This window comes from Thunnus maccoyii, chromosome 8 (genome assembly GCF_910596095.1).
Source record: "Thunnus maccoyii chromosome 8, fThuMac1.1, whole genome shotgun sequence".
Classification (NCBI taxonomy): Eukaryota; Metazoa; Chordata; class Actinopteri; order Scombriformes; family Scombridae; genus Thunnus; species Thunnus maccoyii.
Window position 1 is genome coordinate 24,062,501 of NC_056540.1, and position 118,508 is coordinate 24,181,008.

A 118,508-nucleotide genomic window follows, 5' to 3' on the forward strand; every position below is an offset into this window, starting at 1 on the left:
TTTTAGAAAAATTTCTTAATGTAACTGCAGTGTTGTTTGATTTGTGTTAGCCTGCAAATGGAAATAGTTTGGAGTGTACTGGGCAACTGGTTCACATTAGCCCAGACCACATCTCACTGAAGTGACAGCATTTTTAAAGTGCTGCCATGTAAAACTATTAAGACCTTAAAATTATCTACTGAATTACCGATTACTGTAGACACACGACAGGTTAGGTGTAATTTGAAAGTACGGGTTTGAATAAACAGTTTGAACTGACTCCATGACAGATCAAGTTAATTATCCTTCTTAATTATATTATATATATTATATATAGATTATATAATATATTATATGTGATTATACTTCATTATTACAGGATAATTAATGATATAGTACATGGAAAATGACTATTTAATCATTGAAATGCAGCAATATTTGGTGTTTATGTTTTCAGATCAAAGATGTTACTGCAACAGTGTGCCTTTTTCAGAGCTTAGAAAACTAAATCACATCATATATATATATGAAGCTTCAGGGGCACCTGTACACACTAAAAATCACTGGGTTCAATTTTTAGCCAGTTTGGGTGAATATGGCACCAATACAACATTGGGTTTAATTTAACCCAGGAGTGACCTATTATTTTGACCCAGTGTTACACACAACAAGCTTTAGCTATAAACTGTCACAAATGTATTGTTTCTTGTACAAAACAATGTCCATGAGACATTCAAAAGATACATAAGTATTTAACAATCAATAACAAACCATGGCATGTAAGTTTAAAAAGAGTTAAGTAGATTATAACAAGCTTTAGTTTGGGTAAATAACAATAACAATACAAACTTTTGTAGAAAACATCACAGTGACATTTCCAAAAAAATAATCTTAACTTGGAATATAAATAAGAAAAAAATATCATTTTAATCTGAATAAGACTGAAATGAGTTACTTCAGCTCAGCTCTATTTATGTGACATGTAGGCAGGAGTCTCGCCTCTCTCTTAGTTCCTGAGATGAGAAGATAACACGTATGCCGTGAAGTGGTTAGGCCCACCAACGGACGCTCAAAGTACAGCGTGCTTTTATCATCAAAGGGAAATGCTGGCTACCTTACGTGCTTTTAGGTGTGAAGAGGAACTAGTGTCATGGGCCTGTGTGTTTCTCTTCTCGCTCTCTATTTCAAAAGAAAGCTTCAACAGAAACACAATCTTATATCTCTTTACTCTCCTCTAGGTAATGTGATGGGCACATTTCTATTTAGATAATGTGCAGCATTCTTTTAAAAATCCTAAAAATGAATACAGGAGATTATCTATAATATAGTCTCTAGCACAGTAGACATTTTACTAACTATTACTCTTAGGGTATTGACAGATTTCACCAAATTCATAGAAAGTCAGGAACAAAATGACCCTTTTCAGGCTGTTTGGGGGGAAAAGCACCCACCAAAACGTGCTCTGTTTCTGGGTGTGTTTCTTCCAACTTGGTCATGTGTTACATTAATACAATTGTTTGTGTTTGGGAAGTCAGTGAGGGATCATGTCTTTGTAGCTGTGCAAGCAACTCCTGCAAGTTGGTCAGTTTGTCTGCATTGAGGTTTATCTATTTAATAAAAATACCCAATCTGTATTTGTACCACTAAATGCTGTTTGCCCACTACAGAATTTTGTTTGATTGGATATTTATTTCTGACATTTGCTACAATGTTTCTGAAACTAGTTTCTTATACTGTAGACTTAGTGTTTATTGAAATTTTTAAGTGTTGTGTGTGTAATGTGTATGTGTAATGTGAGCTGTTTTTTTTAATATAGCCAGTATAACCAAAATGTGCTCCATTTTGCAACAATAAGCTGCACACAGGAGGATATGCCTCTGCAGCAGCCAACCTCTTTCAGGACAATCTGTGCATTTTTGTGGTGGCCGATGTTTTGCCCTCTAGCTTCATTTCTCACCACTCAGAGATTTGTGGCTTTCCCTGTGTGATGTGTGTGATGAACAGCAACTGCTTGACTGCAAATGTCAAATCAAACCATTAAGTGCTAACTATTGTTCACAGACCTTTTATCAAATGAATTATGTGTTTGTGGTTAGTTTTAGCTTCAGAGATAAATGTTCTATTAAAAGGGGTTGACAGAAGTTGATACTTGGGCTGGATTCTGTCAACTTGACAGGAAAATGGCCAAAATGAAAATGAGATAAATTGATTCATAGCACCTTCTAACTTGTAGTGTCTTGAGGGCAATAGACAAAATCACACCAGGCTGCTTTTAGCAGTAATGGAAGAAGTATTTAGATAATTTACCTAAAGATATACTATGCAGGATTTGTCGGTTGGTGTTTGGAAACACACAGCATTCAAAGTTGACCCCTCCTACCAGAGGTTATAGGGTGTTTTGGTGTTCAATCATCAGACACCCTTGCCTGTGCAACCCAGCCGGGTTGATCAGCCCCCAACTTGTGTCCAAGTGGCGAACTGCTCCACAGATCCCCCCAGTGTTCTCCAGCCATTGCTCCAGCACTCTGTAACAAGATCTGTGTGTTTAGCCCTTTTGTGTTTGTTGGCTTCTTCAATCCAGTCTTCCCAGGGGACAGTAAGTTCCAGCAGGATCACTTGCTTTGTAGACTCTGATGTTAACACCATGTCTGGGCAGAGCAGAGTGATTGTGATGTTTTTTGGGAACTTCAGCTGTCTTCCTAGGTTGACTTGGAGCTGACAGTCCCATGTGGTGGCAAGAAGCCATCCTGAGGAGCAAGGCTGATGTTGTGCCTTCTCTGCAGCTCTGACGAAGGTGATGGATTGTTTGGGTGTGTGCTGCTTCTTGCTGTTTTGAATTGCTGTGCTGATTGTGTCTGCCAAAGACCTTAGGACTTGGTCATGGTGCCAGCAGTTTCGCCCTTCCCCCAAGTGCCTTCAGGCAGACACTGAGGATGTGCTTCGAGGTGCCCCTCTTCTGGCACAGTTGGCATGCTGGAGTGTTTGCCATTCCCCAGCTATGCAGGTTGGCTGGACTTGGGAGAACATTATAGACTGACTGGATGAGAAACTTGATGCACAATGGTTTGGCTCTCCAGAGCTCTGTCCAGGTGATCTTGTGAGGTTCTGCATGCTCCCATCTGGTCCAGGAACCTTGTCTGTACATGCCGGTCTCTGCTTATACCTCAACCTGAACCAGTTGACGCTTCTGCTTTCCATGGGCTTTGTCGTAGCATGGTTTAGGAAAACTGCCCAGTCCTGCCCACCCCACTGCTACAGTGCCCACCCAGATATTGTGCCACAGCCGTGCCTCTGCTCTGTTGACAGTTTCCTGTGCCTACCTCTTCCTTACAGTCTTTACAAGGATTCCTGCCAAAGTGACTTTAACATCAGAAGAGTCTTGGTACATCATAACCTCCCTGGGTCGAGTGACTTTGGATTCCTCTGATAGGCCACTGATGGGGAGCTGCAGCTTGGTGGAATGCCCATACAGGGCAATGCTGCCTAAGGACCAAGGAAGCCCCAACCAATTCCGGAGAAACTGTCTGATGGTCATCACTGTTGTCATTGGCACTTTGTAGACTAGAAGGGGCCAGAGCAGCCTTGGCAAGACTCCATGTTGGTACATCCAGGCATTGAATTTTCCTGGAAGCCCCGATTTGTTAATCACAGTGAGCCTGGTTTGTTGAAGTGCAGCAGTGTCCTTTAGGGAACTCTCAAAGATCTTGCCCAGGCTCTTTTTTTTTCTGTCACCACTGGAATCAGGGTCCCTTCGAGGGTAAAGCGGAGCTGGTTGGCCACTCTTCCCTTCTTCAGGACCAGAGACCTGGACTTGGCTGGTTTAAAACTCATCCTTGCCCATGAGATGATCTGTTCAAGCCCTTGAGGGAGCCATCTGCTCTTATGGGGGGCTGCTGAGTACCAGATTTAGAAATGGGGCCTCTACATTCCACCTCTGTTGACTTGACAATAATGTTCATGGCCAATGAGAAGAGTGACACAAAGACTGTGATGCTAGTGATTATGCCCTTCTCCTGCTGTTGCCAGGTGGATATTAGTGACCCTGAGGAGACTCTCAACCTTAAGTTGCTGTAATAGTCCAGAATGAGGTTTTGGATCATCTCTGGGACAGGGTGTCTTGTCAGTGCTATTTCAACAAGCTTGTGTAGGATGGATCCATAGGCATTGGTTAGGTCTAGCCAGAGTGCTGTAAGGTCTCCTCTACTTTCTCTTTTTTTTAAAATTTTTTTATTTGCAGAACAGGAAAACAAAGCAGCATAAACACAACAACAAAAGAGAAGAAACAATAGTGCAGGTGAGATTTAGAAAACCCCTAGAGGCTTTTGGAAGTAATCTCACCCCATTATGCATTATAAGCAAATACAAAAGTCATGTGATCCACAAAAATAAGCAACCACAGAATCAGAGCAGTGAGATGATAGGAAACTTCTTTCACTATCCAGACACCCTCCATGTGCCTCCACTGAGCAGCGACCTTTCAAGTCGACAAGTAAAAGCATCAAAAACATTGACTTTAAGTGCAGAAATGTTAGCAACAAAAGGTACTTGTAAGTACTAATCTAGTTGTAGTTGATTGTGTTTGAGCTAATTTTAACCACTTCATATACATTTGGGTAGTTTAATCTATATTAATTAATCATAATTAATAACTAATTAAATGCTTTTTATGTTTTAACTCTTAATCTGAAAAGTAGCTGTCAAATAAATTGAGTGGAATGAAAAGTACTAAAGTACAAAATATATGAAGTATAAAATTTCTCACTGAAATGAATGAGAAAAAAGTACATCTCAAAATCATACTTATGTACAGGACTTGAGTAAATGTTCTTCTTTACTTTCGGCTTCGGCTTTCACTTATAACCCTGCACTGATGTGCACTAAATGACTCCAATGGAACTAAGGGTTTAACAGCGGGAGAGCCGAGTGTCACTCTAAATGTGTTAACAAGCATTTCTTGTAGGTGGCTTTATCCTTATTTATCTTAAACTCCCCTGGCTCCATCACATCTGTTTGACTGAGAAAAGCAGTTTGATCCGACTCAAAACAAAACCGCAACACTTGAGCAGTGTGCCAGTACATCAAAGCGTTCACATTATGGCTTCATTTTATAGTCAAGTGAATTTTTGGGTGAGTACTATAAATGTTTGTTATAACTGAATATTCAGATTTTTATTCTGTCCTTAAATTTAATTACTAATGCTTTAATATCAGCCTATGACTTGTAGGAATTGTTAGGGATTAATAAGTCAGTGTGAGTAAAACAGACATCTCTGGTGGCTGCAGGTTATTTTATGTTACATGCCAGCGTTACTGAGTAACATGTTCAAATCATGACTTTGTGCTCAATATCAAATTTGGCATCAAAAAGAAAGGAACAAGTACAGTTTTAAAATACAGTTTTAACAGTTATTTAAGTCTAATTATTACTTCATTGTATAAGTATATTACTGTCACATATATAATACAGCTTTTCAGTCATGACAATGATAGTAGAATACTGCTATCACTATATTTACAGAAAATGGGTCATTGGTTTCTATAATTTTGCAGGAAGTGCATTTTCTACATTTCAGCCAATCACCATGATTTCCACTTTGCAAACCATGATCACCTTGTGACTGAATCTTCCATCTGAGTGGGAAGACTTCAGTTGTGCAAGAGAAGGGTCATGAAACACAATGATCGGAAGACTGGCTCCTTTGATTCTTCTAAGTACATTGTGTGAGTGCAGCTCTTTTACTTAAACTGTAGAATTTAGATTTGAAATTTTATTTCAGTATTGATAACAATTTGTATGGACCATACGATTGGCCTCTGTTATATAGTTTTCATAGTTTTTGTTCTGTGTAGTAACTCTTTTGTTGTTTGTCTCTTTTCTTTAGCTCTGATTCAAACTAAAGAGACTTCTCGACAGATCTCTTTAACTGTGGCTGAAGTTGGTGATAATTTTACCCTGATATGCCCAGTCTCTGGGGATGAACCCGCTTTGTTTTACTGGTATAAGCTGAGTTTTGGATATATGTTCCAAACTGTTGCTGAGGGATCTTTTAACAAAATCACACGTATAGGACAATTTAACAACTCAAGATTCACAGTTGGACGAAGCAATACTCAGTATGTTCTTAACATCAGAAATGTAAGCAAAGAAGATGAAGCAACATACTTCTGTCAAGCTGGATCAGCATACATAATGACCTTTATTAATGCCACACTTCTGGCTGTGAAAGGTAAAGTATGTTAATTTTTTTTGTTTCCTCTTCCTGCACCAATTCCTAAATAATCAGTTAGTTAATTCCTTTTCATGCCTTTTTTGTGAATCACACAGATCATAGAGATCAGCAGAAATCTTTCTATGTGAAACAAAGTCCAGAGACGGAGTCAGTCCAGTCAGGCAAGTCAGTGACTCTCGAGTGTTTGCTTCTCTCCAAGAAGAAAGAAAATGAAAGCCAGTGTCCAGATGAACGCAGTGTGTACTGGTTCAGAGATGGATCAGGAGACTCACACTCAGGCATCATTTACACTGAGAAGACCAGGAGTGATGAACAAGACAAAAGGAGCTGTGTCTACAGTCTGTCCACAACTATATGGAACTCCTCTGATACTGGGACTTACTACTGTGCTGTGGTCACATGTGGAGAGATCCTGTTTGGAAAAGGAACTAAAGTGGACTTAAGTATGTCTTTAAAGTCTTATTTCAAACATAAATGCATCTATATTTATTATTCAGTTGCTTTCTAAGTACAGTGTTGTTAAAACTTGTGGTTAAATATTGATACGTTTAGTTATTCTTATAAGCACTTTGTACCATGCTTTGATTGAATTAGTTTATTGTTTCACAACCTAGTGATTGACAAAGTAAAACCAAAGGGGTCACGAGATGATCAGCAAGTTAGGAATGATGAACAAAGACACTCAACAACAACAACAACAACAACAGCGTTTAGAAGTTAGTCGATAATTTTACCTCTTCACGCCTCTAAAAATATTCAAATGACACAATCTGAGCAGGTGTTACTCTTTGCTTTGAAGTGCTCACAGTTCCTGGAAACACATTATGTAACCAGTGATGAGGGGTTGGTGAGTTGACTTCTTGTTGTTTTAAGGGGTCACAAGCCACAAAGGTTGGAAACCACTAAATTGGTTAGTTTACAGGCTACAGGGGATGGACCAATAGCAACACATAGTGCGTTCATAGTTCTGTTATGGGTGTGGTTCAGCTCTACTCTTCCTCTCTTTGTTCTGCCTGTGTGCGTCTGTGTCAGTTGATTGTAAAGCTACCGTGAACAACTTCTTGTTCTCCTACATTAGTCTTTAGTTTATTTAATGTTAATTTTTTGTTGTGACTGTATAAGTGAGGTGTTGATAACAGAAGCATCCACAATATAATACAACCCAACAGAAAAATTACACAAATAGTAGCCTTAAAATGACAACAGCTTTAAATCAGTATGTTTTTGACACATTCTTGATGAAAACAAGATTGTTTTAGATTGTGTTGCTGCTTTGTGTTTTTCTTGAAATGGCTCTCAAGGAGTCCATTTGACATACTGTACAGAAACAATGTTTATCTCTATGGCCTTGTGGTGGAGACAGATGTCCCTCAGACAGATGCCAGTAACTGCACTAAGATAACGCCTATGCCAATACAGACAGTACCCAGGGGAGTTAAATAATGTGTTAATCAGTAATATGACAGTTTGCAGTAATGTTTGTATGTAATGTGAAAAAAAGGCCGTTAGCTTATTTTTATTTTTGGATTGTGGAGACACCCTTATCTCCAAGCCAGGTGCAAACTGTAAATTCTGACACCACTGTTTTCAAGCCAGGTGAAACTGGTAAAAAGCTAGGTGGAGCCCTGATTGGCTCCACTATAGGAGGGATCACAAAATAGTATATAAGATGGTGGTTTCTTATTCGGTTTCAGGTTCTTTGTCCCGGGTCAAGGTCTCGGTTTGCTCTGTAAACCTATTCACATTGAACTCTGTCAGTTTCCAGTGCATTCTTTTGAGTTTTTTATTACAAATGGTGAATTAATTTCTAAGTTGTGGGTGACCTGAAGATTTCTGGCCCATCTGAAGATTTCCCATGACAGCCTAACAACTTTTTTACTTTATGTAGTTTTATGTGTGTTTCATGTGCCACAAAACAAAGTTTGTTAGACCAATGAAATAAACATTGTTTCTATGCAACATGAACCATCTTACACTGCAGAAAGTGATTTTTAAAGTATTTTATCAATCAAAACTTTATTATTGATTTGGTTTACTGTTTAATCTACTCTTTTGTTGATTTCTTTTTCCCAAAAATTGTTTTGCTTGAAAAAAGATTTTCGCATACAAGTTTTATTGCATTAGATTATTTTCTTAACTTGTCTTAAAACAACATACAACAGGAAACGAACTTAAAAAAAACAAAACCCGCGCCCCAAAACTAAACAAGAACAAAAACTAAGACAGTTACATTTATCAATTGCACAATAAATCACAGAGGCTCTGAAGTTGTTAGTAGAAGTCCAAATCTGTCTTTCATTATCTAACATATGCGTAACAGGAAAAAACAATCTACAAAACATGTTTTTTATTCCTGTTAAAGAGGAAGGGAAAATGGAATATTTTTCTGTGAACATGGGGCATTGTGGTTTGCCTTAACTGCTAGGCTTCCAGGATGCCTCAACCTTGAGGTTTTTAACTAAATTGTAAAAAGATTTTATAATTTGACACTAACTTGTAGTGTCTCTCTGGGATTTTTTTTCTGATTCCAGGACAAGAACTGTACCCAGCTGTCATTGTGCTTTGGACACTGCTGGCCTGTTGTGTGATTGTGATCGTTGCTCTAATAACCTTCAGGAATCGAAAGCCAGTTTGTCAACATTGCAAAGGTGGGTTCATTGTGTACTGTACATGGATCTTATGATACATTAATCAAATGAGGGAGCAACGTTGATATTTGATCAGTTTTTGTAGAGATTCCAGTATAGTTTTGAAATTTAACCAGAAAGGTCTGAATTCATGGGGTTACATTTATAACTTCACATTCAATCTGAGAAAGGCTCTCACAACTGCATCTATTTAAATAAGCATCTGGGTTATATTGTTTATTTTTTATAGAAGACAAACATTGATGTGAAATGACAACAATAACTGGATTGCCAATGTCAACACACTTTATTAATGTCTTGCTTTTATGAATAGGAGGATTGACTGCTTCCTATCATGTTGGAAATGAAAGATCACCAGAGGATCAATCAAATAATATGGTAAGTATAATCATCAATATATTGTAATCAATTGCATGAGTGGAACTGAATCATAATAAGGTTATTCTACATTGGATACGTGCCATGGATGTGAAAGCTGAGCAGCTCCTGTTTATTTGTATGTGGAGCAGAAAATCCCCTGAAAGGAGCATGATGGGAAAGTTACTACAGTGAGACGGAAAGATAGTGCAAAGTTTAAATAAATGACCTCTGACCTGGAAGGGGTGTAAAATTGTGGTGTGGTAACCAACCACCCCTGACAAAATAATTTTAATTGCAGACAATTATTTTACTCCTGAAAAACACTTCAGATCAGATGCGGCTCATCATTAATCTATATGATCGTAAATGCTGCTTGAACTGATGACACAGTGGATCTGCTCCCAGGCAGCCGAGTGTACGAGGAAGTGGCTGCTTTCTGTGTGTTTTTACCCTCACTTAAACAAAACACAAGATCAGCTTCTTGAACTAATTATTCCTGGTTCAATAATTACGTTAGAATGTAAATCAGCAATCTTTTGATCTTTTTTAGCGCAACAGATACCAAAGCTTTTAAAGAGGACATTCATTTCTTTTCAGTTTATAAAGCAGGTCTAGGTGCTGTATAAATACTGTGAAAGTATCAAAACGCTCAGTCTACGGAGAAATGCACACAGCCCGTATTCAGAGACTGTGCTTTTAAACGAGCTGTTTGGACTTCTGTAAGGTTATGATGTCACAACTATATGCTCAACGTTTTCCTTAGCATTGCTTTGGAGGGGCGGCCTGCCCCTCCAACAGGACCCCCCGCCCCTCCTGAAAGAAACAAAATTAGTTTATTTATGTTACCTAATTTATATGCAGTCATTTCATTCCAGCTTAATGTGAGAGGTCGCGTCAGTTTCTCTCCTCTCCTCTGCTCTCTTTGTGCTACAATCTGTTACATGTGGTTGACCTGGGCGTGCGTCACTCATAATACAGTCAGCCAATCAGAAGAGAGGGGCATTGAGCAAACACAAATAGCCTGTTTCATGCTGAGTGAGACAGAGGGACTGCATCCATGGCTTGTACAGCTGCAACTAGGTGCTTTTTGACCATGAAAACATGCAAATGTTTGTAAATAGACCACGAAAATAAAAATATTAAACTGGGAAAGGGGCATAATATGACCTCTTTAATGTGTAATGTAAAAATGAATTGGTTGGTCCAAATTCTAACAAACATAATTATCATTTTCAGGATGGTGAAGCAGCGGCACTGAACTATGTAGCACTGGATTTCCCCTCAAGAAAAGCTAAAAGATGGAAGAATAAAAGCGAGTTACCACAGGACTGTTTGTACTCTGGCATGAGTGACTGACAGTGAACTCATGAAGAAGAAACATCTGATATGTACATTGTCACATAAAATAATTTTCACGCAGCTGTGATTCCTGTTAAGGTGAATAAAATAAGACATTGTAATCTCATTTTTTTGTAGCATTGTTATTGTTTTGATTGATTGATTTTGCCTGGTTGAACGAAGAATGGATATTTATTATTATTTCATTTTTATTATTAATATTGCTTGTCAGACTGATCATGAATAGTCACTCAAATTCTGAATAATGTAAGAAAAACTTATTAAAACGTATGTTGCTATTAAAGAGAAAATCCATGTTCTGTGTTATTTTTATTATGATATTAGACACTTTTGTTAATGTTTACTCATAATATAATTTGATAAGGACAAAGTGTTTCACAGTGTGTTTTATTTTGTTTCTCCGTTTCACATTGTTTGGTTCAGACTTGCTGGACCTGCAAAAGGCTTTTGACATAGATCACATCTACTTTGTTTAATCTAAACTGAAGACTGTTGGCTCGATGGCTCCACTCTCTATTTTTATTTATCAGTAAGGGTGCAGAAAATAGTAGTAGGTGTTCTTACGTTTGGGCCTATTCCAATAACCTGTGGGGTTCCCCAAAGTAGTGTGTTGGTACAAGTTCTGCTTTTGTTTCCACTACTCTCCATCCCCTTTGCAGGCATGTTCCTGAACAGGAGGTGGTACCAAATCCATGATCTAGGTCTCCGGGGACAGAAATGCAACAGCTCATTTGCGACATGGCAAACACCATAATTAATAAAGCACTACATGTGTTTAGCTAAGCTCTGCAAGGAAGTGTGTTTGGATATACAAGCAGTCATCAGAATTTTAGACATGCTTGTTTTGCTGCCCTGTTTGTTTGTGTAAGCTGTAGATTGTGCGCACAGTGTTGGGGAATACATGTCTAGGAGTATGCGACACATTGGTTTGATGGTATGTAGTAGAGAGCGGGACCAGCAGTGGACCGGACCTGAGGGACGCAGCTGGCTCTGGAGAGCTGGTAAGTGCGGTGGGTGCCACTTTCTGTGATCTTTCAGTTTTCGGTAGAAAACACAGAGGGAGCGCAAGGAAAATCAGAAACTATGTCCTTACAGGTTCTTAAAAGTTCATGTTATGGGAAACTCCAGGTTATGGAGTTGTTAAGGACCAACAGTGTAATAAATCTGTTAGATTTTCATGTGCAGAGACTTTGTCAAGGCTATTCTCAGTAAAGGAGGAGAACTAGTGATGGACCTGATCAGCAGGTCAGAAAAACTGAGCAACTGAGTAAACAGCCTTTGCAACAACAAACAACTAAAAGGCGACTTTTGCTTTGTCAGCATGACAATGAGTAAAACCTATACATCATGACCAAGATGATGATTTCATATGGGAAACTGAATTTTCTAAAGTTAGCATGGAGAATTGTATAGCATTTCTAAAGTGAGACTTCAGTTTACTGACAGAAAGGAGGAATAGAGCAATCGATGACTGGGGTTGAACATTTAAGTTAGGCAATATTTCATCAGCCTTAAACTTTGAGGCCAAAATAGATTTTAACCCTAAACCAGATGGGAGGTTTGTTATGGCACGAGTAGGCTGGACAGACTGCAGCCTCTGTGGTCGCGTAGATTAAAGGTGGGGATGTGCTTGTTGAGGCTACGAGTGGGAGGCAGAGCTTTGTTCAGGCTGTTCTCAGCAGGAAGGAAGACGTAGTGACAGACAGATTCACCTGATCCAGACATGATGAGTCTAACTGTGCGGTGACGGTCAAACAGGAATGTCTGACTGAGAGATGTTAGCCTGACTTTGACAGATTTTTGTCTGTTGTGGGGAAGTTTGAGGACATGAAGTCTGAGTGGGCCATTTCTAAACCTGCAGAGGTGGCTGCTCAGATCTGAAGCGACCAAGTTCCTCAACATGTGTAGGGAACATATCAGCATATATTTTAACATACACACACATATATATCTGATGTGATGTGTCTTAACTGCAGAAGTAACCCCTGACTGTAAATCACTGAAGTAGAGTTTTATCATGATTCAGAAATAAAAGTATAACAAAATATTCAACTACTTAAACAAAAAGTAAAAGCTAAAAACTCTCTTCACATACTTTACTCTCCATTCTGTTTGCCAAATAATTTGTGGGCCAAAAACCAAAACAATTAGCTAAAGAGGCTAAAATGGAAAACTCTCTTAGAGCTATTAAGCAGGGCGGATGTCTGTAGGTCATCCTCCCTGCTAAATAGCTGTTCAAATAGTATTAATATGACTCAAATGGCTTCTTAATTTAAACATGATCTTTTAATCTGATACATGTTTTAAAGGGAAAAAAGTAGTTTGTGTTCTTTTTTGTAAAGTTTTCTTCTTTTGAACAGACACCAGGATCCAGATGATACTCTATTTTATTCTACAGTATTTATATCATTATATTCTGTATGTTGCCATTTATAAGTTTAATAATTTTTTTTCATTTTGCCAAAGTGAATGTGTTTCATTCTCAAAATATTAGTATTACACATGAAAAACATGTGAGCCATTTAGTTTAAGAATTTTTATTGCAGCAGTAATTTCAGATTGAGACAACGAGCAGTTTTCAAACATAAATTTTGTGTTAATACAATTAAAGACCAAAGATAACACTGATATGATAAATATGATAAAGATGATATGTAAGAAAGGCAACAATACTGTGTTATAGACTATGATAGTCCTAATTGTATCAACAATAAAATAATTTTTTTGAGTAAGGGTTTATATTTAATATTTAGCCAAGATAAAAAAAACAGAACAAAATAATCACAAACAGATGCAAGTGCTCAATATTATCAACAGTATCATCATTTAACTTGAGAGTACACACAATCCTCTGAAAAGTCTTTCTTCTTTCTTCCTCTCGTTGCTTTTCTTTCTGAGAAATTCAGTGCAGCGTAGTTCATTCTGTCATCAGCTTCAGTCTGTGCAGCAAATAAAACAGTTATATATATAAAGTGATATATATACGGTGCCTTTAATGGAATAACAATATATTTTGTTTTGTCACTCACAATATCATGTACCTGTTGGCGCAAGTTGTCATGTTGAGCTTCTGAAATAGTGCTTTCCATTCCTAAAGATGAATGAAATCATAAAAATGAAATATTTGATAGATAAAGGAACTTAATCTGACTTTTTCGTAAGAGTATAATGTCATAAAATAAAAATCGTAAAGGTGGACATTTTCTTTGATTATTCAGATAAAATATGATCAGAGAATTTAATGAGGCACACAAAGGAAAAACAACCTCTATGGAGACTTAAATGTTTGTCTTTTGAATGCATGTTGCTGCTAATGTTCAACAGTTCATTAATAATATACAATATGACATGATTTTACCCAAGAACCTATACTGTAAAGGTTTGTCCAAACTTGTACATAAAATGTGTAAATAAATTAATATGTAATACATCAGAACATGTTTTCAATCTAAAAGAAGCATTTAGTTTGTTACAACACTTACCTTTATATTGTTCATGTACTCTTAGACTTCGGTTGCAGATGAAGACAACATTTGCAGCAACAGAAATGGCCAAGCAGACTATTAATATCACTATTCCAATAAATAGTGAATGTGTTGTTTGCACTAGAAAACAAACCAACAGGAAAGACTTATCAATGTTGATGTTATCAACATAATTTGAGTATTACTTTCATTATGTACACCATTTCATACCAAGTTCCAGTTTAGTTCCATTTCCAAATAATATCTCTCCACATGTGGCCACAGCACAGTAATAAGTCCCATCATCAGAGGAGCTGATGTTTTTAGAGAAACGATAGACACAGCTCTTTGGAGATGAGTGAATGCCAGTTTTCTTTCTACATTCATCACGGCTACTTCCATCAGTGTAGATGAGGTCTGGATGAGATGCATTTGATCCGGCTCTGAACCAGTAAACACTGTGTCCTCCTGGACACGTCTTGTTCTCGTATTCAGAGAGGATTGAACACTGGAGAGTCACGGAGTCTCCTGGATGGACTGGATCAGATACTGTCGGCCACTGAACAACAGTATAGTTTGATGTCCTTTCAGTGTTTCCTATGCAATGCAAAAATGTCAAAATTTTGAGATCACTTTTGAAAATATAAATTTATGTTTTGTGATGAAATTGGGGAATTTAGTGACTTAAAGTAAAATAGATCACATTATTACCTTTAACTAACAAATATGTCCCGCTCCATTCAAGATTATTCCACTCTGTGATTGCACAATGGTACATTCCCTCGTCTTCTTGGGTTGTACTCAAAATGGTCAGGTTACTAAAATTCTTATCAGTTTGTATGTCCAATCTTGTGGAAGAAAACACATACTGAGGTGTTGTAGATTTATACAGTTGCACAAATGATTTCAGAGTATCACCGGCACTCTGCTTGTACCAGTAAAGACTATGTGTGCTGAAATCATAATTACGCAAAGCACATGTCAAGTTTGCAGGTTCACCAGGTTGAACTGTGATCACTGGAATCAGCGTATCTGAATGAAATTAAAATATAAAATACATGACATTGTAAATAACTATTATTGTATGATGAAGAAAATGTATTATGCAAAAGGATGATATATGAACCAACCAAATAACATTTCGTTGCAAATTCTTAGTTGTATACAGAATGCACAGAATTAGATGGTACTTACATCCTTGATGAAGAACAAGCAGTGTTACCCATAACACGATCATCTTGACATTGTCTCTTGTTAGGAACCTTTCTGGTATTTCACTGAGTAAAGGAGGTGATGTAATGTGGCCACGACACTGATTCTCACACTGAGAAATGCATGTGATTGGTTATCACAGAATCTAGATTCAAAGTGCACTTCCTGTCACATGTGAGGCATATTTCACCTCTCATTCTTCACCATTCACTCAGTCATTTTAATTATAATCTCAAAAATTTTTGATTTAATGAATTTTTGGAACTCTTCCATTACTGCTCTCATCTTGTAGTGCTTTTCATCTTTGGTCGGCATGTCCAGCTTCTGTCCTCACTCTGCGTGTAGGTGCACAGCTCTGCAGCGAGCTAAACACACTTTTAACAGTGGTTGAAGACAGGAGTGGCCTGTGAGGATTTTACTGGAACAAACTGTGAAAAAACAGTATCAGAAAGAAAATTCAATTAAAGCTGCAAGCAGCGATAAACGGGTCCTCGTACCTCACGTGCAGTGGAGGGAGCGGCAGCCGTTGTATCACTACTGGAGGACGGTTGACACAGCTCTGAATTGTCAGGATTATCGGACACTTTGTGAATGGGTAAAATATTATTTCCTGTGTGCAGTATTTGGCGCTGGAGATGACATATTGTAAATTGTGTATACAGTTGAGGAACTATGTGTCACTTAGGCTTCACTTCCTGTTGCCTGTAGACAATACTACATAAGTGAAATATTAATGCATCAATACATTTACCTGATGAAAACTGACATGGATATACATTTTAATGAATATCGGACATTGCATGTAAGAGATAACTATCAGTTTCTGTGTCCACTATGTAGTGCTAGAGAACACCCACTAATTATATGTCATGTTGTTGTATATCATGTGGAGACCACACCATATAAATTTCATGTAAAATGGATGATGTTAGTCACATAAGGTTGACTTACTGTTGTCAGTAGGTGGTGCTATGACTATAATTCAATATTGACATGTAGATGTGTTCAGGTCTGGACTCTTATCAAGCATGAGGATTTTGTGGCAGATTGGACAATGTAAAGTGGAGTTACAACAACTTCCTGTTTCATATTTTGGGCAAAATTGACTGGCACGCCACACCAAAAATCTTCCATGAAAATTCAAAAGCTTTGCAATTTGGCGTCACAAAGTTCTTTAGATGTCACCTACCAAATTTGAAGTCGTTCAGGTGAATTCTCTCAGAGGAGTTCATTAAAGTACAACCCCTGTAAATGGCTTCACTTTGCAAAAGAATTGCACAGTAAATTCAAATGTCTGACTTCCTGTTGGACTTAGGTTATGGCTCCAAGAGGCTTTTTTTAAAGTCTGGTACATCTGCGTACCAAATTTTGGACATCTATGTCAAATTTAAAGGTGGGGGTGTCCTCGAGCCATTTTGCCACACCCAGACCCAAGAACTATATCAGATATCAAGTTATGCCACTTCATGCTCGGGTCCTAATGATATTGATTACAAATCAGAAAAAGATAAGATACCATAAACAAGTGTCTGACTGAACGTACTGTCAAGATGAACTAGTACAGAAACAAGAAAACTGGATTGGATGGACTGGATGTATGATGACACAAAGCATCATTAGTACACATCAACTTTAAAGAGGGTATAATCGATCTTGTGTCAAACAATTTGCCATGTGAGAGGCATCACTCGTACTGATGAATCTTCTGTGCACCTCGGCCTTACAGGGTTTTATAATGAGTTTAGGTTATTGTTTAAATGTCTGACTTGTATCTTTTCAGTTTTGATTCACTCGCTGTTCTCATTGCGCCATTTTCAGCTGCAGTATTCTGCAAAAAAGCAATAAAAACCTAATGTGTACTACCTGCTCAGCACTAAGTGACAAACAGACACAGTTAGCAACTGGTGATCATAGTGGAGCATTTAGCAGCCAAAGAATCTGATCTTTCCCTCAGGAGTTGGTCGAGATGAGAAACAGAGCTAAAAGAGAGTGAATATTGGACTTACATTCCCCATGAATCCAGAAACATGACTCCAGATGAATGATAATGTTGCTCTGTAACTGCTGGATGTGTAAATAAGCAACTAGCTGACAAGTTCACCATATCAACTCAAAGTTATTACAGGAACTTTTAACTGGTTATGAAACAGTCTCATGATGCCTCTGATGCTTCTTTATGACCTACAGTGAGAAGATGACTATTTTTATACAGTTATTCTAAATGCCTGCCACCAGGTCAGATTCCCCATGAAATCAGATGAAATGCTTTATGGCACGCAGACTGGAAGAGCCTATGTTTACATTACACATAGCATTGTAGTATGAGGGAGTACAAAGACCTTACGGGGACATGGGGAGGAAATTTCTCTTCATTTGATAATGTTAAAAGTAAAGTTAGACTTATTGTCAATTGCTCGACTCATTTTAAAAAAGACGAGAGAAAAAGAGAGAGAGTGTGATTGAGCTGAAAGCACAAACAGAGAGAGAGAGCAGCGGTGGTTGAGCAAGCTAGAGAGTGAATGAAGAGAGCGTTTGGCGGTGTAGTGAGAACAATGGACTGAATCTGAGAAATAAAACGTTATCTTCTCATTGTTTCACAGGGGTAACGTTATAAAGCACAGATAAACACGCCAACACCTCCACACAACCCTTTGGGAAGGTTGCAACCTTATGTGTAACCTAGGTGTATGAACGGTACTAAAACAAAGTTTACTTTGTTTCACCATCTTCATATTACAATTATTGATCTTACATAGCCACAAATAGATACATTACCTCATCGCTATGCATCCTGTAAACAGAAGTGTTTAAGAATGAAAAATAGTATTAAAAATAAGTAGCATCTTTCTTTCACTGGCATCCAAGACAAATACATGCACTAATCAAGTTCTTATGACACAAGGAGATGGTGCTCATGGGAAATGCAGTCTTCATTCCAAGAAAACACTACCACTTTTGTCTACAGGGGCCGCTAAAATCAACACAAAATGAAAGTTCATTGTAGTAACTTTAAAATGTGATGATATGTCAATGTTGTGTTCATAGCTTGTTTCCAGTATTGACTGAGAGCACTGCAGCCGGCAGCCTTGAAATGGGCTGTAATGTGATCCGACAGGGCAATAGCGGCCCGTGAATGTACGTCCACTAAAAGTGCTTGTTTTTGTCACTGACAGGCTCAGATTGTTATTGTAAGTGTGACAACATTACGGAAAGGACCACACAGAGAAATAAAACGTTTTTATTTACCGTTTGCTTGATCCAGTCTGTTTGTTATTGTGTCAAACCAAGTCTCACTCAAGGAGAAGTCTTGTTCTGAAATCTTGCAAGAGTTGAGTTGTTGTCGAAATCAACTAAAGTTGATTCAGTCATGACGGAGTTGGAGAGAGGAGTGCTGGGAAGAATTTGTTGTGTTGGAGTACAGAAAGCAGAGCTTAGTGTTATCTAAAAGATTTTCAAAGTCATGGCTGAATATTTAGCTGATTTTGATAATAACTCAACTCCAGAAGCGTTCAGAGCTAGTTGAGTCCTGGGCTTTTGACTTGCAGGGAGCATTTCTACATCCGTTAACCCTCTAAAACCTACACAGACAAAGAAGCGCCTGGACATATTTTTTTTTCCAACTCTGAGCTTATTCTTTCAGTGAGTATCAAGTGTTATACATCATATGATTCAGGGGAACCTACCCTTTCTTTCTGGTGCAGTGTAAAGTCACCATCATGCATTACCTTTGTGTGAGAATATCATATATAGTAAAAAAAGAAAAACGCCCAGTGAAAAAACTTGTGTTTTGTTGTTTTGTTCTTTATAGTCAATCAGGGAATTTTTTTCAATGTGAAAAGTGCTATTTAGGTGTTTTGGAGCTCGATGTCAAGTTCACTCAAATTCTGAATAATGTAAGAAAAACACCCTTCGGGGGCTCCATAGAAAGTACAGAGGAAAACACAAGGCATTATCAGGAACCATGTCCTTACAGGTTCTTAAAAGTCCAGGTTATGGGAAAGTCCAGGTTATGGGGTTGTTAGGGTCCCACAATATAATAGACCTGTTAGATTTTCATATGTAGAGACTTTGTCAAGGCTATTCCCAGCAAAGGAGGAGAACTAGTGATGGACCTGAACAGCAGGTCAGAAAAACTAAGTAACTGATTAAAATTTGGGTAAACCCAAACAACTAAAAGGCCACTTTTGCATTGTCAGCATGACAATTAGGAAAAACTATACATCATGACCAAGATGATGATTTCATATGGGAAACTGAATTTTCTAAAGTTAGCATGGAGAATTGTATAGCTTATCGTGTGGACTACAGTGTAAAATAAATCAGAAAATTTTGACATTATTAAAGTGAGACTTCAGCTTACTGACAGAAAGGAGGAATAGAGCAATAGATGATTAGGGTCAAACATTTGGGTTAGGCAATATTTCATCAGCCTTATACTTTGAGGCCAAAATAGACATAAAGCAGATGGGAGGTTTGTTATGGCACGAGTAGGCTGGAAGGACTACAGCCTCTGTGGTTGCGTAGATTAAAGGTGGGGATGTGCTTGATGAGGCTACGAGTGGGAGGCAGAGCTTTGTTCAGGCTGTTCTCAGCAGGAAGGAAGACGTAGTGACGGACGGATTCATCTGATCCAGACACGATGAGTCTAACTGTGACATGACGGTCTTTGAGCACCATTAGCACCTCAAAAATGCTAAAAGTAAATGACCAAATGACAAACAGATACAGTTAGCAACTAGCTGGTGATCATAGTTGGGCATTTAGCTGCAAAAGAGCAAGATGTTTCCCTCAGGAGTTGGTTGAGATGAAAAACAGAGCTAAAAGATAGTCAATATTGGACTTACATTCACCAGGTGTCCAAAAACATGATTCCAGATGAATGATAATGTTGCTTAGTAACTGCTGGATGTGTAAATAAGCAGCTAGCTAACAAGTTCACCATATCAACTTAAAGTTACTACAGGAACTTTTAACTGGTTATGAAACAGTCTCATGATGCCTCTGATGCTTCTTTATGACCTACAGTGAGAAGATGGCTATTTTTATACAGTTATTCTAAATGCCTGCCACCAGGTCAGATTCCCCGCGAAATCAGATGAAATGTTTTATGGCACGCAGACTGGAAGAGCCTATGTTTACATTACACGTAGCATTGTAGCATGAGGGAGTACAGAGACCTTACGGGGACATGGGGAGGAAATTTTTCTTCATTTGATAATGTTAAAAGTAAAGTTAGACTTATTGTCAATTGCTCGACTCATTTTAAAAAAGACGAGAGAAAAAGAGAGAGAGTGTGATTGAGCTGAAAGCACAAACAGAGAGAGAGAGCAGCGGTGGTTGAGCAAGCTAGAGAGTGAATGAAGAGAGCGTTTGGCAGTGTAGTGAGAACAATGGATTGAATCTGAGAAATAAAACGTTATTTTCTCATGTTGTTTCACGGGGGTAACATTATAAAGCACAGATAAACACGCCAACACCTCCACACAACCCTTTGGGAAGGTTGCAATGCAATGCAGCCTTACGTGTAACCTAGGTGTATGAACGGTACTAAAACAAAGTTTACTTTGTTTCACCATCTTCATATTACAATTATTGATCTTACATAGCTACAAATAGATACATTACCTCATCGCTATGCATCCTGTAAACAGAAGTGTTTAAGAATGAAAAATAGTGTTAAAAATAAGTAGCATCTTTCTTTCACTCGCATCCAAGACAAATACATGCACTAATCAAGTTCTTATGACACAAGGAGATGGTGCTCATGGGAAATGCAGTCTTCATTCTAAGAAAACACCACCACTTTTGTCTACAGGGGCCGCTAAAATCAACACAAAATGAAAGTTCATTGTAGTAACTTTAAAATGTGATGATATGTCAATGTTGTGTTCATAGCTTGTTTCCAGTATTGACTGAGAGCACTGCAGCCGGCAGCCTTGAAATGGGCTGTAATGTGATCCGACAGGGCAATAGCGGCCCGTGAATGTACATCCACTAAAAGTGCTTGTTTTTGTCACTGACAGGCTCAGATTGTTATTATAAGTGTGACAACATTATGGAAAGGGCCACACAGAGAAATAAAATGTTTTTATTTACTGTTTGCTTGATCCAGTCTGTTTGTTATTGTGTCAAACCAAGTCTCACTCAAGGAGAAGTCTTGTTCTGAAATCTTGCAAGAGTTGAGTTGTTGTCGAAATCAACTAAATATTCAGTCATGACGGAGTTGGAGAGAGGAGTGCTGGGAAGAATTTGTTGTGTTGGAGTACAGAAAGCAGAGCTTAGTGTTATCTAAAAGATTTTCAAAGTCATGGCTGAATATTTAGCTGATTTTGATAACAACTCAACTCCAGAAGCATTCAGAGCTGGTTGAGTCCTGGGCTTTTGACTTGCAGGGAGCATTTCTACATCCGTTAACCCTCTAAAACCTACACAGACAAAGAAGCGCCTGGACATATTTTTTTTTCCAACTCTGAGCTTATTCTTTCAGTGAATATCAAGTGCTATACATCATATGATTCAGGGGAACCTACCCTTTCCTTCTGCTGAAGTGTAAAGTCACCATCATGCATTACATTTGTGTGAGAATATCATATATAGTAAAAAAAGAAAAATGCCCAGTGAAAAAACTTGTTTTGTTGAACAACTTTATAGTCAATCAGGGAATTTTTTTCAATGTGAAAAGTGCTATTTAGGTGTTTTGGAGCACGATGTCAATTTCACTCAAATTCTGAATAATGTAAGAAAAACACCCTTCGGGGGCTCCATAGAAAGTACAGAGGAAAACACAAGGCATTATCAGGAACCATGTCCTTACAGGTTCTTAAAAGTCCAGGTTATGGGAAAGTCCAGGTTATGGGGTTGTTAGGGTCCCACAATGTAATAGACCTGTTAGATTTTCATATGTAGAGACTTTGTCAAGGCTATTCCCATCAAAGGAGGAGAACTAGTGATGGACCTGAACAGCAGGTCAGAAAAACTAAGCAACTGGTTAAAATTTGGATAAACCCAAACAACTAGAAGGCAATTTTTGCGTTGTCAGCATGACAATTAGGAAAAACTATACATCATGACCACGATGATGATTTCATATGGGAAACTGAATTTTCTAAAGTTAGCATGGAGAATTGTATAGCTTATCGTGTGGACTACAGTGTGAAATAAATCAGAAAATTTTGACATTATTAAAGTGAGACTTCAGCTTACTGACAGAAAGGAGGAATAGAGCAATAGATTATTAGGGTTGAACATTTGGGTTAGACAATATTTCATCAGCCTTATACTTTGAGGCCAAAATAGACATAAAGCAGATGGGAGGTTTGTTATGGCACGAGTAGGCTGGAAGGACTACAGCCTCTGTGGTTGCGTAGACTAAAGGTGGGGATGTGCTTGATGAGGCTACAAGTGGGAGGCAGAGCTTTGTTCAGGCTGTTATCAGCAGGAAGGAAGACGTAGTGACGGACGGATTCATCTGATCCAGACACGATGAGTCTAACTGTGCCATGACAGTCAAACAGGAATGTCTGACTGAAAGATGTTGGCCTGACATTGAGTTTTTTATCTGTTGTGGGAACATTTGAGGACATGAAGTCTGAGTGGGCCATTTCTAAACCTGCAAAGATGGCTGCTCAGATCTGAGGCGACCAAGTTCCTCACTTCCACTTCACTATTCATTCTGTTTGCCAAAGAATTTGTGGGCCAAAAACAATTAGCTAAAGAGGCTAAAATGGAAAACTCTTTTAGAGTTATGAAGCAGGGAGGATGTCTGCAGGTCCATAAACAGTATTAAAATGTCTTAAACTGAAATGTGAAAGTAGTATTAATTGATTAATTTGACTTAAATATGAAACCATGACTTCTTAATTTTAACATTAGCACTTGATCTGGTACATGTTTTAATAGGAAACAAGTTTACTTATTTTCATGTTGCAATAGTGAATGTGTTTCAGACTCAAAACACAGTTAATATTACACATGGAAAGCATTTGAGCCATTTACTTTAAGAATTTTTATTGCAGCAGTAATTTCACAGTAACACAACGATTAGTTTTCAAATACAAAATTTTGTGTTAACACAATTAAAGACCAAAGATAACATTGATATGATAAAGATGATAAAGATGATATGTAAGAAAGGCAACAATAATATGTTCTAGACTATGATAGTCCTAATTGTGTCAACAATAAAGTAATTTTTTTGAGTAAGGGTTAATATTTAATATTTAGCCAAGATAAAAAAAATACAACAAAACAATCACAAACAGATGCAAGTGCTCAATATTATCAACAATATCATCATTTAACTTGAGAGTACAAGTAAACTGGGAATCGTTAAGCAGAAACGGAATCAGAATTGATAAAATTCAGACGATACTCAACCGTAGAGTACACACAGTCCTCTGAAAACTCTTTCTTCTTTCTTCCTCTCGTTGCTTTTCTTTCTGAGAAATTCAGTGCAGCGTAGTTCATTCTGTCATCAACTTCAGTCTGTGCAGCAAATAAAATGGTTATATATATAAAGTGATATATATACGGTGTCTTTAATGGAATAACAATACATTAAATTTTGTTTTTTCACTCACAATATCATGTACCGCTTGACGCAAGTTGTCATGTCGAGCTTCTGAAATAGTGCTTTCCATTCCTACAAATGAATTAAATCATAAAAATAAGTATTTGATAGATAAAGGAACTTAATCTGACTTTTTAGTAAGAGTATAATGTCATAAAATAAAAATCGTAAAAGTGGACATTTTCTTTGATTATTCATATAAAATATAGTCAGAGAATTTAATTTTTTACATAAAGGAAAAACAACCTCTATGAAGATTTAAATGTTTGTCTTTTGAATGCATGTTGCTGCTGTTGTTCAAAAGTTCAATAATAATATACAATATGACATAATTTTACCCAAGAACATATACTGTAAAGGTTTGTCCAAACTTGAACATAAAATGTATAAATAAATGAATATGTCATACATCAGAACATGTTTTCAATCTAACAGAAGCATTTAGTTTGTACAACACTTACCTTTATATTGTTCACGTACTCTTAGACTTCGGTTGCAGATGAAGACGACATTTGCAACAACAGAAATGGTCAAACAGACTATTAATATCACTATTCCAATAAATAGTGAATGTGTTGTTTGCACTAGAAAACAAACCAACAGGAAAGACTTATCAATGTTGATGTTATCAACATAATTTGAGTAATACTTTCATTACTGAACACTAAATCATACCAAGTTCCAGTTTAGTTCCATTTCCAAATAATATCTCTCCACATGTGGCCACCGCACAGTAATAAGTCCCAGCATCAGAGGAGATGATGTTTTTAGAGAAGCGATAGACACAGCTCTTTGGAGACGAGTGAATGCCAGTTTTCTTTCTACATTCATCACGACTTCCATCAGTGTAGATGAAGTCTGGATGAGATGCATCTGATCCGGCTCTGAACCAGTAAACACTGTGTCCTCCTGGACACGTCTTGTTCTTGTAGTCAGAGAGGACTGAACACTGGAGAGTCACAGAGTCTCCTGGACGTACTGGATCAGATACTGTTGGCCACTGAACAACAGTATAGTTTGATGTCCTTTCAGTGTTTCCTATGCAATGTAAAACTATGTTAAAAATTAGAGACCTTCACACACATTTTGAAAACTGGTATTGAAGTATATCTCAAACATTAATTCAAATTTTGTAATGAAATTGGGAAATTTAGCGACACTTAAAAGTTAAAGTAAAATAGATCACATTATTACCTTTTACTAACAAATATGTCCCGTTCCATTTAGCATTAATCCAGTCCGTGATTCCACAATGGTACATTCCCTCGTCTTCTTGGGTTGTCCTCAAAATGGTCAGGTTACTAAAATTCTTTTCAGTATGTACGTTCAATCTCGTGGAATTAAACTCTGGTTCATACTGAGGTGTTGTAGATTTATACAGTTTCACAATTAATTTCAGAGTATCACCGGCACTCTGCTTGTACCAGTAGAGTTGTTTAGTGTTTAAATCATGATTATGCAAAGTACATCCCAAGGTTGCAGGTTCACCAGGTTGAACTGTGATCACTGGAATCAGTGAATCTGAATGAAGTGAAAATATAGAATACACATTGTAAATAACAATTATTGTATGATGTACAAAATGTATTATGCAAAAAGCTGATATATGAACCTCCAAACATCTTGTAGAAATGCAAATTCTTAGTTGTATACAGAATGCACAGAATTAGATGGTACTTACATCCTTGATGAAGAACAAGCAGTGTTACCCATAACACGATCATCTTCACATTGTCTCTTGTTAGGAACCTTTCTGGTATTTCACTGAGTAAAGGAGGTGATGTGACGTGGCCACGACACTGAATGTCACACTGAGAAATGTATGTGATTGGTTATCACCGAATCTAGATTCAAAGACAAACTTCCTGTCACATTGATCTTATCCTGGTCTTTGTGAAGCACATTTCACCTCTCATTGTTCACCATTCACTCAGTTATTTTAATTATAATCTCAAAGATTTTTGATTTTATGAATTTTGGGAACTTTTCCATTACTGCTCTCATCTTGTAGTGCTTTTCATCTTTGGTCAGCATGTCCAGATTCTGTACTCACTCTGCATGTAGGTGCACAGCTCTGCAGCGAGCTAAACACACTTCCAACAGTGGTTGAAGACAGGAGTGGCCTGTGAGGATTTTACTGGAACAAACTGTGAAAAAACAGTATCAGAAAGAAAATTCAATTAAAGCTGCAAGCAGCGATGAACGGGTCCTCGCACTTGGACACTTTGTGAATGGGTAAAATATTATTTCCTGTGTGCAGTATTTGGTGCTGGAGATGACATATTGTAAATTGTGTATACAGTTGAGGAACTATGTGTCACTTAGGCTTCACTTCCTGTTGCCTGTAGACAATTCTACATAAGTGAAATATTAATGCACCAATATATTTACCAGAGGGCGACTGTCATGGATATACATTTTCATGAATATTGGACATTGTATATAAGAGATAACTATCAGTTTCTGTGTCCACTATGTAGTGCTAGAGAACACCCACTAATTATATGTCATGTTGTTGTATATCATGTGGAGACCACACCATATAAATTTCATGTAAAATGGATGATGTTTGTCACATAAGGTTGACTTACTGTTGTCAGTAGGTGGTGCTATGACTATGATTCAATATTGACATGTAGATGTGTTCAGGTCTGGACTCTTATCAAGCATGAGGATTTTGTGGCAGATTGGACAATGTAAAGTGGAGTTAAAACAACTTCCTGTTTCATATTTTGGGCAAAATTGACTGGCACGCCACACCAAAAATGTTCCATGAAAATTCAAAAGCTTTGCAATTTAGCGTCACAAAGTTCTTTAGATGTCACCTACCAAATTTGAAGTCGTTCAGGTAATTCTCTCAGAGGAGTTCATTAAAGTACAACCCCTGGAAATGGCTTCACTTTGCAAAAAAATTGCACAGTAAATTCAAATGTCTGACTTCCTGTTGGACTTAGGTTATGGCTCCAAGAGGCTTTTTTTAAAGTCTGGAGATGGTACATCTGCGTGCCAAATTTCGGACATCTATGTCAAATTTAAAGGTGGGGGTGTCCTCGAGCCATTTTGCCACACCCAGACCTAAGACCTATATCAGATATCAAGTTATGCCACTTCTGATGCATGTGCAAAGTTTCGTGAGTTTTTGAGCAACCCTAGCACCTCAAAAATGCTAAAAGTAACGAGGCACTTTCATGCTCAGGCCCTAATGATATTGATTACAGATCAGAAAAAGACAAGATACCATAAACAAGTGTCTGACTGAACCTACTGTCAAGACGAACTAGTACAGAAACAAGAAAACTGGATTCACACAAGTAAAATGTTAAACTAGTTACGTTGTCCCGCATGTATGATGAAATAAAGTATCATTAGTACAGATCAACATTAAAGAGGCTATAATCGATACTGTGTCAAATAACAATGTGTTATGTGAGAGGCATCACTCGTATTGATGAACCTTCTGTGAACCTCGGCTTTATGGGGCTTCATAACAAGTTTTAGGTCATTGTTTAGCTGTCTGATTTGCAACTTTTGGTTCGATCTCACTGTTCTCATAGCGCCAAAAAAAAGCACTAAATACCCACTGTGTACTACCTGCTCAGCACCAAATGACAAACAGATACAGTTAGCAACTAGCTGGTGATCATAGTTGGGCATTTAGCTGCAAAAGAGCAAGATGTTTCCCTCAGGAGTTGGTTGAGATGACAAACAGTGCTAAAAGATAGTCAATATTGGACTTACATTCACCAGGTGTCCAAAAACATGATTCCAGATGAATGATAATGTTGCTCTGTAACTGCTGGATGTGTAAATAAGCAGCTAGCTAACAAGTTCACCATATCAACTTAAAGTTACTACAGGAACTTTTAACTGGTTATGAAACAGTCTCATGATGCCTCTGATGCTTTTATATGACCTACAGTGAGAAGATGGCTATTTTTATACAGTTATTCTAAATGCCTGCCACCAGGTCAGATTCCCCATGAAATCAGATGAAATGCTTTATGGCACGCAGACTGGAAGAGCCTATGTTTACATTACACGTAGCATTGTAGTATGAGGGAGTACAGAGACCTTACAGGGACATGGGGAGGAAATTTCTCTTCATTTGATAATGTTAAAAGCAAAGTTAGACTTATTGTCAATTGCTCGACTCATTTTAAAAAAGACGAGAGAAAAAGAGAGAGAGTGTGATTGAGCTGAAAGCACAAACAGAGAGAGAGAGCAGCGGTGGTTGAGCAAGCTAGAGAGTGAATGAAGAGAGCATTTGGCGGTGTAGTGAGAACAATGGATTGAATCTGAGAAATAAAACGTTATTTTCTCATTGTTTCACAGGGGTATTATAAAGCACAAATAAACACGCCAACACCTCCACACAACCCTTTGGGAAGGTTGCAACCTTACGTGTAACCTAGGTGTATGAACGGTACTAAAACAAAGTTTACTTTGTTTCACCATCTTCATATTACAATTATTGATCTTACATAGCCACAAATAGATACATTACCTCATCGCTATGCATCCTATAAACAGAAGTGTTTAAGAATGAAATATAGTGTTAAAAATAAGTAGCATCTTTCTTTCACTGGCATCCAAGACAAATACATGCACTAATCAAGTTCTTATGACACAAGGAGATGGTGCTCATGGGAAATGCAGTCTTCATTCTAAGAAAACACTACCGCTTTTGTCAACAGGGGCCGCTAAAATCAACACAAAATGAAAGTTCATTGTAGTAACTTTAAAATGTGATGATATGTCAATGTTGTGTTCATAGCTTGTTTCCAGTATTGACTGAGAGCACTGCAGCCGGCAGCCTTGAAATGGGCTGTAATGTGATCCGACAGGGCAATAGCGGCCCGTGAATGTATGTCCACTAAACGTGCTTGTTTTTGTTACTGACAGGCTCAGATTGTTATTATAAGTGTGACAACATTATGGAAAGGGCCACACAGAGAAATAAAACTTTTTTATTTACTGTTTGCTTGATCCAGTCTATTTGTTATTGTGTCAAACCAAGTCTCACTCAAGGAAAGTCTTGTTCTGAAATCTTCCAAGAGTTGAGTTGTTGTCGAAATCAACTAAATATTAAGTCACGACGGAGTTGGAGAGAGGAGTGCTGGGAAGAATTTGTTGTATTGGAGTACAGAAAGCAGAGCTTAGTGTTATCTAAAAGATTTTCAAAGTCATGGCTGAATATTTAGCTGATTTTGATTACAACTCAACTCCAGAAGCGTTCAGAGCTGGTTGAGTCCTGGGCTTTTGACTTGCAGGGAGCATTTCTACATCCGTTAACCCTCTAAAACCTATACAGACAAAGAAGCGCCTGGACATATTTTTTTTTCCAACTCTGAGCTTATTCTTTCAGTGAGTATCAAGTGTTATACATCATATGATTCAGGGGAACCTACCCTTTCTTTCTGGTGCAGTGTAAAGTCACCATCATGCATTACCTTTGTGTGAGAATATCATATATAGTAAAAAAAAGAAGCATTTGAGTCATTTACTACAAGAATTTTTATTGCAGCAGTAATTTCATATTGACACAACGATCAGTTTTCAAACACAAAATTTTGTGTTAATACAATTAAAGACCAAAGATAACATTGATATGATAAAGATGATAAAGATGATATGTAAGAAAGCCAACAATACTGTGTTATAGACTATGATAGTCCTAATTGTGTCAACAATAAAGTAATTTTTTTAAGTAAAGGTTAATATTTAATATTTAGCCAAGATAAAAAAAAAATACTACAAAACAATCACAAACAGATGCAAATGCTCAATATTATCAACAGTATCATCATTTAACTTGAGAGTACACGCTGTCCTCTGAAAAGTCTTTCTTCTTTCTTCCTCTCGTTGCTTTTCTTTCTGAGAAATTCAGTGCAGCGTAGTTCATTCTGTCATCAGTTTCAGTCTGTGCAGCAAATAAAACAGTTATATATATAAAGTGATATATATACGGTGTCTTTAAGAGAACAACAATACATTAAATTTTGTTTTTTCACTCACAATATCATGTACTGGTTGACGCAAGTTGTCATGTCGAGCTTCTGAAATAGTGCTTTCCATTCCTACAGATGAATTAAATCATAAAAATAAGTATTTGATAGATAAAGGAACTCAATCTGACTTTTTAGTAAGAGTATAATGTCATAAAATAAAAATCGTAAATGTGGACATTTTCTTTGACTATTCAGATAAAATATGATCAGAGAATTTAATGAGGCACACAAAGGAAAAACAACCTCTATGGAGACTTAAATGTTTGTCTTTTGAATGCATGTTGCTGCTGCTGTTCAAAAGTTCATTAATAATATACAATATGACATGATTTTACCCAAGAACCTATACTGTAAAGGTTTGTCCAAACTTGAACATAAAATGTATAAATAAATTAATATGTCATACATCAGAACATGTTTTCAATCTAAAAGAAGCATTTAGTTTGTTACAACACTTACCTTTATATTGTTCACGTACTCTTAGACTTCGGTTGCAGATGAAGACGACATTTGCAGCAACAGAAATGGCCAAGCAGACTGTTAATATCACTATTCCAATAAATAGTGAATGTGTTGTTTGCACTAGAAAACAAACACATACAAAAAGAAAGATGTATCAATGTCTCTTAAAGAGACTTATCAATCATTATGTTATCAACATAATTTGAGTATTACTTTAATTATTGACCACTAAATCATACCAAGTTCCAGTTTAGTTCCATTTCCAAATAATATCTCTCCACATGTGGCCACAGCACAGTAATAAGTCCCAGCATCAGAGGAGCTGACGCTTTTAGAGAAGCTGTAGACACAGCTCTTTGGAGATGAGTGAATGCCAGTTTTCTTTCTACATTCATCATGGCTACTTCCATCAGTGTAGATGAAGTCTGGATGAGATGCATCTGATCTGGCTCTGAACCAGTAAACACTGTGTCCTCCTGGACACGTCTTGTTCTTGTAGTCAGAGAAGATTGAACACTGGAGAGTCACAGAGTCTCCTGGACGGACTGGATCAGATACTGTTGGCCACTGAACAACAGTATAGTTTGATGTCCTTTCAGTGTTTCCTATGCAATGCAAAACTACGTCAAAATTTTGAGATCCACATACACATTTTGAAAATATAAATTTGAATTTTGTAATGAAATTGAGAAATTTAGAGACACTTTAAAGTTAAAGTAAAACAGATCACATTATTACCTTTTACAAACAAATATGTCCCGCTCCATTCATAATCAATCCACTCCACGAATGCACAATGGTACATTCCCTCGTCTTCTTGGGTTGTCGTCAAAATGGTCAGGTTACTAAAATTCTCGTCAGTATGTACGTTCAATCTTGAGGGAGAAAACTCTGGTCCATACTGAGGTGTTGCAGATCCATACAGTTTCACAATTAATTTCAGAGTATCACCAGCAGTTTGTTTGTACCAATAGAGATTTATTCTGCTGAGATCATAATTACGCGAGGCACATGTCAAGTTTACAGGTTCACCAAGTTGAACTGTGATCACTGGAACCAGCGTATCTGAATGAAATGAAAATATAGAATACACATTGTAAATAACAATTATTGTATGATGTACAAAATGTATTATGCAAAAAGATGATACATGAACCTTCAAACATCTTGTCGAAATGCAAATTCTTAATTGTATACAGAATGCACAGAATTAGATGGCACTTACATCCTTGATGAAGAACAAGCAGTGTTACCCATAACACAATCATCTTGACATTGTCTCTTGTTAGGAACCTTTCTGGTATTTCACTGAGCAAAGGAGGTGATGTGACGTGGCCACGATACTGAATGTCACACTGAGAAATGCATTTGATTGGTTAACACAGAATCAAGATTCAAAGTGCACTTCCTGTCACATTGATCTTATCCTGTTCTTTGTGAAGCATATTTCACCTCTCATTCTTCACCATTCACTCAGTCATTTTAATAATAATCTCAAAGATTTTTGATTTTATGAATTTAGGGAACTCTTCTATTAATGCTCTCATCTTGTAGTGCTTTTCATCATTGGTCGGCATGTCCAGCTTCTGCCCTCACTCTGCGTGTAGGTAAACCCAAACAACTAAAAGGCAACTTTTGCATTGTCAGCATGACAATTAGGAAAAACTATACATCATGACCACGATGATGATTTCATATGGGAAACTGAATTTTCTAAAGTTAGCATGGAGAATTGTATAGCTTATCATGTGGACTACAGTGTAAAATAAATCAGAAAATTTTGACATTACTAAAGTGAAGCTTCAGTTTACTGACAGAAAGGAGGAATAGAGCAATAGATGACTGGGGTTGAACATTTGGGTTAGACAATATTTCATCAGCCTTATACTTTGAGGCCAAAATAGACATAAAGCAGATGGGAGATTTGTTATGGCACGAGTAGGCTGGAAGGACTACAGCCTCTGTGGTTGCGTAGATTAAAGGTGGGGATGTGCTTGATGAGGCTACGAGTGGGAGGCAGAGCTTTGTTCAGGCTGTTCTCAGCAGGAAGGAAGACGTAGTGACGGACAGATTCATCTGACCCAGAGACGATGAGTCTAATTGTGCCATGACGGTCAAACAGGAATGTCTGACTGAAAGATGTTAGCCTGACATTGAGTTTTTTTTGTGTTGTGGGAACATTTGAGGACATGAAGTCTGAGTGGGCCATTTCTAAACCTGCAGAGATGGCTGCTCAGATCTGAGGCGACCAAGTTCCTCACTTCCACTTCACTATTCATTCTGTTTGCCAAAGAATTTGTGGGCCAAAAACAAAAACAATTAGCTCAAGAGGCTAAAATGGAAAACTCTTTTAGAGTTATGAAGCAGGGAGGATGTCTGCAGGTCCATAAACTATTAAAATGTATTAAACTGAAATGTAAGAATAGTATGAATTGATTAATTTGACTTAAATATGAAACCATGACTTCTATATTTTAACATTAGCACTTGATCTGGTACATGTTTTAATAGGAAACAAGTTTACTTATTTTCATGTTGCAATAGTGAATGTGTTTCAGACTCTAAACACAGTTAATATTACACATGGAAAGCATTTGAGCCATTTACTTTAAGAATTTTTATTGCAGCAGTAATTTCAGATTGAGACAACGATCAGTTTTCAGACATAAAATTTGTGTTAATACAATTAAAGACCAAAGAAAAATTTTACACTCTGTGTGTAGGTGCACAGCTCTTCAGTGAGCTAAACACACCTCCAACAGTGGTTGAAGACAGGAGTGGCCTGTGAGGATTTTACTGGAACAAACTGTGAAAAAACAGTATCAGAAAGAAAATTCAATTAAAGCTACTAGCAGCGATGAACGGGTCCTTGCACCTCATGTGCATTGGAGGGAGCGGCAGCCGTTGTATCACTACTGGAGGACGGTTGACACATCTCTGAATTGTCAGGATTATCGGACACTTTGTGAATGGGTAAAATATTATTTCCTGTGTGCAGTATTTAGCGCTGGAGATGACATATTGTAAATTGTGCACACAGTTGCGGAACTATGTGTCACTCAGGCTTCACTTCCTGTTGCCTGTAGACAATACTACATAAGTGAAATATTAATGCACCAATACATTTGCCAGAGGGCAACTGTCATGGATATACATTTTCATGAATATCGAACATTGTATGTAAGAGATAACTATCAGTTTCTGTGTCCTCTATGTAGTGCTAGAGAACACCCACTAATTATATGTCATGTTGTTGTATATCATGTGGAGACCACACCATGTAAATTTCATGTAAAATGGATGATGTTAGTCACATAAGGTTGACTTACTGTTGTCAGTAGGTGGTGCTATGACTATGATTCAATATTGACATGTAGATGTGTTCAGGTCTGGACTCTTATCAAGCATGAGAATTTTAATGTTATAAAGCACAAATAAACGTACTGACACCTCAACACAACCCTGTGGGAAGGTGCTGCATTGCTGGATTTGGTGGTGAATGCAGCCTTACGTGTAACCTAGGTGTATGAACGGTACTAAAACAAAGTTTACTTTGTTTCACCATCTTCATATTACAATTATTGATCTTACATAGCCACAAATAGATACATTACCTCATCGCTGTGCATCCTGTAAACAGAAGTGTTTAAGAACGAAAAATAGTATTAAAAATAAGTAGCATCTTTCTTTCACTCGCATCCAAAACAAATACATGCACTAATCAAATTCTTATGACACAAGGAGATGGTGCTCATGGGAAATGCAGTCTTCATTCCAGGAGAACACTACCGCTTTTGTCTACAGGGGCCGCTAAAATCAACACCAAATGAAAGTTCATTGTAGTAACTTTAAAATATGATGATATGTCAATGTTGTGCTCATAGCTTGTTTCCACTGCCCTCAAGTGGCCAAAATAGAAATAAAATAATCAAAATTATTGCAGGTTTGAGTAGAAAAAGAAACTGGAGTAGGTAGACAGTTAAGGGTTGTCCACACCAAGAAATATAACCCTAACAGTAACTATAACGATAATGATGTGAGCATCCCCGCACTTATTAATGATAATGCTCTGTAAACAGTGGCGCCATGCACGAGCTGTTCACTCCAGCTGTGTTGGCAGCTGAGGAAAATGGATATTGATGACTTGTTACTGCTGTATGTTACACAGAGAAAGAAACAGAGGATCAGAAAGGTATGGGTTCACTGGCGAGTGGTGATTCAATGTGTTGCTCAGAAGTATTTCAGGACACTAGTTGCTGTGATGTTTCAGTATTTACAGACCAAACTGCACTGACTGATGGCAGCAGATGCTGAAGTGTGATGCTCAAAAGCACACATATGACCAGCTTTTCTTGCGCTGTGGCAGGGACACGCGGTATGAGCACAGATCTAAAGCCTAAAAGGGTCGCTAACTTTATGTTTTTTTTACATTATAATGGAGATCAAAGTTCCAGCATCACTGTATAATAAAGAGAGAGAAACCCATCTTAAGAAATCAGCTGTGTGTGTCATTCTGCTCCAATTTACAGTGCATCAGTTTGTAGTGAGAAAGGTGCAAAAACCAATAAAGTCATCAGTCAGTTTCCAGAATTAAGATGATATATGCAGGTTTTGAGGTTTAACTGTAAATTTCAGGCTAGATGGAGATTTTGTCATGCCTTATGGTTTAGGGGATGGATTTTGATGGGCTGTCAGGGTTTCTATTGTTCATGAAATTGCTCTGAAAGTGATCCCAACGATATCGTTTACAACTGTCATTGTCGTTACAATAGTGGTGTGGACTCCACAATCTACTTGAGTTAGAACGATTTCTAAAACTACATATTTATAGTTATCGTTATAGTTATCATTCTTTGCGTGGACAGCGTTTTAGTCAGTATAGTAACAGTTGCTTTGAATGTTGTATTAGTAGCACAGCCTCAGACAGCTAGAAATGTAGGAGGTTACTTGTAAATACAGAAGTACATAACTTTAATTATTCTGTCATTATATGTGAAAGAATGTCCAGGCTAGAGTAATAGAATTTATTTCTGTTCATCATTAACCCTGCAGTGTATTTTCTTTAGTACAATTAATATCAGATTTAGTGACCCCTGACCTCTGACCACCTGAACTCAAACATACACCTGGAGGAATGTGGTTCCTTTTACCTGTATTTAGTTATACTCTCTATTTTAATATTTATATGTGATATGTGATTGTAAACTAAAGTTGCAATTACAGTGGAGGCAAGACCTCATGTCCTCATGTACTGATGTAGTAGGAAAGTTGATCTGTGTCTGATCCATTGTTGATATCCATTTGCTGGGTTTTGACAGACACCCTCAAACTGACGGGTCTGTTTAAATACCTATGTGTATTGCTGTCTGCTGCCTCAATATAGCAATGTGCCAACAATGTGCCTGACCACACCTCATTTTAAGACCAACACGCCCATGGGTGCTCAGATGGGTGCAAGTGCATTTGCTATTTAACCAACGTGGGCACTGGACGGGAAAATGACAACTGTGTCGGTCTTAAACTAGCAAAGACACTTGCGTTGCGCTTGGCACCGCTTTATGCCGGGCGTAAGATATATAGTCTTGTGCAATGGATTCTACCCATATACTGTATAAAAATATGGACGCAGTTACCGTGATGTCACCCGTTGGTTTCTGAAGAGCGGTTTTGATGCTCAAAGTGAGCTGCTCCGGCCATCGCCATCTTGGCAGTGCATGACACTGCCTAACTCCCAGCCAATCAAAAATGGGCAAAGAGGCGGGCTGAATGGCTGAAACAAGCCACCTAGCGGCTGGCAGACCTGTCACTCAAAGCAGCCATGTCCTTCATTATGCATAACTTTACGGCTTAATAAAATTTAAACGGGTGAGTTATAAAAAAATTCACCTCCCGTACAGTTGTCATGAAAGCAGAAATTAGCTATAGAGACCAAAACCTTTTTTTTATACTAGGCTGTAAACATGTTTATTTCTGCTGTAAAGTTGGGCATTTTAACATGGGGGTCTATGGGGATTGACTCGCTTTTGGAGCCAACCTCAAGTGGCCATTCAAGGAACTGCAGTTTTTGGCACTTCTGCATTGGCTTCATTTTACAGCCCCAGAGGTTGCCGCTTGATTCTACCACATGCTACGTCCAAGCCAATGGTTGTATTACATGCAGAGCTGTAGTGGTAAATAAAAGCTTGGGGAAATTCTACCTTACCTGTGCCGTGGAATTGCGGCTGCGAGGCCTTATGGATGGATAAATGGACCGATCAGTCTCTATCTTAAAAACAAATCTCGATTCTCACACAGTCTATAGTTTTTAAGTCCATTCTGTTATTTTGTCATATAACAAACATTGATTTATATTAAAGGGAAACTGCTGTATTTTTCAATTTTGACCCTATTTTCCCATATTTTTGTGTCTAAGTGACTAATGAGGCCAACAATTTTTGAAGCTGGTTCAGTATTGACTGAGAGCACTGCAGCTGGCAGCCTTGAAATGGGCTGTAATGTGATCCGACAGGGCAATAGCGGCCCGTGAATGTGCATCCACTAAAAGTGCTTGTTTTTGTCACTGAGAGGCTCAGATTGTTATTATAAGTGTGACAACATTATGGAAAGGACCACACAGAGAAATAAAACGTGTTTATTTACTGTTTGCTTGATCCAGTCTATTTGTTATTGTGTCAAACCAAGTCTCACTCAAGGAGAAGTCTTGTTCTGAAATCTTGCAAGAGTTGAGTTGTTGTCGAAATCAACTAAATATTCAGTCATGACGGAGTTGGAGAGAGGAGTGCTGGGAAGAATTTGTTGTATTGGAGTACAGAAAGCAAAGCTTAGTGTTATCTAAAAGATTTTCAAGGTCATGGCTGAATATTTAGCTGATTTTGATAACAACTCAACTCCAGAAGGGTTCAGAGCTGGTTGAGTCCTGGGCTTTTGACTTGCAGGGAGCATTTCTATATCCGTTAACCCTCTAAAACCTACACAGACAAAGAAGCGCCTGGACATATTTTTTTTTTCCAACTCTGAGCTTATTCTTTCAGTGAGTATCAAGTATTATACATCATATGATTCAGGGGAACCTACCCTTTCTTTCTAGTGCAGTATAAAGTCACCATCATGCATTACCTTTGTGTGAGAATATCATATATAGCAAAAAAAGAAAAACGCCCAGTGAAAAAACTTGTTTTGTTGACAACTTTATAGTCAATCAGGGAATTTTTTTCAATGTGAAAAGTGCTATTTAGGTGTTTTGGAGCTTCATGTCAAGTTCACTCAAATTCTGAATAATGTAAGAAAAACACCCTTCGGGGGCTTCATAGAAAGTACAGAGGAAAACACAAGGCATTATCAGGAACCATGTCCTTACAGGTTCTTAAAAGTCCAGGTTATGGGAAAGTCCAGGTTATGGGGTTGTTAAGGTCCCACGATATAATAGACCTGTTAGATTTTCATATGTAGAGACTTTGTCAAGGCTATTCCCAGCAAAGGAGGAGAACTACTGGTGGACCTGAACAGCACGTCAGAAAAAATAAGCAACTGGTTAAAATTTGGATAAACCCAAACAACTAAAAGGCAACTTTTGCGTTGTCAGCATGACAATTAGGAAAAACTATACATCATGTATAGCTTATCGTGTGGACTACAGTGTGAAATAAATCAGAAAATTTTAACATTACTAAAGTGAGACTTCAGCTTACTGACAGAAAGGAGGAATAGAGCAATAGATGACTGGGGTCAAACATTTGGGTTAGGCAATATTTCATCAGCCTTATACTTCAAGGCCAAAATAGAATTTCACGTAAAGCAGATGGGAGGTTTGTTATGGCACGAGTAGGCTGGAAGGACTACAGCCTCTGTGGTTGCATAGATTAAAGGTGGGGATGGGTGGGAGTGGGAGGCAGAGCTTTTTCAGGCTGTTCTCAGCGGGAAGGAAGACGTAGTGACGGACGGATTCATCTGATCCAGACATGATGAGTCTAACTGTGATGTGACGGTCAAACAGGAATGTCTGACTGAAAGATGTTAGCCTGACATTGAGTTTTTGTTCTGTTGTTGGAAAGTTTGATGTCATGAAGTCTGAGTGGGCCATTTCTAAACCTGCAGAGATGGCTGCTCAGATCTGAGGCGACCAAGTTCCTCACTTCCACTTCACTATTCATTCTGTTTGCCAAAGAATTTGTGGGCCAAAAACAAAAACAATGAGCTAAAGAGGCTAAAATGGAGTACTCTCTTAGAGTTATTACGCAGGGAGGATGTCTGCATTTCCATAAATTATTAAAATGTCTTAAACTGAAATGTAAAAATAGTATTAATTTATTAATTTGACTTAAATATGAAACCATGACTTCTTAAATTTAACATTAGCACTTGATCTGGTACGTGTTTTAATGGGAAACAAGTTTACTTAACATTTTCATGTTGCAATAGTGAATGTGTTTCAGACTCTAAACACAGTTAATATTACACATGAAAGCATTTGAGCCATTTACTTTAAGAATTTTTATTGCAGCAGTAATTTCACAGTAACACAACGATCAGTTTTCAAACACAAAATTTTGTGTTAACACAATTAAGGACCAAAGAAAACATTGATATGATGAAGATGATAAAGATGATATGTAAGAAAGGCAACAATAATGTGTTATAGACTATGATAGTCCTAACTGTGTCAACAATAAAGTAATTTTTTTGAGTAAGGGTTAATATTTAATATTTAGCCAAGATAAAAAAAAAAAATACTACAAAACAATCAGAAACAGATGCAAGTGCTCAATATTATCAACAGTATCATCATTTAACTTGAGAGTACAAGTAAACTGGGAATCGTTAAGCAGAAACGGAATCAGAATTGATAAAATTCAGACGATACTCAACCGTAGAGTACACACAGTCCTCTGAAAACTCTTTCTTCTTTCTTCCTCTTGTTGCTTTTCTTTCTGAGAAATTCAGTGCAGCGTAGTTCATTCTGTCATCAACTTCAGTCTGTGCAGGAAATAAAATGGTTACATATATAAAGTGATATATATACGGTGTCTTTAATGGAACAACAATACATTAAATTTTGTTTTTTCACTCACAATATCATGTACCGGTTGACGCAAGTTGTCATGTCGAGCTTCTGAAATAGTGCTTTCCATTCCTACAGATGAATGAAATCATAAAAATAAGTATTTGATAGATAAAGGAACTTAATCTGACTTTTTAGTAAGAGTATTATGTCATAAAATAAAAATCGTAAAAGTGGACATTTTCTTTGATTATTCATATAAAATATAGTCAGAGAGTTTAACGAGGTACACAAAGGAAAAACAACCTCTATGAAGACTTAAATGTTTGTCTTTTGAATGCATGTTGCTGCTATTGTTCAAAAATTCATTGATAATATACAATATGACATGATTTTACCCAAGAACCTATACTGTAAAGGTTTGTCCAAACTTGTACATAAATTGTATAAATAAATTAATATGTCATACATCAGAACATGTTTTCAATCTAACAGAAGCATTTAGTTTGTTACAACACTTACCTTTATATTGTTCACATACTCTTAGACTTCGGTTGCAGATGAAGACGACATTTGCAACAACAGAAATGGTCAAGCAGACTATTGATATCACTATTCCAATAAATAGTGAATGTGTTGTTTGCACTAGAAAACAAACACACAAAAAGAAAGATGTATCAATGTCTCTTAAAGAGACTTATCAATCATGATGTTATCAACGTAATTTGAGTAATACTTTCATTATTGAACACTAAATCATACCAAGTTCCAGTTTAGTTCCATTTCCAAATAATATCTCTCCACATGTGGCCACAGCACAGTAATAAGTCCCAGCATCAGAGGAGCTGATGTTTTTAGAGAAGCTGTAGACACAGCTCTTTGGAGACGAGTGAATGCCAGTGTTATTGCTACATTCATCACGACTATTTCCATCAGTGTAGATGAAGTCTGGGCGAGATGCATTTGATCCAGCTCTGAACCAGTAAACACTGTGTACTCCTGGACACGTCTTGTTCTTGTAGTCAGACAGGATTGAACACTGGAGAGTCACAGAGTCTCCTGGACGGACTGGATCAGATACTGGCGGCCGCTGAACAACAGTATAGTTTGATGTCCTTTCAGTGTTTCCTATGCAATGCAAAACTATGTTAAAAATTAGAGACCTTCACACATTTTGTAAACTGGTATTGAAGTATATCTCAAACATAAATTCAAATTTTGTAATGGAATTGGGAAATTTAGCGACACTTAAAAGTTAAAGTAAAATAGATCACATTATTACCCTTTACTAATAAATATATCCCGTTCCATTCAGGATTAATCCACTCCATGGCTGCACAATGGTACATTCCCTCGTCTTCTTGGGTTGTCCTCAAAATGGTCAGGTTACTAAAATTCTTTTCAGTATGTACGTTCAATCTTGAGGGAGAAAACTCTGGTCCATACTGAGGTGTTCCAGATCCATACAGTTTCAGGATTAATTTCAGAGTATCACCGGCACTCTGCTTGTACCAGTAGAGTTGTTTAGTGTTTAAATCATAATTATGCAAAGTACATCTCAAGGTTGCAGGTTCACCAGATTGAACTGTGATCACTGGAATCAGTGCATCTGAATGAAATGAAAATATAGAATACACATTGTAAAGAACAATTATTGTATAATGTACCAAATACATTATGCAAAAAGATGATATATGAACCTCCAAACATCTTGTTGGCAAATTCTCAATTGCATACAGAATGCACAGAATTAGATGATACTTACATCCTTGATGAAGAACAAGCAGTGTTACCCATAACACGATCATCTTCACATTGTCTCTTGTTAGGAACCTTTCTGGTATTTCACTGAGTAAAGGAGGTGATGTGACGTGGCCACGACACTGAATGTCACACTGAGAAATGCATTTGATTGGTTATTACAGATTCAAAGTGCACTTCCTGTCACATTGATCTTATCCTGGTCTTTGTGAAGCACATTTCACCTCTCATTGTTCACCATTCACTCAGTCATTTTAATTATAATCTCAAAGATTTTTGATTTTATGAATTTTGGGAACTTTTCCATTACTGCTCTCATCTTGTAGTGCTTTTCATCTTTGGTTGGCATGTCCAGCTTCTGCCCTCACTCTGCATGTAGGTGTACAGCTCTGCAGCGAGCTAAACACACTTCCAACAGTGGTTGAAGACAGGAGTGGCCGGTGAGGATTTTACTGGAACAAACTGTGAAAAAACAGTATCAGAAAGAAAATTCAATTAAAGCTGCAAGCAGTGATGAACGGGTCCTTGTACCTCATGTGCATCAGAGGGAGTGGCAGCCGTTGTATCACTACTGGAGGACAGTTGATACAGCTCTGAATTGTCAGGATTATCGGACACTTTGTGAATGGGTAAAATATTATTTCCTGTGTGCAGTATTTGGTGCTGGAAATGACATATTGTAAATTGTGTATACAGTTGAGGAACTATGTGTCACTTAGGCTTCACTTCCTGTTGACCGTAGACAATACTACATAAGTGAAATATTAATGCATCAATACATTTACCTGATGAAAACTGACATGGATATACATTTTCATGAATATCGGACATTGTATGTAAGAGATAACTATCAGTTTCTGTGTCCACTATGTAGTGCTAGAGAACACCCACTAATTATATGTCATGTTGTTGTATATCATGTGTAGACCACACCATGTAAATTTCATGTAAAATGGATGATATCAGTCACATAAGGTTGACTTACTGTTGTCAGTAGGTGGTGCTATGACTATGATTCAATATTGACATGTAGATGTGTTCAGGTCTGGACTCTTATCAAGCATGAGGATTTTGTGGCAGATTGGACAATGTAAAGTGGAGTTAAAACAACTTCCTGTTTCATATTTTGGGCAAAATTGACTGGCACGCCACACCAAAAATGTTCCATGAAAATTCAAAAGCTTTGCAATTTAGCATCACAAAGTTCTTTAGATGTCACCTACCAAATTTGAAGTCGTTCAGATTAATTCTCTTAGAAGATTTCATTAAAGTACAACCCCTGTAAATGGCTTCACTTTGCAAAAAAATTGCACAGTAAATTCAAATGTCTGACTTCCTGTTGGACTTAGGTTATGGCTTCAAGAGGCTTTTTTTAAAGTCTGGAGATGGTACATCTGCGTACCAAATTTCGGACATGTATGTCAAATTTAAAGGTGGGGGTGTCCTCGAACCATTTTGCCAAACCCAGACCCAAGACCTATATCAGATATCAAGTTTCGCCACTTCTGATGCATGTGCAAAGTTGGTGAGTTTTTGAACAACCCTAGCACCTCAAAAATGCTAAAAGTATTGAGGCACTTTCATGCTCGGGCCCTAATGATATTGATTACAAATCAGTAAAAGACAAGATAGCATAAACAAGTGTCTGACAGAACCTACTGTCAAGACGAACTGGTACAGAAACAAGAAAACTGGACTGGATGGACTGGATGTATGATGAAACAAAGCATCATTAGTACAGATCAACATCAAAGAGGGTGTAATCAATACTGTGATAACAATGTGTTATGTAAGAGGCGTCACTCGAACCTTCTGTGAACCTTGGCTTTATGGGGCTTTGTAAAGAGTTTCAGGTCATTGTTTAAATGTCTGACTTGGAACTTTTCAGTTTTGGTTCACTTTCACCATTCTTATAGCGCCATTTTCAGCTGCAGTTTTCTGCAAAAAAGCACTAAAACGCTGCTGTGTACTACCTGCTCAGCACTAAATGATAAACAGACACAGTTAGCGACTAGCTGGTGAACATAGTGGAGCATTTATCAGCAAAAGAGAATGACAAACTGAGCTAAAAGAGATTGAATATTGGACTTACATTCACCATGTGTCCAGAAACATGAATCCAGATGAATGATAATGTTGCTCTGTAACTGCTGGATGTGTAAATAAGCAACTGGCTAACAAGTTCACCATATTAACTTAAAGTTACTACAGTAACTTTTAACTGGTTATGAAACAGTCTTATGATGCCTCTATATAATAATATAATAATATTATAATACATAATATAGTATAGTATAGTATAGTATAATAAAGAGAGACAAGCCTATTTTAAGAAATCCCCTCATTCTGCTCCAATTTACAGTGCATCAGTCTGTGGTGAGAAAGGAGCAAAACCACATTAAAATACATAAAAATAAATGAATAAACTCATCAGTCAGTTTCCAGAATTAAGATGATATATGCAGGTTTTGACGTTTAACTGTAAATTTCAGGCTAGATGGAGATTTTGTCATGCCTTATGGTTTAGGGGATGGATTTTGATGGGCTGTCAGGGTTTCTATTGTTCATGAAATCGCTCTGAAAGTGATGCCAACGACGCCTTTTAGTCAAGTTTAGTAAAGTAACAGTTGCTTAACACAGCCTCAGACAACTAGCTCAATGTGGTTCCTTTTACCTGTATTTAGTTATACTCTCTATTTTAATATTTATATGTCATATGTAATTGTAAATTAAATTTGCAATAACAGTGGAGGCAAACAGGGACATATTTTCATTTATATTTTTAATCTAGGCTCCACTGGAATATCTCTGCGTGATTTACAGTTCAAAAAAACTCCCTATTTATCTTATAGCGGCTCTTTATGCAGCCCCTCAGTTCAGCCTCTATCAGAGACAGGCCGTTTTAGCTCCTGTCTCTTCAAGGCCCCCCTCAAAGATTTTTGAGGGGGACGTGCACGTGCACGTAAAGCTGCTGTGGCGCACCCTGGTTCCTTTGTTCCTTTGTTTACTTTGGCGGTAAACATTTGTCTGCTCGTATGAGTGTCTGTCATGGCTGAGGGAAAGGACACAGTGCATTTTGGCTGGCTGAACAGGGTAAGTTGGAGGATCTGCTTGGAAGTTTGGCCATGGCTTTGGTTTGAAATATGAATTTGTAGGTTGCTTTGTTATCAGAGAGTTTTAGTGCTAGGACCAAGTCATAGTTTGTGTTGTTAACAGGTGGGCTGGGTGATAGGTGTCGGTCCTTGTCTGCATAGAACTGGTAAAGTCCCTGGTAGGCTGTAGCAGTGTTCCCCTTTTGAGTTTGTTGGGTGATCTTTGTAGTGTTGTGGCCAGCGGGGTTGAAGTGTTGCTTGGGAGCACATCCATGGCTTCTGGAGGGTTGCTAGTTTGCTAGTTGCCCCCCTGACCCATCGGGCTTTAGCACATAAATACCAACCACAAGCTGAATGAAATTAGGGGGGAGCTTAGGTAGGGGAACTTGGTGTTCAGATAGTGGGGAAACTTCAAACCGGCTGGGGCGTAAGCTTCTTAGTGTGAATGGGGAGACTTTGCTGTGTCTTGCTGGGCCTGCATCAGCATAAAGTTTTTTGGTTGGCTGGTTGTAATTGGAGGAATTTGGAGTTGAAATGGCAGAAAGTGAGGCGTTTATTGCTGCTCCGTCCGAGGAGGCCTTGGAGAGGTGCACAAAAGAGCAGTTGCTTAGATTGTTATTCAGTGGTGGTGGGGGTTACATGTCTCAAAATGTCTCAAAGAAAATATTAAAGTGGCTTTGAAATCAAAACTAGTTGAAATGGGGGTTATGACAGCAGACCCAGAGGTGCTTTCTCCAGTTGTCACTACTATACTTGTTCAGATGCAAGGGCTGACTTTTGAGCAACAAAAAGAGCTTCTCTTGATCCAAATGGAACAAGAGAAATGTAAACAAGAGTTGGAAGTTAAAAAGCAAATAGAGGTGTAGATGATTTGCCAGCAGACACAGAGAGCAAGGTTAGAGCTGGAGGGACATCGTCTATCTCTGAGTTAAGACAGCAAGTGGTGCAAGCAGTGAGGATCAGGGTGGGCAAGTGCCAAGGTCTGGTGTGCATCCCTTTGATATTAGTAACTTGCGTTTGTTGCCAAAGTTAAATGAGAGGGACCTAAATGTTTTTTTGTGTTGTTTGAGCATGTTAGTAAGGTGAGGAGCTGGCTTGATGCGGACTGTGTTTTAATGTTCCAGTGTGTTCTCACTGGAAAGGCGCAGAAAGCTTATTCATTCTTGTGCCTAGAAGATAGCTCTAGCTACCACAAAGTAAAATCTACCGTGCTTAAGGCCTATGAGTTTGTGCCAGAGGTGTACCGCCATCGGTTCAAGTCTTGGGAGAAGAGAAATGGTCAAACATATGTTGAATTTGCTAAAGATCTGACAAACCATTTTAAATGCTGGTTGACTGCACTCGAAGTTACTAATTTTAATGACTTGTGTGATTTGGTTATTTTGGAGTAGTTCAAAAATACTACGACCTACATTAACGAGAAAAAGGTCACCACTGCTGCTGAGGCTGCTGCATCAGCAGATGAATATGTGCTGCTCCATAAAAGCAGTTTTAGGAAGCACACTGCTGCACGTGATGACTCTGGATGGAGAGGGAATAACTCCGGTACTACTTCATTCGACCAGATGTGGCCACGGAAAGCTAGTTCATTTAAGTTTGACCATAATTCACGTGGCACCTTGGATAAGAGTAAAAGCTGCAACTACTGTCATGAGACAGGGCATTGGAAGGCTGAGTGTCCTGCTTTACAGACAAAAAATAAGGGAGTAAAACCTAATGTGAAGCCTTCTGTGGCTGCTGCACCTGTTGGTACTGGTCGCACCTCTGAAGTGCCTTCCTCTAATGGTTGTAAGCCTGATGTTTTGGCTGCGCATGCTCCTTTCATTAGAGATGGTTTTGTGTCACTGGTGGAAAATCCTGAGGGACACAGGTGCATATGACTCTTACATAGTGGACTCTGTGTTGCGTTTATCAGCAGAAACTGACACTGGTGATCAGTTGTGGGATGGGTTTAACCATTTTGCCTATGCCCTTGCACAAAATGATCCTTAGCTGTGAGCTTGTGCAGGGTGAGGTGGCTGCGGTGGTACAGCCAGAGTTGCCCATTGAAGGGGTTCACTTTATTTTGAGCAATGGCTTGGCTGGTAGCCGGGTTTGGGCTGAAACTCCTTCATCAACTGTGGTTACACTCTGTCTGGGTGACACTGGGGAGGCCGCAGTTTGATCGGGCATTTATGCTCTGGGTGGATGCCAGCCAGGTGGGAGCAGGTGCCGTCTTGCTGCAGGAGGATGGATGGGGGTGGGGAGGCCAGTAAGCTTCTTTTCCAAAAACTTAAACCGTTACCAGTTTAATTACTCAGTGATAGAGAAGGAACCGTTGGCACTCATTTGGGCTTTGCAGCATTTTGAAGTGTATGTATGAGCAGGTGTAGCACCTCTTGTGGTTTATACGGATTATAATCTTCTGACTTTTTTACAGTCTCTCAGGAGCCCAAACCAGAGACTAATGAGGTGGTCTTGGTTTTTGCAGGCCTATGACCTGGACATTAGACACATTAAAGGAATAGACAACATCATAGCAGATGTGTTGTCACGTGCCCCTTTGCTCTGAGTTCTTGCCCGTGTGACCTCTGAGCCTACTGTAACGCCATTTCTTTCTGCCCTTTTGACTTGCTCTTACAAGTGCCTGTTGTCTTAATCTCCTTCCCAGGTACCGGGGTTGCTGAGGAGGGGTGGGGGAAGCAGCAGGTGGATTCCATTGTGTGCACTGTCAGTTACTGTGTCTGTCTTTGAGGTGCTACAGGAGCTGATTGCAGGAGGCTATCAACCAGATTTGGAGCACCTGAGCCCAGTGCTCCACAGGACATAAAAGGCCCAGCTTCCAGCATGGCTTGCTCTCTCTCTCCCCGCTAGTGAATGTTTTGTTTTGCTTAGCCTTTTGTTTTACTTTTATTACACAACACCCTCCTCCACACCATCCACACCCATCCATGTGAACACTATAGATGCCACTGACTAACACACCTCACATCCTGAAGTTACTTTGCAGTTTATTCACTTACTTACTCTACAATAAATTATTTGGTATTTATTGGCATTTGGTGTCTTTTCCTGTTTTTGGCATGGCCTATGGGCTGGGTTATTACACCTCTTAAATGTTGATCTGTACTAGTGATACTTGGTTTAATCATTCATGTAGGACAACGTTACTAGTTCAACATTTTATTTTTGTGAATCCAGTTTCCTTGTTTCTGTACTAGTTCTTTACAGTGTGTAAATGCATGCGATTGGTTGTCACAGAATCTACATTCAAAGTGCACTTCCTGTCACATTGATCTTACAGTATGTTTGGTATGACACTTGTTTATGGTATCTTGTCTTTTTCTGATTTGTAATCAATATCATCAAATATAATTTCTGATACTAGTTTTTCACAGTTTAACTGATTGTTTCAGTAAAATCCTCACAGGCCACTGCTATTTTCAACCACTGTTGGAAGAGTGTTTAGCTCACTGCAGAGCTGTGCACCTACACGCAGAGTGGGGACAGAAGCTGGACATACCGACCAAAGATGAAAAGCACTACAAGATGAGAGCATTAATAGAAGAGTTCCCAAAATTCATAAAATAAAAACTCTTTGAGATTATAATTAAAATAACTGAGTGGATGGTGAAGAATGAGAGGTGAAATATGCTTCACAAAGACCAGGATAAGATCAGTGTGACAGGAAGTGCACTTTGAATGTAGATTCTGTGTTAACCAATCAAATGCATTTCTCTGTGTGACATTCAGTGTCGTGGCCACATCACATCACCTTTACTCAGTGAAATACCAGAAAGTTTCCTAACAAGAGACAATGTCAAGATGATCGTGTTATGGGTAACACTGCTTGTTCTTCATCAAGGTTGTAAGTATCATCTAATTCTGTGTATTCTCCATACAATTAAGAATTTGCATGCCAACAAGATGTTTGGAGGTTCATATAGCATCTTTTTGCAATATGTATTTTCTACATCATACAATAATTGTTCTTTACAATGTGTATTCTATCATTTCATTTCATTCAGATACGCTGATTCCAGTGATCACGGTTCAACTTGGTGAACCTGCAACTTTGACATGTGCTTTATCTCATGATGAGCTCAGCAGTAAAAAACTCTACTGGTACAAGCAGAGTGCTGGTGATACTCTGAAATTAATTGTGAAACTGTATGGATCTACAACACCTGAGTATGAACCAGATTTTTCTCCCTCAAGATTTGACATACATAGAGATAAGAATTTTAGTAACCTGACCATTTTGAAGACAACCCAAGAAGACGAGGGAATGTACCATTGTGGAGTTGTAGAGTGGACGAATCCTGAATGGAGTGGGACATATTTGTTAGTAAAAGGTAATAATGTGATCTATTTTTTAACTTTAACTTTAAAGTGTCACTAAATTTCTCATTGTCATTACAATATTTAAATTTATATTTGAAATATACTTCAATATTTATATAATATACAATTTTCAAAATGTGTGTGGAGGTCTCTAATTTTTAACGTAGTTTTGCATTGCATAGGAAACACTGAAAGGACATCAAACTATACTGTTGTTCAGTGGCCAACAGCATCTGATCCAGTCCGTCCAGGAGACTCTGTGACTCTCCAGTGTTCAATCCTCTCTGAATACAAGAACAAGACGTGTCCAGGAGTACACAGTGTTTACTGGTTCAGAGCCAGATCAAATGCATCTCATCCAGACCTCATCTACACTGACGGAAGTAGCCGTGATGAATGTAGAAATAAAACTGGCATTCACTCATCTCCAAAGAGCTGTGTCTACAGCTTCTCTAAAAACATCAGCTCCTCTGATGATGGGACTTATTACTGTGCCGTGGCCACATGTGGAGAGATATTATTTGGAAATGGAACTAAACTGGAACTCGGTATGATTTAGTGGTCAATAATGAAAGTAATACTCAAATTATGTTGATAACATCAACATTGATAAGTCTTTCTTGTTGGTTTGTTTTCTAGTGCAAACAACACATTCACTATTTATTGGAATAGTGATATTAACAGTCTGCTTGACCATTTCTGTTGCTGCAAATGTCATCTTCATCTGCAACCGAAGTCTAAGAGTACGTGAACAATATAAAGGTAAGTGTTGTAACAAACTAAATGCTTCTGTTAGATTGAACATTGACTATATTTTATCTGAATAATCAAAGAAAATGTCCACCCTAACAATTTTTATTTTATGACATTATACTCTTACTAAAAAGTCAGATTAAGTTCCTTTATCTATCAAATATTTATTCTTATGATTTCATTCATCTTTAGGAATGGAAAGCACTATTTCAGAAGCTTGACATGACAACTTGCACCAATCGGTACATGATATTGTGAGTGAAAAAACAAAATGTGTTGTTGTTCTATTAAAGACACCGTATATATATCACTTTATTTATATAATCATTTTATTTGCTGCACAGACTGAAGCTGAAGACAAAATGAACTACGCTGCACTGAATTTCTCAGAAAGAAAAGCAACAAGAGGAAGAAAGAAGAAAGAGTTTTCAGGGGACAGTGTGTACTCTCAAGTTAAATGATGATACTGTTGATAATATTGAGCACTTGCATCTGTTTGTGATTGTTTTATTGTGTTTTTTTTTTATCTTGGCTAAATATTAAATATTAACCCTTACTCAAAAAAATCACTTTATTGTTGACACAGCTGGGACTATCATTGTGTATAACATAGTATTGTCACCTTTCTTACACACCATCTTTATCATATCAATATTATCTTCGATTAATTGTATTAACACAAAATTTTGTGTTTGAAAATTGCTCGTCTCAATCTGAAATTACTTACTGCTGCAATAAAAATTCTTAAATGAAATGGCTCAAATGTTTTTCATGTGTAATACTAACTGTGTTTTGAGTCTAAATATCAATTTAAAAATAAGTATCACTAAGGTAAGATATAACAAATACAGCATAATAAATCTGTTTTACAGCCTCCATCTTGAAATTAGTTGTCCCAGCCACAAAATGCTTTGTCTTGTATTTTCCAGTCGTGTAGATCTGGCAATCCTGACAGTACATTATGTTTTTATCAAGGTCAAATACAAGCTCCTTACGACCCGATTGCCATTTGCCATTAAATGTCCTCATTTTATTCTTCACCCCTCCTTTGTTTTCATTTTTATCATCAGCCTTCCTCTTCTGCTAATTTTGTTTTTTTGCCCCATTCAAAAATCTCCACATCTTTAGCTAACTGACCTATGAAACTCATGGATAAATCAACATCAGTGGTACAGTTTGCATACTCATGGTCTTGTGCAGTGGGTTCTACCACACGCTATGTCCAAGCCAATGGTTGTATTACACGCAGGGCTGTTGTGGTAAATAAAAGCTTGGGTAAACCCTATCTTACCATTGTCATGATATTGTGGCCGCAAGGCCTTATGGATGAATAAATGGACCATTTGGTCTCTATCTTAAAAACAAATCTTGATTCTCACACAGTCTATAGTTTTTAAGTCCGTTTATATATTTTGTCATGTCACAAACATTGATCTATATTAAACCTGCACACTATTTTCCCAAATTTTTGTGTGTAAGTGACTAATTGGGACAACAATTTTTGAAACTGGTCCAGTATTGACCGAGAACGCTGCAGCCAGCAGCTGTAATGTGATCCAACGGGGTGATTGCGCCCCGTCAATGCATGTCCACTAAAAGTGATTGTTTTTGTCACTGAGAGGCTCAGATTGTTATTATAAGTGTGACAACATTATGGAAAGGACTATACAGAGAAATAAAACGTTTTTATTTACCCTTTGCTTGATCCAGTCTGTTTGTTATTGTGTCAAATCAAGTCTCACTCAAGGAGAAGTCTTGTTCTGAAATCTTGCAAGAGTTGAGTTGTCGAAATCAACTAAATATTCAGTCATGACGGAGTTGGAGAGAGGAGTGCTGGGAGGAATTTGTTGTGTTGGAGTACAGAAAGCAGAGCTTAGTGTTATCTAAAAGATTTTCAAAGTCATGGCTGAATATTTAGCTGATTTTGATAACAACTCAACTCCAGAAGGGTTCAGAGCTGGTTGAGTCCTGGGCTTTTGACTTGCAGGGAGCATTTCTACATCCATTAATCCTCTAAAACCTACACAGACAAAGAAGCGCCTGGACATATTTTTTTCCCCAACTCTGAGCTTATTCTTTCAGTGAGTATCAAGTATTATACATCATATGATTCAGGGGAACCTACCCTTTCTTTCTGGTGCAGTGTAACGTCACCATCATGCATTACCTTTGTGTGAGAATATCATATTTAGAAAAAAAAGAGAAAAACGCCCAGTGAAAAAACTTGTTTTGTTGAACAACTTTATAGTCAATCAGGGATTTTTTTTCAATGTGACAAGTGCTATTTAGGTGTTTTGGAGCTCCATGTCAAGTTCACTCAAATTCTGAATAATGTAAGAAAAACACCTTTTTGAAGTCTGAGTGGGCCATTTCTAAACCTGCAGAGGTGGCTGCTCAGATCTGAGGTGACCAAGTTCCTCAACATATATAGGGAACATTTCAATATATAATTCAACATACACACACATATATCTGATGTGAGAAACTCTTAACTGCAGAAGTAACCCCTGGCTATAAATCACTGAAGTAGAGTATTATCATGATTCAGAAATAAAAATCTAACATAATATTCAACTACTTAAACAAAGAGTAAAAGCTAAAACTCTCTTCACACACTTCACTCTTCATTCTGTTTGCCAAATAATTTGTGGGTCAAAAACAAAAACAATTAGCTAAAGAAGCTACAATGGAGTACTCTCTTATGTTGTGTTCACACCAAACGCAAAGATAATTTTCACCTTGCGTTACTTGTGCGAGTTTGAATGCAGGAACATTTGTTTTTATCTGCGTAATTCGCGCAAGTTTGGCTGCGGGATAATTTGTGCTTATTTGCCCCTTACAACCAGTGAGCAATGGCAGGCACCGACTAGTCCCCATCTGGACAATGGGAGCCAGCCAGTGATGTTACTGAAGCTCAGCCTGCCTGCCAGCTCAGTCCTCCTGCTAACAACATTCATACTGACAATTATCTGTAAACACAGACACTTATCTGTAAATAGCTCTGGTTAGGTTGAGATGTGAAAGTGAAGATAAATCAGTTTAAAAGTCAAAAAAAATAAAGTCCTCCCGCTGGTAAATGGCTCTGGATTACAGCAGAATCCGGTGTGACTAGTGTGGTGGTCCGGTGTGTGCTTATTCCTCCAGAAATCAGCAGCAGCACCACCAACGTGCTCCCCGGCTCTCTCCTCAGCAGCTGTCTGTCGGCAAGCCATGGCTGAATCCCCCGGTCCAGCCCCATGATAGGCGCGAAATTTTTGCTGAAGTTGAATATTTTCAACTCATGCGAATACGCATATTTCGCGCCATTCGCGTCGTGTTATTCGTGCCATTCGCGCCATTCGCGTCACCTGGTGCGAATACATGTGAATTTGCGTCTATTTGCGTCTTAACATTGACTTTATATGTAATCTCAACGCGTGAAAAATTCACTTCATGTTTGGTGTGAACACAACATTGGACCTATTAATCTGTATTCAGACCAAATCAGGCGGTGCGGCAAAAATGCCAGTCCCCTCATTCATTTGAAAAGGGGTGGTGCATTTTGGCTGTGGGTGTTTTGGCCGCAGTGGTGCTGCACCGGACTGTGGCCGGAAAGTTGAGCCCAAGTCAGCTTTTGGAGAAACACAACCTGACATAACTGCGGCTACGGTGGCCAATCACAGCCAGAGATCAGACTGATCACAGCTGTAAACTCTGCCATGAGGGGGTACAAAGATGTTACTAGGAGGAGGGGAGGACATTTCTATTTGTTTGATAACAGCTAAAAGTAAAGTCAGACTTTACTTTCGTCTGTCCGACTCATTTTAAAAAAGATGAGAGAAAGAGAGAGAGAGTGTGTGTGTGTGTGTGTGTGTGTGTGTGAGAGAGAGAGAGAGAGAGAGAGAGAGAGAGAGAGAGAGAGAGAGTATCTGTAGTCGAGCGAGCTGGAGAGTGAGTAAAGAGAGAGAGCACTGGTAGCAAGAACCAGATCAATAAAATGTTATTTTCTAATTGTTTCACAGCGGTTACGTTCTAGGGGACAAATAAACACGCCCACACACCTCTGCTCAACCTTGCGGCTGTATGCTGCACCAACTGATTTGGTCTGAATACGGCCTTAAGCAGGGAGGATGTCTGCAAGTCCATAAACAGTATTAACATTTCTTCAACTGAAATGTTCAAATAGTATTAATTGATTAATTTGATTCAAATAGGAAACCATGACTTCTTAATTTCAACATTAACACTTGATCTGGTACATGTTTTAAAGAGAAAAGAGTAGTTTGTGTTCTGTTTTGTTAAGTTTTCTTCTTTTAAACAGACACCAGGATCCAGATGATACTCTATTTCATTCTACAGTATTTATGTTATTTTATTCTGTATGTTGCCATTTATAAGTGTACTTAATATTTTCATGTTGCTATAGTGAATGTGTTTCAGACTCAAAACACAGTTAGTATTACACATGAAAAGCATTTGAGCCATTTAGTTTAAGAATTTTTATTGCAGCAGTAATTTCAGATTGAGACAACGAACAGTTTTCAAACATAAAATTTGTGTTAATACAATTAAAGACCAAAGATAACATTGATATGATAAAGATGATAAAGATGATATGTAAGAAAGGCAACAATACTGTGTTATAGACTATGATAGCCCTAATTGTGTCAACAATAAAGTGATTTTTTTGAGTAAAGGTTAATATTTAATATTTAGCCAAGATGAAAAAAAAATACAACAAAATAATCACAAACAGATGCAAGTGCTCAATATTATCAACAGTATCATCATTTAACTTGAGAGTACACACAATCCTCTGAAAACTCTTTCTTCTTTCTTCCTCTTGTTGCTTTTCTTTCTGAGAAATTCAGTGCAGCGTAGTTCATTCTGTCATCAACTTCAGTCTGTGCAGCAAATAAAATGGTTATATATATAAAGTGATATATATATACGGTGCCTTTAATGGAATAACAATACATTTCATTTTGTTTTTTCACTCACAATATCATGTACTGGTTGACGCAAGTTGTCATGTCGAGCTTCTGAAATAGTGCTTTCCATTCCTACAGATGAATGAAATCATAGGAATAAATATTTGATAGATAAAGGAACTTAATCTGACGTCTTAGTAGAGTAGAGTATAATATCATAAATAAAAGTCGTAAAGGTGGCCATTTTCTTTGATTATTCATATAAAATATAGTCAGAGAGTTTAATGAGGTACACAAAGGAAAAACAACCTCTATTGAGAGATAAATGTTTGTCTTTTGAATGCATGTTACTGCTATTGTTCAAAAGTTCAATAATAATATACAATATGACGTGATTTTTCTCAAGAACCTATACTGTAAAGGTTTGTCCAAACTTGAACATAAATTGTATAAATAAAGTAATATGTCATATATCAGAACATGTTTTCAATCTAACAGAAGCATTTAGTTTGTTACAACACTTACCTTTATATTGTTCACGTACTCTCAGACTTCGGTTGCAGATGAAGACGACATTTGCAACAACAGAAATGGCCAAACAGACTATTAATATCACTATTCCAATAAATAGTGAATGTGTTGTTTGCACTAGAAAACAAACCAACAAGATAGACTTATCAATGTTGATGTTATCAACATAATTTGAGTATTACTTTCACTATGAACACCATTTCATACCAAGTTCGAGTTTAGTTCCATCTCCAAATAATATCTCTCCACATGTGGCCACAGCACAGTAATAAGTCCCATCATCAGAGGAGCTGATGTTTTTAGAGAAGCGATAGACACAGCTCTTTGGAGACGAGTGAATGCCAGTTTTCTTTCTACATTCATCACGGCTACTTCCATCAGTGTAGATGAAGTCTGGGTGAGATGCATCTGATCCGGCTCTGAACCAGTAAACACTGTATCCTCCTGGACACGTCTTGTTCTTGTATTCAGAGAGGACTGAACACTGGAGAGTCACAGAGTCTCCTGGAGGGACTGGATCAGATACTGTCGGCCACCGAACAACAGTATAGTTTGATGTCCTTTCAGTGTTTCCTATGCAATGCAAAACTATGTTAAAAACTTGAGACCTTCACACACATTTTGAAAACTGGTATTGAAGTATATCTCAAACATAAATTTAAGTATTGTAATGAAAATGGGAAATTTAGTGATGCTTTAAAGTTAAATAGATCAAGTTATTACCTTTTACTAACAAATATGTTCCTCTCCATACAGGAATAATCCACTCCGCGATTGCACAATGGTACATTCCCTCGTCTTCTTGGGTTGTCCTCAAAATGGTCAGGTTACTAAAATTCTTATTGGTATTTATGTCCAATTTTGAGCGGGGAAACTCTGATCCATACTCAGGTGGTGCATTTTGATGCAGTATGACAATTAATTTCAGAGTGTCACCAGCACTCTGCTTGTACCAGTAGAGTTGTTTAAAGCTGAACACATCATTAGGGAAAGCACATGTCAAGTTTGCAGGTTCACCAAGTTGAACTGTGATCACTGGAACCAGCGTATCTGAATTAAGTGAAAATATAGAATACACATTGTAAATAACAATCACTGTATGATGTAGAAAATGTATTATGCAAAAAGATGATATATGAACCTCCAAAAATCTTGTCAGCATGCAAATTCTTAATTGTATAGAGAATGCACAGAATTAGATGATACTTACATCCTTGATGAAGAACAAGCAGTGTTACCCATAACACGATCATCCTGACATTGTCTCTTGTTAGGAACCTTTCTGGTATTTCACTGAGTAAAGGAGGTGATGTGACGTGGCCACGACACTGAATGTCACACTGAGAAATGCATGTGATTGGTTGTCACAGATTCAAAGTGCACTTCCTGTCACATTGTTCTTATCTTGGTCTTTGTGAAGCATATTTCACCTCTCATTCTTCACCATTCACTCAGTCATTTTAATGATAATCTCAAAGATTTTTGATTTTATGAATTTTGGGAACTCTTCTATTACTGCTCTCATCTTGTAGTGCTTTTCATCTTTGGTTGGCATGTCCAGCTTCTGTCCTCACTCTGCATGTAGGTGCAAAACTCTGCAGTGAGCTAAACACACTTCTAACAGTGGTTGAAAACAGGAGTGGCCTGTGAGGATTTTACTGGAACAAACAGTGAAACTGTGAAAAAATAGTATCAGAAAAGAAATTTGATGATATTGATTACAAATCAGAAAAAGACAAGATACAATAAACAAGTGTCAGACCAAACATACTGTAAAGACAAACTAGTACAGAAACAAGGAAACTGGATTCACAAAAGTAAACTGTTAAACTAAACATAGCACAAAAAGTAAGGAAAAATGTTTAGTAGATTATTTCTTTGTTGTAACAATGCTCCTTGGCTATAAATCTTATACCATTGGAAAGCCTGTTTATTTCCCTTTTAAATGGTGCCACATTTGTAAGGAACATGCATTTGTGGGATGAGCAGCAGAGCTGAGTATGTGGGTTGTGCCCATGAAAAATATGCCAAATCTTCTCTGCCAATGCCAAACAGCTTATTTTGCTGTTGCTATTGACTCTTGTTTTGAGCTTCTGGTACCCCCAGGTGCTGCCAGTCAGGTGATAGAGTAACATCTTCTGGTGGAGGCAGTGTGATGGTGTGGGGCGGCATCTCCCTCACTGGAAAAACAAGGCTTGTCATCATTGGAGGCAATCTCAATGCACAGAGATATCGAGATGAGATTCTGCAACCAGTGGCAATCCCATGTCTCCACAGTCTGGGACCGAACTCTGTCCTCTACGATGACAACGCTTGCTCCCACAGAGCGAGGTTTATCAGAGACTACCTCCAGAATTTGGGAGTGGAGAGGATGGAATGGCCTGCCAGCAGTCTTGACCTCAACCCCATTGAACACTTGTGGGATCAGCTTGGGTGTGCTGTTCGTGCCAGAGTGACCAACACAACCACGTTGACTGACTTGCGACAAATGCTGGTTGAAGAATGGGATGCCATCCCACAGCAGTGTGTGACAAGGCTGGTGACCAGCATGAGGAGGAGGTGCCAGGCTGTTGTGGCTGTGTATGGTTCTTCCACACGCTACTGAGGCTCCTGTTTGTTAAATGAATAAATTGTTAAATCACCAATATATCTTGTTTCTTCAGACTTCAATAATCCAATCCACCAAACACCAAACAAGAGTCAATGGCAGAATAAGCTGTTTGGCATTGCATTTGTATTTGTATCTATAGTTGTTGAGGCAACAAAATTATTTATATTTGTATTTGTATTCAAATAAAAGTGGAAATATGCGTAAAAATCCAGTTTTTGTTTTTAGTACGCTTTTACTTTTAGGATATTAAAGTGTTAAAAGCAGTGTTACATAGGAGTTCCTCACACTGGGTCTTGAACTTGATTTTCCCAGATCATAGATGACTACACTGACTACTGAGCTAAACCAAATGCTGACGATTATTGCTTTTCACTTTTTATTTACTGCCTATTTTTTACAACCTAACTTTGTGGGGAACAACAGGTTATGGAGAGTCCCTTGTAAGCACTTTGCTTGTGTCAGTAGCTCAGCTTTATCTCTGGGGAACACCTCCAACTCAAGGAGTGATGTCCAAATGAGGAAATGTGCATCATGTAGCAGGTGGATGTGACTCCCTCATTGAGATCTGCTGATAGACCTGACAGGGGGAGGAGAGAGACTGAGATAGCGATGTAACCGACCTGCCTGCTGGTATTTGACATGTTTATTTTCTTCTTCCCGAGAATGCGCAAGGGTGTGAAGGCCCATTCAGCGCTGCTTGCAGCTTTAATTTTCATTATTATTAATATTGCTTCTCAGATTGATCATGAATAATCAGTCAAATTCTGAATAATGTAAGAAAAACATATTAAAGCAGCTGGCTCTAGAGAGCTGGTCAGTGCAGTGGATGCTGGTCTCAGTCAGAACACAGTTTAGAGAACTACACATTAACTAGCCTCTTCTAGTTATCTTACTATTAAATACAATGATACAGACTTGGCAACTCAGTCAGTGTCAGTGAGAGTGTGCCCACCTGCATTGTTATCACAACCACTGACTGTAACTGATGCTTAATATTATTTGTTATGGTTTGTTATGGTCTGAGCAGGTTGGAAGGACTGCAGCCTCTGTGGTTGCAGAGGCCAAAGGTGGGGATGTGCTTGACGAGGCTACGAGTGGGAGGCAGGGCTTTGTTCAGGCTGTTCTCAGCAGGAAAGAAGAAATAGTGACAAACGGGTTCAGTGAATTCAGACACGAAGAGCTAAATGTGGCGTGTCGGTCAAACAGGAATGTCTGACTGAAAGATGTTAGCCTGACATTCGGAGTACTTTTTCTTTTAAATTGTTGGAAAGTTTGAGGACATGAAGTATGAGTGGATCATTTCTAAACCTCCAGAGGTGGCTGTTTAGATCTGAGGCGGTCAGGTTCCTCAACATGTATAGGGAACCTACACATAAACATGTATCTGATGTGAGAGACACTTACCTGCAGAAGTAACCCCTGGCTGTAAATCACTGAAGTAGAGTATTATCATGATTCAGAAATAAAAATCTAAAATAAAATATTCAATTACTTAAACAAAAAGTAAAAGCTAAAAACTCTCTTCAGACACTTTACTCTTCATTCTGTTTGCCAAAGAATTTGTGGGCCAAAACCAAAACAATGAGCTAAAGAAGCTACAATGGAGTACTCTCTTAGGGCTATTAAGCAGGGAGGATGTCTGTAGGTCCATAAACTGTATTTAAATGTCTTAAACTGAAATGTCCAAATAGTATGAATTGATCAATTTGACTCAAATATGAAACCATGACTTCTTAATTTCCACATTAACACTTGATCTGGTACATGTTCTAAAGGGAAAAGAGTAGTTTGTGTTCTGTTTTGTTACGTTTTCTTCAGACATCAGGATCCAGATGAGACTCTGCTATTTCATTCTACAGTATTTATGTTATTTTATTCTGTTTGGTGCCAAGTTTACTTATTTTTCCATTTTGCCAAAGTGAATCTCTTTCATTCTCAAAACACAGTTAGTATTACACATAGAAAGAATTTGAGCCATTTAGTTTAAGAATTTTTATTGCAACAGTAAATAATTTCAGATTGAGACAACAAACACAAAATTTTGTGTTAATACAATTAAAGAAAAAAGATAAAACTGACATGAAATAGCTGATATGTAAGAAAGGCAACAATAATATGTGATAGACTATGATTGTTCTAAGTTTGTCAACAATTAAGTGATTTTTTTGAGTAAGGGTTAATATTTAATATTTAGCCAAGATAAAAACAAAACAAAACAAAACAATCACAAACAGATGCAAGTGCTCAATATTATCAACAGTATCAACATTTAACTCATGAGTACACTAGGGTTGGGCATCGAGAACTGGTTCCAAAATTTAGATTCCCAGTGAATCATTAAGAAATTCTTATTTCGATTCCACTTATCAGTTCCCAAACACGTTACATATCTGCAAGGACCTGTCTCCATTATGCATCAATGCAACAGCTTGTTTGTTTACATATGAGCATGCATGGCTAACATCACAACAATATTGAGAGAAAGATGGACCGCGGTAAACGCTGTAAAGTGTGTCTTCACTTTATTTAAGAAAATGAAAAGGCAAAGTACAATGCATGTGGGAGGCTAATTAGGTGTAAATCAGATTGCACATCAAATCTGACCAAATATTTAAGGCAGCACGGCGCCGGTCTCCCAGCCTGAGGGTGTCATCAGCCAGCACCTCCAGTAGAGCCGGGGATACCAAGCTGCGACACACTGTCTATGTATGTATGTAAGTTTCTGTTTCCTGTTGTCATTAAGGTGTCACTTTTCTTTTTCAAGTTTTTCTTGTTGTTCAGCAACATAAAGGAAGTCCTCAGCTGCATTCAGACTGAAAACAGTGCTGTGTTGGTGTGATCAATGAAATACAATCCAGCAGTCTAGTGGGGGGAACAGATTATTGCGTTTAAAGGCTGATCAGAAAAACACTGTTCAGTGGTTTGTTATACTCACAGACTGGATTTAACAACTCTGGAAAATTATCACACTGAAACCCTGTTCACTAGTGCACACATGTGACATGTCTGTGTCTACAGACCTCCGAAAAAAGTGACAGCACACTATGTCATTGAGGGAAAGATGAGACAGAAAGTCTTCCGGACAAAAGCAGAAAGTTCAGTTTAAAAGACTTTGAAATGACTTATTTTAATGAAACAATAAAAGTCATAGTAAACGCTTAAAAGAATGAAGATATTTTTGTTATTTAAACATTTGATCTCTTTTTTCTTACCACATTGGAATAGAAACTGGGAATCGTTAAGCAGAAACAGAATCAGAATTGATAAAATTCAGACGATACTCAACCGTAGAGTACACACTGTCGTCTGAAAACTCTTTCTTCTTTCTTCTTCTCGTTGCTTTTCTTTCTGGGAAATTCATTGCAGTGTAGTTCATTTTGTCTTCAGCTTCAGTCTGTGCAGCAAATAAAACAGTTATATATATAAATTGACATATATATATATATATATAATGCCTTTAATGGAATAACAATACATTTCATTTTGTTTTTTCACTCACAATATCATGTCTTTGTTGGCGCAAGTTGTCATGTTGAGCCTCTGAAATAGTGCTTTCCATTCCTAAAAATGAATGAAATCATAACAATAAACATTTGATTACTTAAAGGAACTTAATCTGACTTCTTAGTAAGAATATAATGTCATAAAAAAAATCGTTAGGATGTACATTTTCTTTGATTATTCATATAAAATATAGTCAGAGAGTTAAATGAGGTACACAAAGGAAAAACAACTTCTATGAAGACTTAAATGTTTGTCTTTTGAATGCATGTTGCTGCTATTGTTCAAAAGTTCATTAATAATATACAATATGACATGATTTTACCCAAGAACCTATACTGTAAAGGTTTGTCTGAACATGATTTCAATGTAACATAAGCATTTAGTTTGTTACAACACTTACCTTTATATTGTTCACATACTCTTAGACTTCGGTTGCAGATGAAGACGACAATTGCAACAACAGAAATGGCCAAGCAGACTACTAATATCACTATTCCAATAAATAGTGAATGCGTTGTTTGCACTAGAAAACAAACACACAAGATAGACTTATCAATGTTGATGTTATCAACATAATTTGAGTAATACTCTCATTATGAACACCATTTCATACCAAGTTCCAGTTTAGTTCCATTTCCAAATAATATCTCTCCACATGTGGCCACTGCACAGTAATAAGTCCCATCATCAGAGGAGCTGATGTTTTTAGAGAAGCGATAGACACAGCTCTTTGGAGACGAGTGAATGCCAGTTTTCTTTCTACATTCATCACGGCTACTTCCATCAGTGTAGATGAGGTCTGGATGAGATGCATCTGATCCGGCTCTGAACCAGTAAACACTGTGTACTCCTGGACACGTCTTGTTCTTGTAGTCAGAGAGGACTGAACACTGGAGAGTCACAGAGTCTCCTGGACGGACTGGATCAGATGCTGTCGGCCACTGAACAACAGTGTGGTTTGATGTCCTTTCAGTGTTTCCTATGCAATGCAAAACTATGTTAAAAACTTGAGACCTCCACACACATTTTGAAAACGGTATTGAAGTATATTTCAAATATAAATTTAAGTATTGTAATGAAAATGGGAAATTTAGTGACGCTTTAAAGTTAAATAGATCAATTATTACCTTTTACTAACAAATATGTTCCTCTCCATACAGGAATAATCCACTCCGTGATTGCACAATGGTACATTCCCTCGTCTTCTTGGGTTGTCCTCAAAATGGTCAGGTTACTAAAATTCTTATTGGTATTTATGTCCAATCTTGAGCGGGGAAACTCTGATCCATACTCAGGTGGTACATTTTGATGCAGTATGACAATTAATTTCAGAGTGTCACCAGCACTCTGCTTGTACCAGTAGAGTTGTTTAAAGCTGACCACATCATTAGGGAAAGCACATGTCAAAGTTGCAGGTTCACCATGTTGAACCGTGATCACCGGAACCAGCGTATCTGAATGAAATGAAAATATAGAATACACATTGTAAATAACAATCACTGTATGATGTAGAAAATGTATTATGCAAAAAGATGATATATGAACCTCCAAACATCTTGTCAGCATGCAAATTCTTAGTTGTATAGAGAATGCACAGAATTATATGGTACTTACATCCTTGATGAAGAACAAGCAGTGTTACCCATAACACAATCATCTTGACATTGTCTCTTGTTAGGAACCTTTCTGGTATTTCACTGAGTAAAGGAGGTGATGTAACGTGGCCACAACACTGAATGTCACACTGAGAAATGCATGTGATTGGTTATTACAGATTCAAAGTGCACTTCCTGTCACATTGGTCTTATCTTGGTTTTTGTGAAGCATATTTCACCTCTCATTCTTTACCATTCACATTCGTTTTAATGATAATCTCAAAGATTTTGATTTAATGAATTTTGGGACCTCTTCTATTAATGCTCTCATCTTGTAGTGCTTTTCATGTTTGGTCGGCATGTCCAGCATCTGTCCTCACTCTGCATGTAGGTGCAAAACTCTGCAGTGAGCTAAACACACTTTTAACAGTGATTGAAGGCAGGAGTGGCCTGTGAGAAACTGTGAAAAAATAGTATCATAAAAGAAATTTGATGATATTGATTACAAATCAGAAAAAGACAAGATACCATAAACAAGTGTCAGACCAAACATACTGTAAAGACAAACTAGTACAGAAACAAGGAAACTGGATTCACAAAAGTAAACTGTTAAACTAAACATAGCACAAAAAGTAAGGAAATTTGTGTTTAGTAGATTATTTCTTTGTTGTAACCATGCGTCTTGGCTATAAATCTTATACCGTTGGAAAGCCTGTTTATTTCTGTTTTAAATGGTACCACATTTGTAAGGAATTTGTGGGATGAGCAGCAGAGCTGAGTATGTGGGTTGCGCCCATGAAAAATATGCCAAATCTTCTCTGCCAATGCCAAACAGCTTACTTTACTGTTGCTATTGACTCTTGTTTTGAGCTTCTGGTACCCCCAGGTGCTGCCAATCAAGTGATAGAGTAACATCTTCTGGTGGAGGCAGTGTGATGGTGCTGGGTGGCATCTCCCTCACTGGAAAAACGAGGCTTGTCATCATTGGAGGCAATCTCAATGCAGAGAGATATCGAGATGAAATTCTGCAACCAGTGGCAATCCCATATCTCCACAGTCTGGGACCGAGCTCTATCCTCTACGATGACAACGCTTGCCCCCACAGAGCGGGGTTTATCAGAGACTACCTCCAGAATTTGGGAGTGGAGAGGATGGAATGGCCTGCCAGCAGTCCTGACCTCAACCCCATTGGACACTTGTGGGATCAGCTTGGGCGTGCTGTTCGTGCCAGAGTGACCAACACAACCACGTTGGCTGACTTGTGACAAATGCTGGTAGAAGAATGAGATGCCATCCCACAGCAGTGTGTGACCAGGCTGGTGACCAGCATGAGGAGGAGGTGCCAGGCTGTTGTGGCTGTGTATGGTTCTTCCACACGCTACTGAGGCTCCTGTTTGTTAAATGAATAAATTGTTAAATTGCCAATATGTCTTGTGTCTTCAGACTTCAATAATCCAATCCACCAAACACCAAACAAGAATCAATGGCAGAATAAGCTGTTTGGCATTGGCAGAGAAGATTTGGCATATTTTTCATGAGTGCAACCCACATACTCAGCTCCGCTACTCATCCCACAAATGCATGTTCCTTACAAATGTGATACCATTTAAAAGGGAAATAAACAGGCTTTCCAACGGTATAAGATTTTTTGCCAAGGAGCATTGTCACAACAAAGAAATAATCTACCAAACAGAAATTTCCTTACTTTTTGTGCTATGTTTAGTTATGTTGTCTTGTATGTATGATGAAGCAAAGTATCATTAGTACAGATCAACACTAAAGAGACTATGATACTGTGCCAAATAACAATGTGTAATGTGAGAGGCATCACTCGTACTGATGAACCTTCTGTGAACCTCGGCTTTACGGGGCTTTATAACGAGTTTAAGGTTATTGTTTAACTGTCTGACTGGCAATTTTTCAATTTTGATTCACTCTCACCATTCACATAGTGCAAAAAGAAAGCACTAAATGCCCACTGTGTACTACCTGCTCAGCACCAAATGACAATCTAGGGATGTGCATTTGTATTTGTATCTATAGTTGTTGAGGCAGCAAAATTATTTATATTTGTATTTGTATTCAAATAAAAGTGGAAATATGCGTAAAAATCCAGTTCTGTATTTTTAGTACGCTTTTACTTTTAGGATATTAAAGTGTTAAAAGCAGTGTTACATAGGAGTTCCTCACACTGGGTCTTGAACTTGATTTTCCCGGATCATAGATGACTGCACTGACTACTGAGCTAAACCAAATGCTTCACTGTTGTGCAGACAGACCTCTACCTATTTATACACCCATAACACTGAGACAGCACAGCATGTAACATGTAGGGAAGAACTTCAAAGGTGATTATTGCTTTTCACTTTTTATTTACTGCCTATTTTTTACAACCTAACTTTGTGGGGAACAACAGGTTATGGAGAGTCCCTTGTAAGCACTTTGCTTGTGTCGGGAGCTCAGGTTTATCTCTGGGGAACACCTCCAACTCAAGGAGTGATGTCCAAATGAGGAAATGTGCATCATGTAGCAGGTGGATGTGACTCCCTCATTGAGATCTGCTGATAGACCTGACAGGGGAGCAGAGGAGAGAGACTGAGATAGTGATGTAACCGACCTACGTGCTGGTATTTGACATGTTTATTTTCTTTTTCCCGAAAATGCGCAAGGGTGTGAAGGCTCATTCAACGCTGCTTGCAGCTTTAATTTTCATTATTATTACTATTGCTTCTCAGCTTGATCATGAATAATCAGTCAAATTCTGAATAATGTAAGAAAAACATATTAAAGCAGCTGGTTCTAGAGAGCTGGGTAGTGCAGTGGGTGCTGGTCTCAGTCAGAACACAGTTTAGAGAACTACACATTAACTAGCCTCCTCTAGTTATCTTACTATTAGCTATAATGATACAGACTTGGCAACTCAGTCAGCGTCAGTGAGAGTGTGCCCACCTGCATTGTTATCACAACCACTGATTGTAACTGATGCATAATATTATTTGTTATGGTTTGTTATGGTCTGAGCAGGTTGGAAGGACTGCAGCCTCTGTGGTTGTGTAGGCCAAAGGTAGGGATGTGCTTGACGAGGCTACGAGTGGGAGGCAGGGCTTTGTTCAGGCTGTTCTCAGCGGGAAAGAAGAAAAAGTGACAGACGGGTTCAGTGAATTCAGACACGAAGAGCTAAATGTGGCGGGGCGGTCAAACAGGAATGTCTGACTGAAAGATGTTAGTCTTACATTCATAGTATTTTTTTTTAAATTGTTGGAAAGTTTGAGGACATGAAGTATGAGTGGACCATTTCTAAACCTCCAGAGGTGGCTGCTTAGATCTGAGGCGGTCAGGTTCCTCAACATGTATAGGGAACCTACACATAAACATGTATCTGATGTGAGAAACACTTAACTGCAGAAGTAACCCCTGGCTGTAAATCACTGAAGTAGAGTATTATCATGATTCAGAAATAAAAATCTAAAATAAAATATTCAACTACTTAAACAAAAAGTAAAAGCTAAAAACTCTCTTCAGACACTTTACTCTTCATTCTGTTTGCCAAAGAATTTGTGGGCCAAAACCAAAACAATGAGCTAAAGAAGCTACAATGGAGTACTCTCTTAGGGCTATTAAGCAGGGAGGATGTCTGTAGGTCCATAAACTGTATTTAAATGTCTTAAACTGAAATGTCCAAATAGTATGAATTGATCAATTTGACTCAAATATGAAACCATGACTTCTTATTTTCCACAATAACACTTGATCTGGTACATGTTCTAAAGGGAAAAGAGTAGTTTGTGTTCTGTTTTGTTACGTTTTCTTCAGACATCAGGAGCCAGATGAGACTCTGCTATTTCATTCTACAGTATTTATGTTATTTTATTCTGTTTGGTGCCAAGTTTACTTATTTTTGCCATTTTGCCAAAGTGAATGTGTTTCATTCTCAAAACACAGTTAGTATTACACATAGAAAGAATTTGAGCCATTTAGTTTAAGAATTTTTATTGCAACAGTAAATAATTTCAGATTGAGACAACAAACACAAAAGTTTGTGTTAATACAATTAAAGAAAAAAGATAAAATTGACATGATATAGCTGATATGTAAGAAAGGCAACAATAATATGTGATAGACTATGACTGTCCTAAGTTTGTCAACAATAAAGTGATTTTTTTGAGTAAGGGTTAATATTTAATATTTAGCCAAGATAAAAACAAAACAAAACAATCACAAACAGATGCAAGTGCTCAATATTATCAACAGTATCAACATTTAACTCATGAGTACACTAGGGTTGGGCATCGACCACTGGTTCCAAAATTTAGATTCCCAGTGAATCATTAAGAAATTTTAATTTCGATTCCACTTATCAGTTCCCAAACACGTTACATATCTGCAAGGACCTATCTCCGTTATGCATCAACGCAACAGCTTGTTTGTTTACATATGAGCATGCATGGCTAACATCACAACAATATTGAGAGAAAGATGGACCGCGGTAAACGCTGTAAAGTGTGTCTTCACTTCAATGAAAAGGCAAAGTACAATGCATGTGGGAGGCTAATTAGGTGTAAATCAGATTGCACATCAAATCTGACCAAATATTTAAGGCAGCACGGCGCCAGTCTCCCAGCCCGAGTGTGTCATCAGCCAGCACCTCCAGTAGAGCCAGGGATACCAAGCTGCGACACACTGTCTATGTATGTATGTAAGTTTCTGTTTCCTGTTGTCATTAAGGTGTCACTTTTCTTTTTCAACTTTTTCTTGTTGTTCAGCAACATAAAGGAAGTCCTCAGCTGCATTCAGACTGAAAACAGTGCTGTGTTGGTGTGATCAATGAAATACAATCCAGCAGTCTAGTGGGGGGAACAGATTATTGCGTTTAAAGGCTGATCAGAAAAACACTGCACAGCGGTTTGTTATACTCACAGACTGGATTTAACAACTCTGGAAAATTATCACACCACAACCCTGTTCACTAGTGCGCACATGTGGCATGTCTGTGTCTGCAGACCTCCGAAAAAGTGACAGCACACTATGTCATTGAGGGAAAGATGAGACAGAAAGTCTTCCGGACAAAAGCAGAAAGTTCAGTTAAAAAGACTTTGAAATGACTTACTTTAATGAAACAATAAAAGTCATAGTAAATGCTTAAAAGAATGAAGATATTTTTGTTATTTAAACATTTGACCTCTATTTTTCTCACCACATTGGAATAGAAACTGGGAATCGTTAAGCAGAAACGGAATCAGAATCGATAAAATTCAGACGATACTCAACCGTAGAGTACACACTGTCGTCTGAAAACTCTTTCTTCTTTCTTCTTCTCGTTGCTTTTCTTTCTGGGAAATTCATTGCAGTGTAGTTCATTTTGTCTTCAGCTTCAGTCTGTGCAGCAAATAAAACAGTTATATATATAAATTGACATATATATATATATATATATATATATATATAATGCCTTTAATGGAATAACAATACATTTCATTTTGTTTTTTCACTCACAATATCATGTCTTTGTTGGCGCAAGTTGTCATGTCGAGCTTCTGAAATAGTGCTTTCCATTCCTAAAAATGAATGAATTCATAACAATAAACATTTGATTAGATAAAGAAACTTAATCTGACTTCTTAGTAAGAGTATGTCATAAAAAAATTGTTAGGATGGACATTTTCTTTGATTATTCATATAAAATATAGTCAGAGAGTTAAATGAGGTACACAAAGGAAAAACAACCTCTATGAAGACTTAAATGTTTGTCTTTTGAAAGCATGTTGCTGCTGTTGTTCAAAAGTTCATTAATAATATACAATAAGACGTAATTTTACCCAAGAACATATATTGTAAAAGTTTGTCTGAACATAAAATGTATAAATAAATTAATATGTCATACATCAGAGCATGTTTTCAGTATAAAAGAAGCATTTAATTTGTTACAACACTTACCTTTATATTGTTCACGTACTCTTAGACTTCGGCTGCAGACGAGGACGACAATTGCAACAACAGAAGTGGCCAAGCAGACTATTAATATCACTATTCCAATAAATAGTGAATGTGTTGTTTGCACTAGAAAACAAACACACACAAAAAGAAAGATGTATCAAAGATTAAAGAGACTTAGCAATCATGATGTTATCAACATAATTTGAGTATTATTTTAATTATTGAACACTAAATCATACCAAGTTCCAGTTTAGTTCCATTTCCAAATAATATCTCTCCACATGTGGCCACAGCACAGTAATAAGTCCCAGCATCAGAGGAGCTGACGTTTTTAGAGAAGCGATAGACACAGCTCTTTGGAGACGAGTGAATGCCAGTTTTCTTTCTACATTCATCACGACTTCCATCAGTGTAGATGAAGTCTGGATGAGATGCATCTGATCCGGCTCTGAACCAGTAAACACTGTGTACTCCTGGACACGTCTTGTTCTTGTAGTCAGAGAGGATTGAACACTGGAGAGTCACAGAGTCTCCTGGACGGACTGGATCAGACACTGTCGGCGACTGAACAACAGTTGATGTCCTTTCAGTGTTTCCTATGCAATGCAAAACTATGTTAAAAATTAGAGACCTCCACACACATTTTGAAAACAGTTATTGAAATATATATAAATATATATATATATAAGTTTTATAATGAAATTAGGAAATTTAGTGACACTTTAAAGTTAAAGTAAGATAGATCACAGTATTACCTTTAACTAATAAATATGTCCCGCTCCATTCAGGATCAAACCAGTCCACGAATGCACAATGGTACATTCCCTCGTCTTCTTGGGTTGTCCTCAAAATGGTCAGGTTAACAAAATTCTTATCTTTACGTACCTTCAATCTTGTGGAATTAAACTCTGGTGCATACTCAGGTGTTGCAGATTTAATCAGTTTCACAATTAATTTCAGAGTATCACCGGCACTCTGCTTGTACCAGTAGAGTTGTTTACTGTTGAGCTCATCATTAGATAAACATGTCAAGGTTGCAGGTTCACCAAGTTGAACCGTGATCACTGGAATCAGCGTATCTGAATGAAATGAAAATATAGAATACACATTGTAAATAACAATTATTGTATGATGTAGAAAATGTATTATCCAAAAAGCTGATATATGAACCTCCAAACATCTTGTCAGCATGCAAATTCTTAGTTGTATAGAGAATGCACAGAATTAGATGGTACTTACATCCTTGATGAAGAACAAGCAGTGTTACCCATAACACGATCATCTTCACAATGTCTGTTGTTAGGAACCTTTCTGGTATTTCACTGAGTAAAGGAGGTGATGTGACGTGGCCACGACACTGAATGTCACACTGAGAAATGCATGTGATTGGTTATTACAGATTCAAAGTGCACTTCCTGTCACATTGGTCTCATTCTGGTCTTTGTGAAGCATATTTCACCTCTCATTCTTCACCATTCACTCAGTCATTTTAATGATAATCTCAAAGATTTTTGATTTTATGAATTTTGGGAACTCTTCTATTAATGCTCTCATCTTGTAGTGCTTTTCATCTTTGGTCAGCATGTCCAGCTTCTGTCCTCACTCTGCGTGTAGGTGCAAAACTCTGCAGCGAGCTAAACACACTTTTAACAGTGGTTGAAAACAGGAGTAGCCTGTGAGGATTTTACTGGAACAAACTGTGAAAATGTGAAAATACAGTATCAGAAAAGATATTTGATGATATTGATTACAAATCAGAAAAAGACAAGACACCATAAACAAGTGTCAGACAAATATTGTCAAGACGAACTAGTACAGAAACAAGGAAACTGGATTCACAAAAGTAAAATGTTACACGAGTCACGTTGTCCTGCATGTATGATGAAACAAAGTATCATTAGAATAGATCAACATATGTAGTATGAAGAACAACTGTTGCTTGAGTTCTCATCCTCTAGACTTCTTTCCTTTCTCCACACACCTTGGAAGTAAGTGAAGTTGTGCCAGAGACCCTTACTCTGCATCTACAGATCAACATATAAAATTTATACTGTGTCAAATAACAATGTGTAATGTGAGAGGCATCACTCGCACTGATGAACCTTCTGTGAATCTTGGCTTTATGGGGCTTCATAACAAGTTTTAGGTCATTGTTTAGCTGTCTGATTTGCAACTTTTGGTTCAATCTCACTGTTCTCACAGCGCCAAAAAAAAAAGCGCTAAATACCCACTGTGTACTACCTGCTCAGCACCAAATGACAAACAGGCACAGTTAGCAACTAGCTGGTGAACATAGTGGAGCATTTAGCAGCAAAAGAGCCAAATATTTCCCTCAGGAGTTGGTTGAAATGATAAATAGAGCTAAAAGAGTCAATATTGGACTTATATTCACCAGATATCCAGAAACATGACTCCAAATGAATAATAATGTTGCTCCATAACTTCTGGATCTGTAAATAAGCAACTAGCTAACAAGTTCATCATATCAACTTAAAGTTACTACAAGGAAACCTTTAACTGGTTATGAAACAGTCTCATGACGCCTCTGATGCTTCTTTATGACCTACATGAGCAAATGAGACCATCAGCAAGAAGACTAGCTATTTCTATACAGTTATTCTAAATGCCTGCCACCAGGTCAGATTCCTCAAGAAATCAGATGAAACGCTTTACGGCACACATACCATTTTTGGGGTCCTTGGATACTTGAAAACTCATGAAAATTGGCACACACCTCAGAACTGGGAGACATTGCAAAGTTCTCTAGTGATTGGGCTTGGGTGTGGCCAGTGGGCTCCACCCCCAAGCGCTAGGCCATTTTGGAACAAAGTTTCTTTGATGTTCATAAAATTTGGTGGGTTCATTGCTCTCAATGTTCTGACATAATACATATTTTTCAAATTTTTTCTCCCAACTGAACACATTTGAGGCCTTAGGATTTGCAAAAACTCATGAAACTTTGCACCTATGTTTGATCTAGTAGATATTTCAATTAGTATCACGTGGCACGTTGGTTCTGTAGTGCCCCCTAATTACTTTTAGGATTTTTGTGGTTTTAGGGGGGCTCAAAAACTCACTAATCTTTGCACATTCATCAGATGTGGTGTAACTTGATATCTGATACAGATCTTGGGGTTGGGTGTGGCAAAGTGGCTTGAGGGTGCCCCCTAGAAAATTTCAAAGTCAAAGCTTCCACCTTTAAATTTGACATAGATGTATGAAATTGCGCATGCTGATGTAAAATCTCCTGACTTAAAAACAGCCTCTTGGAGCCATACCTTAAGTCCAACAGGAAGTCAGACATTTCGAATCTACTTCACATTTTTTCTGCAAAGTGAAGCCATTTACAGGCATTGTACTTTAATGAACTCCTCCTAGAGATTAATCCAAGTAATTTCAAATTTGGTATGTGATATCTAAAGACCTTTACGATGCTCAATTGCAAAGCTTTTTCATTTTCATGGAGTGCCCTTGGTGTTGTGGGCCGGTACATTTTGCCAAAAACATGTTTGGGGCATCAAAAAGGAAGTTGTTGTATCTCGACTTTACATTGTCCAGTCTGCCCCAGATTTCTCATGCTTGATAAGAGTCCAGGCCTGAACACAACTACATGTCAATATTGAGTCAAAATCATAGCACCACCTACTGACAACAGGAAGTCAGCCTTACATGACAAACATCATCCGATTTACAGGAAATTTATATGGTGTGGTCTACACATGATATACAACAACATGACATATAATTAGTGGGTGTTCTCTAGCACCACATAGTGGACACAGAAACTGATAGATATCTCTTACATGCAATGTCCGATATACATGAAAATGTATATCCATGTCAGTTGCCCTCTGATAAATGTATTGCTTCATTAATATTTCACTTATGTAGTATTGCCTACGGGCAACAGGAAGTGAAGCCTAAGTGACACAAATGTATACACAGTTACCAATATGCACCACATACTGCACACAAGAAATAATATTTTACCAATTCACACAGTGTCCGATAATCCTGAAAATTCAGAGCTGAGTCGACAGACCTCCAGTATTGAAACCATGGCTGCTACTCACTCCGACGGGTGCAAGGGCCCGTTCGTCACTGCTTGCAGTTTTAATTATTATTATTTCTTGTCAGATCGATCATGAATAATCTGTCAAATTCTGAATAATATAAGAAAAACATATTAAAAATGTTATTTTAAAATGTACACTTGCATTGTGGTCACAACCCGTTACGGTAACTTTAACTGAAAAAAAATCCCACCGTGACCTTTCGGTTTTGTCCATGTCCTTACAGGTTCCTAAAAGTCCAGGTCATGACCAAGATGATAATTTCATACAGTAAACTGAATTTTCTAAAGTTAGCATTGAGAATTGTATAGCCTAGCAGTTGACTACGGTGTTTGAGTACATTTTTAACATTTCTAAAGTTAGCGATAGATGATTAGGGTTGAACATTTACGTTAGGCAATATTTCATCAGTCTTACACTTTGAGGCCAAAATAGAATTTCATGGAAACCAAACAGGAGGTTTGTTATGGTGTGAGCAGGTTGGAAGGAGTGCAGCCACTGTGGTTGCATAGGCCAAAGGTGGGGAGTGAGTGATTGATGAAGCTACGAGTGGGAGGCAGGGCTTTGTTCGGGCTGTTAACAGCAGGAAAAAAGAAATAGACAGACGGGTTCACCTGATCCAGACACCATGAGTCTAAATTTGCTGTGACACTCAAATAGGAACGATGACTGAAAGATGTTAGCCTGACATTGAGAGTTTTTTTCTTTCTCTGTTGGGGGAAAGTCTGTAAAAACAGTGTTCGCACGTAATGACAGCCGTTCTGCTGTTGGAAAACCTCGCCGATGCGACACAATCGGTGAAACGGCACTTTTCATTTCCTGTTTGTATCACTGACAGCTGTACAGACTGTTGAAGCAGGCATCATGTTGATATGAAAACAGTTGGTTCAGTGTGCGTCTTCATCCATTTATGGCTCACTGTGGGAGTGGAAATGAGGCTTGTGCATATGTGCTCAGCTCCTCAATGAATAAATAAAACAAAACCATGTGTACGCACAGCTTTTTAAATCTGATGAAAATAATACGTATGCATATTTCTCTAATAGTGAATGTGTTGTTTGCACTAGAAAACAAACACACACAAAAAGGAAGATGTATCAATGTCTCTTAAAGGGACTAATCAATCGTGATGTTATCAACACAATTTGAGTATTACTTTCATTATTGACCACTAAATCATACCAAGTTCCAGTTTAGTTCCATTTCCAAATAATATCTCTCCACATGTGGCCACAGCACAGTGATAAGTCCCAGCATCAGAGGAGCTGATGTCTTTAGAGAAGCGATAGACACAGCTCTTTGGAGACGAGTGAATGCCAGTTTTATTTCTACATTCATCATGACTTCCATCAGTGTAGATGAAGTCTGGATGAGATGCATTTGATCCGGCTCTGAGGTGATAGAGTAACATCTTTTGGTGGAGGCAGTGTGATGGTGTGGGGCGGCATCTCCCTCACTGGAAAAATGAGGCTTGTCGTCATTGGAGGCAATCTCAATGCAGAGATATATCGAGATGAGATTCTGCAACCAGTGGCAATCCCATATCTCCACAGTCTGGGACCAAACTCTATCCTCCATGATGACAACGCTTGTCCCCACAGAGCGAGATTTATCAGAGACTACCTCCAGACTTTGGGAGTGGAGAGGATGGAATGGCCTGCCAGCAGTCTTGACCTCAACCCCATTGAACACTTGTGGGATCAGCTTGGGTGTGCTGTTCGTGCCAGAGTGACCAACACAACCACGTTGGCTGACTTGCGACAAATGCTGGTTGAAGAATGAGATGCCATCCCACAGCAGTGTGTGACCAGGCTGGTGACCAGCATGAGGAGGAGGTGCCAGGCTGTTGTGGCTGTGTATGGTTCTTCCACACGCTACTGAGGCTCCTGTCTGTTAAATGAATAAATTGTTAAATTGCCAATATGTCTTGTTTCTTCAAGCTTCAATAATCCAATCCACCAGACCAAACAAGAGTCAATGGCAGAATAAGCTGCTTGAAGAGGCTATGAGTGGGAGACAGGGCTTTGTTCAGGCTGTTCTCAGCAGGAAAAAAGAAATAGTGACAGACAGGTTCAGTGAATTCAGACACGAAGAGCTAAATGTGGCGTGTCGGTCAAACAGGAATGTCTGACTGAAAGATGTTGGCCTGACATTCATAGTATTTTTTTTCAATTGTTGGAAAGTTTGAGGACATGAAGTATGAGTGGACCATTTCTAAACCTCCAGAGGTGGCTGCTTAGATCTGAGGCTGTCAGGTTCCTCAACATGTATAGGAAACCTACACATAAACATGTATCTGATGTGAGAAACACTTAACTGCAGAAGTAACCCCTGGCTGTAAATCACTGAAGTAGAGTATTATCATGATTCAGAAATAAAAATCTAAAATAAAATATTCAACTACTTAAACAAAAAGTAAAAGCTAAAAACTCTCTTCAGACACTTTACTCTTCATTCTGTTTGCCAAAAACCAAAACAATGAGCTAAAGAAGCTACAATGGAGTACTCTCTTAGGGCTATTAAGCAGGGAGGATGTCTGTAGGTCCATAAACTGTATTTAAATGTCTTAAACTGAAATGTCCAAATAGTATGAATTGATCAATTTGACTCAAATATGAAACCATGACTTCTTATTTTCCACAATAACAATTGATCTGGTACATGTTCTAAAGGGAAAAGAGTAGTTTGTGTTCTGTTTTGTTAAGTTTTCTTCAGACATCAGGATCCAGATGAGACTCTGCTATTTCATTCTACAGTATTTATGTTATTTTATTCTGTTTGGTGCCAAGTTTACTTATTTTTTCATTTTGCCAAAGTGAATGTGTTTCATTCTCAAAACACAATTAGTATTACACATAGAAAGAATTTGAGCCATTTAGTTTAAGAATTTTTATTGCAACAGTAAATAAATTCAGATTGAGACAACAAGCAGTTTTCAAACAAAATTTTGTGTTAATACAATTAAAGAAAAAAGATAAAATTGACATGATATAGCTGATATGTAAGAAAGGCAACAATAATATGTGATAGACTATGATTGTCCTAAGTTTGTCAACAATTAAATGATTTTTTTAAGTAAGGGTTAATATTTAATATTTAGCCAAGATAAAAACAAAACAAAACAAAACAATCACAAACAGATGCAAGTGCTCAATATTATCAACAGTATCAACATTTAACTCATGAGTACACTAGGGTTGGGCATCGAGAACTGGTTCCAAAATTTAGATTCCCAATGAATCACTAAGAAATTTTAATTTCGATTCCACTTATCAGTTCCCAAACACATTACATATCTACAAGGACCTATCTCCGTTATGCATCAACGCAACAGCTTGTTTGTTTACATATGAGCATGCATGGCTAACATCACAACAATATTGAGAGAAAGATGGACCGCGGTAAACGCTGTAAAGTGTGTCTTCACTTTATTTAAGAAAATGAAAAGGCAAAGTACAATGCATGTGGGAAGCTAATTAGCTGTAAGTCAGATTGCACATCAAATCTGACAAATCTGAAATATTTAAGGCAGCATGGCGTCGGTCTCCCAGCCCGAGTGTGTCATCAGCCAGCACCTCCAGTAGAGCCAGGGATACCAAGCTGTGACACAGTGTCTATGTATGTTTGTAAGTTTCTGTTTCCTGTTGTCAATAAAGTGTCACTTTTCTTTTTCAAGTTTTTCTTGTTGTTCAGCAACATAAAGGAAGTCCTCAGCTGCATTCAGACTGAAAACAGTGCTGTGTTGGTGTGATCAATGAAATATAATCCAGCAATCTAGTGGGGGGAACAGATTATTGCGTTTAAAGGCTGATCAGAAAAACACTGCACAGCGGTTTGTTATACTCACAGACTGGATTTAACAACTCTGGAAAATTATCACACCACAACCCTGTTCACTAGTGCGCACATGTGGCATGTCTGTGTCTGCAGACCTCCGAAAAAGCGACAGCACACTATGTCATTGAGAGGAAGATGAGACAGAACGTCTTCCGGACAAAAGCAGAAAGTTCAGTTAAAAAGACTTTGAAATGACTTACTTTAATGAAACAATAAAAGTCATAGTAAACGCTTAAAAGAATGAAGATATTTTTGTTATTTAAACATTTGACCTCTTTTTTTTTTACCACATTGGAATAGAAACTGGGAATCGTTAAGCAGAAACGGCATCAGAATCGATAAAATTCAGACGATACTCAACCGTAGAGTACACACTGTCGTCTGAAAACTCTTTCTTCTTTCTTCTTCTCGTTGCTTTTCTTTCTGGGAAATTCATTGCAGTGTAGTTCATTTTGTCTTCAGCTTCAGTCTGTGCAGCAAATACAATGGTTATATATATAAAGTGATATATATACGGTGCCTTTAATGGAATAACAATACATTTCATTTTGTTTTTTCACTCACAATATCATGTCCCTGTTGGCGCAAGTTGTCATGTCGGGCTTCTGAAAAAGTACTTTCCATTCCTAAAAATGAATGAAATCATAACAGTAAACATTTGATTAGATAAAGGAACATAATCTTACTTCTTAGTAAAAGTATGTCATAAAAAAAATCGTTAGGATGGACATTTTCTTTGATTATTCATATAAAATAGAGTCAGAGAGTTAAATGAGGTACACAAAGGAAAAACAACCTCTATGAAGACTTAAATGTTTGTCTTTTGAATGCATGTTGCTGCTATTGTTCAAAAGTTTATTAATAATATACAATATGACATGATTTTACCCAAGAACCTATACTGTAAAGGTTTGTCCAAACTTGTACATAAAATGTATAAATAAATTAATATGTCATACATCAGAACATGTTTTCAGTATAAAAGAAGCATTTAATTTGTTACAACACTTACCTTTATATTGTTCACGCACTCTTAGACTTTGGTTGCAGATGAAGACGACAATTGCAACAACAGAAATGGCCAAGCAGACTGTTAATATCACTATTCCAATAAATAGTGAATGTGTTTTTTGTACTAGAAAACAAACACACACAAAAAGAAAGATGTATCAAAGATTAAAGAGACTTATCAATCATGATGTTATCAACATAATTTGAGCTTTACTTTCATTATTGAGCACTAATCATACCACGTTCCAGTTTAGTTCCATTTCCAAATAATATCTCTCCACATGTGGCCACAGCACAGTAATAAGTCCCATCATCAGAGGAGCTGACGTTTTTAGAGAAGCGATAAACACAGCTCTTTGGAGACGAGTGAATGCCAGTTTTCTTTCTACATTCATCACGACTTCCATCAGCGTAGATGAAGTCTGGATGAGATGCATCTGATCCGGCTCTGAACCAGTAAACACTGTGTACTCCTGGACACGTCTTGTTCTTGTAGTCAGAGAGGATTGAACACTGGAGAGTCACAGAGTCTCCTGGACGGACTGGATCAGATACTGTCGGCCACTGAACAACAGTATAGTTTGATGTTCTTTCACTGTTTCCTATGCAATGCAAAACTATATTAAAAATTAGAGACCTCCACACACATTTTGAAAACAGTTATTGAAATATATATAAATATATATATATATAAAATTTGTAATGAAATTAGGAAATTTAGTGACACTTTAAAGTTATAGTAAGATAGATCACAGTATTACCTTTAACTAATAAATATGTCCCACTCCATTCAAAATTAGTCCACTCCATGACTGCACAATGGTACATTCCCTCGTCTTCTTGGGTTGTCCTCAAAATGGTCAGGTTACCAAAATTCTTATCTTTACGTACCTTCAATCTTGTGGAATTAAACTCTGGTGCATACTCAGGATTTGCAGCTCTAATCACTTTCACAATTAATTTCAGAGTATCACCGGCAGTCTGCTTGTACCAGTAGAGTTCTTTATTGTTGTGCTCATCATTAGATAAAGCACATGCCAAAGTTGCAGGTTGACCAAGTTGAACCGTGATCACTGGAACCAGCGTATCTGAATGAAATGAAAATATAGAATACACATTGTAAATAACAATTATTGTATGATGTACAAAATGTATTATGCAAAAACATGATATATCAACCTCCAAACATCTTGTAGAAATGCAAATTCTTAGTTGCATACAGAATACACAGAATTAGATGATACTTACATCCTTGATGAAGAACAAGCAGTGTTACCCATAACACGATCATCTTCACAATGTCTCTTGTTAGGAACCTTTCTGGTATTTCACTGAGTAAAGGAGGTGATGTGACGTGGCCACGACACTGAATGTCACACTGAGAAATGTATGTGATTGGTTATTACAGATTCAAAGTGCACTTCCTGTCACATTGGTCTCATTCTGGTCTTTGTGAAGCATATTTCACCTCTCATTCTTCACCATTCACTCAGTCATTTTAATGATAATCTCAAAGATTTTTGATTTTATGAATTTTGGGAACTCTTCTATTAATGCTCTCATCTTGTAGTGCTTTTCATCTTTGGTCAGCATGTCCAGCTTCTGTCCTCACTCTGCGTGTAGGTGCAAAACTCTGCAGCGAGCTAAACACACTTTTAACAGTGGTTGAAAACAGGAGTAGCCTGTGAGGATTTTACTGGAACAAACTGTGAAACTGTGAAAATACAGTATCAGAAAAGATATTTGATGATATTGATTACAAATCAGAAAAAGACAAGACACCATAAACAAGTGTCAGACAAATATTGTCAAGACGAACTAGTACAGAAACAAGGAAACTGGATTCACAAAAGTAAAATGTTACACGAGTCACGTTGTCCTGCATGTATGATGAAACAAAGTATCATTAGAATAGATCAACATATGTAGTATGAAGAACAACTGTTGCTTGAGTTCTCATCCTCTAGACTTCTTTCCTTTCTCCACACACCTTGGAAGTAAGTGAAGTTGTGCCAGAGACCCTTACTCTGCATCTACAGATCAACATATAAAATTTATACTGTGTCAAATAACAATGTGTAATGTGAGAGGCATCACTCGCACTGATGAACCTTCTGTGAATCTTGGCTTTATGGGGCTTCATAACAAGTTTTAGGTCATTGTTTAGCTGTCTGATTTGCAACTTTTGGTTCGATCACACTGCTCTCACAGCGCCAAAAAAAAAAAGCGCTAAATACCCACTGTGTACTACCTGCTCAGCACCAAATGACAAACAGATACAGTTAGCAACAAGCTGGTGAACATAGTGGAGCATTTAGCAGCAAAAGAGCCAAATATTTCCCTCAGGAGTTGGTTGAAATGAAAAACAGAGCTAACAGAGAGTCAATATTGGACTTATATTCACCAGATATCCAGAAACATGACTCCAAATGAATAATAATGTTGCTCCATAACTGCTGGATCTGTAAATAAGCAACTAGCTAACAAGTTCATCATATCAACTTAAAGTTACTACAAGGAAACCTTTAACTGGTTATGAAACAGTCTCATGATGCCTCTGATGCTTCTTTATGACCTACATGAGCAAATGAGACCATCAGCAAGAAGACTGGCTATTTCTATACAGTTATTCTAAATGCCTGCCACCAGGTCAGATTCCTCAAGAAATCAGATGAAATGCTTTACGGCACACATACCATTTTTGGGGGCCTTGGGATACTTGAAAACTCATGAAAATTGGCACACACCTCAGAACTGGGAGAAATTGCAAAGTTCACTAGTGATTGGGCTTGGGTGTGGCCAGTGGGCTCCACCCCCAAGCGCTAGGCCATTTTGGAACAAAGTTTCTTTGATGTTCATAAAATTTGGTGGGTTCATTGCTCTCAATGTTCTGACATAATACATACTTTTTCATTTTTTTTCTCCCAACTGAACATGTTTGAGGCCTTAGGATTTGCAAAAACTCATGAAACTTTGCTCCTATGTTTGAACTAGTAAATATTTAAATTAGTATCACGTGGCACGTTGGTTCTATAGTGCCCCCTAATTACTTTTAGGATTTTTGTGGTTTTAGGGGTGCTCAAAAACTCACTAATCTTTGCACATTCATCAGATGTGGTGTAACTTGATATCTGATACAGATCTTGGGGTTAGGTGTGGCAAAATGGCTTGAGGGTGCCCCCTAGAAAATTTCAAAGTCAAAGCTCCCACCTTTAAATTTGACATAGATGTATGAAATTGCACACGCTGATGTAAAATCTCCTGACTTAAAAACAGCCTCTTGGAGCCATACCTTAAGTCCAACAGGAAGTCAGACATTTCGAATCTACTTCACATTTTTTCCACAAAGTGAAGCCATTTACAGGCATTGTACTTTAATGAACTCCTCCTAGAGATTAATCCAAGCAATTTCAAATTCAGTAGGTGATATCTAAAGACCTTTACGATGCTAAATTGCAAAGCTTTTTCATTTTCATGGAGTGCCCTTGGTGTGGTGGGCTGGTAAATTTTGCCAAAAACATGTTTGGGGCATTAAAAAGGAAGTTGTTGTATCTGGACTTTACATTGTCCAGTCTGCCCCAGATTTCTCATGCTTGATAAGAGTCCAGGCCTGAACACAACTACATGTCAATATTGAGTCATAATCATAGCACCACCTACTGACAACAGGAAGTCAGCCTTACATGACAAACATCATCCGATTTACAGGAAATTTATATGGTGTGGTCTACACATGATATACAACAACATGACATATAATTAGTGGGTGTTCTCTAGCACCACATAGTGGACACAGAAACTGATAGTTATCTCTTACATACAATGTCCGATATTCATGAAAATGTATATCCATGTCAGTTGCCCTCTGATAAATGTATTGCTTCATTAATATTTCACTTATGTAGTATTGTCTACAGGCAACAGGAAGTGAAGCCTAAGTGACACATAGTTCCTCAAATGTATACACAGTTACCAATCTGTCATCTCAAGCACCACATACTGCACACAAGAAATAATATTTTACCAATTCACACAGTGTCCGATAATCCTGAAAATTCAGAGGTTGTATAGGCCAAAGGTGGGGAGTGAGATGTGATTGATGAAGCTACGAGTGGGAGGCAGGGCTTTTTTCAGGCTGTTAACAGCAGGAAAAAAGAAATAGACAAACGGGTTCACCGGATCCAGACACCATGAGTCTAAATTTACGTCTATCAGCAGGTCTCAACTAGGGGAGCCACATCCACCTGCTACATGACGCACATTTCCTTATTTGGACATCACTCCCAGAGCTGGGGGTGTTCCCCAGAAATAAAGCTGAACTACTGACACAAGCGAAGTGCTCCCAAGGGACTCCCCATAACCTGTTCCCCTTCTCCTCTCTTAAAAGTTAGGTTGTGAAAAATAGGCAATAAATGAAAAGTGCAAACCAAGAATCACCTTTGAAGTTGTTCTCTACACATTATATGCTATGCTGTCTCTGTGTTATGGGTGTATAAATAAGAGGTCTGTCTGCATGTTGGTGATGCACTTGGTTTTAGCTCAGTAGTCAGAGCAGTCGGCTATGATCTTGCACGCTCTGGTTCGAGGCCTGGGGTGAGGACCTCCTACGTAAGATAGTTCATTCATAAATACTTATTTTAACACTTTAATATCCTAAAATTAAAAGCATAATAAAAACAAAAACTGGATTTTTACACTTATTTCCATTTTTATTCGAATACAAATATAAATATAAATTTGCTGCCTCAACAAATATATACAAACACAAATACTTGGCTCTCCGCACAACCCTAGTGCATACACACAGTTTTAGTCATGAATCTACACAGACTTTTATGCATCAGGCCCCAGGCTTCTGCAGAATAACCACACACACCTCTACACACATCAGACTAGTCGGTTATAACTCGATATTGCCTTTTTATGAATGACACGTCGGGTTAGCAGGGCTCATCACAGCCCCTTTTCCAACTTCTTTTCAGAAGAAGTAGCGTCTCATGTTTTATCCTTGAGACACACTGCGGTGCTGTTGTGTAACGTTCATTTTTAAACTGTGTGACCATTTACAAGGTGAGAAGGCTACATTAGAGATATGGCTGAGATAGCATTGGTCCAACCATGACTATTTCATCTTTTAAAACTGGATGTCCCCCCCACTTCAAAACTCACTCCAGCACTGCTGGGTCTATATGTAGCTATAGATATCATCACATTTCAATAAATACAAATGTATTAAAATGAACAGATCAGTATATCTTAAATTCTGTTTTATTTTATTAAACTGCATAACAGATTGGGTTTTTATTATAGCTGCATTACAGACTGAATATCATAATTTACTGCATCTGTCTGTCAATGATGTTATTTTTTGTGAGAAAAAAAGTGTTAGTGGAGCTTTGAGTTGAGATTATTTTGTCACAGCACTCTCATTGACTCAGGAGTACAAACTTCAGAGGATAGTAGGACATTTAATTAAGTAAACTGATCTGTTTATATTATTACATTTATTTTTATTAAAATGTGACAATATCTGTAGTACACATAGAGCCTCAGAGCCAACGCTGTTGGTTCGGTCATGTTGCCAAAGTGAATGTGTTTCAGACTCAAAACGCAGTTAATATTATACATGAAAAGCATTTGAGCCATTTAGTTTCAGAGTTTTTATTGCAGCAGTAAAAATTTCAGATTGAGACAACGAGTAGTTTTCAAACACAAAATTTTGTCTTAACACAATTAAAGACCAAAGATAAAATTGATACGATAAAGATGATAAAAATTACATGTAAGAAAGGCAAAAAGATGTTATAGACTATGATAGTCCTAATTGTGTCAACAATAAAGTGATTTTTTTGCGCAAGGTTAATATTTAATATTTAGCCAAAATAAAAAATAAAACCAAACAATCACAAACAGATGCAAGTGCTCAATATTATCAACAGTATCATCATTTAACTTGAGAGTACACACAGTCCTCTGAAAACTCTTTCTTCTTTCTTCCTCTTGTTGCTTTTCTTTCTGAGAAATTCAGTGCAGCGTAGTTCATTCTGTCATCAACTTCAGTCTGTGGAGCAAATAAAATGGTTATATATATAAAGTGACATACAACCCTAGTGCAACCCTGATGGAATAACAATACATTTCTTTTTTTTTTCCACTCACAATATCATGTACCGGCTGACGCGAGTTGGCATGTTGAGCTTCTGAAATAGTGCTTTCCATTCCTACAAATGAATTAAATCATAAAAATAAGTGTATGATAGATAAAGGAACTTAATCTGACTGTTTAGTGAGAGTATAATATCATGAAATTAAAAAAAAAAAATTCTTTGATTATTCACATAAAATATAGTCAGAGAGTTAAATGAGGTACACAAAGGAAAAACAACCTCCACGAAGTCTTAAATGTTGCTGCTATTGTTCAACAGTTCATTAATAATTTTACCCAAAAACCTATGCTGTAAAGGTTTGTCCAAACTTGTACATAAAATGCAAAAATAAATAAATGAATTAATTAATATGTCATATATCAGAACATGTTTTCAATGTAACAGAAGCATTTAGTTTACAACACTTACCTTTATATTGTTCATGTACTCTTACACTTCGGTTGCAGATGAAGACGACATTTGCAACAACAGAAATGACCAAGCAGACTGTTAATATCACTATTCCAATAAATAGTGAATGTGTTGTTTGCACTAGAAAACAAACACACACAAAATGAAAGATGTATCAAATATTAAAGAGACTTATCAATCATGATGTTATCAACATAATTTGAGAATTACTTTCATTACTGAACACTAAATCATACCAAGTTCCAGTTTAGTTCCATTTCCAAATAATATCTCTCCACATGTGGCCACAGCACAGTAATAAGTCCCATCATCAGAGGAGCTGATGTTTTTAGAGAAGCGATAGACACAGCTCTTTGGAGACGAGTGAATGCCAGTTTTCTTTCTACATTCATCACGGCTACTTCCATCAGTGTAGATGAAGTCTGGGTGAGATGCATTTGATCCAGCTCTGAACCAGTAAACACTGTGTCCTCCTGGACACGTCTTGTTCTTGTAGTCAGAGAGGACTGAACACTGGAGAGTCACAGAGTCTCCTGGACGGACTGGATCAGATACTGTCGGCCACTGAACAACAGTATAGTTTGATGTCCTTTCAGTGTTTCCTACGCAATGCAAAACTACGTTAAAAATGAGAGACCTTCACACACATTTTGAAAACAGTTATTGAAATCTATATAGATAAGTTTTGTAATGAAATTAGGAAATTTAGTGACACTTTAAAGTTAAAGTAAGATAGATCACAGTATTACCTTTAACTAATAAATATGTCCCGCTCCATTCAGGATCAAACCAGTCCATGACTGCACAATGGTACATTCCCTCGTCTTCTTGGGTTGTCCTCAAAATGGTCAGGTTAACAAAATTCTTATCTTTACGTACCTTCAATCTTGTGGAATTAAACTCTGGTGCATACTCAGGTGTTGCAGATTTAATCAGTTTCACAATTAATTTCAGAGTATCACCGGCACTCTGCTTGTACCAGTAGAGTTGTTTACTGTTGAGCTCATCATTAGATAAACATGTCAAGTTTGCAGGTTGACCATGTTGAACCGTGATCACTGGAATCAGTGTATCTGAATGAAATGAAAATATAGAAAACACATTGTAAATAACAATGATTGTATAATGTACAAAATGTATTATGCAAAAAGCTGATATGTGAACCTCCAAACATCTTGTCAGCATGCAAATTCTTAATTGTATAGAGAATGCACAGAATTAGATGGTACTTACATCCTTGATGAAGAACAAGCAGTGTTACCCATAACACGATCATCTTCACAATGTCTGTTGTTAGGAACCTTTCTGGTATTTCACTGAGTAAAGGAGGTGATGTGACGTGGCCACGACACTGAATGTCACACTGAGAAATGCATGTGATTGGTTATTACAGATTCAAAGTGCACTTCCTGTCACATTGGTCTCATTCTGGTCTTTGTGAAGCATATTTCACCTCTCATTCTTCACCATTCACTCAGTCATTTTAATGATAATCTCAAAGATTTTTGATTTAATGAATTTTGGGAACTCTTCTATTAATGCTCTCATCTTGTAGTGCTTTTCACCTTTGGTCAGCATGTCCAGCTTCTGTCCTTTCTCTGCGTGTAGGTGCAAAACTCTGCAGCGAACTAAACACACTTTTAACAGTGGTTGAAAACAGGAGTAGCCTGTGAGAATTTTACTGGAACAAACTGTGAAAATGTGAAAATACAGTATCAGAAAAGATATTTGATGATATTGATTACAAATCAGAAAAAGACAAGACATCATAAACAAGTGTCAGACCAAACATATTGTTAAGACGAATTAGTACAGAAACAAGGAAACTGGATTCACAAAAGTAAAATGTTACACGAGTCACGTTGTCCTGCATGTATGATGAAACAAAGTATCATTAGAACAGATCAACATATGTAGTATGAAGAACAACTGTTGCTTGAGTTCTCATCCTCTAGACTTCTTTCCTTTCTCCGCGCACCTTGGAAGTGAAGTTGCGCCAGAGACCCTTACTCTGCATCTACAGATCAACATATAAAATTTATACTGTGTCAAATAACAATGTGTAATGTGAGAGGCATCACTCGTACTGATGAACCTTCTGTGAATCTTGGCTTTATGGGGCTTCATAACAAGTTTTAGGTCATTGTTTAGCTGTCTGATTTGCAACTTTTGGTTCGATCTCACTGTTCTCATAGCGCCAAAAAAAAAGCGCTAAATATCCACTGTGTACTACCTGCTCAGCACCAAATGACAAACAGGCACAGTTAGCAACTAGCTGGTGAACATAGTGGAGCATTTAGCAGCAAAAGAGCCAAATATTTCCCTCAGGAGTTGGTTGAAATGATAAATAGAGCTAAAAGAGTCAATATTGGACTTATATTCACCAGATATCCAGAAACATGACTCCAAATGAATAATAATGTTGCTCCATAACTGCTGGATCTGTAAATAAGCAACTAGCTAACAAGTTCATCATATCAACTTAAAGTTACTACAAGGAAACCTTTAACTGGTTATGAAACAGTCTCATGATGCCTCTGATGCTTCTTTATGACCTACATGAGCAAATGAGACCATCAGCAAGAAGACTGGCTATTTCTATACAGTTATTCTAAATGCCTGCCACCAGGTCAGATTCCTCAAGAAATCAGATGAAACGCTTTACGGCACACATACCATTTTTGGGGGCCTTGGGATACTTGAAAACTCATGAAAATTGGCACACACCACAGAACTGGGAGACATTGCTAAGTTCACTAGTGATTGGGCTTGGGTGTGGCCAGTGGACTCCACCCCCAAGTGCTAGGCCATTGTGGAACAAAGTTTCTTTGATGTTCATAAAATTTGGTGGGTTCATTGCTCTCAATGTTCTGACATAATACATATTTTTAAAATTTTTTTCTCCCAACTGAACATGTTTGAGGCCTTAGGATTTGCAAAAACTCATGAAACTTTGCTCCTATGTTTGAACTAGTAAATATTTCAATTAGTATCATGTGGCACGTTGGTTCTATAGTGCCCTCTAATTACTTTTAGGATTTTTGTGGTTTTAGGGGTGCTCAAAAACAGGCATTGTACTTTAATGAACTCCTCCTAGAGATTAATCTGAGCAATTTCAAATTTGGTAGGTGATAGCTAAAGACCTTTACGATGCTAAATTGCAAAGCTTTTTCATTTTCATGGAGTGCCCTTGGTGTGGTGGGCCGGTAAATTTTGCCAAAAACATGTTTGGGGCATTAAAAAGGAAGTTGTTGTATCTGGACTTTACATTGTCCAGTCTGCCCCAGATTTCTCATACTTGATAAGAGTCCAGGCCTGAACACAACTGCATGTCAATATTGAATCATAGTCATAGCACCACCTACTGACAACAGGAAGTCAGCCTTACATGACAAACATCATCCGATTTACAGGAAATTTATATGGTGTGGTCTACACATGATATACAACAACATGACATATAATTAGTGGGTGTTCTCTAGCACCACATAGTGGACACAGAAACTGATAGATATCTCTTACATGCAATGTCCGATATTCATGAAAATGTATATCCATGTCAGTTGTCCTCTGATAAATGTATTACTTCATTAATATTTCACTTATGTAGTATTGTCTACAGGCAACAGGAAGTGAAGCCTAAGTGACACATAGTACCTCAAATGTATACACAGTTACCAATCTGTCATCTCAAGCACCACATACTGCACACAAGAAATAATATTTTACCAATTCACACAGTGTCCGATAATCCTGAAAATTCAGAGCTGAGTCGACAGAACTCCAGTATTGAAACCATGGCTGCTACTCACTCCGACGGGTGCAAGGGCCCGTTCGTCACTGCTTGCAGTTTTAATTATTATTTCTTGTCAGATCGATCATGAATAATCTGTCAAATTCTGAATAATGTAAGAAAAACATATTAAAAATGTTATTTTAAAATGTACACTTGCATTGTGGTCACAACCGGTAACTTTAACTGAAAAAAATCCCACCGTGACCTTTCGGTTTTGTCCATGTCCTTACAGGTTCCTAAAAGTCCAGGTCACGACCAAGATGATAATTTCCTACAGTAAACTGAATTTTCCAAAGTTAGCATTGAGAATTGTATAGCCTAGCAGTTGACTACGGTGTTTGAGTACATTTTTAACATTTCTAAAGTTAGCGATAGATGATTAGGGTTGAACATTTACGTTAGGCAATATTTCATCAGTCTTACACTTTGAGGCCAAAATAGAATTTCATGGAAACCAAACAGGAGGTTCGTTATGGTGTGAGCAGGTTGGAAGGAGTGCAGCCACTGTGGTTGCATAGGCCAAAGGTGGGGAGTGAGATATGATTGATGAAGCTACGAGTGGGAGGCAGGGCTTTGTTCGGGTTGTTAACAGCAGGAAAAAAGAAATAGACAGACGGGTTCACCTGATCCAGACACCATGAGTCTAAATTTGCTGTGACACTCAAATAGGAAAGATGACTGAAAGATGTTAGCCTGACATTGAGAGTTTTTTTCTTTTCTGTTGGGGGAAAGTCTGTAAAAACAGTGGTTGCATGTAATGACAGCCGTTCTGCTGTTGGAAAACGGCACTTTTCATTTCCCGTTTGTATCACTGACAGCTGTACAGACTGTTGAAGCAGGCATCATGTTGATATGAAAACAGTTGGTTCAGTGCATGTCTTCATCCATTTATGGCTCACTGTGGGAGTGGAAATGAGGCTTGTGCATGTGTGCTCAGCTCCTCAATGAATAAATAAAACAAAACCATGTGTACGCACAGCTTTTTAAATCTGATGAAAATAATACGTATGCATATTTCTGCTTTATACATACTAAGGATGTGCCCTAAAACAAATATATTATTCAGCAAAGCGCAAATAGTGGGTTTTTCACAAACATTAATTTCGTACAAATATTTTAAAACTCATTAGTTTTCAGGAAGAAGAAAAAAACCATGTCAAATACCAGCATGCAGATCAGTTACATCACTATCTCAGTCTCTCTCCTCTGCTCTGTTGTTACGTCTATCAGCCTGTCTCAACTCGGGGAGTCACATCCACCTGCTACATGACGCACATTTCCTCATTTGGACATCACTCCCAGAGTTGGGGGTGTTCCCCAGAAATAAAGCTGAACTACTGACACAAGCGAAGTGCTCCCAAGGGACTCCCCATAACCTGTTGTTCCCCTTCTCCTCTCTTAAAAGTTAGGTTGTAAAAAATAGGCAATAAATGAAAAGTGCAAACCAAGAATCGCCTTTGAAGTTGTTCTCTACACATTACATGCTATGCTGTCTCTGTGTTATGGGTGTATAAATAAGAGGTCTGTCTGCATGTTGGTGATGCACTTGGTTTTAGCTCAGTAGTCAGAGCAGTCGGCTATGATCTTACACGCTCTGGTTCGAGACCTGGGGTGAGGACCTCCCACGTAAGATTGTTCATTCATAAACACTTATTTTAACACTTTAATATCCTAAAATTAAAAGCATAATAAATACAAAAACTGGATTTTTACACTTATTTCCATTTTTATTCGAATACAAATATAAATATAAATTTGCTGCCTCAACAAATATATACAAACACAAATACTTGGCTCTCCGCACAACCCTAGTGCATACACACAGTTTTAGTCATGAATCTACACAGACTTTTATGCATCAAGCCCCAGGCTTCTGCAGAATAACCACACACACCTCTACACACATCAGACTAGTTGGTTATAACTCGATATTGCCTTTTTATGAATGACACGTCGGGTTAGCAGGGCTCATCACAGCCCCTTTTCCAACTTCTTTTCAGAAGAAGTAGCGTCTCATGTTTTATCCTTGAGACACACTGCAGTGCTGTTGTGTAACGTTCATTTTTAAACTATGTGACCATTTACGAGGTGAGAAGGCTACATTAGAGTTATGGCTGAAATAGCATTGGTCCAATCATGACTATTTCATCTTTTAAAACTGGATGTTCCCCCCCACTTCAAAACTCACTCCAGCACTGCTGGGTCTATATGTAGCTATAGATATCATCACATTTCAATAAATACAAATGTATTAAAATGAACAGATCAGTATGTCTTAAATTCTGTTTTATTTTATTAAACTGCATAACAGATTGGGTTTTTATTATAGCTGCATTACAGACTGAATATCATAATTTACTGCATCTGTCTGTCAATGATGTTATTTTTTGTGAGAAAAAAAGTGTTAGTGGAGCTTTGAGTTGAGATTATTTTGTCACAGCACTCTCATTGACTCAGGAGTACAAACTTCAGAGGATAGTAGGACGTTTAATAAAGTAAACTGTTTATATATATATCTATATATATCTGTTTATATTATTACATTTATTTGTATTGAAATGTGACAATATCTGTAGTACATATAGAGCCTCAGAGCCAACGCTGTTGGTTCGGTCATGTTGCCAAAGTGAATGTGTGTCAGACTCAAAACGCAGTTAATATTATACATGAAAAGCATTTGAGCCATTTAGTTTCAGAGTTTTTATTGCAGCAGTAAAAATTTCAGATTGAGACAACGAGTAGTTTTCAAACACAAAATTTTGTCTTAACACAATTAAAGACCAAAGATAAAATTGATACGATAAAGATGATAAAAATTACATGTAAGAAAGGCAAAAAGATGTTATAGACTATGATAGTCCTAATTGTGTCAACAATAACGTGATTTTTTTGAGCAAAGTTGATATTTAATATTTAGCCAAAATAAAAAATAAAACCAAACAATCACAAACAGATGCAAGTGCTCAATATTATCAACAGTATCTTCATTTAACTTGAGAGTACACACAGTCCTCTGAAAACTCTTTCTTCTTTCTTCCTCTCGTTGCTTTTCTTTCTGAGAAATTCAGTGCAGCGTAGTTCATTCTGTCATCAACTTCAGTCTGTGCAGCAAATAAAATAGTTATATATATAAAGTGACATACAACCCTAGTGCAACCCTGATGGAATAACAATACATTTCTTTTTTTTTTTCCACTCACAATATCATGTACCGGCTGACGTGAGTTGGCATGTCGAGCTTCTGAAATAGTGCTTTCCATTCCTACAAATGAATTAAATCATAAAAATAAGTATATGATAGTTAAAGGAACTTAATCTGACTTTTTAGTGAGAGTATAATATCATGAAAAAAAAAAAATTCTTTGATTATTCACATAAAATATAGTCAGAGAGTTAAATGAGGTACACAAAGGAAAAACAACCTCTATGAAGTCTTAAATGTTTGTCTTTTGAATGCATGTTGCTGCTATTGTTCAACAGTTCATTAATAATTTTACCCAAAAACCTATGCTGTGAAGGTTTGTCCAAACTTGTACATAAAATGCAAAAATAAATAAATTAATATGTCATACATCAGAACATGTTTTCAATGTATCAGAAGCATTTAGTTTGTTACACTTACACTTACCTTTATATTGTTCATGTACTCTTACACTTCGGTTGCAGATGAAGAAGACATTTGCAACAACAGAAATGGCCAAGCAGACTATTAATATCACTATTCCAATAAATAGTGAATGTGTTGTTTGCACTAGAAAAACAAACACACACAAAGAAAGATGTATAAATGTTTCTTAAGGAGACTTATCAATCATGATGTTATCAACATAATTAAGTATTACTTTCATTATTGAACACAAAATCATACCAAGTTCCAGTTTAGTTCCATTTCCAAATAATATCTCTCCACATGTGGTCACAGCACAGTAATAAGTCCCATCATCAGAGGAGCTGACGTTTTTAGAGAAGCGATAGACACAGCTCTTTGGAGACGAGTGAATGCCAGTTTTCTTTCTACATTCATCACGACTTCCATCAGTGTAGATAAGGTCTGGATGAGATGCATCTGATCCAGCTCTGAACCAGTAAACGCTGTGTCCTCCTGGACATGTCTTGTTCTTGTAGTCAGAGAGGATTGAACACTGGAGAGTCACAGAGTCTCCTGGACGGACTGGATCAGACACTGTCGTCCACTGAACAACAGTATAGTTTGATGTCCTTTCAGTGATTCCTATGCAATGCAAAACTACGTTAAAAATTAGAGACCTCCACACACATTTTGAAAATAGTTATTGAAATATATATAAATATATATATATATAAAATTTGTAATGAAATTGGGAAATTTAGTGACACTTTAAAGTTAAAGTAAGATAGATCACAGTATTACCTTTAACTAATAAATATGTCCCACTCCATTCAAAATTAGTCCACTCCATGACTGCACAATGGTACATTCCCTCGTCTTCTTGGGTTGTCCTCAAAATGGTCAGGTTACCAAAATTCTTATCTTTACGTACCTTCAATCTTGTGGAATTAAACTCTGGTGCATACTCAGGATTTGCAGCTCTAATCACTTTCACAATTAATTTCAGAGTATCACCGGCAGTCTGCTTGTACCAGTAGAGTTCTTTATTGTTGTGCTCATCATTAGATAAAGCACATGCCAAAGTTGCAGGTTGACCAAGTTGAACCGTGATCACTGGAACCAGCGCATCTGAATTAAATGAAAATATAGAATACACATTGTAAATAACAATTATTGTATGATGTAGAAAATGTATTATGCAAAAAGATAATATATGAACCTCCAAACATCTTGTCAGCATGCAAATTCTTAGTTATATACAGAATGCACAGAATTAGATGGCACTTACATCCTTGATGAAGAACAAGCAGTGTTACCCATAACACGATCATCTTCACATTGTCTCTTGTTAGGAACCTTTCTGGTATTTCACTGAGTAAAGGAGGTGATGTAACGTGGCCACGACACTGAATGTCACACAGAGAAATGCATGTGATTGGTTGTCACAGATTCAAAGTGCACTTCCTGTCACATTGGTCTTATCTTGGTCTTTGTGAAGCATATTTCACCTCTCATTCTTCACCATTCACTTTGTCATTTTAATAATAATTTCAAACATTTTTGATTTTATGAATTTTGGGAACTCTTCTATTAATGCTCTCATCTTGTAGTGCTTTTTATCTTTGGTTGGCATGTCCAGCTTCTGTCCTCTCTCTGCGTGTAGGTGCACAGCTCTGCAGCGAGCTAAACACACTTCCAACAGTAGTTGAAGGCAGGAGTGGCCTGTGAGGATTTTACTGGAACAAACTGTGAAAATGTGAAAAAACCGTATCAGAAAAGATATCTGATGATATTGATTACAAATCAGAAAAAGACAAGATACCATAAACAAGTGTCAGACCAAACATATTGTAAAGACAAACTAGTACAGAAACAAGAAAACTGGATTCACAAAAGTAAAATGTTATACTAGTCACATTGTCCCGCATATATGATGAAACAAAGTATCATTAGTACAGATCAACATTAAAAAGGCTATAATCGATACTGTGTCAAATAACGTGTGATGTGAGAGGCGTCACTCGTATTGATGAACCTTGTCTTTACGGGGCTGTATAACGAGTTTCAGGTCATTGTTCAGCTGTCTGACTTGCAACTTTTCAGTTTTGGTTCATTCTCACAGTTCTCATAGCGCCAAAAAACCTGTATTCTACCTGCTCAGCACCAAATGATAAACAGATACAGTTAGCGACTATATGGTGAACATAGTAGAGCATTTAGCAGCAAAAGAGCCAGGTATATCCCTCAGGAGTTGGACGAGATGAAAAACAGAGCTAAAAGAGAGTGAATATTGGACGTACATTCACCAGGTGTCCCGAAACATGACTCCAAATGAATAATAATGAGAATGTAAATAAGCAACTAGCTAACAAGTTCATCATATCAACTTAAAGTTACTACGAGGAAACCTTTAACTGGTAATGAAACAGTCTCATGATGCCTCTTATGCCTCTATATGACCTACATAAGCAAATGAGACCATCAGCGAGAACATTGGCTATTTCTATACAGTTATTATAGAGGTTAGGTTCTAAACCACAAATAAACACGCCCACACGTCCTCACAATCCTGCTGGGAAGGTGCCTCATTGCTGGATTTGGTGGTGAATGCAGCCATACATGTAACTGAGGTGTATAAATGGTACTAAAACAAAGTTTACTTTGTTTCACCATCATCATATTGCAATTATTCATGTTACATAGCCACATATACATACATTACCTCATCTCTATGCATCCTGCAAACAGAAGTGTTTGTGAAAGAAAAATAGTATTAAAAATAAGTAGCATCGCTCTTTCACTCACTTCCAAAACAAATACACACACTAGCTGAGTTTTTATGACACAAGGTGGTGTTGCTGATGGGAAATGCAGTCTTCATTCTGGAAGAACACTACCGCTTTTGTCCACAGGGGCCGCTAAAATTAACAAAAAATGAAAGTTCCTTGTAGTAACTTTAATACGTGATGATACGCCAGTGTTGTGTTCACATCTTGTTTCCACTGGCCTGAAGTGGCCAAAAATAAAAATAAAATCAGTTATTGCAGGTTTGAGTAGAAAGAGAAGCTAAAGTAGTCAATAAAGAAACAGTTGCTTTGAATGTTATATTAGCAACACAGCCTCAGAAAGCTAGCTTAATGGCTAGCTTGGTTAACAGTAAATTGATCGTAGAAAAACTAAATAAATACATAATCACACAAAATTACCCTATAGTGAAAAGAGTACCTCTAGGGCGTTTTCACAGCACATCATCAATCCAAAGTCAGCCATTTTGGAGATACTGAACGTAAACAACGCAACCGAACTCACAACTGTTCCTGATTATTGTTGCTCAAAAAAGTCAATTATTACCATGTTTTTTGCTGTACTGATCGGTTGGACTGGAAAAAACATTTGAAGTACTTCAGATTGCCAAAAGTTATTACAAATCAGGGAGAAGAGTGCAAAAAATTGTGGAACGGAGGTGTTTGTGGTTAGCCAAACTGAACTAGGATTTTCAGGGCAAGAATCTTGACGACATTCGAGTTTATTCTGCACATTTCTTGTCAGGTAGGTGAAATGTTAATAACAGCGACTCTTGACTAATTTTGTGGTGAAATAGTATACAAGCATATTGATATTAGGCTGCTGTTTCTTGCTTTCTTGGCTGAATGTCCAATTCTGATCTCATTTCATAGCCTACTACAGTAGTACAAGACTTCTGTAGTTATTGTAAAATTTTCATCAAATGTAGCCTGCTATATTTCTCATTATAGTAGTCCAGGTAAAAAGTCTGACTTGTATGAGAAGAATGACCCAGATTGGGTGCCAACTGTTGATATGACAGGAGAGCAAGATCCACAACCACCTAAAGAAACACTGACATCATGCTACAAGCGTTGTGTGAATCGAAACCTGCAGAATATTAAGCCGATGCTGCCCAGTCCCTGCTTCATATGGACGTACCAGCTGATGATGATTCTACCACAAATATTATATCAGTGACAATGTGTGCAGTATAGGGACTCAAACTGAAATGACTGGTGATTTTATTGATTCTATGACCAGTGAACTTCAAAATCTGAGAACGGGTAACATTCAGTTAATGATGTGGAACATTTGTCCTGTCCAGAACACTGGTCTACCTATATACCAGATTTTTGTTAGCACTCTTTACATACCTTAGTCCCTACCTCCCTGTGAAGAAGTCACTTGATAAACTGAAGGTGCCGATGTTGACACTGATGTTACTAAGGCTTAATGTTTCTACAACTTTCCTGTCTTATGCATTCAACGTGTCAATAGCAATTGCTTCTAGAGTATTCACTGATGTCATTGATGTCATGTTTATTTGTATGAAGCCACTTTTTATATGGCCAGAAAGAGAACAGTTGCAAAAAGCCATGCCAATGCAATTCAGAAAACATTTTGGGAAAAAATGTGTTGCTATTATTGACTGCTTTGAGGTTTTTATAGATTGTCCATCTAACCTTATAGCCAGAGCAGAAACATGGTCTTCCTCCAAGCACCATAGTTACAGCACAGTTAAATTTTTGATTGGTATTACACCACAGGGCACAGTCTCTTACATATCAAGTGCATAATGAGGAAGAGACAATTATAAGTACATAACAGAAAACCGTGGCTGTTTGGACAACATTGTTCCTGGTAATTTAGTTCTCGTTGACCGTGGCTTTGATATTCAGGACACTTTAGGTTGTATAGTGGCTCAGGTAAAAATCAAAGCCTTTACTCGTGGAAGTCGCAGTTAGCGCCAGTTGACTTAGAAACCACAAGAAAAATTGCTCATGTTAGGATTCATGTGGAGTGTGTGATTGGTAGTGTGAGCCAGAAATATGTGCAAGGATGGCAGTTTTTGTACCATTGACAAGATTTGACTTCTCTGTTTTGCTCTGGTGAACCTTTGCCCATCAGTTGTTGATTTTAACTGAAGTGTCATGTTTTAGGCTACGCAGATGAACAAAATCATTTTAAAGTCATTGTAAATAGTATTGTTGTGTGGTACAATACACACAGTATGCCATTCTCATCACAACAACACACATTTATTAAAAGACAATACTATATCAGAGCACTTGAATAACAAAAGATAGATTTGTATCCAATTTGATGAGTTTGACAACTTCACTAGTCAGAATAGCATTCTGAAATGTACCAAAAAATGTACACATGTAATTATGAGATAAAATTACAACAAAAACAGTTATGAATATTATTTTTAAAAAGCACACAAATTACATTTTCAAAGGTGAAAAATTTGGAAGTAAATAAAATATTTAAATTAATCTTTCAGCCCAATTTAAATGAAGTGCCTGAAGTGCTTGAAGACAAATTTCTGGACTGTGATTGGCTACACCAAGCCAATTACTCAACCACAGTCCAAGAACTTGTCCCTAAGCAGTTCAGGCACCTCAACCGAATTAGGCTGTACACCACAGATATAAATGAGGACATGTCAATAAAAATGTGTGAAGGTACACATTGGTTTACTGAAAATAGCATAACTGAGGTTTTTTTACGCAATACGTTTCTTGATCCTTCTTGGCAGAAACTGAGAGAGCCTATGGCAGTTGGGAACATACCATTTTCCTTTTGGTGCAACCTCAAAATTAAAAGATGAACAGTGAAACCACTGAATATGACATTTTGCATTGTCACACAAAATCGTCCGACCAAACTCAACCTGGCCACAGTAACAGTTATTTTTCTTGCACACTGGCATTATCAGAACCATCTGAATCAACAGGGACAGATACGTCAAGTTGTGGGGACACATTAGCCACAGTAGATGAAAGCCTGGTGAAGAATTTGCCAACTAGCTCTGGTATAATAGCTGTGGCAAAAATGTGCTTGCTTTTCTGACATATCATGTCCCAGAACTCTTCATCCAATAAAATGTTCTCAACATGCAGATCTTTCTCTGTCCAAACAACAGAATAGGCAGATTCACTCTGCACACTCCAAACTGAGTTTGCACCTGGTAGAAATACTGGTGGTTTCTATTTAGTGTCAGTTTCCCTTCACCATCCCTCTCCATGTAAAATCCAGTCTAAACACTGTCTAACTTGTCACTTTTTACACAGAATGAACATTTAATTTCAAGTACACTGACACCACAACGATCACAAGAAACAAGGCCATCTGGGGAAGCACTCAAGAATGTCACACCTGGATTTATAAACAAACCTGTTTCGTGCACTTTGACATTTTTATGAGATTTCTTATGTTGGTAAACATATCAAATGCAAATTTTTCATGAGTATATCACCAGGTAGTGGCTTTTGATGTAAATTTGTATGATTTGGGAGAGCATACACTTTTGATCAAGCTCTAGGCTGGCTGGTTTGGATAAGTGCAACATGCAGTTTTCATTTTAGATGCTGTAATTCAACCAGTACAAAACTGAAACCACAGTTTAGAAGATGCTTGATATCCCTTGTAGTAAATAGACAATACATTGTTATAGTCCATGTGAACTGCTTCCTCGTTTCGCAATTCAGTCAACACCAGACAAAAGTTTTCACCAATTGGTTTGGGAGCAAAATGATCTGAATGAGGCTCAATCAGGGACAAAATAGCAGACTTTGAGCTAGTTGTACTAAGAGTGTTGAATAATGATGCTAATTCATCACTGTGTGAATGTTGTGGTTTTCTTACTTTAAGAGTAGAACAGCTAGCACTTTCTTTCTCCAGTGACTGGACATTGGCAGCACAGTCACTCTTGGCTGCAGTGGAGTCAATCTCCCCCCAGCCAGCCATACACGTACAGTGGGCTCCAAGAATCCTACCTGACTTTTCAGCAATTATCCAGGGTTTCAGGGGTTTTTCTTGTATTCGTTGAGAGTGGAGTATCTGAATAAAAGACAAGACAACCAAATATGAACTTAAGAATAACAAGCTACTTTCTCATCAATTTACTTATTTAATAAATTGGTTGAAGAAGGAGGTTTTAATTTGTTATATATTTATGACAGATTCGCATTTTGATCCAAAAATTTGTACTAGAAGACTATTAGACTTGAAATCCTAAAAATCTTAGATATTTAAATTTCCAAAATGTAAAGATCAGTTTATCTAGTAATGTTATTGCACCAACTACCTTGGCTCACAATGCATGTCACTGATGCGCTGATACTGGCCTCTCTCACCCATTCACACACCATCTGGTTGTAGGCCTTCAAACCTTTGTAACATTTAAGGTCTGCAGCTGTGTTGGGCTTGGCAAAAAAATGAGGTAGTTCACTATGTCAGTGTAAGAAATAGAAGGCAGAGTTGTCCAGTCATCATTCCAAGATGAAGGTGCCAGCTTGTACGGATCTTCACCACCTATTAACCTTAGTTTCTCGAAATATCTCCCCCTTTCCTGCTGACTCAGTCCTTCTCTGTAAGTTTTGGCAGCTTCCACACATCTTCCTGAACTTTTCCGTGGTTTAGACATCTTAAAATTGGCTTAAATTGAACATTCAGCATGCCATCCATTCTGTTGTTTACATCCCAGTACCTCCATCATAGCCATGTATCTGGGTTACTGACCAAACCGTGATGTAGGTGCAAACACTATAGATAATGCTCCCACAAGGGCATTTAAGGAGAAGATGAAGTATACTTGTCAATATTTGGTTGATGACAAAATGACAGATATCATGGTGTGTTTAGTAAGAACACAAAGCAATTTTTTTTGAGCGGCGCAATTACATATGAAGTCAGTGCAAAGATGCGAGTACAAGCATATGAGCCCCAGGTGGTGTTAATGGACCGAATGCTGGATGTTTCAACTTGACAACTAACCAAAAATGTAGCAGGTTACTGGTAAATACAGAAGGACAGAAGTAACTTTAATCATTCTGTCATTATGTGTAAATGAACCTACATATATGTCCAGGCTAAATTTTATTTCCTGTTTACCATTAACCCTGCAGTGTATTTTCCTTAGTACAGTTAATGTCAGATTTAGTGACCTTTGACCTCTGACCACCTGAACTCAAACAAACATCTAGAGGAATGTGGTTCCTTTTACTTGTATTTAGTTATACTCTATTTTAATATTCATATGTCATATCTGATTGTAAACTAAAGTTGCAATTACAGTGGAGGCAAACAGGGATATATTATACACATTTCCAGGTCTATATTTTTAATCTGGGCTCCACTAAAACATCTTTGCATGATTTACAGTTCAAAAAAACTCCTTTTTATCCAGTACTGGCTCTTTATGCAGCCCCTCATTTAACCTCAAGTTTGGAACTTTGACGATGGTTAACACAGATATCCAACATCATAACAGTATATAAATAACATAAAATCTGAAAAAGCATAATATGTTCCCTTTAACCTGCACATGGATTGACTGCTCATTGGATCCACGCCCGGTTGGTTGACTGTAGGAGGAGGAGGAGGTTCATGCTGGTGATTTTACTCTAATTTCAACAAAACACTACAGCAATCTTTTGACCTTTTGTAGCTCATCATCTCTGGAGAACAATTACCTAAAGAGGCTAAAATGGAGTACTCTCTGAGAGCTGTTAAGCAGGGAGGATGTCTGCAGGTCCATAAACAGTGTTAAAATGTCTTAAACTGAAATTTACAAATAGTATTAATTGATTAATTTGACTCAAATATGAAACCATGACTTTTGATCTGGTACATGGGAAAAGAGTAGTTTGTGTTCTGTTTTGTTAAGTTTACTTCTTTTAAACACACATCAAGATCCAGATGATACTCTATTTTATTCTACAGTATTTATATTATATTCTGTATGTTGCTATGTATAAGTTTACTTAATTTTTCATTTTGCCAAAGTGAATGTGTTTCACACTCAAAAGTTAGTATTATACATGAAAAACATTTGAGCCATTAAGTTTAAGAATTTTTATTGCAACAGTAAATAATTTCAGATTGAGACAACAAGCAGTTTTCAAACACAAAATTTTGTGTTAATACGATTAAAGACCAAAGATAATATTGATATAATAAAGATGATAAAGATGATATGTAAGAAAGGCGACAGAAATGTTATAGACTATGATAGTCCTAATTGCGTCAACAATTAAGTGATTTATTGAGGTTTCATATATGATATTTAGGCAAGATATCAACATTTAACTTGAGAGTACACACTGTCCTCTGAAAACTCTTTCTTCTTTCTTCCTCTCGTTGCTTTTCTTTCTGAGAAATTCAGTGCAGCGTAGTTCATTTTGTCTTCAGCTTCAGTCTGTGCAGCAAATAAAATGGTTATATATAAAGTGATATATATACGGTGCCTTTAATGGAATAACAATACATTTCATTTTGTTTTGTCACTCACAATATCATGTTCCTGTTGGCGCAAGTTGTTATGTCGAGCTTCTGAAATAGTGCTTTCCATTCCTAAAAATGCATGAAATCATAAAAATAAGTATTTGATAGATAAAGGAACTTAACCTGACTTTTCAGTAAGAGTATAGTATCATAAAATAAAAATCATACAAGTAGACATTGTCTTTGATTATTCAGATAAAATATAGACAGATGCTGAATTTAATGAGGTACACAAAGGAAAAACAACCTCTATGCAGACTTAAATGTTTGTCTTTTGAATGCATGTTGCTGCTACTGTTCAAAAGTTTATTAATAATATACAATATGACATGATTTTACCCAAGAACCTATACTGTAAAGGTTTGTCCAAACTTGTCCATAAAATGCATAAACAAATTAATATGTCATATATATGTTTTCAATATAAAAGGAGCATTTAGTTTGTTACAACACTTACCTTTATATTGTTCACATACTCTTAGACGCCGGTTGTAGATGAAGACGACATTTGCAACAACAGAAATGGCCAAGCAGACTATTAATATCACTATTCCAATAAATAGTGAATGTGTTGTTTGCACTAGAAAACAAACACACAAGAAAGATTTATCAATGTTGATGTTATCAACATAATTTGAGTATTACTTTAATTATTGAGCACTAAATCATACCAAGTTCCAGTTTAGTTCCATTTCCAAATAATATCTCTCCACATGTGGCCACAGCACAGTAATAAGTCCCAGCATCAGAGGAGATGACGTTTTTAGAGAAGCGATAGACACAGCTCTTTGGAGATGAGTGAATGCCAGTTTTCTTTCTACATTCATCACGGCTACTTCCATCAGTGTAGATGAAGTCTGGGTGAGATGCATCTGACCCGGCTCTGAACCAGTAAACACTGTGTCCCCCTGGACACGTCTTGTTCTCAGAGTCAGAGAGGACTGAACACTGGAGAGTCACAGAGTCTCCTGGACGGACTGGATCAGATACTGTCGGCCACTGAACAACAGTATAGTTTGATGTCCTTTCAGTGTTTCCTATGCAATGCAAAACTATGTTAATAATTAGAGACCTTCACACACACTGAAAACTGGTATTGAAGTATATCTCAAACATAAATTCAAGTTTTGTAATGAAATTGGGAAATTTAGTGACACTTTAAAGTTAAAGTAAAATAGATCACATTATTACCTTTAACTAACAAATATGTCCCGTTCCATGTAGTATTCGTCCACTCTGTGATTCCACAATGGTACATTCCCTCGTCTTCTTGGGTTGTCCTCAAAATGGTCAGGTTACTAAAATTCTTATCAATATTTGTGTCCAATTTTGTGGAAGAAAACTCTGGTGCATACTCAGGTGTTCTAGATTTAATCACTTTCAGGATTAATTTCAGAGTATCACCGGCACTCTGCTTGTACCAGTAGAGATGTTTTAAGCTGAACTCATCATTAGGGAAAGCACATGTCAAGTTTGCAGGTTCACCAAGTTGAACTGTGATCACTGGAATCAGCGTATCTGAATTAAGTGAAAATATAGAATACATGACATTGTAAATAACAATTATTGTATAATGTACAAAATGTATTAGGCAAAAAGATGATATATGAACCTCCAAACATCTTGTTGGCATGCAAATTCTTAGTTGTATACAGAATGCACAGAATTAGATGATACTTACATCCTTGATGAAGAACAAGCAATGTTACCCATAACACGATCATCTTCACATTGTCTCTTGTTAGGAACCTTTCTGGTATTTCACTGAGTAAAGGAGGTGATGTAACGTGGCCACGATACTGAATGTCACACTGAGAAATGCATGTGATTGGTTAACACAGAATCTAGATTCAAAGACAAACTTCCTGTCACATTGATCTTATCCTGTTCTTTGTGAAGCATATTTCACATCTCATTCTTCACCATTCACTCTGTCATTTTAATAATAATCTCAAAGATTTTTGATTTTATGAATTTTGGGAACTCTTCCATTAATGCTCTCATCTTGTAGTGCTTTTCATCTTTGGTCGGCATGTCCAGCTTCTGTCCTCACTCTGCATGTAGGTGCACAGCTCTGCAGTGAGGTAAACACACTTCCAACAGTGGTTGAAGGTAATAGTGGCCTGTGAGGATTTTACTGGAACAAACTGTGAAAAAACAGTATCATAAAGAAATTTAATGATATTGATTACAAATCAGAAAAAGACAAGATACCATAAACAAGCGTCAAACCAAACATATTGTAAAGATGACGTAGTAAAGAAACAAGGAAACTGGATTCTTTTTTTTTTTTTACAAGAGTAAAATGTTAAAGTAGTAAGGTTGCCCCGCATATATGATGAAACAAGTATCATTAGTACAGATCACCATTAAGGATGCTATAATCGATCTTGTGTCAAATAACAATGTGTAATGTGAGAGGTGTCACTCGTACTGATGAACCTTCTTTGAACATCAGCTTCTTGGGGCTTTATAGTGAGTGTCAGGTCATTGTTTAACTGTCTGACTTGTAACTTTTCAGTTTTGGTTCACTCTCACTGTTCTCATAGCACCATTTTCTGCAGCAGCAGGTGTCTGTGTTCTGCAAAAATGCACTAAAAACCCACTGTGGACTACATGCTCAGCACCAAATGACAAATAGAGACAGCTAGCGACTAGCTGGTGAACAGTGGAGCATTAAGCAGCAAAAGAGCCAGATATTTCCCTCAGGAGTTGGTGAAGATGAAAAACAGAGCTAAAAGAGAGTGAATATTGCACCTACATTCTAGTTTTAAGACACTTTTTGATGATACACTTGTTAGATCTTGGTCATTTTTAACAACATCTTTTAACTGGATAAAAGATTTTACCCATCAGACACCTGGACTTTAAGTTATTAGGGTCAGAAGTTGAACCGAGCCCTGCATAAGCCACCACCACCAGTGCTGAAGAGCTGACTGTCACCACTCCCTATCCTGCCAATGCTGCTACTTCTCTGGCCACAGCTTCTACTCTGCCTTTTGCTGCTCCAGCCGTTCCCGCTGTTCCTGCTCCGGTCACCGTCCCTGAGGATCCCTGGCTCTGGCTAGGGGCTAAACCTAAAGCCCCCATCAGCTCTACACGATCACATCCGGAGCCACATCACCAGCCCTGTGTTGTGATCAGCGACCGCATCATACTCCTGCAACCCATGACATCCTCAACTCATGAGTTCCCTCGAACTCGGCGCAAGTGCCTCGTTCCTGACCGCATCACTGTCCTGCCAACAATGACGGTAAAGCACACCCTCTTGTGTAATATTGCTTAATTGCATGTCTCCTATGAAATCTATGAGGAGCTTCTCATCAAGTACCAATCCTCTGTTAAACATGCCAAGGCAAAATACCTCTCAGATATTATCACCAATAGTAGTCATAACTCCAGGATTATGTTTATCACCATAAACTCTGTAGTTAACCCCTCTGCTTGCTGCACTACATATTCCTCCCAAATCAGCTGTGAACAGTTTAAGGACTTCTTTCTAAACAAAAGTGACAGCATTAGGTCAAATATTTCGCATGCTATAAAAGATTTTGCACTGGCTATTGAGGACCCTCCTGCTTTTAATAATTTCCACCATGTCTCTTTACTCCTGCTTTGTCGCATAATTGCAGGCATGAAGCCCACCAGCTGTCAGCTTGATCTAATTCCAACAAAGCTCCCAAAACAGTCATTTGCAGCAGTTGGTCCTAGAATAGATGATTTTTAACAGTTCTCCAGCCACAGGTACAGTCCTGTCTTGTTTTAAACATGCCATAGTTCAGCCACTCCTTAAGAAGCTTGGTCTTGATAATTTTAGGCCAATTTCTAAGCTTTCTTTTTAATCTAAGGTTTTAGAAAAGATTGTTTTTAATTAGATTCTGTCCTTTTTAAACCAAAACAATATTTTTGAGAAAATTCAGTCAGGATTCCACAAACACCACAGCACAGAGACAGGTCTTCTAAGACTGACAATTGACCTCCTCTGTGCCGCGGTTGCCAGTAAATCTTAATTCTTCTAGATTGCAGTGCAGCTTTTGACACTGTTGACCAAACGATTGTCCTGGATCGCTTGATATGCTGGGTCGGCATTTCTGGATCCGCCCTTGATTGGACAATTCACTGTTTTCATTGGCAGCTCATCCTCCGCACCTGCAAATATTTCATAGGGGGTTCCACAGGGTTCAGTTTTAGGTCAGTTTCTTTTCTGTCTTGACATGCTCCCACTGGGAAGAATCATAGGATGTGGCTCAGGAGGTAGAGCAGGTCGTCTATCAATCGGAAGATTGGCGGTTCGATTCCCGGCTCCTCCAGTCCACATGTCAAAGTGTCTTTAGGCAAGATACTGACCCCCAGATCGCTCCCGATGGCTGTACCATTGGTGTGTGAGTGTGTGTGTGAATGATTAGACTTCCTACTGATGTGCAGGTTGGCACCTTGCATGGCAGCCCCTGCCATCAGCGTATAAATGTGTGTTTGAATGGGTGAATGTGGCTTGTAGTGTAAAAGCGCTTTGAGTGGTTGGAAGACTAGAGAGGCGCTATATAAGTGCAGTCCATTTACCATAGCATCTCTTTTCACTGTCACACAGATGATACTCAAATCTACCTCCCCCTCAATTACCAAAATCAAGCTGATGTAACTCATTTACAAAACTGTCTCCAAGACATTAATGACTGATTGGCTCATAACTTCCTTCAGTTAAATGAGGACAGGACCAAGATCATCCTCTTTGGCCCCCCACATCATACCGCTGTTATTGCCCAGAACCTTAATCACCTCTCCGGCTACATCAGACCACATGCTAAAAAACTGGGTGTTATACTTGTTAATTTAGTGACCTAAATTTCAACAAACAGGTAAATTCCTTTGTTAGGTCCAACTTCTTCCAATTTAGAACCATCTCCAAAATTAGGCATTTCCTGTCACTCTTTGACCTAGATAGTCATTCATGCACTATATATATAATATCATCCAGGCTGGACTGCTATAATTCCCTCTACCTAGGCATCTCTCAGGCTACCATTTCCCACTTACAACTAATCCAAAACGCTGCTACCCGGTTATTAACAAGGTCCAAGAAACAAGACCACATCACCCCTATCCTTGCATCCTCACATTGGCTTCCTGTTCATTACAGGATAACCTTCACAATTCTTTTTATTGTCTATAAATCCCTCTATGGTTTTGCCCCTACATATATATCAGAACTACTCACCCCTTACAACACCACTAGGCCCCTCAGATCCTCCCTCTGTGGCATGTTGGTTGTGCCCTGTTCATGGAAAAAAAAGGCCTGTTTTTATTTCTATCTGATTTCTTGGGTTTTAATTTGTGTTTAAACTTGTTTCTATTTTAATCTTGCTTTATTTTTCACAATTATCTGTTATGCACATACAGATGGGTGACAAATTAAAGGAAAAACCTGTACAGGCTTGAATGCTTGACCCCTACAGTGAGCGGATCTGGTGGCTCTGTTATGCTTTGGGGGGCATTTTGCTGGCATAGTTTGGGTCCACTTGTCTCCTTGGAGGGAAGGGTCACTGCAAATCAATACAAAGTTCTGAGTGATCACCTTTATCCTATGATGAAACATTTCTATCCTGATGGGAGTGGTCTCTTCCAGGATGACAATGTCCCAACTCATAGGGCATGAGGGGTCACTGAATGGTTTGATGAGTATGATAATGATTTGAATCATATGCTATGACCTTTGCAGTCACCAGATCTCAACCCAATTGAACACCTATGGGAGATTTTGAACAAATGTGTCAGACAGTGCTCTCCACCACCATCATCAAAACACCAAATGAGGGAATATCTTTTTGAAGAATGGCGTTCATCCCTCCAGAAGAGTTCAGAGACTTCTAGAATCAGTGCCAAGGCTGAGGAACACCATTCTTCAAAAAGATATATGATGTTTTGATGATGGTGGTGGAGAGCCCGCTTCCACCTTATTTAGGTTTTTGTAGTAAAATGAGGAGGTAGCATAGAGATAACTCCTCATTTCAACCTAATGAATCAGCTGTTCCCCATCCATGACACGCTTTCAACGCAAGCGACAGGTAGTAAATAGAAACAGGGCATCCGGCAAAAGTTCAACCCAAAATGGTGAGACATATCATGCTGCGCGGCACTGCGTCGCTCGTGGCCAGTTAGGACACTCCAATAGAAAATAAAGCAATCAAACTGATTTTGTTGCTGACGCTCGCTTGTGTTGCATTCAATTAGGATACAGTGTTTCGGTGACTTTGGTTTTTCATAGAGAACACAGAGGGAATGCAAGGCAAAATCAGGAACCATGTCCTTACAGGTTCTCAAAAGTCCAGGTTATGGTAAACTCCAGGTTACAGGCTCGTTGAGGTCCCACAGTGTAATAGACCTGTTAAATTTTAATGTGCAGAGACTTTGTCCAGGCTATTCACAGCAAAGGAGGAGAACTACTGATGAACCAGATCAGTAGGTCAGAAAAACTAAGCAACTGAGTAAACATCTTAGGAAACCTAAGCAACTAACAGGCGACTTTTGCTTTGTCAGCATGACAATGAGTAAAAACTATACATCATGACCAAGATGATGATTTCGTAAAGGAAACTGAATTTTATAAAGTTAGCATAGAGAATTGTATCGCCTATCAGTGGACTACAGCGTAAAGTCAATCAGAAATTTTAAACATTTCTAAAGCGAGGCTTCAGCTTACTGACAGAAAGGAGGAATAAAGCAATAGATGACTGGGGTCGAACATTTAGGTTAGGCAATATTTCATCAGCCTCATACTTCGAGGCCAAAATAGAATTTCATGTTAACCAGACAGGAGGTTTGTCATGGTATGAACATTCTGGACAGACTGCAGCCTCTATGGTTGCATAGACCATAGGTGTGATGTGGGATGTGCTTTAAGAGGCTGCGAGTGGGAGGCAGGGCTTTGTTCAGGAAAAGAGAAATAGTGACAGATGCATTCACCTCATCCAGACACGATGAGTCTAAATGTGCTGTGACGGTCAAACAGGAATGTCTGACTAAAAGATGTTAGCCTGATATTGAGTTTTTTTTTTCTGTTGTGGGAAAGTTTGAGGACATGAAGTCTGAGTGGGCCATTTCTAAACCTCCAGAGGTGGCTGCTCAGATCTGAGGCGACTATGTTCCTCAACATGTGTGGGAAACATATCAGCATATATTTTAACATACACACACATATATATCTGATGTGAGAAACTCTTAAATGCAGAAGTAACCCCTGACTGTAACTCACTGAAGTATTATCATGATTAAGAAATAAAAATATAACAAAATATTAAACTATTCAAACAAAAAGTAAAAGCTAAAAACTCTCTTCACACACTTCACTCTTCATTCTTTTTTCCAAAGAATTTGTGGGCCAAAAACAAAAACAATTAGCTAAGAGGCTAAAATGGAAAACTCTCTTAGGGCTATTAAGCAGGGAGGATGTCTGCAGGTCCATAAACTGTATTAAAATGTCTTAAACTGAAATGTACAAATAGTATTAATTGCTTAATTTGACTCAAATATGAAACCCTGAGTTCTTAATTTCAACATTAACTTTTGATCTGGTACATGTTTTAAAGGGAAAAGAGTAGATTGTCTTCTGTTTTGTAAAGCATTGCACATGAAAAGCATTTGAGCCATTTAGTTTTAGAATTTTTATTGCAGCAGTAAGTAATTTCAGATTGACACAACAAACAGTTTTCAAACACAAAATTTTGTGTTAACACAATTAAAGACCAAAGATAAAACTGATATAATAAAGATGATATGTAAGAAAGGCGACAAAAATATGTTATAGACAATGATTGTCCTAATTGTGTCAACAATAAAGTGATTTTCTGAGCAAGGTTCAATATTTAATATTTAGCCAAGATAAAAAAATAAAACAAAACAATCACAAACAGATGCAAGTGCTCAATATTATCAACAATATCATCATTTAACTTGAGAATACACACAGTCCTCTGAAAACTCTTTCTTCTTTCTTCCTCTTGTTGCTTTTCTCTCTGAGAAATTCAGTGCAGCGTAGTTCATTTTGTCTTCAGCTTCAGTCTGTGTAGCAAATAAAATGGTTATATATATAAAGTGATGTATATACGGTGCCTTTAATGGAATAACAATACATTTAATTTTGTGTTGCCACTCACAATATCATGTACCTGTTGACGCAAGTTGTCATAACGAGCTTCTGAAATAGTGCTTTCCATTCCTAAAGATGAATGAAATCATAAAAATAAGTATTTGATAGATAAAGGAACTCAATCTGACTTTTTAGTAAGAGTATAGCCATAAAGTAAAAATCGTAAATGTGGACATTTTCTTTGATTATTCAGATAAAATATAGTCAAAGAGTTTAATGAGGTACACAAAGGAAAAACAAGCTCTATGAAGACTTAAATGTTTGTCTTTTGAATGCATGTTGCTGCTATTGTTCAAAAGTTTATTAATAATATACAATATGACATGATTTTACCCAAGAACCTACACTGTAAAGATTTGTCTGAACATGATTTCAATGTAACATAAGCGTTTAGTTTGTTACAACACTTACCTTTATATTGTTCACATACTCTTAGACTTCGGTTGCAGATGAAGACGACATTTGCAGCAACAGAAATGGCCAAGCAGACTACTAATATCACTATTCCAATAAATAGTGAATGTGTTGTTTGCACTAGAAAACAAACACACAAAAAGAAAGATGTATCAGTTTTCCTTAAAGAGACTTATCAATCATGATGTTATTAACATAATTTGAGTAATACTTTCATTATTGAACACTAAATCATACCAAGTTCCAGTTTAGTTCCATTTCCAAATAATATCTCTCCACATGTGGCCACAGCACAGTAATAAGTCCCAGCATCAGAGGAGATGACGTTTTTAGAGAAGCGATAGACACAGCTCTTTGGAGATGAGTGAATGCCAGTTTTCTTTCTACATTCATCACGACTTCCATCAGTGTAGATGAAGTCTGGATGAGATGCATCTGACCTGGCTTTGTACCAGTAAACACTGTGTACTCCTGGACACGTCTTGTTCTCAGAGTCAGAGAGGATTGAACACTGAAGAGTCACAGAGTCTCCTGAACGGACTGGATCAGACACTGTCGGCCACTGAACAACAGTATAGTTTGATGTCCTTTCAGTGTTTCCTATGCAATGCAAAACTACGTTAAAAATTAGAGACCTTCACACACATTTTGAAAACTGGTATTGAAGTATATGTGAAACGTAAATTAAAGTTTTGTAATGAAATTGGGAAATTTAGTGACACTTTAAAATTAAAGTAAAATAGATCACATTATTACCTTTTACTAACAAATATGTCGCACTCCATTCAATATTCATCCACTCCATGACAGCGCAATGGTACATTCCCTCGTCTTCTTGGGTTGTCTTCAAAATGGTCATCTTACGAAAATTCTTATCTTTATGTACCTCCACTCTTGAGCGAGAAAACTCTGATCCATAATCAGGTTTTGCAGATTTAAACAGTTTCACAATTAATTTCAGAGTATCACCGGCACTCTGCTTGTACCAGTAGAGTTGTTTATTGCTGGTCTCATCATTAGGGAAAGCACATGTCAAGTTTGCAGGTTCACCAAGTTGAACCGTGATCACTGGAACCAGCGTATCTGAATGAAATGAAAATATAGAATACACATTGTAAATAACAATTATTGTATAATGTACCAAATACATTATGCAAAAAGATGATATATGAACCTCCAAATATCTTGTTGAAATGGAAATTCTTAATTGCATAGAGAATGCACAGAATTAGATGGCACTTACATACTTGATGAAGAACAAGCAGTGATACCCATAACACGATCATCTTGACATTGTCTCTTGTTAGGAATCTTTCTGGTATTTCACTGAGTAAAGGAGGTGATGTAACGTGGCCACGACACTGAATGTCACACAGAGAAATACATGTGATTGGTTAACACAGAATCTAGATTCAAAGACAAACTTCCTGTCACATTGATCTTATCCTGTTCTTTGTGAAGCATATTTCACCTCTCATTCTTCACCATTCACTCAGTCATTTTAATAATAATCTCAAAGATTTTTGTTTTGATTAATTTTGGGGACTCTTCTATTGCTGCTCTCATCTTGTAGTGCTTTTTATCTTTGGTCGGCATGTCCAGCCTCTGCCCTTACTATGCATGTAGGTGCACAGCTCTGCAGCGAGCTAAACACACTTCCAACAGTGGTTGAAGACAGGAGTGAGAAATGAAATTTGAACACAGACCATTAATTACAGTAAGATCCTGGCCAATGAGGTGTTAATGAAGTAACCACTGCTGTTCCACATATGTAAATGCTCACAGCCTCTTTCTCAGTTTGGAGACGCACTTATTGTTTTAGCTGCTGTGTGATGCTGCAGCCAGCTGTGACACACAGCCAGCTGTGGGCAACAAAAAGAATATCAGTGCTGATGTTTCTGCGAAACCCAGGATACTTTCAGCAAAACCTGAACAACATTATTGCAAGATTCAGACATTAATCTAAAACATTTCAGACCTGAGTCATATTAATAGCTGTAGTCTATTTTGATGGACATTTCAGCAGATTATGTTATAGACACGAAATACTATAGAAGTAAAAGAAGCAAAATACATGAAAGTTGGTTTGTGATTGTGGGGCACTCTGTGTGTGAGCACTTCTGATAATTAAAGATGTGCAATTTGAGGCTTTTGTGCTCTCTGCGATTTTTATTATGGACCAATCTGTGTGCTGAAATGTGGAGAAAAGCCTGAAACACTGAAACCCCTCCACTCACTCAAACAGACTCTCAGTGAGCTGAGAGCACGACAGAGAGAGAGAGAGAGAGAGAGAGAGAGAGAGAGAGAGAGAGAGAGAGAGAGAGAGAGAGAGAGAGAAGCAGTGATTGAGCGAGCTAGAGAGTGAATGAAGAGAGCGAGCGGCGGTGCATTGAGAACAAAGCAGTGAATGAGAGAAATAAAACATTATTTCTAGCGTCATTCTCCTCCAGTTTAAAAACTGCTAAGACCACTTACTATCAGAATAAAATCTGTGGCACCACAGACACTCGGAAAATGCTCTCTGCTTTTAACTCACTTCTCAATCCGCCTCCTCTTCCACCCTCCACTCTGCTCACTGCAGACATGTTTGCCTGATTTTTTACTGATAAGGTCTCTGCCATCAGTAACCAGTTCTCTGAGCCTGACCAACTCAAACTGCAGCTGCCAGCTAACAGGGACACACTCTCCTCATTCTCCACTCTGACCAAGGAGGAAGTCTCCAAACGTCTGCTGGACTCCTGTCCCACTACCTGTCCACTGGACCCAATACCATCCAACCTTCTACAGACAATTTCCTCCACACTTAATCCCACATTCACACATATCATCAACTCCTCAATTACAATTGGTGTGTTCCCTGATGCATTTAAGCAAGCTTGGGTCACCCCACTACTCAAAAAACCTACATTCAACCCATCCCAGGTTGAAAACTACAGACCGGTTTCACTCCTGCCCTTCCTATCAAAAATACTTGAGTGTCTTTAAACAAGTCTCTGATTTCCTTCCTAAGAACAACCTGTGCGATCCAAGTCAGTCTGGCTTAAAGCGGGGTCACTCTACCAAGACTGCATTCCTGTCGGTTACGGAATCACTACATTCAGCTAGAGCTGCTGGTCAGTCCTCAGCTCTATTGCTGCTAGATCTGTCAGCTGCCTTTGATGTGGTCAACCACCAAATCCTCCTCTGCGCACTCCCTGAGCTTAGTATTTCAGGATCTGTCCTATGCTGGTTCATGTCCTACCTCTCAGGGAGATACTTTAAAGTATCTTGGAGGGGAGAAGTGTCCACAGCTTATCAACAGGGGTTCCTAAAGGGTCAGTTCTCGATCCCCTTTTCTCCTCAATATTCACCACCTCACTTGGTGCAATAATCTGTTCCCATGGTTTCTCATACCATTGCTATGCTGACGATACCCAGCTCTTTCTGTTATTCCCGCCAGAAGACCACACAGTCTTGGCTCAGATCTCCTCATGCCTTGCTGATACATCGGCATGAGTGAAAGAATGCCACCTTCAACATAAACTCTCTAAGACCGAGCTCCTTGTCATCTCAGCCAGTCCCTCTATACAACAAGACATCAGTATCCAGCTCGAATCAACGCAACTCATGCCCACAAAGTCTGCCCTAAACTTGGGTGTCATGATCGATGACGAACTAACCTTTGAGGTCCACATGGCCTTACTTGCTCAGTTGTGTTGATTTGCCCTGTACAACATCAGGAAGATCAGATCCTATCCGTCTGAGCATGCAGCACGACTTCTGGCACAGGCTCTCGTAATATCACGCATTGACTATTGCATCTCCTTACTGGCAGGCCTTCCCGCATGCACGTTCAAACCTCTGCAGATGATCCAGAATGCGGTAGCATGTCTGGTCTTCAACCAGCCCAAAACAGCACGTCACCCCGCTGTTCATATCCATCCACCGACTCCAAGTTGCTGCATGCATCAAATTCAAAACCCTGACACTTACTTACAAAACAGCAACTAAAACAGCTCCTGCCTACCTGAGCTCCCTCATTCAGGTCTACACTCCCTCCTGCTCACTATGCTCTGCCAATAAAAGGTGCTTGGTCCCACCAACACAACAAGTCATTAGCCAGACTCTTCTCATCTGTAGTTCCCCGGTGCTGGAACGAGTTACCAAACTCTGCTTGATCTGCGCTCTGTGTACTGCCTGTTGGCACCTACGTCCTATTGGACTCAAACTTAGCTTTATAACACTTACTCATGTTGTTCTCTCCTGACTAGATAAAAGCGTCTGCTAAATGAAAGTTTAACTTGTAAATTGTATTTTCTGATTGTTTCACAGGGGTTACGTTCTAAAGCACAAATAAACACACCTACACCTACACACAGCCCTAAGGGAAGGAATGAATGCAGCCTTACATGTATCGTAGGCATATGAACAGTACTCAAACAAAGTTTACTTGCTTCACCATCTTCATATTAAAATTATTAATCTTACATGGCCACAGATAGATACATTTTTTCATCATAATGCATCACGCAAACAGAAGTGTTTGAAAAAAGTAAAATAGTATTAAAACTTAGTAGCGTTTTTCTTTCACTCGCTTCCAAAACAAATACACGTGTTTTTACGACACAAGGTGGTGGTGCTTATGGGTAATGCAGTCTTCATTCTGGGAAAACACTACCACTTTTGTCCACAGGGGCTGCTAAAATCAACACAAAATGAAAGTTCCTCATAGTAGCTTTAATATTTGATGATACATCAATGTTGTGTTCGCAACATGTTTCCACTGCCCTCAAGTGACCAAAAATAAAAATAAAATCAGGTTTGAGTAGAAAGAGAAGCTAAAGTAGGTAACAGTTGGTCAGTAAAGTAACAGGTAACAGTTGCTTTGAATGTTGTATTAGCAACACAGCCTCAGACAGCTAGCTTAATGGCTAGCTTGGTTAGCATTAAACTGATTGTAGAAAAACTAAATAAACTAAATAAAAACACCCTATAGTGAAAAGAGTACCTATAGATAATGCTCCTACAAGGGCTTTTAAGGAGAGGATAAAACCTACTTGTCAATATTTGTTTGATGACAAAATGGCAGATGTAATGATGTGTAATTAATATCAGATTTAGTGACCTTTGACCTCTGACCACCTGAACTCAAATAAAGACCTGAAGGAATGTGATTTCTTTTACCTGTATTTAGTTATAATCTCTATTTTAATATTTATATGTCATATGTGATTGTAAACTAAAGTTGCAATTACAGTGGAGGTAAACAGGGATATATTTTCATTTATATTTTTAATCTAGGCTCCACTGGAAGAGCCTAGAGAGTTAAAAAAACTCTTTTTTTTATCTTATAGTGGCTCTTTATGCAGCCCCTCAGTTCAGACTCTGTCTGAAACGGGCCGTTTTAGTTCCTGTCTCTTTAAGGCCCCTGGAAGCTGCCTCATGGCAGACTTCAGCCAGCTCTGGAGGCTACGTCAACAAACTACAGTTGTAGGATTTCACTACTTTTTTTTGTTCTTTACTCGAAATGCCAATTCAGATACATCTTTCTGTGTTCGAGATGAAATCCGATCCGCAATATGAGAGAACTAACCCTAACCAAGGCTTGAAATTAACTTTTTGATCACGAGCCAATACGGCTACTAGACTTTAAAGTTACCAGCCAAAATGTTTTTTCTTGATTTTCAGATTACGAGAGCCATTTATAAATATATATCTGTTATAAATTCAAACAATTTAAAAGTATCAGTAAGATAAGAAATGAAAGATATAGCATAATAAATCTCTTTTACAGCCTCCAACTTGAAATCATTTGTCCCAATCACAAAATAGTTCATCTTGTATTTCCAGTCCTGTAGATCCGGCAGTCCTGACAGTACATTATGTTTTTTTCTAGATCAAATACAAGCCACTCATGACCTGATCGCCATTTGGCATTAAATGTCTTCATTTTATTCTTTCGTCCTTCATTTTCATTTTCATCCTCCACCTTCCTCTTCTGCTAATTTGGGGTTTTTGCCCCAGTCAAAAATCTCCACATCTCTATAGTGATTCAGTTTGTATACTCATGGTCTTGCGTAGTGGATTCTACCACACGCTACATCCAAGCCAATGGGTGTATTACACGCAGGGCTGCAGTGGTAAATAAAAGCTTGGGTAAAACCTACCTTACCTCAGCCACTTGGTCTTATGGATGGATAGATGGATCAGTCTCCATCTTAAAAACAAATTTCAATTCTCACACAGTTTATATGGTCCTTAAAATGTATAAATGTTTGTAATATGACAAAATAACAAAATTGACTTGTGAGGACAGCAGTTTGACTTATAGATGAATCAGTGTTTTGTGTTTCATAATAACTGAAACTATCTGTCATTTTTAGTGTTGTGTTTACAACATTTACTGAGGTCACTAACCTTTTAACAGCAGAGAAACATAATGTTAATAGAGTTGTGGTGTAGTATTAGTACCTGTATTAAATGATCTTTAAGTCATTTTATAGTAGGTTTCAGCCATTTTAAGAATGTTTTTATTGCAGCAATTTGCAAGTCATTTCAGATTAAGACAAACATTTTTCAGACACAAAATTCTGTATTAATATAAAACCAAATATCTAATTATATGTGAAGAATGCAACGAAAAGATATTATAGGCTGTGATAGTCCTAATTTTATCAATAATAAAGCAACTGAGTAAGCTCTAATATTTGGTGCTTAGTTAAGATAAAAAAATATACAACAAAACAATCACAAACAGAAGTGCTCAGTATCATCAACATTTAACTTGAGAGTACACACTGTCCTCTGAAAACTCTTTCTTCTTTCTTCCTCTTGTTGCTTTTCTTTCCGAGAAATTCAGTGCAGCGTAGTTCATTTTGTCTTCAGCTTCAGTCTGTGCAGCAAATGAAATAGTTATGTATATATATGTATATATACATGTATGTATATATAATGTGATATAAACATACAGTGTCTTTAATGGAGTAATAACTCACAATATCACGTTGGCGCAAATTGTCATGTCGAGCTTCTGAATTCGTGTTTTCCATTCCTAAAGGTAAATTAAATCATAAGAAGAAATATTTTGGTCAATAAAGGAACTTAATCTGGCTTTTTAAAGAATCATTTTGTAAAAAAAATATCCAAAGGGTATTTAATAATTCCGATAAAATATAGTCACAGGCTTAAATTAATGATCAACATTCTCTATGGAGATATAAATGTTTTGAATGCAGGTTGCTGCAATTGTTCAACAGTTCATTAATAATATATATATATATATATATATATATATATATATATATATATATATGACATGATTTTACCCAAGAACCTATAATGTAAAGGTTTGTCCAAACTTGTACATAAAATGCATAAATTAATAAAAATGTTACACATCAAATGAACATATTTTTAATCTAACAGAAGCATTTAGTTTGTTACAACACTTACCTTTATATTGTTCACGTACTCTTAGACTTCGGTTGCAGATGAGGACGACATTTGCAACAACAGAAATGGCCAAACAGACTATTAACATCACTATTCCAATAAATAGTGAATGTGTTGTTTGCACTAGAAAACAAACCAACGGGAAAGACTTATCAATCATGATGTTATCAACATAATTTGAGCATTACTTTCATTATTGAACACTAAATCATACCAAGTTCCAGTTTAGTTCCATTTCCAAATAATATCTCTCCACATGTGGCCACAGCACAGTAATAAGTCCCATCATCAGAGGAGCTGACGTTTTTAGAGAAGTGATAGACACAGCTCTTTGGAGACAAATTCATGTCAGATTTATTTCTACATTCATCACGGCTACTTCCATCAGTGTAGATGAGGTCTGGGTGAGATGCATCTGATCCGGCTCTGAACCAGTAAACACTATGTACTCCTGGACACGTCTTGTTCTTGTATTCAGAGAGGACTGAACACTGGAAAGTCACAGACACTCCTGGAGGGACTGGATCAGATACTGTCGGCCACTGAACAACAGTATAGTTTGATGTCCTTTCAGTGTTTCCTATGCAATGCAAAACTAAGTTAAAAACTTGAGACCCCCACACACATTTTGAAAACTGGTATTGAAGTATATCTCAAATATAAATTTAAGTATTGTAATCAAATTGTGAAGTTTGGTGACAATTTAAAGTTAAAATAAGATAAATCACATTATTACCTTTTACTAACAAATATGTCCCACTCCATTCTGTGTTGGTCCACTCCATGACTGCACAATGGTACATTCCCTCGTCTTCTCGGGTTGTCTTCAGAATGGTCAGGCTTTTAAAATTCTTATCTTTATGTACCTCCACTCTTGAGTGAGAAAAATGTGGTCCATACTCAGGTTTTGTAGATTTAAACACTTTCACAATTAATTTCAGAGTATCACCGGCACTCTGCTTGTACCAGTAGAGATTTTTAAAGCTGAAATCCTCATGAGATATAGCACATGTCAAGTTTGCAGGTTCACCAAGTTGAACCGTGATCACCGGAATCAGCGTATCTGAATTAAATGAAAATATACAATACACATTGTAAATAACAGTTACTGTATAATGTGCACAATGTATTATGCAAAAAGACAATATATGAACCTCCAAACATCTTGTCAAACTGCAAATTCTTAATGGTATAGAGAATGCACAGAATTAGATGGCACTTACATCCTTGATGAAGAACAAGCAGTGTTACCCATAACACGATCATCTTCACATTGTCTCTTGTTAGGAACCTTTCTGGTATTTCACCAGAGTAAAGGAGGTGATGTAACTTGGCCACGACACTGAATGTCACATTGAGAAATGCATGTGATTGGTTAACACAGAATCTAGATTCAAATTGCACTTCCTGTCACATGAAGACAATGGAGTAGAAGCTCTGCTGGGTCTTTGTGGTGGTCACATACAGGTACTCTTTGGATACTTCAGGTGTACTGTGCTTATTCCATCTTGTGAAGAGCTCATTACGTGGGTGGGATATAGTCTGGGATATGTGTTGTGACCCACATAGGGTCAACCTTTATCAGGGTCATTGTCAGCAGTAGCTTACACACCTATAGTGTATTACAGTAATGAGTTGAGTGGGAGGATAGTTCTCTATAAATGTGCAAGCCAAAAACAAGTAAATGATGCATGATCAATAGACAGCAGAGGGAAGGAGGGAACAGAAAGGGGAGGGAAGGGAGATGAAAGGAAGGGAAGGAGGGAGAGAGAGGAGAGGGGTGGGGTGGGAGGGTAAACCTAAATGTTAAAAAGAAGATATAATGTGGCTACCAAGTCAAAGTTGACTTAATCCATATGTACAATGATAAATCTCTCTCTCTCTCTCTCTATGTATGTATATATATATATATATATATATATATATATATATATATATATATATATATATATATATATATGTAAAATTCAATATTCCTGAAGTAACATTCACAAAAAATGAAAAAAATCATTGAGACCAGTGTATTTAGTTGCTTT

The 118,508-nt window shown here is 37.7% G+C and overlaps 15 protein-coding genes across 18 annotated transcripts in view; 2 read left to right on the forward strand and 13 right to left on the reverse strand.

The window, feature by feature from the left end:
• The window catches only part of LOC121901455 (integrin alpha-6-like), a 17,470-nt gene extending 13,660 nt beyond the window's left edge, over positions 1 to 3,810 (reverse strand). The window contains exon 1 of the mRNA XM_042418248.1: positions 3,712 to 3,810. Within this exon, the coding sequence (XP_042274182.1) occupies positions 3,712 to 3,810 (99 nt within the window). The remainder of the gene's footprint in view (positions 1 to 3,711) is intronic.
• Positions 3,811 to 5,628: 1,818 nt separating this feature from the next.
• LOC121901972 lies at positions 5,629 to 10,742 on the forward strand. The gene is made up of 6 exons (XM_042419093.1): positions 5,629 to 5,700; positions 5,862 to 6,206; positions 6,305 to 6,652; positions 8,741 to 8,857; positions 9,171 to 9,235; positions 10,454 to 10,742. The coding sequence occupies exons 1-6, from the start codon at positions 5,658 to 5,660 to the stop codon at positions 10,571 to 10,573; spliced, it is 1,038 nt and encodes a 345-aa protein (XP_042275027.1). The 5' UTR covers positions 5,629 to 5,657; the 3' UTR covers positions 10,574 to 10,742.
• A 2,442-nt stretch (positions 10,743 to 13,184) lies between these two features.
• Positions 13,185 to 14,918, reverse strand: LOC121901974. Its single transcript, XM_042419095.1, has 5 exons — positions 14,752 to 14,918; positions 14,272 to 14,637; positions 14,059 to 14,181; positions 13,618 to 13,667; positions 13,185 to 13,515 (listed from the first exon to the last, which is right to left on the reverse strand). The coding sequence occupies exons 1-5, from the start codon at positions 14,816 to 14,818 to the stop codon at positions 13,399 to 13,401; spliced, it is 723 nt and encodes a 240-aa protein (XP_042275029.1). The 5' UTR covers positions 14,819 to 14,918; the 3' UTR covers positions 13,185 to 13,398.
• Positions 14,919 to 23,287: 8,369 nt separating this feature from the next.
• LOC121901456 lies at positions 23,288 to 25,534 on the reverse strand. Its single transcript, XM_042418249.1, has 6 exons — positions 25,531 to 25,534; positions 25,016 to 25,342; positions 24,497 to 24,859; positions 24,283 to 24,405; positions 23,832 to 23,893; positions 23,288 to 23,736 (listed from the first exon to the last, which is right to left on the reverse strand). Exons 1-6 carry the CDS (start codon positions 25,532 to 25,534, stop codon positions 23,581 to 23,583), a joined length of 1,035 nt encoding a protein of 344 aa, XP_042274183.1. The 3' UTR covers positions 23,288 to 23,580.
• A 4,041-nt stretch (positions 25,535 to 29,575) lies between these two features.
• Positions 29,576 to 31,595, reverse strand: LOC121901973. Its single transcript, XM_042419094.1, has 6 exons — positions 31,517 to 31,595; positions 31,030 to 31,356; positions 30,531 to 30,896; positions 30,289 to 30,411; positions 29,837 to 29,898; positions 29,576 to 29,741 (listed from the first exon to the last, which is right to left on the reverse strand). The coding sequence occupies exons 1-6, from the start codon at positions 31,557 to 31,559 to the stop codon at positions 29,625 to 29,627; spliced, it is 1,038 nt and encodes a 345-aa protein (XP_042275028.1). The 5' UTR covers positions 31,560 to 31,595; the 3' UTR covers positions 29,576 to 29,624.
• A 7,207-nt stretch (positions 31,596 to 38,802) lies between these two features.
• On the reverse strand, positions 38,803 to 41,136 carry LOC121902260 (prostaglandin F2 receptor negative regulator-like). The gene is made up of 6 exons (XM_042419516.1): positions 41,055 to 41,136; positions 40,572 to 40,898; positions 40,052 to 40,417; positions 39,812 to 39,934; positions 39,360 to 39,421; positions 38,803 to 39,264 (listed from the first exon to the last, which is right to left on the reverse strand). The coding sequence occupies exons 1-6, from the start codon at positions 41,095 to 41,097 to the stop codon at positions 39,109 to 39,111; spliced, it is 1,077 nt and encodes a 358-aa protein (XP_042275450.1). The 5' UTR covers positions 41,098 to 41,136; the 3' UTR covers positions 38,803 to 39,108.
• A 6,784-nt stretch (positions 41,137 to 47,920) lies between these two features.
• On the forward strand, positions 47,921 to 49,650 carry LOC121902322. Of its 2 annotated transcripts, XM_042419581.1 has the most exons (6): positions 47,921 to 47,989; positions 48,150 to 48,476; positions 48,648 to 49,013; positions 49,105 to 49,227; positions 49,411 to 49,472; positions 49,563 to 49,650. In XM_042419581.1, exons 1-5 carry the CDS (start codon positions 47,947 to 47,949, stop codon positions 49,437 to 49,439), a joined length of 888 nt encoding a protein of 295 aa, XP_042275515.1. In that variant the 5' UTR covers positions 47,921 to 47,946; the 3' UTR covers positions 49,440 to 49,472; positions 49,563 to 49,650. The 2 variants fall into 2 exon arrangements, with proteins under 2 accessions (XP_042275515.1, XP_042275516.1); XM_042419582.1 differs by lacking the exon at positions 49,411 to 49,472 and having other exon boundaries at positions 49,563 to 49,647.
• A 4,116-nt stretch (positions 49,651 to 53,766) lies between these two features.
• On the reverse strand, positions 53,767 to 56,171 carry LOC121902555 (immunoglobulin superfamily member 3-like). The gene is made up of 6 exons (XM_042419914.1): positions 55,870 to 56,171; positions 55,383 to 55,709; positions 54,867 to 55,232; positions 54,654 to 54,776; positions 54,199 to 54,260; positions 53,767 to 54,101 (listed from the first exon to the last, which is right to left on the reverse strand). Exons 1-6 carry the CDS (start codon positions 55,910 to 55,912, stop codon positions 53,985 to 53,987), a joined length of 1,038 nt encoding a protein of 345 aa, XP_042275848.1. The 5' UTR covers positions 55,913 to 56,171; the 3' UTR covers positions 53,767 to 53,984.
• A 4,081-nt stretch (positions 56,172 to 60,252) lies between these two features.
• LOC121902554 (immunoglobulin superfamily member 3-like) lies at positions 60,253 to 62,506 on the reverse strand. Its single transcript, XM_042419913.1, has 6 exons — positions 62,389 to 62,506; positions 61,902 to 62,228; positions 61,388 to 61,753; positions 61,175 to 61,297; positions 60,770 to 60,831; positions 60,253 to 60,664 (listed from the first exon to the last, which is right to left on the reverse strand). The coding sequence occupies exons 1-6, from the start codon at positions 62,429 to 62,431 to the stop codon at positions 60,509 to 60,511; spliced, it is 1,077 nt and encodes a 358-aa protein (XP_042275847.1). The 5' UTR covers positions 62,432 to 62,506; the 3' UTR covers positions 60,253 to 60,508.
• A 13,916-nt stretch (positions 62,507 to 76,422) lies between these two features.
• Positions 76,423 to 78,891, reverse strand: LOC121902560. The gene is made up of 7 exons (XM_042419921.1): positions 78,693 to 78,891; positions 78,473 to 78,602; positions 77,986 to 78,312; positions 77,464 to 77,826; positions 77,226 to 77,348; positions 76,778 to 76,839; positions 76,423 to 76,682 (listed from the first exon to the last, which is right to left on the reverse strand). The coding sequence occupies exons 2-7, from the start codon at positions 78,513 to 78,515 to the stop codon at positions 76,527 to 76,529; spliced, it is 1,074 nt and encodes a 357-aa protein (XP_042275855.1). The 5' UTR covers positions 78,516 to 78,602; positions 78,693 to 78,891; the 3' UTR covers positions 76,423 to 76,526.
• Positions 78,892 to 82,928: 4,037 nt separating this feature from the next.
• Positions 82,929 to 85,289, reverse strand: LOC121902553 (signal-regulatory protein beta-2-like). The gene is made up of 6 exons (XM_042419912.1): positions 85,036 to 85,289; positions 84,552 to 84,875; positions 84,039 to 84,404; positions 83,800 to 83,922; positions 83,384 to 83,445; positions 82,929 to 83,285 (listed from the first exon to the last, which is right to left on the reverse strand). Exons 1-6 carry the CDS (start codon positions 85,076 to 85,078, stop codon positions 83,169 to 83,171), a joined length of 1,035 nt encoding a protein of 344 aa, XP_042275846.1. The 5' UTR covers positions 85,079 to 85,289; the 3' UTR covers positions 82,929 to 83,168.
• A 4,918-nt stretch (positions 85,290 to 90,207) lies between these two features.
• On the reverse strand, positions 90,208 to 97,908 carry LOC121902557. 2 transcript variants are annotated; one of them, XM_042419916.1, is made up of 7 exons: positions 97,845 to 97,908; positions 92,476 to 92,933; positions 91,989 to 92,315; positions 91,467 to 91,829; positions 91,227 to 91,316; positions 90,799 to 90,860; positions 90,208 to 90,699 (listed from the first exon to the last, which is right to left on the reverse strand). In XM_042419916.1, the coding sequence occupies exons 2-7, from the start codon at positions 92,516 to 92,518 to the stop codon at positions 90,583 to 90,585; spliced, it is 1,002 nt and encodes a 333-aa protein (XP_042275850.1). In that variant the 5' UTR covers positions 92,519 to 92,933; positions 97,845 to 97,908; the 3' UTR covers positions 90,208 to 90,582. The 2 variants fall into 2 exon arrangements, with proteins under 2 accessions (XP_042275850.1, XP_042275849.1); XM_042419915.1 differs by having other exon boundaries at positions 91,227 to 91,349.
• Positions 97,909 to 100,278: 2,370 nt separating this feature from the next.
• Positions 100,279 to 102,208, reverse strand: LOC121902559 (immunoglobulin superfamily member 2-like). The gene is made up of 6 exons (XM_042419920.1): positions 102,166 to 102,208; positions 101,676 to 102,002; positions 101,156 to 101,521; positions 100,942 to 101,064; positions 100,492 to 100,553; positions 100,279 to 100,398 (listed from the first exon to the last, which is right to left on the reverse strand). Exons 1-6 carry the CDS (start codon positions 102,206 to 102,208, stop codon positions 100,279 to 100,281), a joined length of 1,041 nt encoding a protein of 346 aa, XP_042275854.1.
• A 6,031-nt stretch (positions 102,209 to 108,239) lies between these two features.
• Positions 108,240 to 111,299, reverse strand: LOC121902558. Of its 2 annotated transcripts, none has more exons than XM_042419918.1 (6): positions 110,285 to 111,299; positions 109,798 to 110,124; positions 109,279 to 109,641; positions 109,039 to 109,161; positions 108,647 to 108,696; positions 108,240 to 108,539 (listed from the first exon to the last, which is right to left on the reverse strand). In XM_042419918.1, the coding sequence occupies exons 1-6, from the start codon at positions 110,325 to 110,327 to the stop codon at positions 108,423 to 108,425; spliced, it is 1,023 nt and encodes a 340-aa protein (XP_042275852.1). In that variant the 5' UTR covers positions 110,328 to 111,299; the 3' UTR covers positions 108,240 to 108,422. The 2 variants fall into 2 exon arrangements, with proteins under 2 accessions (XP_042275852.1, XP_042275851.1); XM_042419917.1 differs by having other exon boundaries at positions 108,635 to 108,696.
• A 4,239-nt stretch (positions 111,300 to 115,538) lies between these two features.
• On the reverse strand, positions 115,539 to 118,101 carry LOC121902280. The gene is made up of 6 exons (XM_042419542.1): positions 117,696 to 118,101; positions 117,209 to 117,535; positions 116,687 to 117,052; positions 116,473 to 116,595; positions 116,016 to 116,071; positions 115,539 to 115,912 (listed from the first exon to the last, which is right to left on the reverse strand). The coding sequence occupies exons 1-6, from the start codon at positions 117,736 to 117,738 to the stop codon at positions 115,793 to 115,795; spliced, it is 1,035 nt and encodes a 344-aa protein (XP_042275476.1). The 5' UTR covers positions 117,739 to 118,101; the 3' UTR covers positions 115,539 to 115,792.
• Between the last annotated feature and the right edge of the window lie 407 nt (positions 118,102 to 118,508).

Bases quoted from the DNA above. Each gene is read 5' to 3' on its own strand.
- LOC121901972 (XM_042419093.1), top strand. From the start codon at position 5,658: ATGATCGGAAGACTGGCTCCTTTGATTCTTCTAAGTACATTGT. The intron at 5,701-5,861 runs GTGAGTGCAGCT...TCTTTTCTTTAG, and splicing joins GATTCTTCTAAGTACATTGT to CTCTGATTCAAACTAAAGAG. The intron at 6,653-8,740 runs GTATGTCTTTAA...TTCTGATTCCAG, and splicing joins AGGAACTAAAGTGGACTTAA to GACAAGAACTGTACCCAGCT.
- LOC121901974 (XM_042419095.1), bottom strand. From the start codon at position 14,818: ATGTACCATTGTGCAATCACAGAGTGGAATAATCTTGAATGGAGCGGG. The intron at 14,638-14,751 runs GTAATAATGTGA...TGCATTGCATAG, and splicing joins GACATATTTGTTAGTTAAAG to GAAACACTGAAAGGACATCA. The intron at 14,182-14,271 runs GTATGAAATGGT...TTTGTTTTCTAG, and splicing joins TGGAACTAAACTGGAACTTG to TGCAAACAACACATTCACTA.
- LOC121901456 (XM_042418249.1), bottom strand. The intron at 24,406-24,496 runs GTATGATTTAGT...TTTGTTTTCTAG, and splicing joins TGGAACTAAACTGGAACTTG to TGCAAACAACACATTCACTA. The intron at 23,737-23,831 runs GTGAGTGAAAAA...TTTGCTGCACAG, and splicing joins GTCAAGCGGTACATGATATT to ACTGAAGTTGATGACAGAAT.
- LOC121901973 (XM_042419094.1), bottom strand. From the start codon at position 31,559: ATGATTGTGTTATGGGTAACACTGCTTGTTCTTCATCAAGGAT. The intron at 30,897-31,029 runs GTAATAATGTGA...TGCATTGCATAG, and splicing joins GACATATTTGTTTGTAAAAG to GAAACACTGAAAGGACATCA. The intron at 29,899-30,288 runs GTAAGTGTTGTA...ATTCATCTGTAG, and splicing joins AGTACGTGAACAATATAAAG to GAATGGAAAGCACTATTTCA.
- LOC121902260 (XM_042419516.1), bottom strand. From the start codon at position 41,097: ATGATCGTGTTATGGGTAACACTGCTTGTTCTTCATCAAGGAT. The intron at 40,899-41,054 runs GTAAGTATCATC...CATTTCATTCAG, and splicing joins GCTTGTTCTTCATCAAGGAT to ATGCACTGATTCCAGTGATC. The intron at 39,422-39,811 runs GTAAGTGTTGTA...ATTCATCTGTAG, and splicing joins AGTATGTGAACAATATAAAG to GAATGGAAAGCACTATTTCA.
- LOC121902322 (XM_042419581.1), top strand. From the start codon at position 47,947: ATGATCGTGTTATGGGTAACACTGCTTGTTCTTCATCAAGGTT. The intron at 47,990-48,149 runs GTAAGTATCATC...CATTTCATTCAG, and splicing joins GCTTGTTCTTCATCAAGGTT to ATACGCTGATTCCAGTGATC. The intron at 49,228-49,410 runs GTAAGTGTTGTA...ATTCATCTTTAG, and splicing joins AGTACGTGAACAATATAAAG to GAATGGAAAGCACTATTTCA.
- LOC121902555 (XM_042419914.1), bottom strand. From the start codon at position 55,912: ATGATCGTGTTATGGGTAACACTGCTTGTTCTTCATCAAGGAT. The intron at 55,233-55,382 runs GTAATAACTTGA...TGCATTGCATAG, and splicing joins AACATATTTGTTAGTAAAAG to GAAACACTGAAAGGACATCA. The intron at 54,102-54,198 runs GTGAGTGAAAAA...TTTGCTGCACAG, and splicing joins GTCAACCAGTACATGATATT to ACTGAAGTTGATGACAGAAT.
- LOC121902554 (XM_042419913.1), bottom strand. From the start codon at position 62,431: ATGATTGTGTTATGGGTAACACTGCTTGTTCTTCATCAAGGAT. The intron at 61,754-61,901 runs GTAATAATTGAT...TGCATTGCATAG, and splicing joins AACATATTTGTTAGTAAAAG to GAAACACTGAAAGGACATCA. The intron at 60,665-60,769 runs GTGAGTGAAAAA...TTTGCTGCACAG, and splicing joins GCCAACAAAGACATGATATT to ACTGAAGCTGAAGACAAAAT.
- LOC121902560 (XM_042419921.1), bottom strand. From the start codon at position 78,515: ATGATCGTGTTATGGGTAACACTGCTTGTTCTTCATCAAGGAT. The intron at 77,827-77,985 runs GTAATACTGTGA...TGCATTGCATAG, and splicing joins GACATATTTATTAGTTAAAG to GAAACAGTGAAAGAACATCA. The intron at 76,840-77,225 runs GTAAGTGTTGTA...ATTCATTTTTAG, and splicing joins AGTGCGTGAACAATATAAAG to GAATGGAAAGTACTTTTTCA.
- LOC121902553 (XM_042419912.1), bottom strand. From the start codon at position 85,078: ATGATCGTGTTATGGGTAACACTGCTTGTTCTTCATCAAGGAT. The intron at 84,876-85,035 runs GTAAGTACCATC...CATTTCATTCAG, and splicing joins GCTTGTTCTTCATCAAGGAT to ATACACTGATTCCAGTGATC. The intron at 83,286-83,383 runs GTGAGTGGAAAA...TTTGCTCCACAG, and splicing joins GTCAGCCGGTACATGATATT to ACTGAAGTTGATGACAGAAT.
- LOC121902557 (XM_042419915.1), bottom strand. From the start codon at position 92,518: ATGATCGTGTTATGGGTAACACTGCTTGTTCTTCATCAAGGAT. The intron at 92,316-92,475 runs GTAAGTGCCATC...CATTTAATTCAG, and splicing joins GCTTGTTCTTCATCAAGGAT to ATGCGCTGGTTCCAGTGATC. The intron at 90,700-90,798 runs GTGAGTGGAAAA...TTTGCTGCACAG, and splicing joins GTCAGCCGGTACATGATATT to ACTGAAGTTGATGACAGAAT.
- LOC121902559 (XM_042419920.1), bottom strand. From the start codon at position 102,208: ATGATCGTGTTATGGGTAACATTGCTTGTTCTTCATCAAGGAT. The intron at 101,065-101,155 runs GTATGATTTAGT...TTTGTTTTCTAG, and splicing joins TGGAACTAAACTGGAACTTG to TGCAAACAACACATTCACTA. The intron at 100,554-100,941 runs GTAAGTGTTGTA...ATGCATTTTTAG, and splicing joins AGTATGTGAACAATATAAAG to GAATGGAAAGCACTATTTCA.
- LOC121902558 (XM_042419917.1), bottom strand. From the start codon at position 110,327: ATGATCGTGTTATGGGTATCACTGCTTGTTCTTCATCAAGTAT. The intron at 110,125-110,284 runs GTAAGTGCCATC...CATTTCATTCAG, and splicing joins GCTTGTTCTTCATCAAGTAT to ATACGCTGGTTCCAGTGATC. The intron at 108,540-108,634 runs GTGAGTGGCAAC...TTTGCTACACAG, and splicing joins GTCAACAGGTACATGATATT to ACTGAAGCTGAAGACAAAAT.
- LOC121902280 (XM_042419542.1), bottom strand. From the start codon at position 117,738: ATGATCGTGTTATGGGTAACACTGCTTGTTCTTCATCAAGGAT. The intron at 117,053-117,208 runs GTAATAATGTGA...TGCATTGCATAG, and splicing joins GACATATTTGTTAGTAAAAG to GAAACACTGAAAGGACATCA. The intron at 116,596-116,686 runs GTATGATTTAGT...TTTGTTTTCTAG, and splicing joins TGGAACTAAACTGGAACTTG to TGCAAACAACACATTCACTA.